Here is a 132,345-nt window from a genome sequence, read left to right as displayed (position 1 = left end):
TGGTGGCATCACAATTCCAGACTTCAAGCTCTATTACAAATCTGTCATCATTGAGACAATATGGTACTGGCACAAAAACAAACACATAGATCAATGGAACAGAATAGAGAGCCCAGAAATAGACCCTTAACTCTATGGTCAACTAATCTTCTACAAAGGAGGAAAGAATGTCCAATGTAAAAGAGACAGTCTTTTCAACAAATGGTGTTGAGAAAATTGGACAGCCACATGCAAAAAAATGAAACTGGGCCATTTCCTTACACCACACATGAAAATAGACTCAAAATGGTTGAAGGACCTCAATGTGAAAAAGGAATCCTTAAAAATCCTTGAAGAGAATATATACAGGAACTTCTTCTACTTCAGCTGCAGCAACTTCTTCCTAGGAACATCACCATAGGCAAGGGAAGCAAGGGCAAAAATGAACTATTGGGACTTCATCAAGATCAAAAGCTTCTGCACAGTAAAGGAAACAGTTATCAAAACCAAAAGACAACTGACAGAATGAGAGAAGATATTTGCAAACAAAGTATCAGATAAAGGGCTAGTATCCAAAACCTATAAAGAACTTATCAAACTCAACACCCAAAGAACAAATAATCCAATCAAGAAATGGGCAGACATGAATAGACATTTGTGCAAAGAAGACATCCAGATGACCAACAGACACATGAGAAAGTGCTCCACATCACTCGGCATCAAGGAAATACAAATCAAAACTGCAATGAGATATCCCCTCACACCAGTCAGAATGGCTAAAATTAACAAGTCAGGAAATGACAGATGCTGGCAAGGATGCGGAGAAAGGGGAACCCTCCTTCACTGTTAGTGGGAATCCTAGCTGGTGCAACCACTCTGAAAAATAGCATGGAGGTTCCTCAAAAATTTGAAAATAGAGCTACCCTATGACCCAGCAATTGCACCACTGGGTATTTACCCTAAAGATACAAAAGTAGTGATCCGAAGGGGCACATGCACCCAAATGTTTATAACAGCAAGGTCTACAATAGCCAAACTATGGAAAGAACCTAGATGTCCATCAGCAGATGAATGGATAAAGAAGAGGTGGTATATATATACAATGGAATACTATGCAGCCATCAAAAGAAATGAAATCTTGCCATTTGAGACGACGCGGAAGGAACTAGAGGGTATTATGCTTAGCAAAATAAGTCAATCAGAGAAAGACAATTATCGTATGATCTCCCTAATATGAGGAAGTTGAGAGGCAATATTGAGGTTTGGCGGATAGGAAAAGAATAAATGAAACAAGATGGGATCGGGAGGGAGACAAACCATAAGAGACTCTTAATCTCACAAAACAAACTGAGACTTATGGGGGGAGGGGGTCAGGAAAGGGTGGTGGGGATATGGACATTGGAGAAATAATGTGCTACGAAGTGTGTAAACCTAGCGATTCACAGACCTGTACCCCTAGGGCTAATAATACATTATATGTTAACAAAAAATTTGAAAATTAAAAAAAAAAGATACATGCACAGGTTTTTCATCCTACCAAAAATATTCCAAAGGCTAAGTTAAAAATAGTAGTCCTCTGAAGCCCTACTTAATATCCTGGCATTTCCCCCATAAGTCATGTGTAATCGTCTGACACCATTTTTGAAGTTGGACTGATGACAGCTTTTAAGCTCCATCTCCCCATTAACCTTCTGTGACATATCTTGGCAAACAGAGAAGAAAGCCTCAACATGCTATCTCATAAGTGAGAAGGAATTTCAAGCCAAGCAAGCCAGACCCAAGTAGGGGACTCCTCACCACCACCCTACTCAGAAGCTTCCATAATTGGCATTTGGGGACAAAAGTATGGGAGTAGCCTTTCAGTGGCCCTGGCCACGTGTCTCAATAAACTTGTTTTCCATGTCAGCTTGGATTATGCTTCTGAGTCCCAGCATGAGCTGTGATTGACACTAGGCTAGGTAGAATCCTGTGACCCATGGTTGTGTGTCTCAAGTACTGTCCTCATTATAAACAGTGCTCTGGGTAAGACTGATTCCAGTTTACAAGCCCACAGAATGCTGGTAGAAGAGTAGTCACTATGTCATATGATGAAATTCACATGTGTAAAAGTAGAAGGTGCATTAGAACCCCAGAAAATGCCTTTGCTATTGCTGCTGATTATAACTCTGTAGCTAAAAGAAAACCTTGGTTAACACAATAATGGGGAAAAGCATTGATGACACCCCCATGGAGTTAATTCAAAGAGTTCATTCAAACTCAATCTCAGGTCTCCCAAAATCAGCACTAAGGAGGCCCCTAACCTTGATGATACTAATTGGGATATTCTAAGGAAGAAACATGTAAATATGAGCAGGTTAGAAGGACACCCTCCCCCAAAGTGTAAGTAATGACAACCAAGAATAGCAAAAAAAAAAAAAAAAGAAAGAAAGAAAGAAAAGAAAAGAAAAGAAAAGAAAAGAAAAAAGAGAGAGAGAGAGATTTTAAGGTGGGGGAGTCAGGAAAGATATTAAAACAGAGTTCTCAGTTTTGATGCATGTGAAATCTAATGTTACCTTCAAAAGAAATTATTTCAGAGAAATGACACAGATTGACTTTTGTGACTTTACATCAGAGGTTCTAAATTACTTTGAACATTGGATAAGATGCACCAAAGACAAACCTTAATCATCTTGGTTAATACTTGGGGAAAATAACAGATATGAGAGCTCACCAAATTTATTGAAGTATATCTGTTCTCTTGGAAGTTACAAAATATTAGAAGACAATTGTTCATGCCCTGTTTTAACTACTGGGATTAAATATCTCATAGTCATAAGACCCATTGGTTAAGTTATTCATAGCAGCTATTGTTGCTCTTATGTAACAAATCATAAAATAAAATTAAGGTTTTAGCACTAACAGCATGACAAAAAAAATAACTCATTGGATCTGCCAAATATATTAAAACTATTAATACTATCAAATATATCTTAATAGAGTGTCTTCAAGGATTAAATCCCATTAAAAAGTGTTTATTAACAAAGAAAAGGTTTCCCCATGGGTTCTCCATTCAATAGCCTAATTTAGACTATTCTTAAACCTGAATGAATAGTGCCTCTCAGTGGACTGCTATAACTTGACTGCCAATGTCATCATATTAGGGCTTCCATTTCCAAGACTACTGAAATTGCTGATTTATCTAAATACTAATAGATACTTTACATGCATAGATTTGGCAGTATCTTCTGTTCAATTCCTATTCAGCAAGCTCTCAGCTGCAGTGTCTCCTCACCTCATCTTGGCCGGATACAAATAATCTGTAACTAGCCTGTCATGGACTACCTCAACAGAACTGCTCACAAGCTTAGCTGGCAAGATCTTAACCACATTCAACTTTCTCCAGAAACACATGTATAACATTGCATTGAGAACAACCTCCTTTTGAGATATTCATTGACCACAGTCATTCAGGACACAAATATTCACACAGGAGCTCACAAGAGGGATGTGCTGCTGCCCTACACAAAGCACAAGCCATAAGCACACCTCAGTTTAATTCCTGCGAAGAATTATTTGTCAGTTCAAGGTGTTTCCATGAAGAAATAGGTATTATTTCTTCTTTGAATGTTTGATAGAATTCTCCATGGAATCTGTCGGGTCCTGGGCTCTTGTTTTTTGGGAGGTTTTTGATCACTGCTTCAATCTCATTACTATATATTGGTCTATTCAGGTTGTCAATTTCTTCCTGATTCAGTTTTGGAAGTTTATAGGTTTCCAGGAATGCATCCATTTCATCTAGGTTGCTCAACTTATTGGCATATAACTTTTAATAATAATTTCTGATGATTGTTTCTATGTCCTTGGTGTTAGTCCTCTCCCTTTTTTTCATTCATAATTTTATTAATTTGGGTCCTCTCTCTTTTCTTTTGGATTAGATTGGCCAAATGTTTATTTTTCTTATTTTAAAAATAGAAAAAGAAAAAAAAAGAGCATGTCCACTCACACCCAGGAAAAGGCTCAGAAAAGACCTAAGAATACCAGTTTACACCTCACATTGATCCTTACCACAAAGGCAGCCTAGAACAATTTTTTTAAATGAACAAAATTAATTACAAAAATCCGCAAACCCTAAAGAAAGAAGGAGAGTCTCACCTCCAGATATAGCACATTGTCAGATTCACATAGTCAGTTTTTCAACAAAATTTAAAGACATACCAAGAAACAAAAAACTAAGGCTTATTCAGAGGAAAAAAATAAATCAACAAAAACTGTCCCTGAGAAAGACTCAATGGCAGATATACTAAATGATGACTTTAAATAAGTGCCTTAATACTTCTCAGAGAACTAAAGGAAGATGTGGAGAAGGTAAAGGAAAAAGTAAACACCAAGTAGAAATGTCAATAAAAGCATAGAAAATCTGAAAAGAAACCAGAAACAAAATCTAGAACTGAAAATTGCAATAAATGAAACGAAAATTTCACAAGAGGGAGTAATGGCAGATTTGAGCAAGTGGAAGAAATAATCCATGAACCTGAAGATAAGACAATGGAAATGATCAAGTGTGAAGAACAGGAAGTTAAAAGATTGAAAAAAAGAATATGGCCTAAGTGACCAACATAAGCATTTTGGATGCTCACAAGGAAAAGAGAGAAAGAAAGGGATAGAGAGAATATTTTAAGTAATAATGGCTAAAGACCACCCAAATGGATGAAAGATAGGAGTATAAGAATTCAGGAAACTCAACAAACTCCAAGGAAAATGAACTCAGATGCTCACATCAGGATGCATCATAATCAAAATTTAGAATGATAAATAGAAAATATTAAAAGCAGCAAGAAAAAAGTGACTTATCACATACAACAGCTTGTCAATGAGATTATCAATAGATTTCTTTTTTTTTTTTAATATAATTTTTTATTTTTTATAAACATATATTTTTATCCCCAGGGGTACAGGTCTGTGAATCACCAGGTTTACACACTTCACAGCACTATGTCTATCAATAGATTTCTAATCAGAAATTTTGGAGGCCAAAAAAAAAAAAAAAATGGAATCCAGAAGGCAGTGGCCCAATATATTCAAAATGCTAAAAGAAGGGGCGCCCAGGTGGCTCAGTGGGTTAATTGTCCAATTCTTAGCTTCAGCTAAGGTCATGATTTCAGGGCTGTGAAAGTGAGAACTGTGTCAGGCTCCATGCACAGTGAGGAGTCTGTTTGAGAGTCTCTACCACTTCCTCTTTCTCTGCCCCTCCCCTCACCCAGTCTCCCTCTCCCTCTCTCAAATAAAACAATATCATTTTTTAAAAATGCTAAAGGAAAAGAAAATCAACAACAAAATCTTATATTCAGCAAAACTGCCCATCAAAAAGTCAGGGAGAATTAGACAGTCCAAGTTAAACAAACTAAGGGAATTGGTTTCTACTAGACCCATCCTGGGAGAAATACTCAATGAAGTTCTCCAGGGAGAAATGAAAGGACACAAGATAGTAACCAAAGGTGTATGAAGAAATAAAGGCTTTAAAAAGGTAAATGAGGGGCGCCTGGGTGGCTCAGTGGGTTAAAGCCTCTGCCTTCGGCTCAGGTCATGATCCCAGCGTCTTGGGATCGAGCCCTGCATCGGGGTGTCTGCTCAGCAGGAAGCCTGCTTCCTCCTCTCTCTCTGCCTGCCTCTCTGCCTACTTGTGATCTCTGTCTGTCAAATGAATAAATAAAATATTTTTTAAAAAAAAGGTAAATGAATGGGCAATTATAAAAGTTTCTGTTATTGTAACAATGGCTTGTAACTACCTTTTTATTTTCTACATGTTTTGAGATTAGTGCATTTTTAAAAAATAGTTTAAAAATTACTACCATTATTTGGACTTTGTTTGTAACTTAATTGATGATATCTTACTAGGTGCATATATATTTATAATTGTTATATCTTATTGCTGTATTGAACCTTTTATTAATATATACTGTTTTTCCTTGTCTCTTGTAATCGGCAAAGAGAGAGGGGGAAGCAGGCTCCCCGCTGAGCAGACATCCCGATGTGGGGCTCGATCCCAGGACCCTGGGATCATGACCTGAGCCGAAGGCAGAGGCTTAACCCACTGAGCCACCCAGGCACCTCCAAATACAATAGATTTTAAATCAAAAAAGATTATAAGAGACAATAAAAAAACAGTATATTAACCATCCATCTTTTTCAAAGAAATGGAGCAAATAATTCTAAAATTTATATGGAACCAGAAAAGACTTCGAATAGCCAAAGGGATATTGAAAAAGAAAGCCAAAGTTGGTGGCATCACAATTCCGGACTTCAAGCTCTATTACAAAGCTGTCATCATCAAGACAGCATGGTACTGGCACAAAAACAGACACATAGCTCAATGGAACAGAATAGAGAGCCCAGAAATAGACCCTCAACTCTATGGTCAACTCACCTTCGACAAAGCAGGAAAGAATGTCCAATGGAAAAAAGACATCCTCTTCAATAAATGGTGTTGGGAAAATTGGACAGCCACAGGCAGAAAAATGAAATTGGACCATTCCCTTACACCACACACGAAAATAGACTCAAAATGGATGAAGAACCTCAATGTGAGAAAGGAATCCATCAAAATCCTTGAGGAGAACACAGGCAGCAACCTCTTCGACCTCAGCCGCAGCAACATCTTCCTAGGAACATCGCCAAAGGCAAAGGAAGCAAGGGCAAAAATGAACTATTGGGATTTGATCAAGATCAAAAGCTTTTGCACAGCAAAGGAAACAGTTAACAAAATCAAAAGACAACTGACAGAATAGGAGAAGATATTTGCAAACAACATATCAGATAAAGGACTAGTGTCCAGAATCTATAAAGAACTTAGCAAACTCAACACCCAAAGAACAAATAATCCAATCAAGAAATGGGCAGAGGACATGAACAGACATTTCTGCAAAGAAGACATCCAGATGGCCAACAGGCACATGAAAAAGTGCTCCATATCACTCGGCATCAGGGAAATACAAATCAAAACCACAATGAGATATCACCTCACACCAGTCAGAATGGCTAAAATCAACAAGTCAGGAAATGACAGATGCTGGCGAGGATGCGGAGAAAGGGGAACCCTCCTACACTGTTGGTGGGAATGCAGGCTGGTGCAACCACTCTGGAAAACAGCATGGAGGTTCCTCAAAATGTTGAAAATAGAATTGCCCTATGACCCAGCAATTGCACTACTGGGTATTTACCCTAAAGATACAAACGTAGTGATCCAAAGGGGCACGTGCACCCAAATGTTTATAGCAGCAATGTCCACAATAGCCAAACTATGGAAAGAACCTAGATGTCCATCAACAGATGAATGGATCAAGAAGATGTGGTATATATACACAATGGAATACTATGCAGCCATCAAAAGAAATGAAATCTTGCCATTTGCGACAACATGGATGGAACTAGAGCATATCATGCTTAGCGAAATAAGTCAAGCAGAGAAAGACAACTATCATATGATCTCCCTGATATGAGGAAGTGGTGATGCAACATGGGGGCTTAAGTGGGTAGGAGAAGAATCAATGAAACAAGATGGGATTGGGAGGGAGACAAACCATAAGTGACTCTTAATCTCACAAAACAAACTGAGGGTTGCTGGGGGGGGGGGGGATGGGAGAAGGGGGGTGGGGTTATGGACATTGGGCAGGGTATGTGCTTTGGTGAGTGCTGTGAAGTGTGTAAACCTGGCGATTCACAGACCTGTACCCCTGGGGATAAAAATATATGTTTATAAAAAATAAAAAAAATTTTTTAAAATATAATAATAATAATAATAATTTTTTTAAAAACAGTATATTAATAAAAGGTTCAATACAGCAAGATGATATAACAATTATAAACATATATGTACCTAGTAAGATATCATCAAAATGTCTAGATCAAAAACTGACAGAACTGAAGAAGCAATAATTCTATAAAAATTATTGGAGATTTCATACTCCACTCTAAATAATGGATAAAATAACAAGAAAGAAGATCAAAAAGTAAATAGAAGACTTAGGCAGATTGATCCACTAGCTGTATCAGACATTCAGAATACTTTACCCAATAAGAATGGCAAACACATTCTTTTCAAGGGCACATCGGACATTTTCCAGCAGAGACCATATGTTAAGCCACCAGTATATCTCAATAGATTTTAAAAGATAGATATCATACAACATACTTTTTGTGATTGCAACAGGTTGAAGTTAGAAATCAACAGAAGGAAAACCAGAAAATTCATAAATTATGGAAATTAAACACCTTTTATTTAAGCAATGTATCAAAAAGAAATCACAAGGAAATCATAAAATACTTAGAGACAAATGAAACTGAAAATACAACACACCAAAACTTAGGGAATACACCAAAAGCAGTACTTGGAAATTTAAAGCTGTAAATGCCTATATTATAATAGAAAGTTCTCAAAAAAAATTCTCAAATCAATAACCTATTCTGCCACCTTAAGACACTGGGGAAAGTGTACTAAACCTAAAATAAACAGATGTTAGAATTAATTAAGATAAGAAGAAAAATAATTATTAATTTAATTAATAATTTATTGATTTTAATTTTACTTAATTGATTATAATTAATTTATTAATGAAATTAATAATATTTTAAATATATTCATTATATTTAAATTACATTTAAGTGTATGATTATAAAAATTATAAAATTATGTATTATATGTTATATATGATTAATACATTATAAAATTATTAAAACATAGAATTGTAATTGTTTAATTATATTTAAATATTTAAATATAAAATAATTAAATAATAATAGTCAATAAAATTTAAAAATATGAAAGCAATGAAACCAAAGCGAGTACTTTGAAAAGATCAAGAAAATTCACAAATAAGACAGAAAGAAGCAAATTATTAGAATGAAAAATGAAAGAAGGAGCACTACTAGTGACCACACAGAAATATAAAGGACTATAAAAGAATTCTATGAATTTTAGATGTAATAAATTAGAAAACAGATGCTATAGACAAACTCTTAGAAAGACAAAAACTACCAAAGTTAATTTAAGAAGAAATAGACATTCTGAGTAGACTTATAAAGAGTAAATGCTGCCCCATTTAGGTAAATTTCAGAGTTTATTGATCAATAATAATGTATGGCGGTTTCCTTAAAATGAAATGACACTCAATTACAGAGATGAAATATGCAGATATGGCATTGTGGAGGCAAGGTCTACACAGCCTAATAAGGTTTCCAGTGCTTAACATAAAACACATACACACATTTTTTTCCATCTTTTCAATATGACTAGATGAAAAAAGATTTTGTGCTAAGCAGTGCTATACAAAAGACATTGTCTATCTTTTCCTGGGATAAAGAAGTATAATAATCAAAAAAAAACCAAACTTGGGATTAAATAACCTCCTCCATAAAGAAGCATGATGACATTATGGCCATGATCTTGAAGAATCTGAGATACCTGATCCACCAGTACATAATGGCTTCCACCTAGAAGCAATACAAAATTTCATTTTTGTAAAGGTGAGAACAGAGAGTCTGAAATTGATATTGGGGATTGGGAAACCCAGGGTAAGGCAGTAGAAGAAAATGAGTTTCTTTTGGATAAGCCTCCAACCAGATACCCACATTCCTTCTGACAAAATCTTGACATGTAGCAATCTTAACGTGAAAGATTCCCTTTTGCAATTCAAGGTGTCTATGTCAGTGTGATGAGCTTCTCTATGTTTAGGCCTGAAGGAGTTCCTGAGCCTCTGTATATCCTGCAATTTAGGCAGGCTTTATGAAGGTATTGGGTCCTAAAGAAGTAACTATTTGGTCGAAATTTTGGCACAGTGCTATGTGTCTGAGAATAAAGGGTTTCTAAGGGAATAACAATCAGAGCTATTTCTGGAATCCTTCTCTCTGGAATTTATGTTAACATGGAAGCCAGAAACATGGGAACATGAGTATCAGTCCAAGAGCCACAGAAGCAGAAGGGGATTACAGACATTTCTCAGAGCCAAAATCCTTCAGATTCAAATATATTTGACAGGAGGTTCTTCAGTTGGGGCCTGCATCTTGCTAAACATCAAATTAAAGCATTCAGGATAACTGTGGGTCCTTGGAGTGGACCTTCAGGATCCTCTGTGCAAGAAAGATGGGGACATCACCCAACCAAAGAAAATCCTGGGATCCTAAGGAAACAGAAACGTGATCACCTGCGGAGGTACAGGTTCTATCACACCAATGTCTAAAACCATGTGATTTCACAGAACATTTTTCTTGAATTTATGGGTTAAGGAGTAGAATTTGCCCACACTGGGAAGTGGGTGTTATTTGGAAGATGAAGATCTCATGATGATGGGGTCACCTGAAAGAGATGTAGGACTATCGTAATGGTATGTATCTGTGGAAACTATTCTAATTTTTTATATCTATACTTGTCTTGCCTGAGGTAACAAGGATTATAGAAAACAAAAACCCCCGCAAACAGCCTTCTCTGCCTCACCTTTAACCCTTGGAAGAAAAGGATATAGGGGAGATGCCATCCTACAGAGGCAGCCATTCCTGAGGGTCTTGGTGTGCCCAGTGCATTCTGGGCCAGAGGCGGGGCTTCCAGCACCTGGTCACAACATCTGCTCCCTTTCAGAGTCTGGAGGACATGTACTTTCAAGAGGTGAGAAAGTTCTTTTTTTTTTTTTCTATTGCTTTAACTATCATAAGAAATAGATTTTAAAAAGAAATCAAGGTTTTTTAAAATACTAAGTTTTTAGGAATCCCCACTGTAAAAGTAAAGTTTCGGAAAGAGGACAAGTTCAAGGTAAGAAACAGTATGTAAAGTTCAAGTGTGTCCTTCCGGGAGGTCTGATGTGCTCTTGCAAAAGGCCCCTCATTCCCCTGACCCTCAAGATGCCTGTCAGGAAACAAAAAAGTGATGCCCAATTAGATGAACTCAATGGTTTCTTAAAGTTCTAGGATCCCCAGATTCACAGGGATCTAAAAGTGATCCTGGAAGACCCCTGTCCTTTCACAATGGATCCAAAAACTTCTTGGGGAAACTCCATCCTATGATACCTCCTTATCCTGATAAATGTTCCTATTTACTTTCTGTTCCTTTGGGGGGGGGGCAAAAAATAAAGGAAATAAACCTGAATTCACACAGAACTACTTCTCTGTCTTTCAAAACCTTCCACCACCAAGGGTGAAAAGAGAGAGGGGCTCCCAAGATCATGATTGTCCTAGGGCCCCTTCCTTTGCTCTGTCAGTTCTCCAGGTGTCCTATTAATAACATATTGCCAGTTTCGGGGCGCCTGGGTGGCTCAGTGGATTAAGCCGCTGCCTTCAGCTCAGGTCATGATCTCAGGGTCCTGGGATCGAGTCCCGCATCGGGCTCTCTGCTCAGCAGGGGGCCTGCTTCCCTCTCTCTCTCTTTCTGCTTGCCTCTCTCTCCATACTTGTGATCTCTCTCTGTCAAATAAATAAATAAAATCTTAAAAAAAAAAAAAAAAAAAAAAGCTTTTAATAACATATTGCCAGTTTATACAGCTGCCCCCAGAAGCTCCCATCCTTGGACTCCAAGAGCCTGAAACTGACCTCACCTTCCACTTTCTACTGGCTTCTACTGCACACCCCCAGACTTTGAGGGTGTGCACCTGAAAGTCCTGGCTGGTGACCTGGAATAGGTGGCTCCGGCTCAAGGTCTCCAGGTCAACACTGGAACTAAATTCTGGCCCCAGCTATGCACAGTACAAAATGGGAATCACCTCCAGAGCAGACAGAAAGAGAGGAAAGGAAACTTGCTGTTTTCTCCAGAACTGACTTCCCCAGCACAGCAGTGGGACCCCTCTTCTCCCTCCTCTAGCCTGAGACACAGTCCTTTCTGAAAAACCACATAGTGTTTTGTGCTTGAGCCTTGGCCCAGGTGCCTGGGATGCAGCTGTCTCTGGTTCTCCTGCCAAGCATTCACCCAATTTGGGTACAGTCAGAATTTTCACAGCCTCTGAGAGCAGGAGTCCAGGTAGAACAAAGTCAGCTAGCCGTAGCGTCCTCTACCTGGCCATGTTCACTCCTGTATCAGCTGTGGAGCCAAGCCCTATGCCCAGAGCCCTGCTGCCTGAGCCTGGCACAGCGACCAGTGCACCCATGGGACAGGTGTGCTGCTGGCAGCCAAGGAAACGCACAAGCCAGCAGATTGCGAAGAGGTGAGGGGTGGATCCCACCTGTCTGTCCTTCACTGGCTACTGCCCTTTGCTCCTCCTCCCAGGGTGCTTGCTCTACTGGCTACTCTGTCCTCACCCTCCCTAACCTGGGGCAGTGGAAAGGAGGGGTAAGTGAGCTCTCTTTAACCGCTCTCTGTCCTTGATCACCACACTCTCCACAGAGAAGATTCTCTGAACCAGGAATGTAGGGACCTTGGGAAGTTGCTTCCAAGGTCGTTCCGCCTCCAGATGACTCAGACCCATCTCTATTTTAGGGATCATTTTCCAAATTTCCCACTCCTCATGGACTGTACACTGCCATCCCCATGCCCCATTTCCCAGGCAACTGCTTACAATCTCTTATATTCTAATCTCAAGATCCCAGAAGCTGATTCCCATTGGAAAATGCCTACTCTTACTGCTCAGAGTTTCTTTGGAAAGTAACTTACTGGTGTCTTAGTAAGTAAGTACTTAGTAAGTAAATACTTAGAAAGTAACTTAGTGTCCCCTAAGTGTTAAGCTCCACGGGAAGGCCAGAACTTGACTGAAGCACTGAACCTCTAAAGGTCAGTCTATAATTCTGAATGGGCATGACAATATAAGAGAGGGCAGTGGGCCCCCAAAAGTTCTCTTCAAATTATTCATTAGAAAGATTTTTAAACTCTCTCAATATTATTCCATTATTTCCCTTCAAGTTCTTTCCATGTTTTTGCTATGGAGTCTTTGAGAACATGTGGTCCCATGCCTACACATTCACAGTTATGGGTTCAGGTATTCTATCTTCCCAGGGGGGAAAAAAAATAATCTGCATTAGGAAGGCACCACTTAATATGAATCTAATCATATTACTTTATCTGTAAATCTTATTCTAATCCCTCCAATTGTCCGATTAATATCCTCTGTTGTGCTATGAATTTGCTGGTGCAGGAGCCACTCCAGGATCACACATTGCATTGAGCTATCACACCAATTTGTCTCCTTAAGTGAGATTGGTTCTCTTTGTCTTTCATGTCATTGATATGACTCTTTATTTTGTATGATGGATCCCAAATTGCATTTGCCTTCTCATTATACTTCAGGTTACTAGGGAGTTCGGTGGGAATACTATACATGTGGTGTTGATTCCACCTCATCTGATATCAGATGGTCCTGTTATTAGAAATGATAACTCTATCCCTTGTTTAAGGTGGTGTTTATTTAATCTTGGTGTTCACCCAGATTCTCCACTGTAAAGTTCCTTTTTTTTAAAAACCCTATAATTAGGAAATAAGATGTGAGAAGACATTTTGAAATTGAAATTCCATTCCTCATCAAATTTCCCTCCTTTTATTATCTTTTATATTTCTTATCTGATTCAAGTATTACTGTCATAGTGGCAAATCAGTGATTTTTTTTAAATCAGCAGAATCCTGGGAACTGCAGTAGTACTGAACCTGAGGCCCCAAGACCTCACACAGAGGTCCAGGTTCTGCACTTGAGGTCTCCATGACTACATTTTTCAGAGTGTTAATCTTGAGAAGGGAAATGTGGGAAGTGAAAACCACAGCATGAACTATGGCCTAAAGGCAGCCTCCAAATCTGACCAGCAAAGCAGGGGCTTTTCACAGGAGAGACACGGGACAGAGACCAGGATTCCTGAGCTTGGAGGTGAGGTGAAAAGGAGATGCAAGAGAAAAGGCCAAAATGGAAAAACTGGCCGATATCTTATATCATATCATGAAAAGTGAAAAAGGTAGAAAGAAGGAGAGAGACTGAAAAGTTTCTGAGACAGAAAGTATATGAACCAGACTAAGGCCATCTTGAGAAATTCCACCACAATAACTGCTCTGTGGCCTAAAACCTTCTTGAGTACAGCCCCTTCCTCCATTCTTTTCTTTTGTTTAACACACCCTTAAGTACACCCTCCAGGCAAAGCTTCCTTGATCTGCTCAGGATATGACTCCTCCTGGTAGCTCCCAGCAAGTACTGCCCAGTCTTCAGAGCCATAAAAGCAGGCCTAACTGGAGATGGTGTTGTGGAGACCTACTCATCCTGTGGCAGCCCAAGACAGGCTTCTGTTCATATAATAATTGTTCCTAATAAACCATTTCTTATCAAGCTGGACCTGTTTGCCTTTTACTTCAGTGCCATGGCTTCTTTGGCCTTTGAAGTTAGTTTTGCATATATCTCCTTTTCAGGGAACAAGAGGATGACTAGGCAGGGCATTGTGTCTAGGAGCAGGGAGTAAAGACGAAGCTGGGGACTGTCTGCCAACAGTTTGAGTCTCAGTGAGGAGTCCACTGATGAGGAGTAAATTAAGAAGCCTGAGACTCAGACACAGAAGGTAGAACAGGGATTTGTAAAGGTCAGGGTGGGGGCATAGGGTAGTATTGGGAGTTATTATTTAATCAGTGCAATTTCAGTTTGGGAAGATGAAAAGTTCAGAGATGGATAGTAGTACTGTTTAAACCACAATATGAATGTACTTAATGCCACTAAACTCTATACCAAATGGCTAAAATGGTCAATTTCATGTGATGCATATTTTACCACAATTTTTTTGAAAGACCCTCAAGAGTGCTTCACAAGAATTTCTAAAAAGAGGCAGAAAATAGTGTGCCACCTTAAAGTGCCAGTATGGAGAAGACACCAGGGGTGCCCTGTGCTGGGGAAAGCCTCCTATAACCAGTGGCTCTCCAAACACCCATCAAGGCAGCACCTCCATCAAGCCTTCTTCAGCTTCCTGGCCCCACACAACCACCTAACCACCATGCCCAACAGCTTCCCACAGAGCCACAGGGTGCCCAGGGTGACCACCAGCAGGAACAAGAAGACGTCCAGCAAGTACTGCTCATGCCACGGCTGCTGCAGGCCATGGGCCTTGAGGTGCGCGGCACCCCCTGTCTGGAGGATGTGGTCTATCCACCCCACCAGCCTCTGGGCGGGGGTCAGGGGGTGGGAGCGCCTGATGATGCTGGCGGCCACAGCTGCTGACTTGTACCTGTTGGCAGAGACAGAGGTTGGGCGTTACTCATGTGGTCTCAAAACTCTTAGAGACCTTCTCTCTCTCTCTCTCTCTCTCTCTCTCTCTCTCTCTTTCACACACACACACACACACACACACACACACACACACACACACACACATTTTCATCCATATGCACAAAAGACTCAGTTTCAAGGAAAGGTTGTTGGCCTGGTCTTGCCACAGTCTAGCTGGGTCCCATGGAAAAGTTCAGATTGAACCCTCCATACGAAGGTCCATGCTTTGTGCTAAAAGTGCTAAACTATAAAAATTGACTTAGTCTATAAGGGCTAGTTCTACCCAAGAAGGCTTATCACATACTATAGAAAATTATATGTATAAGCAGCTATGTTATGCTGGTATCTGGGCTAGATGTCAAACAGGACTGTGGGGACTGGGGCCCAGGACGAGTCTATACTTTCCTACCTCTTCAGAGGTAGGAAATATTGGCCAGATATGGCTCCATGGACTACCTTCTACACTTTTGCTCAGCACCCCACACTTAGGTCCTATGCTTGCTTTAATTCTCTGCTGCCATTGTCTTAAACTTTATAACGATTGGCCCTACATTTCCATTTTACTTTGAGCCCCACAAATTATATACCCAGCCCTGATGCATAATATGTAGGGACCATCCCAGCCTAAATGATTCCATCATAGGGCCAGCAAATGATGGGCATTTCGGGTCTAGGTCTTTGAATAGCCAATGAAATTCACAAGCTCATTCTTCAGAAAGCAAACATTTGCTATTCATGAGATACCAAACATAATGAAATGTCTGAAGTTATCAGACCCCAGAGTTTACAGTTTTTCTAGGATTAAGAATCATATGCTGGGGTGCCTGGGTGGCTCAGTGGTTTGGGCCGCTGCCTTCGGCTCGGGTCATGATCTCAGGGTCCTGGGATCGAGCCCCGCATCGGGCTTCCTGTTCCGCAGGAAGCCTGCTTCCCTCTCTCTCTCTCTCTCTCTCTGCCTGCCTCTCTGCCTACTTGTGATCTATGTCTTTCAAATAAATAAATAAAATCTTTAAAAAATAAAAAAAGAATCATATGCTATGTGGTGACTTTTAGTCATCTAACAAGAACACCTTTGGGTCTCCTTTGTGCAAGGTAAAATAAGTCTTGAGGTCTGCAACAGTTTATGCCCTTGAAACTTTAAGTTTTTCAGTTCTTCTTATCTTTGAGGTAGAAAGAATAAATTTTTCTCTTTATATGAGATCTTTGTATTAGGTGGAAATTTACCCAAGAGAACGTAGGCACTTTTATTGACTAACTTAATGGAAATTCATCCAAACTTACTTCAGCAGGCCCTGTGCTAGGCCCTGGAAACACGAGGGAAAACAAAGCTTCCTTTGCTATCCAGGGGAACTAACTCTCTACTTTCTAGTGTGAGGAACACACAATAAATTAAAGCAGAAAGAACTGGGTTAGTTACTGATCCTAAGAAGTGTTAAGAAGGAAAAATGAGTTTTGATTGAAAGGGGTGGGAGAGAGGAACACATTTAGGCATGTCAGACAAAGACCACCTGCCTCTCTGAGGAGAGGATATTGGAGGTAAGTCTGACTGTCATAAAGGAGCCAGCACTGTAAAGAGAAGGGAAGGGTGTTCTAGCAAACAGCACTGATAAAGGGCCTGAGGCAGGAAACACTGTGACATATTGGGGGACAGAAAGGCAACCTCTGACTCATTTGGAATTCCACTATAAGCACCCCCAATACATAAGACCTCTCAGAAACCCTGTGTATGTAGGTCACAGAGTCTTCACAACACTTGTTCTCAACATCTAAATTGCTGAGTCTTGTTCTCAGAGGAAACACATCATTTGTAAACATCAGCACATATTTTTCTGTGTCTTGGATGTTTTATCTTTTATTGCAAAAAGTGTCAAACATTGCCCTTTGTGTTTGATATCTTCATTCAGTCTAAGTGACCATAAGCTTCAAGAGCTCCATACCTCTTGTCTTCTATGACTTGCTTCATCTTCAGAGCCAATGTCTCTGCCTTGATCTGCTTCAGCTGGATAGAGACACCAAACTTTTTGGCTTCGACATGGTTCAGGTTTTCAGGCTGGTCTCCAAAAAGAGGAATCCCCACCACAGGCACACCATGTTGGATGGCCTCCATTATGCTATTCATCCCACCATGGGTGACAAAGAGACGGATGCGTGGATGAGCTGTTCCAATTAAGAAGTAGAGCAGAATATTTCAGATCGAAAATTTTCGGAGTGAAAAGTTTCAGAAAACCGTGGAAAGCAGAAAAGGCAGAAGAAAATACAAAGGGAATTTCAAAGTCTGTCGGAGTCATTATAAAGATATTTTGCTTGGACACATCCAAGGTGCATGTTATTAACATACAGGATTCCAAACCTTGCCTTTTTATGGAAATTCCTTGACCCAGCCAGAACCCAGCTAAGACTCAAACCCAGAGGACTCTCCAGACAATACTCCTAAGCAAGGTGTATATGCCTCTCCATCCACCCATCCATCTTTCTCTCTATCATCCTAGTCATTCCCTTTGTTTCACTCATCTGTATTTTCTCATTGTGTCTCTCTGTCTCAGTGTCTCTCTCTTTCTCTTTGTCTTGAGCACTCTTCTCACCCGCCAACTTATTTCCCTCTTCTCTGAATTCCTGACCATTCATTAGCATCACAACTCGTGTGTCAATCATAAAAATTATACTATATGCATTTTCTCCTCAAACACATGATTAGCCTCTTGCAAGCAGAGACTAGACCCTACGCTTGAGTATTTCCATTTACAGCATTTCCACCCCACCCTATTTAAAGCTAACTAAGATTATTGTTGAAAATGAAGAGTTTGTCTCAGCCTGTGTCACTCAACTGGGATGTGTGTCAGAATCTCCTTATCTCTTTCTTGAAAGAAGCACCATATGCCCACTCCAGACTTAAAGAATTAAATTTGCAGAAGTAGAGTCAGGAATCTGTTCCTTAATTCCCCAGGTTATTCTGAGTCATTGTCTTAATCATGAGCCTTTGATTCAGTCAGTGGCTATGACAGTAAGGAGTCGGTAAAAAGCAGCACTGAGCACGAAGAAAACCTGTTGGTGGGGGTGAGGGCAAGGAGAGAACTCTCTGGTACCAGAGATGAAATGGACCAGATAACTGACTATGAGCTTGTTCATCTTGGCACTCAGGTATTTTGGCACATCCTAAAGACACTATTGACATCAAATGCTGTAAAGGTATGAATTGCTCCCTCCTTAATAGCTAAAAAAGGTGTGTTTGTGGGAGAAGTGAGTGTATATATACATGTAAGTGCACGTGGATGAACAGGCACTCTTAAAGCCACTAAATACAGTGGCGACATCCTTCCAGTATGTTTTCTTTAGAATCCATAGGTTGTTTTGGATTGTGTTTGGGTGACCAAGGTGATTTGATGTGGGCTGACATTTGGCCTCGAATAGAAAACAATGAAAGGGTGATGGCTGTTTGGGCACTGATCTCATTAGAAGTAGGGTCTGATGCCCCAAGAACTCCAGCTGGCTGCTCTGTTCCTTTCTTCTGCAGACTTAACTTTAGCTATTAGCAGCTCCTTCTGGTGCAAATGGGATTGCCCTACTAGAGTTCAGAGCCTGGTGAGTTCTAAAAATATGTAAATGAGAAGGGTCAGAGCCTGATGAGTTCTAAAAATACATAAATGAAAGGGTGAAGCAGACCTGAGCAGCCCTTACCCAGGAGATCATTCTGAGGAAGCCAGTTCACAATTTTCACATTTGATGACAATCTGATGTCTTTGGGCCAATGAGATGGCTTATATTTCCATATAACTCCTTGAGAGAGACGAGCAAAGGCACTGTTCATCTCCCTGAGAAGATCCACTTGAAAGTTGCTCACCATGGAGCCCAGGGCCACAAGGATAAAACCAGAATCTCCAAACTTGTTGATGAAATTCTCAAATTCCTGGAGAAAGGTAAGAAAGGAAAAGGAGTTGAACAAAGTTGTTCATGAAAGCCTAGACAGCCATGAAATGAAAGACAGATATTACCAAACTTTACCCTCTTGTCCTTCTCTGAGTTCATAGCCCCTGGGAGAGTGCCCTGTGCATGGTGCTTATGCCCATGGTGTTGGGGGGAATATCTTTCTTCTTTAAAATCTAGATGTTAGTGTCAGGGTCATCCTAGATCCTCTGTTCATCGTAGGTCAATGGAGAGACATGGTTACTTGGGAATTTTCCAAGGCCACCAGAAAATGGCAGGATAGGAAAAATACTGGTGGGGTGCTAGGGTCCAGCAGAGGGAGGTGCTACACTGGAGAAGTAAGGAGAAAGCCTCTAGTGTAAGAAGTGGAAGAAATGGAGAAAGACTCCTGACTACTCACACTCAATGTACCACGTGGAGTGCTTTGCTCTGATACATTGTGATATTCTTATTAACTGATCTTTGTAATTCATCTTCTACCTTAGTGGCTCACCCACATGACTGCAAATTATATCCACATAAGAAGACAAAAAATGGTAGTGCCCAGTACTAACTCTAGACTCATTTTTTTAAATAAGTAAAAATGGTAGTGCCCAGTCCTAACTCCAGCTTATTTTTTAAAATCCTCAGGCAATAGTTAAGAAAGGTTGAGATTTAATGTTGCAGTCTTGGCTTTAACCCCGTTTTAGTGAATCTTGCTTCAAGTATTTCTTCAGACCCTGACTCTGGACTGCTGGAGCCCTCCTCCCCCAGCTTCTAGACTCTCATCCCTAGATTTATTCTGTGCAGCCTAACACTGCCTGATTTACCACCTCAAAGGACCACTTTGACAAAAGCTTTGTTGTTGTTTTTTTTTTTTTAATTTAAAAAGCTACACAACACACTATATAAAAACTAGAAAATAAAGAGAAAAAAATTTTTTTAAAGTCTCTATTATCTCACAGCCATTACAACCCTTACTCCCATTATGTTCCTGCTTGACAATCCCCTCCCCCTACCCTCTAACCAAGGCGTACCCCAACTTCCTATCAAGTAAAATCTCCTGCAATCTGGTCTGGCTACATTTATGTAATTGAATCTTCTAGTCTAATCTAGCTAGAGTCACCAAAGGAGTCATGCCTGTCTTACTTTGACTTTGACACATTCAGCTATTTGTTCTTTCTAACTGAAATTCCTTTCCTCCCTAGCTCCATCCGTAAAAAATCCTGCCATCAACCTAAAGCCCATCTAGCCCATGGATCAATCTCCCTGCTTACTCATTTCAAGGTCAGTAGATAAAGGATAGACACTAGGGTGCCTGGAAGACCCAGCCAAATCAAGTCTTCCTAAGTCTGAAATAAATGGCAGTGGTAAAGTCACTTGCTCCACCTGAAACTCTGTCTCCTCCTGTATAAAAATGGAGATCATCATACTTCCTTCCAGGTGGTAAGATATTAAATAAGATAAATTCCTTAAAATGTCAACCAGTGCTGATAGGCAACAGGAAGCCAACTCAGCTGAGCTCCTCTCCATTTAAAAACTTCTATTTCAGTAGTTCTGACTTTAAGCCTTCGAACCAACCCAGCAGCTTTCACAATTCACAGTCCTCAAGACTGACCCCAGATCAATCAAATCAGAAGGCCTCGGTGGAATTAAGAACTAAGGCTCTGCAGGCTGGGGATGCTGGTGATGATGCCCACAAGTTCTTACTGTCAGTCCCACCACTCCCACCTCGGTTTCATACTGTTGTGTGTTTCATTGTGAGTAACTTGTCTTTTCAACAATTCTCGCATATAATGGATGCTTGCCACACAGTTACTACACATATGTTCATGTTCACGGGACATAAAAATATTAACTTACTAAAATGCTTATCCCAGGGCACCTGGCTGGCTCAGTGGAAAGAACTCTCAACCTTGGGTCTTGAGTTTGAACCCCATGCTGGGTTTAGAGTTTATTAGAAAGAAAACATTTTTTTTTTTTTAATTTAAATCTATCCCACCAGCACCAGAACTGGAGAGGACCCTGGGTATACTATGTAAGGAAGTCCTCAATCTCAGGGTTATACAAGTCCTAACAATCCAATTGCATGACTCTGAAAGTGATTCATCCTAAAAAGGTATGTCTTAGGTGCAGTTGCCTCACCCTACTCTGTCCCAGTTCCCACTGACAGGGGAGCCACCAATTCTGCAGTGCAGAGCTCTGCATGAAGTCCATACTGAGACCTCAGGTTTTACTTACCTGTGGTACTGCTTTAACAGGTCTCGCCATTAAACCACCAACATACACAGTGTTGGGAAGCAGGGGCCGAGCAAATTCAAGGGCAAAATCAGAGTTAACAAACCATAGCTCTGCTTTCTTTAGAAGATGACATAAAACTGGCCTAGAGCCTTCTGGGAAATGTTCCTTGATGGTGTTGTCATATGTAGACTGGATTTGCCATTGTCTTATGGAAAAATCAAAGAACATCAGAAAATTCTTCACTCGACCCCAGAAGTCCATGTGGTCACTTAGGAAGGAATGGAATACTGGAACATAAGACAGGGGGTTTGGTAGCCCAATATCTATAGCACCAAACGAGGAAGAAAGAATGGACACAAATGGTTTTCCAAGCTTCTCAGCAACCAGGAAAGGACAGTAGTCAAAATTTTCAACTATCACTAGGTCAAAGTTCTCATTCTTTAAGGTGTCCATGATATCCTTTCTCCTTAGAAAATGACTGCACTGAAGCCCCAGTAGTTCCATAAAGCTTAAAAAATTTCCAAATGTGAATCTGTAAGAAAGAAGATAAATGATAAATATTCACTGGAGGTGTTAACTTCACAATACATAAAGGAGTCTTGGGCTAGAAAGAAAATACCCGGTGAGAAAGACCACATCAAGCAGTAGCGTACCTGTCCTACCACTGTCCATAAATACCCTCACAGTCACTCTGAGCACACATTCTGCTCTGGAAAGTGTTCCCTTTCTCCCCTCCTCTTCCCTCTCTCATCCAAATCCCAATGCCACATTATTCAAAAAACTATAACTTTGAGTTATATGCCACATTATTCAAAAAACTATAACTTTGAGTTCTTAATTCTTGAAATCCATGGACACAACTGAACTATGTTAACTGAAAACAAATTGTCACTGTTGGACCTTCTGCTCTGGGAACCTTCTCTGACCATAGCAAATCTCACAGAACTCTTTCTACTTGATAAATTCTGTAATGTTCTCATTACTTTTCTTTTACATACTGACTTTTTATGAGTGATTTTCTTGTTTACTCAACCAAACTGTGGAAGTCCCTAGATGACACAGTTCCATAAATATTGGTCATATAGGCTATTTTTAAAAATCACTGTGTATTCTAGGACACATGATATTATGAGCACTGAGTGTTATATGCAACTGATAAGTTACAGAATACTACAAAAAAAATCTACTGAAAAAAATCTACTGAAAAAAAAATCACTGTGAATTCTGAATGTGATAGATAACGTCACTCAAGGGATTATTTTATCACATTAGAACTCAAATCTCAGCTAAAATGGGAATTCCACATTTCAATGCCCACGAGTTAAGCAATTAAAGAAAAGAAAATAGAGAAGAAAGGAAAGCAAAGCAAGGCCTGGTTAATAATAAACATATTACTAGCTTTTCTTTTTTATATATTTTATTTATTTATTTGACAGAAAGAGAGGGAGAGACACAAGTAGGCAGAGTAGCAGAGGGAGAGGGAGAAGCAGGCTCCCTACTGAGCAGGGAACCCGATGTGGGGCTCAATCCCAGGACCCTGGGATCATGACCTGAGCTGAAAGCTGTTGCTTAACCAACTGAGCCATCCAGGCACCCCTAGCTTTTCTACTACAGTAGATTGACATGTCCAGAGAAGATAATAGAAGATAAAGATAATAGAAGATAAAGAATACTAACATGTAATTAAGACTTGGTGCATGGGACTATTCCAGGGACCTATCTCCTTACAATACTTTCCCATCACTGCCTGTATAGAATGTGACTCTGTTCCCTTCCTGTTTGTACACCTATGGGGAAATAGATAAGAATGTCCACCTGCACTTTAAGGTATCAAAGGTAACAAGTGCAAGAACTCAATACATCATTGGCCTGCCGGCTACATGGAGGACCAAGAGAATCAATACCCTGGCACCCTGTAATTGTTCACTACTGTACCATTGCACCCCAGATAAAGAAGGACCAGAAATGAAGAACTTATTAACAATATACAGATCTCTGCCTGGTATTTAGGAACAACTTCAAGTCATACAATGGATGTGATTGGCAGAAGTCACCCTTGGCTGTGTATTTTTGAAGATTTCATATAACAAAAGAGTGTGATTGTCAGATATTTTAGATAATTTCAGGAGTGCTATAAAAATTCCTAGAATATACCTCATTAATCATATTTAAAATTGAGCTAACAAATAAAAAAATTGTTTAAGAATACATGGTTACCTATGCCTATCTCCAAAACTATTACATTAAGGGAAAAGAGACAAAGTATGTATTTAAAATATGTAACTAACCATGCAAGATAATACAGACTAAGTATCAAATGAATAGGTTACATCAGACTTGACAGGGGGGACTGTGGTTTCCCAATTTGAGTAAGGAAAAAGACTTTCTGAAAACAGGCAAATGTAAGCAAACCTTGACTAGTAAGTAAAAGTTTGAAGGTAAAAAGAAGGCGGGTGCCTGCATAGCACAATTGGTAAAGCATCTGACTCTTGATTTCAATTCAAGTCATGATATCAGGGTTATGAGATCCAGCCCTTCATCAGGCTCAGCAGGGAGTCTGCTTGAGATTCCCTCCCTCTCTCTCTCTCTCTCTGCCTCTCATTCCACCCCTTCCTTCACTCTTGCTCTCTCTCTCTCTCTGGGTTGCCCCAGCACATAAATCTTTTTTTTTTTTTTTTGCTTAAGTATTTTTTTTATTTTTTATTTTATTTTTTTTTTAAAGATTTTATTTATTTGACAGACAGAGATCACAAGTAGGCAGAGAGGCAGGCAGATAGAGAGTGAGAGAAGGAAGCAGGCTCCCTGCTGAGCAGAGAGCCCGATGTGGGACTCGATCCCAGGACCCTGAGATCATGACCTGAGCCGAAGGCAGTGGCTTAACCCACTGAGCCACCCAGGCGCCCTTAAGTATTTTTTTTTAAGATTTTATTTATCTATTTAACAGACAGAGATCACAGGTAGGCAGAGAGGCAGGCAGAGAGAGAGACAGGAGGAAGCAGGCTCTCCATGGAGCAGAGAGCCCGATGCAGGACTCAATCTCAGGACCCTGGGATCATGACCTGAGCCAAAGGCAGAGGCTTTAACCCACTGAGCCATCCAGGCGCCCCATTGTTTAAGTATTTTAAATGACCAAAAATTTAAAAAATAAAATAAAAGAGCTTTACATGGCCAGATGTTCAATTACTACAAAATCAATGTTCATAAGTCTTCCCCCCATTAATAGAATATATGTGAAGAAAAGAAGGAAAATAAATGGAAGAAGGTCACTTTCATTTCCCTATCAACAGTGAGAGATTGAAGTACCTATACTTCTGTGTTGGGGAGGTTATAAATAAAGATGTAAGAGAAGTGTTGAAAGGATGTCCCAGAAGGAACAACCTCTACTTTCTACAAAAATCCATTCATGGAAGAGGGACGGTACAGAACAAAGAAGACTCTCCAGTGACTGAACTGGACGATTTGGTGTGAGTGCTTGTTTCCCCAACCATTCACTCATCATGAATTCCGTCATTTATCCACCCATCCACCCATCCCTTCCTTATGTCTTCAGTCCAAACATCCATCCATTCATCCATTCATTTGTATCACTAAAATAGTGACTCTTTGGTTCAAATAAAAAAATAAGACTTACCTGTCACCCAAAGCTTCTTCCATAAAAAAATCAAAATTTTCCTTTAATCCTTTGTTATAATCTTCGGGTGGAAACCAAGAAATAACTTGGTATGATTTTTCCTTCTCTTTAAAATCTAAAAAACACCCATGGGTTAAAAATGTTAAATATGTCACAAAACATGGATTAATATTAGCGTGAAAAGATCAATATTTGTTTGCTCAAATAATTTTTATTTATTTGAATGTTTGCCTTTTGAACTATTTTTAGGTGCTTTGGTTGCGTTCTCATTCATTCCGTCTTTTAAAAATGATAACATGTATTGAGAACCTTATACTAATTAAGGAGTGCTTCTCAATTTAAAGTTACGGAAGTTTCCTTTTTTTTTTTTTAAGATGTTTTTTTTTTTTTTTTTTTTTTAGATAGAGCACATCGAGAAAGGGAAAGAGCAGAGAGGGAGAGAGAGAGAGGGAGACAATCTCAAGCAGACTCTTCTGAGCATGGAGACCAATGAGGGGCTCCATCTCAGGACCCCGATATCATGACCTGAGCCTAAAACAAGAGGTCATATGCCTAAGTGACTGAGCCACCTAGGCATACTGGAAGCCTCCATTTCAAGTTTCCATAATGGGGCACTTGGGTGGCTCAGTTGGTTAAGCATCCGCCTTTGGCTCAGGTCATGAACTCAGGGTCCTGGAATGGAGTCCCACAACAGGATCTCTGCTCGGCAGGAAGACTGCTTTGCATTCTCCCTCCACTCCTCCCCTCTGCTTGTGCTTTCTCTCTCTTTCTCATTCATACTCTGTCTCAAATAAATAAATAAAATCTTTTTAAAAAGTTAAAAAAATAAAGCTTTCTTAAGATATAGCTATTTGTCTCATTTTATGGGTGAGAAAACAAAGGCAATTGAAGATACAAAGGTAATTATCTTCAGCAAATTAAGATAATTTGTCAAAATTGCACACATAGGAAGTGATAGAGTCTGGTTGATTCCAGAGCCTCTGCCCTTTCTGTTTTAGAAAAGCTCATTTTCATTATTTAGAGTGATAAATCCAAATAGTTTTTTGATTCAGTAGAAAGTAGGAAAAAGTACTGAGAAGCTTATATAAAATAATAGACCTCTGTACCTCTACTTACCAGCATGGCTTCTCCCACATATCCATGTGTAATGAAAAGTCTGAGTCCATTTCTGATGTATGACTGCTGACAGTTTTCAAACCCTATCTCCCACTCCCTCTTAGTGCTTCACCTGGGCAAACTATTAAGAAAGTCAGCATGCTCCTACCTTTGGCCCTAGTGGGAATTTCAAACCATGCAAGTGAAGGCCAGTGACAGGGAACCCTGAACACATCCCAACTCTCCACCCACAATAATAACTCATCCCTCCCTCCTCTGGAAAGCCATTTTTCAGATTTGCTTAGGAAAGCCTGTCCAACTCATCTTATATTAAAAAAAAAAAGCTTTATTATTTGAATAACAAAAATTCCACGCTCTCTTATACATGTATGCTTTCTTCAGTCATAACCTCCAATCAAATTGTGTGTAAACTGAAGATAGATTAATGCACAGCCTTACATATTAAAACTACCGAGCCCAATCTTAGTGAAATTACTGCTATCCAAGTACGTACTGGCAAATACTTTGCAATCATAGATTTGGCAACTATGTTCTTCTGTACCATGTCAACAGGCTCTCAATGTTAGTTCCTTCACTTTGGAAAGGACACAGTGCACATTTAACTAATTGTCCATGGGGTATTTCAACAGTCCTACCATTGGCCACGATTTTTTTTTAAGATTTTATTTATTTATTTTTGAAAGAGAGAGAGAGAGGGGAGAGGTCAGAGGGAGAAGCAGACTACCCGCTGAGCAGGGAGCCCGATGTGGGACTCGATCCCAGGACTCCAGGATCATGACCTGAGCCAAAGGCAGTGGCTTAACCAACTGAGCCACCCAGGTGCCCCATTGGCCATGATCTTTACTGGCAAGACCTTAACAACATCCGACTTTCACCAGGAGCCCAGGTAGGACGTTGTATTGAAAATAGCCTGCTCTAAGAAGATTCATTTGACATATTCATTCAGGACAGAGAAATATTCCCAAAAGAGCTCACACAAAGGAATGTGCCATTGACCAACACAAAGCTCAAGTGATAAGACCTGGTTTAAATTCCTGGGAATTATTTAATCAGTTAAGGCCTCTCTATCCATGACACTATCAAGAAACAACTATTGGGTCACCTGGGTGGCTCAGTCGGGTTAAGCATCTGACTTCAGCTCAGGTTGAGATCTCAGGACCCTGGGAATCCAGCTTCAAGTTGGGCTCCCCTTTGAGGAAGGAGTCTACTTCTTCATCTCCCTCTCCCTCTACCCCTCCCACTGCTTGTGTGTTATCTCTCTCTCTCTCTCAAATAAATGAAAAACAAAATCTTTATTTTAAAAAAAAGAAACACCTATTGACTCACAACATCATAATATCTCAACAAGTCCAACAACTTTTTGCAGTGTATTGGAGGCAATGTATTTCTGATTTATACATTTTCCTTTAACCCATTTATACTTATTTTTTAAATCATCCCACCTTGAATAAGGCCAAATAACAAAAAGTTCTAGAATCTATCCAAATTGCAATATAATAGGCACTGTCATTAGTGCCTCCCACATTTGCATTCATTATGAAGGCTTCAACAACCTCTTCCCGTACTTTCTGGAGTTCTCTAAACCACCTCTGATAGCAGTATTAAGTCTCCAATTGCTGCTGTAGTAAATTACTATAAACTTAGTTGCTTAAAACAGAACAAATCTATTATCTTACATTTCTGGAGATCATAAGTCTGAAATGGGTCTCACTAGGACAAAAACAAGTTGTGGGCAGGCCAGCATTCCTTTTGGAGGCTCTGAAAGATATTTCTTGCCTTTTCCTTCTTTTAGTGATTACCATCATCCCTTGGCTCATGGTCTTCTTTTAACTGGCATTGACATCATCTAGCATCTACTTTCCTTCCATTATCACATTTCCTTCTCTTATTCTCCTGCCAACTCTTTTTGTTAATCAGTTAATTAACATATAGTGTATTATTAGTTTAAGACACAGAGTTTAGTGATTCATCAGTTGCATATCACACCCAGTGCTCATGACATCAAGTGCCCTCCTTAATGCCCATCACCCAGTTACCTTACCCCCTCCACCTACCTCCTCAATCTCCTTTTTTGTATAAGGACTCTTGTAATTATATAGAGCTTAAATTAATAATCCAGGACAACCTTCCCATCTCAAAATCCTTATTTAATCACATCTACAAAGTCCTTTTGCCATGTTAGGTAGAATATTTATTGGTTCTAGAAATTACAGCATATCTTTGAATGGGGCCATTATCCTCTACCCATGTTCTGCTCCCCAGACCTCAAATACTCATGTTCATATCACATACAAAATACAATCCCTCCATCCCAACACTCCCACAAGTCTCAAACTATCACATCATCAACTCATAGTTCAAAATTTCATCTAAATATCATTGGCTCAAATGTTCCAAATTATATTATCCAAATAATTCAATCAAGTATGGGTGGGAGAGTCCAGATATGATCCATCTGTGGACCTATGAAAATTAGGAAACAAATTTATCTGGTTCCAGGAAACATTAAAATACCAGTTATAGATATTATCATTCAAAGTGGAAAAAAAAATGGAAGCAAGTTATGAATTTCTGGTCCTAAGAAATGTTGACATTCATCTGGGCAGACAATGTTAGGTTTCAAAAACTGGAAATAACCTGCCATGACTTGACGCTCAGCCCTGTAAGCTTGAAGTTCTACCCTTTATGTGCACTGCTTCACACTCAGACTTTTCATTTGTTCTTCATGAAAGGTCGCATGAGTTTACAACTAACTAGTTTATGAGCATGTTTCTTACTTTGGCAGAGTCCAATAGCCTTCTTTTATGTCACTCTTTCTCTGTCCTTTTAGTCCAGAGTGGAAGTATTTATCCTGTATAAGATTCTCAAGTACCTTATAGATCTTCTGGGTATGTCATGGGGATTCAGTGTGCTAGACAAGACTGCTACACAGATGTTTAAAAATGATTTCATCTCTACTTTTGGCTTCAGCCAACAAGGCTGAAGGGACTCATGATTCACATACCCAATATTTAAAGAGTTCTGTGAGACTGAATATTCTGAGCTATTCAGAGACAACAGCAAGAGGTAAACCAGCCACACCACTAGTTTTATCTTTCCTGGCAGCAAATACCCTAGTTTTAGAATCTTTTGCAATATGGATAGGCTGAGAATTTCCCAAATCATGAAGTCTTCATTTCTTCATGCTTAATGGTTCTTCCTTCAATTTATCTCTTTCCTCTCACATTTTACTATAAGAAGCAAGAAGTCCTTACTACCTATATTTTTACCAGAAGTGTGTTTATGATGATTTACATATTGTCTCAGACAATAAAGATTTTTCTCTACCATGTTCCTTACTTCCTTCTTAGTCCTCATTAGCAGAGTTCTTATATTTTTTATTAAGACACAAATGACATGTAACATTATATTAGCTTCAAGTGTAAAACACAAAGATTTGATGTTTTTATAAATTGCAACAGAGTTCTTAAGAACCACATTTCTAGCAATAGTCCCTTCAAGACAATCTAGACTTATTCCATCATGCTCCTTAATATTTTTCCAGCCCCTATCAATAACCCAATTATAAAGCTAGATATTGTTTGGAGCAATAGTTTATGTGAATATTAAAAATCTTTGCTTCTTCAATCTGATACCATTTCTTTATTAAAGTAGTAAGTAAATGAACAAGATGGGAAAGTGTATCCAAACAAGGAGTTAATAAATGTTACAATATACAGAAATGGGCATCAGGTCAGAAATAATAACTACATCATGTGTTTTCCCCATTTGCAGACATCTAGTCAGGCTCTATTTCTAAGGTAATGAATTAAAATGCTGTTTCAGGGCGCCTGGGTGGCTCAGTGGGTTAAGCCGCTGCCTTCGGCTCAGGTCATGATCTCAGAGTCCTGGGATCGAGTCCCGCATCCGGCTCTCTGCTGAGCAGAGAGCCTGCTTCCCTCTCTCTCTCCCTCTCTGCCTGCCTCTCCATCTACTTGTGATTTCTCTCTGTCAAATAAATAAATAAAATCTTTAAAAAAAAAAAAAATGCTGTTTCAAAGCCTCGGAAATCCCTGTGATTGGGGAGTATTGGAAGAAACTCTAGACTTTTGAGCCTGGAAACAAAGGATAAAACCGAAAAGATCCAAAAGAAGACACTCAAATAGCCAACAGACACATGAAAAAGTATTGAACATTACTCAATATCAGGGAAATACAAAGAGAATACAAAGAAAAACCACAATGATATACCACCTCACACCAGTTAGAATGGCTAAAATTAACAAGTCAGGAAACAACAGATGTTGGCAAGGATACAGAAGAAGGAGAACCCTCCTACACTGTTGGTGGGAATGCAAACTGGTGCAGCCACTCTGGAAAACAGTATGGAGGTTCCTCAAAAAGTTAAATTAGAGTTACCTATGACCCAGCAATTGCACTACTAGGTATTTATCCGAAGAATACAAACATAGTGATTCATAGGGGCACATGTACCCCAATGTTTATAGCAGCAATGTCCATAATAGCCAAAATATGGAAAGAGCCCATATGTCCATCAATAGATGAATGTATAAAGAAAACGTGGTATACACACACACACACACACACACACACACACACACATATATATACACAATGGAATATTACACAGCCATCAAAAATTTGAGATCTTGCCATCTACAAAGACGTGGGTGGAACTAGAGGGTATTATGCTAAGTGAAAAAGTCAGTTAGAGGAAGACAAATACTATATGAATTTACTCATATGAGGAATTTAAGAGACAAAACAGATGAACACAGGGGAAAGGAAGGAAAAATAAAATAAAATGAAAATAGAGAGGGAGGCAAACCATAAGAGATACTGAATTCCAGGAAACAAAATGAGGATTGCTGGAGGAAAAGTGGGAGGGGGAAGGAATAATTGGGGGTTGAGCATTAAGGAGGGCACTTGAAGTAATGAGCACTGGGTGTTATATGCAACTTATGAATCACTAAATTCTATCCCTGAAACTAATTATAAAAAAAAAAAAAAACAACTGATGGGAACCATGAACTACCCAAATTGTTTATAGATTTTTATGTATATATATTAAAGGGGTAGAAGATCTGTGGCTTTTATTATTTTCTCAAAATCCATGGAAACTACCAAAATTATTTTCAATCAATCTAAAATTTTAATACAACTTAATTTTATTAAGAATTTTAATTAAATTTAATTGCAATTTCAAAATTAATAATAACTACTTGAAAATTAATGCACTGCAGCTATTTAATCATGTCTGTGGTCAACACAGATTCAAAACGATATGTGTATAAATAATATTCAATGAAAAATGGGGAACCTAATCTGGAAGGTGATTAAAATGATTTTAAGCAGAGATTCAAATAAATATTTGTACACCAGTTTTCATAGCAGCATTATTCACAATATCCAAAAGGTGAAAACAACCTAAATGTCCATGGACAGATGACTGAGTTAACAAATGTGGTATATACTTACGATGAAACATCATTCAGTCTTTAAAAAGGAAAGAAATTGTAATCTACACTACAGTGTGGATAAGCCTTGAAGACATTATGCAATGTGAAATAAACTAGACACAAAAAGGCAAATATTGTATGTTTCTACTTAATGAGGTATCTCCAAATTATAAGAGAAATAAAGTAGAATAATGGTTACCAAGGGCTGTAGGCAAGGGAAAATTGGCAGTCACCATATAACCAGTACAGAGTTCCCATTTGTGATGATCAAGAGCCATGATGGTTACATAACAGCATGAATGTACTTAAAGTCACTAAACTGACAAAACAAATGTGTAAGAGATCAATTTTATGCTGTGTATATTTTACCACAATAAAAATCGTAAAAGAAATTTTCACAGAAAAAATTATTTTAATAAAATCTGAACAATAACAAAGCCTGATTACCTTCAAAGTTTTATAGTTTTTCAGAATTTTATTCCTCAAAAATGCTGCTTAAAATTGCATCTTTTTTAATACCAAAGGCTAAGATAACTTCAGATTGAGCAATCCAGAGCTTAAAGTCCTAAATCCTCCCAAAACTATTATTAACCTGCCACATCATCTTGTGCAAACCATTTCAGTACTCTGAGCTGTTTTCTTGTCTGTCAACAGAAAAGAGCTGATAAGGTTTATTTGCTCGTGTCAGCTGAAATTCACTGGATTTGATGATTCAGTTAAGAATGTCCAACATCATTATACACAAACTGTTGGTCAGGCATTGATTTTTCTAGAGAATAAACTCATCTCAGGGACGCCTGGGTGGCTCAGTTGGTTAAGCCGCTGCCTTTGGCTCAGGTCATGATCCCAGAGTCCTAGGATTTTGTCCCACATCAGGCTCCTTGCTCTGTAGGGAGCCTGTTTCTCTCTCCACCTCTGCCTGCCACTCTGCCTGCTTGTGCATGTGCTCTCTCTCGCTCTCGCTCTCTCTGACAAATAAATAAATAAAATGTTTTAAAATCATCTCAGTGATAGATTCTGATCTTAGCTAGATAAATAATAGACTTCCTAAGAAAGATTTCTTTCTTAGATTTCAGATATCAAAAAAGGAGAAAGTAACCTATGATATATAAAAAAAAGTAATCTGTGATATAAGAAAAGAAAATGGTATATTTGGCTGAACACTTCTGTTCACATGTTTTCAAGCTGCTATGAAGTACTGATGAAGTCCCAGAACCTAAGTCAGGTTCTTCTTTGTTGTAATCTGAAGGACATTTGCAAACCAAGGAAGACTCCTGCCTTGCAGGATTGTGATCTCAGCAAGTTAACTATTTATCATTTTATGGCAGTCAAGGGTGCCTGAGGAATGCTACACCTATGGAGGGGAGCGGATGAAGGGGGGGGTGCAAGGCGTCAGCTCTTGCTTTGTCCTCAGCCAGCCTCCTGCTCCCTCATCAGTACCATGTACCAAAATAATCTGTAATATATGGAGGGTTGCTGGGGATGAAGTGGAAGGCAAGGTAAGGGAGGAAAATATGGGACTACAGAGTGTGGAGTGGCACACTTGGCAGACAGAGCCAAGAAATGTTCCAACACCTTACATTAACACACACACACACACACACACACACACACACACACACTTTTCATTCTTTCACTCCAATTAGATTTTGAAATCAGTTTTCTAAGCAAAAGACATTGTTGCTTCACTTTACCCTTTGCATAGGTAGAAGAAATAAAGAATTAGTGAGAAAAGATACCTGATATAAATGAATTTCCTCTCTGGTGAAGCATGGTGACATTATGACCATGATCTTGAAGAATCTGAGACACCCGGTCCAGCAGCAGATGATGGCTTCCACCTAGGAACAATGTACAACTTCACTTCTGTAATGATGATAATAGAGCCCCTGAAGCTGATACGCGGAGAGATCCAGGAGATGAGAATTAGCAAGCAGAAAGCTGACGGTGAGGAGAGGAAGATGAGCTTCATCAATCGGTCTGTCCATCTCCATTTGGATAAGCCCCAGCCACTCACTCAGAGCCCATGGCCCCAAATCTTGACTTTGGCAAACCTCCATCACGTCCTCTTTGTGACTCTGATCACAAAAGTGACCAAACATCAGTGTGATGGGCTTCTCTGCTTATGCCTTAAGGAATTCCTGATCTTAAAGATGTGCTAAGTTTAGCCAGACCTCGTGGAGACAGTGTAACCTAAAGAAATAACTGTAACTGGAAGAGATTATGCTGAGTGAAATAAGTGAAGCAGAGAGAGTCAATTATCATATGGCTTCACTTATTTGTGGAGCATAACAAATAGCATGGAGGACATGGGGAGTTAGAGAGGAGAAGGTAGTTGGGGGAAATTGGAAGGGGAGGTGAACCATGAGAGACTATGGACTCTGAAAAACAATCTGAGGGTTTTGAAGGGGCAGAGGGTGGGAGGTTGGGGGAACCAGGTGGTGGGTATTAGAGAGGGCACGGATTGCATGGAGCACTGGGTGTGGTGCAAAAATAATGAATACTGTTATGCTGAAAATAAATAAAAAATAAATTTAAAAAAAAAGAACTGTACTGGTGGGAAGAGTGGCACAGTGCTCTCTATGAGCGTGAAGGGTTCCCGATGGATGATCAATCAGAGTTCGTTCTGGAGTCCTACTCTTGGAAATTTAAGCTAGTGTAGGAGCCAGAAATATGGAAACTTGAATATCAGTCCAAGAAAGAGCCACTGGAGCAGAAGGAAGCTGAGCCACGACTTAGAACCAAGAAATTCAAATATACATATACTTGGCAGGGTATTTCTCAGTTAGGGTCTGCATCTTGCTGAACATCAAATTAAGGCATTCAGAACAATGCCTTAATTTGTGCACCCTTGGGGTGGAACTACAGGATCCTGTATGCATGAGAAGACATCACCCATCCTAGGAAAATCCTGGGATCCTAAGGAAACAGAAGCATGATCATCTGGGGAGGTACAGGTTCTATTTCACTAAATCTTATCCAAAACCATATGCTCAGGAAATCCCTTGGGGGGTGGGGGTTGGGGAGAGGGCTAAATGAGATTACTTATGGTACCTTCCAGCTCACGATTCCCAGTGTGATCTACACACAGTAAGTGACCTCAAAGAGCCCACTGTGGGTGGAAATACAATCTTGGGAAAGCTGCATCTTATGATGATCCTTTCATTCTGATCCTTTTCCCTTTATCCCTTTTCCTTTTCATTTTCTATTCCCTTCGGTGGAAAAGTAAAGGAAATAAAACTGAGGCCACGAAATGCAGAATTAACAGTTCCCCGAATCCTTCAAATATTTCCAGTCGCACGGGTGACAGGAGCCGGCGTAGGCAAGACCGGAATTTCCCGGACCCAGTCTCCAGCCCTGGCCAGTGCTCCGGGTTTCCTCTGGATAAGAGCACTCCATCCTCACCCCCAGGTGTCACTGAAATACTTTCCCTGCTCTACCTTGGCTCCCATGCAGTGTCAGAAAACTAGTGCTTCGGCCCCCCACCCCCCACACACATAAGCTCTTTTCCCTGGTCTCCAAGAGCTTGCAAACGCTCCCACAGCCTCTACTGGAAATTGCTGCGCACCACCCAGAAGTTTAGGGTGAGCCTCTGAATTTGCAGCTCACTCCCCGGAGGGAGGAGGCAGCCCGGGGTCTCCAGCACTGGGAAGGATCCCAAACCTTGTGGACCCATTCCGCGCCTAGGAGAGCAAATCTGAGCAGGCAGAGGGAGGAAAAGGTATTCTATTTTCTCAAGAGGTTTCTTCACCTCTCATTCCCCCACACCCCCATCCTGCCTCTCCCCACCCCCTAGCCTGGGACCCAAGCCCAGGAGTGCTCCCCTGACCCAGAGCTGTCTGACAGCCTTCCCGCGGATGTTGGAACTGTGCCTATCTGGTTCTTCCGCAAGCACTCACCCACCAAAGACAGAGTTAGAATTTTGGCGGCCTCTGAGAGCAGGAACCCAGGCAGAAGGAAGCCAGCTAGCAGAAGCGCCCGCTGCCCCGCCATGCTTGCTTGGGTTTGAGCTGGGAAGCCCAGCCCAGCGCGCAGAACCCTGCGTCCCGCGCCCGGCAGAGCGCAGCGACCTGTGCGCCCTGGGGACGCCCTCCGCTTGCAGCCAAGAGTGGACCCCGCCTGTGTTGTCTTTTGTTTGCGGTTTCTTGCCCTTCTGCTACACCTCCCAAGGTAACCTGCTCCACTGGCTAATTTGTCCTCACCCTCCCTAACCCCGAACTTCGGGAAGGAGGGGGTTACTGAACTCTCCTTAACCCCTCTCTGTCCCTGTCCTGACCGCACTCTCCGCAGAGAAGGTGCTCTGAGCCAGGAAGGCAGGGAGCTTAGGAAGTTGCTTCCAAGATAGTTCCACCTGCAGGTGACCCACGCCCATTCCCGTTTTAGGGACCCCTCCATGAATTTCCCCACCTCCTGTTGATCTCATACCGTCATCCGCATGCTCCATTTCCCTAGGTATTTGCTTAAAATCTCTGAGACACTACTGCGGGGAAGGAATGTCTACACCCTGGGAGTAGCTTGTTTCTAGAGCTAGGTATTTGCTTAAAATCTCTGAGACACTACTCCGGGGAAGGAATGTCTACACCCTGGGAGTAGCTTGTGTCTATTCTCTAGAAGCAAACCCGCAAGAGAAGTAGACCCACCCTTCCTGGATTGTGTTCCGAAGACCTCTGAGGGAGGTCATTTATTCATGAAGAGATGCTGGAGTCCTAACTCCAGAAGTCCAAGTGTTTGCGGAGGTTTGAACTTCTAAAGCCGAGACCAGAATTCTGAATGAGAATCATAAACTAGGACTGGGAATCTTTCCACTGTCTCCTCAGGCACAAACGGAGGACATCTTGTAATTCTGCCTCTTTGTCATGTCGGCCCTGACGGAGGCATCTTTGCACGCTCTATCCTCCAAGCAAGACTGCTACTGTAAACGTTTTCAGTTCAGCTTTCCTTACAGCCTGTTACAGGTAAGAGAATTCTGGGGCAATGAGGACAGAGTCACTTTTCCAGGAGGAGGGGGAGGATAATTCTGTGAAAACTTTTACTTTCCTGATCAAGAGCTATATTTCTTTGAATGCTTATATAGCTTTCAGAGCTTTGACAAGAGTTTACAGGAAAGGCAAATAGAAAACAAAGGGTTATGTAAAGTAACCATTTTAGGGGTGATTCCAAGTGGTAGAAGCAGGAGTGAGGGAAACAGGCTGAGAAGATACTGGACATGGAGGTTGGAATGGTTCAGGTCCATTGCCTCAAAGAGGGGCGTGACAAGGAAAGCGTCCTCAAGGCTTAAAATATGAAGGTCATTGGTCCAAATTACCCTGGGACAGAATCACAGAACAGCCCATGCTGACTGGCAAATGAAGAAGTCCATAAGGGCTGAATAAAGAATTCCAATTTTAGGAAGAAGCCAATGAGCAGGAACTTGCAACAAAATTAGCAAGTAGATATGATGTGGGGAATAGGAATTGCCAGAATTCCTATTCAGTGGGAATTTCTTAAGAAATGGTAACACCGCACCCCTCCCCCCATTCTCTGTTTCCTAAGATACACTTGGCATCAGGCCTTCTTCAGCTTCCTGGCCCACACAGCCAGCTGACCACCACACTCAATTGTTTCACATATTGCCAGACATGGTCCAGGGTGACCACCAGCAGGAACAAGATGTTGAGAAGGTACTCTTCATGCCACAGCTGCTGGGAGGTGCAGGGGCTTGAGGTGTGCTGTGCCCCATCTAGAGGATGTGGTAGATCCAGCCCACCAACCCCTGAGTGGGCCAGGGGGTGTCAGGGGTAGAAGTGTCTATCTGATGATGCTGGTGGCCACTGCTACTGATCTATACCTAATAGCAGAGACAGGAGATGACAACATTGGATGACAGGTTCTCAGCAGCTTACACAGGACAGAGAAGACTGGTTTTCTAGTAATTAAAATCTGGTCCTGAAATTTACCAGCTGGATGCCTATAAACAGTTTAATTTTATAAAGATTCTTGTATGCACAGAATCCAAATTAATGCCAAAAGGTGAAGTTGTGCCTAAGTCAGTCCCTGGACTCATAGAGCTCATGATCTACTAGACCGAAAGATACCTGTGTATCTTTTGGCTAGGTGTGCTTTGGTGGCTAGGTGTGCTCATTGCTAACAAAGCACCACTGTTTATAGTCCTTTCAGTGGACAGAGCTAGGAAGTATTTGGTTATAGACATAGATATCGAGATCCCATACTTATTTCCCTAATTATAGATGCTGTAGCTGTCTATTACCTAGTGACAAAAAATCAATTTATAATTTATACTGGTATCTCAATTCAATAATCACAGGGGTTGTTCCAATTGTCCCCACTTCCACATTTGTAATTTTCTTTTCCAAAAGTAAGAAACAACATCAATACATTTACTCATTTGCTTGGTCCTATCATGCATAGAAAGTGAAGTCAAATATACTAACCCAAAAAACTGTGAAGAACCTACTCAATAAATAAGCTTTGTTTGCAGTTCTTTTTATCTTTATATTGGATATACATAGCTGATCCTTGAACAAATGGGTTTGAATTGTACAGGTACACTTATATGTGGATTTTTTTTTCAATAAATATGGTACAGTACTGTAAATATATTTTCACTTATTTTCTTAATAACATTTTCTTTTCTCTAGTTTATTTATGGTATATAATACATATAAAATATACATGTAGTATATGTAATACATGTAATAGTAATACATATATATCTAGTATATAATACATATAACATACAAAGTATATGTTAATCAACTCTTTATGTTATTAGTAAGGCTTTTGGTCAACAGTAGGATATTAGTAGTTAAATTGTGGGAGAGTCAAAATATATGCAGATTTTTTACTATGTGAGGGATTAGCACTCCAAATCCCATGCTATTAAAAGGTCAACAGTACTAGCAAAACAAATTCAGCAGCATATAAAGTTGATTACACACCAATACCAAGAAGGATTTATCCTGAAATGCAAAGAGGGTTCAACATATGGAAACTGATCAATGTAATACACCACATTAACAGAATGAAAGAAAAAAACTACATGATCACCTTAATTGATTCAGAAAAAGCATTTGACAAAATTCAACACCCTTCCATGATAAAAAATATTCAACATAATAAAAGCCATTAACTAAAAACCTACAGCAAACATCATACTCGATGATAAAAGACAAAGCTTTCTCTAAGATCAGGAACAAAGCAAAGATGGTTGTTTTTATCACTTCTCTTTCACATAGCACTAGAAGTTCTAGCCTGAGCAATTAAGCAAGAAAAAGAAATAAAAGGCACCCAAGTTAGAAAGGAAGAAGTACAATTATCTCTATTCACATGTGACATGATCTTACATGTAGAAAATTCTAAAGATTACACACACACACACACACACACACACACACCTGTTAGAATTAATAAACGAATTCAGCAATATAGCAAGAGTACAAAATAAGCCAAAAAAATCAGTCGCATTTCTATCCTGACAGTAAACAATCTGAAAAGAAATCTACATAACAATTCCATTTACAATAGCATTAAAAAAGAATAAAATACTTGGGAATTAACTTGGCCAAGGAGGTGAAAGACTTGTACAATGAAAACTGCAAAACATTGCTGAGAGAAATTAAAGAAGTTACAAATGGAAACATATCACATACTGGTGTGGATCCATAGCACTGATCCTGCAGCTCCTTCCCTCTTCTCTGAGCCCTGGGACAGTGCACATGCAGCTCTGTGATAAAAAAAGCCAACTTCTCTTATAGGTCTCCTGGGGCATTGAGACTGGAGGTATGAGAGACATACATGGGTTTTAGTCCTCTCACAAGTCCTAGTCATCCTTGCCGGCTCTAGTTTATTTCTGCTTTCATTCTCCTCTACTTTATTTTTCCTCACAGCCAGTCTAGCTGACTTAAATTTCAAGAGTAGAACCTTACATGGGCTGTTGCACCAGCTGCCACAAATATATTAAGGTCTAGACCCAATGATAATTCTTTTTTTCTACATAATTCATAGTGTTCCTTCTTCTCTGATCAAAGCCTGACCCAGTATTCCTTCTCCTATTCTGCTTTACTAACCAAACCTCAATTTTATTTGTAATAAAACTTACAAACAAAAGGAAAGCCTCTACATTTTCCAACCTCTATTGTAGATAGGAGTCATCATGTGACATAGTTCTGATTAATGAAAGTTAAATGGGAGCCACTGAATAGTTACGCTTTCAAGGGGGACATGCTCTATTAGGTTTCTATTTTCTGTTGTAAATAATTACCATAAACTTGGTGGCTTAAAGCAACATGACTTTATTATCTCACACTTTCATAAGTTAGAAATCTGTTGTTGGTTTTTTGGGCTAAAATCAAGGTGTTGGCCTGGCTGTTCCTTTTGAGGACCCTAAGGATGGATTCATTTCCTTGCCTCTTCAGTTTCTAGAGGTCCACCTTCCTTGGTTCAGAGTTCCTCTTCTGTCTTCAAGGCCAGCTACATAGCATCTCTCTCGCCATTCTTCCATGGCCACATCTCTCTCTCTGCCTCTCCTCTCCTTCAAGTACAAAGAGCCTTTGTGACTGTATCAGGCTCACCTGATAACCCATGATAATTTCCCTATTTTAAGGTTAGCTGATTAGCAACCTGAATTCTATCTGCAATCTTAATCACTTTTGCCATGTAATGTAACGTATTTACCTGTTCCAGGTATTAAGACATGGACATTTGTGGGGAGCCATTATTCTGCCTGTATCACATAGAATTCTTTTTTCCTCCTTCTTCCTTGCCTAGAGCACATATATCCTGGCTCCAGCTACAGCAAGCATATAGCACCCATGAAGAAATCTTGTGATGGAAGCAACTGGCAAGAGTGACTAGCCAGAGAGGAAAGAGGGGACTGGAGAACTGTTGACATTAGAGAAGTGCCATTCTAATCCCACATTTCCACTCTAGCCATCTTTCATGTGAGAAGGAAATAGACCTATTATATGTTTAAGGCATTATTTTTTGAACTTCTATGACTGATCGTCAATTTAATTTCCAGTGATACATAACATATAGGAAGGTCCATTGCAATGAGATGAAAAGGGGATGGAATTCTTTTCCTGAATCAAAGTAGTCTTAGAAATCACCACATATCCATTGGGGATGGTATGTGCTATGGTGAGTGCTGTGAAGTGTGTAAATTCACAGATCTGTACCCCCAGGGCTAAAAGTACATTATATGTTTATTAAAAAATTAAATAAATAAAATAAAAAATAGAATTAAAAAAAAAAAGAAATCGCCACATATCTTGCTGCCTGACTCACAAAAACATATTAAGGCTAAACACAACTTTCATGGTCCTGTTTGACTTTCTCATAACCCCATGTTAGAAAGCAGGTGTCATGGAAAGATTTCATGAAAGAAAAAACTGTAGAACAACCTGTGGGCCCTATGTGTAGTCAGCAGAGATGGTGCTCCCTGCAGGAGGGGATATTGCAGCTGCAGTGGAGTTCTGGGAGGGAAGATTATGGGAGGGAGGGTCTGCACATATTTAGGGGGTTGCTTTCTGGAACCAGAACTTTGAAGGGAGTTCAGAAAAAGAGGCAATTTGGGTTTGTCTTACTCAGTTCTGGCTACTATATCAAAATACCATAAATCTAGTGGCCTATAGACAAGAAATTTGGAATACCTGGGTGGCTCAGTCATTTATGCATCTCCCTTTGGCCCAGGTTATGATCGCAGGATCCTGGGACCAAGTCTCACATCGGGCTCCCTGCTCAAGGGGAGTCTGCTTCTCCCTCTCCCTCTATCCCCATCTCATGGTCTATCTCTCTCTCACACACATTCCCATTCTCTCAAATAAAGTCTTCAAATTTAAAAAATTTTTTAAAAAACGAAATTTATTTCTTACAGTTCCAGAGGCTGGGTAGTCTGAGATCAGTGTGCCAACATGGTTGGCTTTGGGTGCGGACTCTTCCTGGCTTGTAAACAGCTGACTTCTCATTGTATCCTCACATGGTAGAGTGGACTAAAGAACTAGCTAGTTCTCTGGCCTCTTCCTATAAGGGCATTAATATTCATGGGAACTCTATGCTCATTACTTAATTGCCTCTCACAGGCCTCACCCCCAAATACTATCACACTGGAGTATGGTTTTCAACGTATGAATTTAGGGGAATCATTCTACTGCAGTCCCAGTCTACTGCAGTCCCAGAAGCAGACCCTGAGATAAAGACTTGAGTACAAATAGTTCATTTGGAAAATGCTTAGGAACACTGGTGTGAAAATGGGAAACTGATACAGAGAAGGGAAGTAAGCCAAAAAAGTGTGACTCAATAAGCCAGTTACCATAGTTTAATTCCATAGGAAAACTGAAAAACAGTGCAAAAGACATGACTTAGAATTATCCCACAAGAGAAAAAAGGGAATGGGGCTATTTACATGCTAAATCTCAAGACCATTGGTTGAGGGTTGTTCCCAAGGGTGTTAATTAACAGGAACTTCCATACTGTTTTATGCGTGGGCAGCACAGCCTCCCACAATTCTGGGGAGAAGATCACACATGCTTAGAGTTGCAGGTATGGACCTCTGGCACTTGTAAGAGCACACTGGAAAGTCCACAGCATGAAGCAGGATTTGATAGCATCTCCTACTGGGATGGAGGCAAGAGTGGGAGAAAGAGACTGAGAAAGTGGCTGAATCAGAAGACTGGAATCATCAGAGCAAAGTGCCTAGGAGAGAAGAGTGATAAGCTAGGGACAAGGTTTTAAATCTGAGAAGTCGGTCGAATCACACACAGGCAGAAACACAACATAGCCCCAGCTATTCAATAAGCCAAAAAGCCAAAGAGCTCTGGCAAGACAATGTTAATAGAGAAGGGAGCACCCATGGGTGATATATGCAGCTAATGAATCATTGAATACTACATCAAAAATATTGATGTACTAATGATCACTATAGTGGCTAAATGAACCAAATTTAAAAAAAAAGAAGAAGAAGAAGAAGAAGCAGGTTGTGCTAATATAAACAAGAGGAGTTGAGATAAAGGGAGCCAAGGTAGTGGGAGACCAGTATGGTCTATGCAAGTGTGAGGCATACCAAGAAGCAGTGACTTCCCAATACACCCAGACCTAGGATGCATCTGTATCACATCTGCTTCAGCTCCCTGGCCCTACAAAGGCTCCTGACCATGTCTAGCAGCTTCTCATACAGCCAAATAGTACCCAAGGTGACCACCAGCAGGAACAAGAAGACGTTCAGCAGGTACTGCTCATGCCACAGCTGCTGCAGGCCATGGGGTTTGAGGTGGGCCACACCCCTTGTCATGCGGAACACCATACAGTAATTACTCCAGGCATGGAATGACTCCTCCAAGCAGCAGTTCGTGGCCCTGCTGCGTTTTAGATCCCATTAACAGTCTGAGAAACATCATAAAAATACATTCTAAGAAATGTAGATATGCAAACACATACCCTTCACAATTTTACATTTCTAGGGGTTCATGAGGCCCAGGAGCATCACTGTGTTGCTGAGCCAAGAACCCCTGATGTAGAGGACTAGTATTTAGTTATTCTTTACTTGTTCAACAATTACTTATGGAGTGCCTACTGTGTGCAAAGCAGTGAGAGAAGCCAGGATAAATAAGAAAGATATGAACATACTGTCATGAAGCTTACATTCTAGTTGGAGGAAATAGTCAATAAACTATAAACTAATGAACAGAGTAATTACAAAGTATGACACGTGTTGTGAAGGAAATTATGTGGAATGGCTGGCAATGATCAGAGAAGGCCTCTCTGAAGTGATGACATTGGAGCTAAATGGAAAGAATGTTCCAGAACAGCCAAAGGCAAAGACCTCTAGAGGAAAGAGTGACATGTTTGAAGAAATAAAAGGACAGGACGCCTGGGTGGCTCAGTTGGTTAAGCAGCTGCCTTCAGCTCAGGTCATGATCCCAGCATCCTGGGATCGAGTCCCACATCGGGCTACTTGCTCCACCGGGAGCCTGCTTCTCCCTCTGACTCTGCCTGCTACTCTGTGCCTGTGCTCGCTCTCGCTCGCTCTCTCTCTGACAAATAAATAAATAAAATCTTTAAAAAAAAAAAAAAAAAAGAAGAAGCAAAAGGACATCCCTGTACCTGTCCAGAACCTTTTTAAACCTCTCAAGAGAAATAAAAACTCTAAAAAGAGAAACTTGTATAAGTTTCTTCTAAAGACACAAAGTTCTTCCTATCATCTGCCTTGAATTTGTCTTACTGAAATATAAGACTCATTCTTTAACTTGATATTCAGTAAAAATAGGTCAGCTGATATCTTAGTTTAGCTGAGTTTTAGCTTATATGGGGGTGGAGGGGAGAGACCTTCCACCCAGTTCCCCTAGTGCTACTCCGAGGCCTACATACATATCTTTTGTCTCCCATGACTTGCTTCATCTTTGGAGCTAGGGCTCCTTTGGAGCTGCCCTATCAGAATGGAGATACCCAGGTCTTTGGCTTCTACTTGGAGTAGGTTTCCAGGCTGGTCTGTGAGGAAAGGAATCCCCACCACAGGTGCACCATGATGAATAGATTCCATCATGCTATTCTGCCCTCCGTGAGAGACAAATAGGTGAATACTGGGGTGAGCTTGGACAAAGGAGAAAGAAAGAGAGAGAGAGAGAGAGAGAAGGAAGGAGAAAGAGAAAGAAAGGAAAGAAAAAGAAAGAAAGAAAGAAAGAAAGAAAGAAAGAAAGAAAGAAAGAAAGAAAGAAAGAAAGAAAGGAAGGAAGGGAGAGAGAAGGGAAGGAAGGAAAGAAGGAAGGGGATGCTCGAGAAAGGATTTGGTGAATCTGGAAAAACAGCAATGTCAGGAAGACATGCAGGGGATTCTAGAGGTGTTTAGGAACAATTTAAAGAGTCAGTTACTTGGAAGACACTCTGTGAGCACTCTCAGAAACATGGATCTAACACCTGAACCAAAGAACAGCTAAAGCTAAGAATGCAGAGAGAGCACTAAGTTCAGCATATACCACCATTCATCCATTGATTCCTTCATTGTGTCTCTATGTCGTTTTAAAGCAGGGCTTATGCCTTATACTTTAACACTGCCAGATCCTGTCATACTGTCTCTCCCTTATTTGTAGCAAAATAAAATGTTGATGAGGAGGAGCTTATCCAGCCCAAGGACCTAGAAACCCTTAAAGTATTTTTGGTAAATGCAATTTGCTGGCTCTACCTCTGGCTACTGAAATACATTTGCAGGGACAGAATCAAAAACGTGTATCTCCAATTCACTGAGTGGTTCTGATCCAGTCTGCAGCTACGCACAAGAAGCATCCCCAGAATGCAGCAGGGGCCAGAGAGAGAAACCCTCTTGGAGATGTGGTGGACAGCTCAGACAGAAAAATGAGGAATTTTAATCACATTAGGAAGACACCATGGCCCCTAGGTCTCTCGCACTCCTGGTGAGAAGGAACTGGGCCAGTGCCTGTAGGGGTCTGTGTGTAACCAGCAGGTGGCTTCAGGCCACTGCACAGCAGCGACATCCTTTCTGCTCTGCATACTTATGTCTCAGAACATTTATAGGCATTTCTTGGAAGGTGTCTGATCCTGATCACCTACCAATTGCAAGAGGCCACAGTAACCCCTCTTGACTATCACTTGTGGCTACAGATAACGGGTCTGGGTTACAAATGAATGAAATGACCCCACAGTGACGATCTCTTCTGGTGCTTTGACTTCTGCTCACAGATGCTTTCCTTTTCAAGAGTGGTGTAGTGCCCAGGTAGGGGTGACCGCTGCAATCAACGCTAAAGAAAAAGTAACTGGAGAGAGAGGGGGGCAGAACGGCTGCTGCCTATAGAAGCAGGAAGTCCTTACCCACGAGGTCACTCTGAGGAAGTCAGTCTACAGTTTTCACACTGGCTGCCAATTTGACACTTCCAAATCACCCTTGGGGAAGGTGGGCAAAGATAGTATTCATCTTCTCTAGGACTTTCTTCACCTTTTGGTGTGTACCATGGAGCTCAGTGTCACAAGAACAAAACCTACATCTGCAACTTGGCAGTGAAGCTCTCAAATTCTTGAGAGAACAGAAAAAAAGAGTCATACCATTCATGCAGCACATCTCTGAACTCTCTGGGCTTCCCTTGTTTAGCATAAATTAAAACCTTTCTTTTCCCTAGGATAACATGTGCTGGATGGCCTGGAAGAAAGTGATTTTTCTGAGCCTTGATTTATCCTTTTTCTCCAGGATCACAGCATTGGTGTTTCCTTTCCCTGCAGGCTTTACAGCTGGATGAACTGTATTTCAATTTCCTCTCTTGTGGGTCAGGAGGGAAGACAGGGACAGTTTTTGATAGTATCCTCCAGAGGACTCAGTGAACACCTTCCCGCATCCGGTACTATGGGCTTTCCCCAGAGAAGAATGGGAGGCAGGCAGGATTCCCAAATACTCAGGAGCTGGATCTCCTCCACCCTTGCGAGGGAGGCAGCTAGAAGATGGTCAGAGAGATACATGTCTTCAAGTGATAAAGCCTGATACGGGGCTTGATCCCAGGACCCTGGGATCATGACCTGAGCTGAATGCAGAGGCTTTAACCCACTGAGCCACCCAGGTGCCCCAATCCTATCCATCTTTTGATGCTCTTCCTTCCCTGGAAGATGTTACCAGCTATAGCTGGTGCATATGATCTCTCTCCACTGGCTGAATGCTGGAGCTCATCCGTGATGCTCTGTATGACCTGCAATTATATGTGAACTTTGCTCTCAAATGTACATGTGTGTAGGATTTATTTTCTTAGGGCTGTAAGCATCTTGATGTCAGTGTGCCATGAACATAAGTGGAAAACAGCACTTTCCATTGGAGAAACCACTGTAGAAGCTGTGTGCCTGTGATGGCTGCTGGCTTGCTTTCAACTACTGGGCCAATGGATGTCTTCACACTCCACTGGCAACAAATCATTCAAAAAGTTCACTGTTGCTTGGGCTTTCCACGTAAGGGTCAGTGAATAAGGACTTTGAACTTTTATCTGCCTCTAAGGGCCTCTTCTTTGATACAAATTCTGAAATCTTGCTGAATATCAATGTTCCGTGTTAGTTGTTTTTTTTTGTTTTTTTTTTTTTTTAGATTTTATTTACTTATTTGTCAGAGAGAGAGAGTGAGAGCGAGCACAGGCAGAGTCAGCGGGAGAAGCAAGCCTCCCACGGAGCAAGGAGCCCAATGTGGGACTCAATCCCAGGACGCTGGGACCATGACCTGAGCCAAAGGCAGCCGCTTAACCAACTGAGCCACCCAGGCGTCCCTCCATGTTAGCTTTTACTTGAGCATTTACTGTATTTTATTGAAGATTCATTTACTTTTCTTCTAATAATATTTGAACATTTGCTAAGGTGATTCTGTACTGGTGATTCAGGATCCACAAAGTGAGCTAAAAAATGAGATTCCAACGAGGATACAGGCAGTTGACTTATAAATTGAAGATCAGTCATCAGCTGCTTGATTTCCTTTTGTTAAAGTGAAGACCAAATACTTAAGGAGAACCCATAACCCTGCCCTATGCCCTCTGGTAAGCGGTGAAGGGAGAGAGAAACATGGCTCCACAGGGAAGGTCTCTACCCTGATTGTGTACTATAATTCCTGGGGAGTTTACATAATTTATATATAATTTACACAAGACTTTCTGAAAGTGGGACCCAAACATAAGTATTTGTTCAAAGTTCCTCAGGTGATTCTAATCACCTAATCTTTTCAGCCAGGGTTGAAAAGTGCCAACCTGAGAGAGAGAGAGAAAGCAAATACGCATTTATCATAACATAAGGACACAGGGTATACCACTATTCATGTATATTTAAATGGTTCAATTATTTTTTTAAAAATATTTAATTAATTTATTTATTTGAGAAAGAGAGAGTGGTGGGAGGGGCAGAGGGGTTGGGAGGGGGTGAGAGAGAGAATTTCAACTGATCTCTGTGCTAAGCACTGAGCCTGACTTGGGGCTCAGTTTCACGACTCTGAGATCATGACCCGAGCTGAAACCAAGAGTTAGAGCCCCTTTTTTTAATTTAATTTTACTTTATTTTGTGTGTGTGTGTTCCAAAATTCATTGTTTACGCACCTCACCCAGTTCTTCATGCAATATGTGCCCTCCTTAATACCCACCACCGGGCTCACCCAACCCCCCACCACATTCCCTCCAAAACCCTCAGTTTGTTTCTCAGAGTCCAGTCTCTCATGATTTGTCTCCCCCTCTGATTTCCCCCAAGTGAGTCAAGAGTCAGAACCTTAATGAACTTAACCATCCAGGTGACCCTGGTTCAACTATTTTTAAAAATCTGTTCAGGACAAAGAAGAAGATGTAAAGAACTAATGTTGGGACTAATGTTGTTAAAAGTTCACTTCCAATAGAGAAAATTCTTTCCCTGAGGATAATTTCTAACAATTACTGGGGACAAGAGAGAGGAAGTTGTTTTGTCATTTCAGCAATGCAATGGGCAGGGCAGGCTTCTTCCAAAAGGACAAGATTATGAGGAAAAAATCAATGGGATCAAATGGGCAGTCGGTTTAGTAAGTTTGACAGGGTGTTCTGATTAAATCGGAGAGCAGGCAGACAACTACTTTAAGCCAGAGAGGAAGCCAAGGAGGCTTCTTGAATTCAATGATCAGGATAATCTTCCTAATTACATCTGAGGCAATAGCAAAAGTTTCAGTAACTATAAAAAACTAGTCAAGTAAGATGTAACTTATTATTTGACCTAGTCTTTTCATAAATCTTGACGTTTCAGTAATAAATTTTTACCTTCTGTCTTCTATGTGCTATATACTCTAATAGATTCAGTGGATCCAGTAGTGTGCAAGGAAAACATGACCTTTGCCCTGATGGAGCCTACGGTTTGCCAGGAGAAGCAGATATTGAGCAAATCATTACAAGTAAAAAATTATCAGTGTGTTAAGTGTTTCAAAAGAAAGAGCTAGGCATTTGAAAGTATACAAACTATGTACTTAACTTAGCAATTAGTACCATGATTCTCTCTGTGTGCTACAACCAATTACCCACATACATCAGAGGGGATATATTTTAAAAATTAAGAATTTTTTTAAAAATGTTTAAAGGAGCACTGGCTGACTCAGTTGGTAGAGCATGTGACTCTTGATCTCAGTGCCATGAGTTCAAGCCCCACATTGGGCGTGGAGCTTAGTTAAAAAAAAAAAAAAAAAAATTAAGGTAATACATGGAATAGCTTTGAAAAATTCAATTCATCTGGTATAAACTTTTGAAAATTAGCAAATGAAAATATAAACATCAACTTAATATGAGAGAGAAAAGACTTGCAGAAACACACTGCTAGGACTTGGAGGTCACACTCTGAAAGTGTATGTTCCCATCTAGTTGGAAGACGAGAGAACAGAGGGAAGACTTGAAGATTTTTTGTTTGTTTTTCCAATAGCTTTCATTCTCTGCCCTGTCTCTAACCCCTACATTGCCTGGCACATATTAAGTCCTCAGTAGATCTTTTTAATGAAAAAGAGAAAGCACAAAAGTAAGTGTTAAGTCAGCTGTATAGATAAGCTTAAAGGAAGAAATGAGGTAGATAAAATAGATTTTATGGAGGAGGCAGTATTTAAGAAATGCCTTGACTAGTGAGTCACATCTTTTCTCAGAAATAAGGGAGGAGCAAGGGCATGCTACTTAACACAGAGCATGATTTTCCTCTCTGTGATTTCATACTTAAGATAAGTACTTTCTTGTCATTTTGAGTTTCAGAGGAGTGGAATTTCCAAGAGTCAGTCTCATGACTTACAGTCTGCAAGGCTGAAAATGAGTCTTAAATAGCCAGATTCCAGTTCCACTGTGAATGAATCTTAATGGCCATCTTGAAGTTCTGCAAAAAGAAATCTTTGTAAGTGACCCCCATCAACAGAAAATTTATGAAAAGAGAAAGGAAGAGAAAGAAGTGAAACTGAGTGACTAACTTTATCCAACAATGAAATGGTGAGCTGTCCATCACTGTCCCTAAGCTGGAGACAATAAAGGCAATCAATTGAGGGGAGTTTCGTAAGGTGAGATTCATCCCAATTTCTAAGAGTAATATCTGCTCATCCAGGTTTGGAAGCTGAACAAGCTAGGAATGTTTGCAAGCATACCATCTCCACAGGACTGTCTGGTGTGATCAGTTCAGAGATGAATGAAATTGTTTGATTCATTCATTCATTCATTCATTCACTTACTCACTCATATTTCTCAAAAAATGATGCTTTATTTTTGTTTTAAAAAAAAACCTACTACATCCCAAGCAAGGCTTCCTTTAAAAGGTAATCAGAATTAATCTTGAATTCCTATTTATGGTCTTCTGGAGGAGACCAACTGAAAATTTGGTATTTTTTTTCTCTTTCTTTTTAAAATCAAAGAGACAGAAGAGAAAAACTAATCAAATATATCACAAACCTAGATTAAAAGAAATGTTAAGGGACCCAATTTTACTTCTTTCCCTTATTTATAACTCAGAATTTTTTTTCTTTTCTCTCTTTAATAACATCTCTATTGAGTGATAATTCACATATCCTAAATTTATTCTTTAAAAGTATACAGTTTAGTGGGTTTTAGGATATCTGCAGAGTTGCACAGCCAACATTTCCTCACCCCCAAAAGAAACTTCATATCTATTAATAGTCACTCTCATTGTTCTCTTACTATCACTTAGTTCTTTAGACACAACTGCCTTTAATTCTTTGAATACATTTCTAATCACAGACTTAAAGTAGCTGGATATAAAAATCAATGCCCAGAAGTCAGTTGCATTTCTATATACCAACAATAAGACAGAAGAAAGAGAAATTAAGGAGTTGATCCTATTTACAATTGTACCCCAAACCATAAGATATCTAGGAATAAATCTAACCGAAGAAGCAAAGGATCTGTACTCAGAAAACTATAGAATACTCATGAAAGAAAGAGGAAGACATGAAGAAATGGAAAAATGTTCATGCTCATAGATTAGAAGAATAAATATTGTGAAAATGTCTATGCTGTGTGGAGCAATCTGCATAGTCAATGCAATCCTTATCAAAATACCATCAACTTTTTCCACAGAACTTGAATAATCCTAAAATTAAATGGAACCAGAAAAGACTCCAAATAGTCAAAGGAATGTTGAAAAAGAAAAGCAAAGCTAGTGGCATCACAATGCCGGACTTCAAGCTCTATTACAAAGCTGTCATCATCAAGACAGTATGGTACTGGCATAAAAACAGACATATAGATCAATGCCAGAATAGAGAACCCAAAAATGGACCTTCAACTCTATGGTCAACTAATCTTTGACATAACAGGAAAGAATATCCAGTGGAAAAAAGGCAGTCTCTTCAACAAATGGTGTTGAAAAAATTGGACAGCCACATGCAGAAGAAAGAAACTGGACATATCTTTACACCACATACAAAAATAGACCCAAAATGGATGAAAGACCTTATTGTGAGACAGGAATCCATCAAAATCCTTGAGATGAACACAGGCAGCAACCTCTTCAACCTCAGCTGCAGCAGCTTCTTGCTAGACACGTTTCCAAAGGCAAGGGAAACAAAGGCAAAAATGAACAACTGGGACTTCATCAAGATCAAAAGCTTTTGCACAGCAAAGGAAACAGTTAACAAAACCAAAAGACAACTGACAGAATGTGAGAAGATATTTGCAAATGACAAATAAAGGGCTAGTATCCAAAATCTATAAAGAACTTCTCAAACTCAACACCCAAAGAACAAATAATCCAATCAAGAAATGGGAGAAGACATGAACAGACATTTCTCCAAAGAAGACATACAAACAGCCAACAGATACATGAAAAAGTGCTCAAAATCACTCAGCATCAGGGAAACACAAATCAAAACTGCAATGAGTTACCACCTCATACCAGTCAGAATGGCTAAAATTAACAAGTCAGGAAATGACAGATGTTGGCGAGGATGCAGAGAAATGGGAACCCTCCTACACTGTTGGCAGGAATGCAAACTGGTGCAGCCACTTTGGAAAACAGTATAGAGGTTCCTCAAAACTTGAAAATAGAGCTACCCTAAGACCCAGAAATTGCACTGCTGGGTATTTACCCCAAAGATACCAATGTAGTGATTTGAAAGGTCACGTGCACCCCAATGTTTATAGCAGCAATGTCCATAGTAGCCAAACTATGGAAAGAGCCCAGATGTCCATAGATGAATTGATAAAGATGTGTTACACACACACACACATACATACATATATATACATAAAGAAGATTCACAACACACACACACACAGAGGATGGCTTGTTACACAGCCATCAAAAAACAAACAAAAAAGAAATCTTGCCACTTGCAACAATGTGAATAGAACTAGAGGGTAATATGCTAAGCGAAATATATCAATCAGAGAAAGACAATTATCATATGACCTGATATATGGAATTTAAGACACATACAGAGGATCATAGGGAAAGAAAGGGAAAAAATAAAATAAGACAAAACCAGAGAGGGAGACAAACCATAAGAGACTCTTAATCTCAGGAAACAAACAGGGTTGCTGGAGGGGAAGAGGGTGGGAGGATGGGTAGACTGGGTGATGGACATTGGTGAGGGTATTTGTTGTGGTGAGAGTGTGTTCAGACTGGTGGAATCACAGACCTGTACCCCTGAAACAAGTAATACCTGATATGTTAATAATAATTTAAAAAAATAACAACAACAAAGTCTTTGTCTAGTAGAGCCACTATCTGGGCTTCCTCAAAGATCATCTTTGTTGCATAGCTGCAATTAACTCATTTTCATTTAGTTTTTCATGTATATATCCATCATGTTGGATAAATAAATCTATTGTTTATTGAATTGTTTATGGTTGAGGCTATTATGAATAATGTGGCTATGAGCATTCTTATATGTATTCTTGTCCACATAAACACATTCTTGTGATATATTCATTGCTAAGCCCAAAGTCTATTTTTCTACATTATCTTCTAGAAGTTTTATAGTTTGGTGCTATAGTTTAAGGCTTATGATTCATTTGGAGTTAACTTTTGTGAAAGGTGCAGTGAGCAGTGTCTAGATTTTTTTTTTCTTTTGGCATGTGGCTGTTCAGTTGTTCAGTTCATTTGTTGAAAAAACTATCCTTTCTCCATTGAGTTGCCTTTGTTCCTTTGTCAAAGATCAATTGACTATATGTGGGTCTATTTCTGGACTTTCTGTTCTGTTTCACTGCTCTGTCTACTCTTTTGTCAATCTCACAATGTTTTGATTACTGTAATTGTATAGTGAGTTTTGAAGTATAAATTCTCTTTGTTCTTCTCCCTCAATATTGGGTTAACTCTTCCAGGTCTTTGGCTTTGCCATATAAACTTTGGAATATTTGTCAATATCCACAAAATAACTTATTGGAATATTGATTGGGATTGCATTGACTCTATAGATCAAGTTGCAAACAACTGACATCTTGACAGTGTCAGGACCTTCTTGAACATGGAATCTCTAGATTTATTTAGTTCTCTAATTTCTTCCATCAGTTTTGTGCTTCTCATACACATTTTATACATATATATGTATATATAGATATATTTATTTTATACATATTGTTACATTTATACCTAAGTATTTCACTGTTGGAGCTACTAATGTAAATGGCATTGTGTTTTTAATTTCAAATTTCACTTGTCCATTTGTTATACATGAAAGTGATAGACATTTGTATCTTAATCTTGTACCCTGCAACCTTAGTATACTTGCATACTCCTTGAGTTTTTTTAGTCAGTTCTTTCAGATTTTCTACATAGACCATCGTGTCATCTGCTAACAAAGAGTTTTAATTCATCCTTCTAAATCTGCATCTCTTTTCTTTTTCTTGTCTTAAATTGCATTAGCTAGGACTAATATAAATGGTACTGTGTTTGTGTGTGTGTGTGTGTGTGTGTGTGTGTGTGTGTGTGTGTTTAATTTCAAACTTCCATGGTTGCTTTTGGTATAAGGAAAGCAACTCTATCTTCTTAGCCTGGCTAGGATTTAACCAATTTTATTGATATTTTCAAGCACCCAGCTTTTGGTTTTGCTGACTTTTATTGTTGTCCTGCTTTAAATGTCATTGATCTCTAATTTTTGCAACAGTTACTTGTTTTAATTATAAACACTGGATAAAGTAATATAGAACCTAAAGTACACACATTTAATTATTTATCTTAAAACATTTTGTTTGGGGTGCCTGGGTGGCTCAGTGGCTTAAAGCCTCTGCCTTCAACTCAGGTGATGATCCCAGGGTCCTGGGTTCAAGCCCCATATTGAGCTCTCTGTTCAGTGGGGAGCCTGCTTTCCCCCCTATGTGCCTGCCTCTCTGCCTACTTGTGATCTCTGTCCATCAAATAAATAAATAAAATCTTTAAAAAAAATTTTTGCTTGTAATGTCCACTATTTGTAAGGAACAAAGAAAGCCTCAGGGTCCTTAGGAGTTTAATCTCAAAGATGGTATGAAATGAAACACATAATCAGCAAAATTCTTAGGAACTTGTAGAAATGTACTTTATTTCATGCAAAGCCACATAATTTCCTATATTTTAATAGCTAATCAAATAAACATTTCAAAAAATCCATTACATCACAATAAGTTAAAATACTACAAAGCAACTGCAATTCCACAAGTTTATCAAAACCAAACCGAGAGAACATTATGCACAGATAAGGCCAAAGATGCTAACTTACTTATAGGTAGCACTTTGCAGCTTTTTCCAAATACATATTTGAAAATGTAGTGAGAATCTTCAGAAAACAATAGTTAAATCTAAAACCCATTGGTCAGATACGAAAACATTTGTCATTACGTATCAGGTAAATTTGGCATCATGCACCAAAGATGAATATAATGAACATGTAGAAAAATTATGATCAGATGCACTTTTGAAGACTATCTTCTATTTCATCTAATCCACTGAATTAGATAAATAACAAGTACTTTATTAATGCAACACAGAAATTGAGCTTTTGGTATACTTCTCTTGGGTACTGACATATATAAAAAGACAATGAAGGGGTGAAGGAATATTTCAAATTCACACTGCACTATTCAATTTTAGAGTATTGCCCTAAGGAAATACAATGTGGGCAGAACTTATATGAGAATGATTTTTAAACTATTATAAGCACTACAATTAGTTACTACAAAAACATTTTATAGAAATTAAATACCAGAAAGCAACATCAATATTAGAGTTCTTTTTTCAATACTATAATTTATAAATATATATTAGATTACAGTAATTTAAAAGACATGTCCACATGTTCTCTACTTTCTAAAATGAGAAAAATCCTTTTAGGCTGTTTTTAAAGTATGGACAAAAACAAATCCATTGGATTGCTTTTAATAAAATAAATACAAGTCTCTCCCCTACAACTTGGTGTACTAAGTAGGGAAGATGCTAGCCAGCATTCTTTTGAGAAATTCAGCTCTAAATGACTAGGTTGATACAATTTATATCAATAATATTGACTCAAAATGGTGTTGTACAGTCAGAGTAATAAATTATGATTTTATATATGTCTGCCGTAGTAAACCACTTTTTCTATTCTTTTGCACTAAGTACAGAAAAAAAAACTTTTATAAAATGATTTGAGATCAAGATACTTACTCACCAAAGAAAAGATTTTTGGAGAAAAAAGTTAATTCTCCCCAGGGAGTGTGTTAAAAACAAATGTCTTTTAGGTTATCAGTAAGAAGAGGAACATGTCAATATTCTTGCTTTATTAACAAATTTAAAAATTAGAGCAAGGCTTCAATTAACATCAACAGACAAATCTTTTGACAATGATAATAAAATTTTAGGAAGACCAGGCTGAGTGTGAGAGGAATAAGAGGTGAGGTCATGTTCCCATTGATGGGGCTGAGGATGGGGCAGGGCTAGTGCCTGCTTTGCTGGGGAAAATGATCACAGGGCCTGGTCTCCAGCAGTTGGGATAGGGGAAGACACAGCTTTGTCTTTAAGCTCTGAGCACGAAAAAGTCCACTAGGAAAAAGAATCCTACATGGATGGAGGGAATTCGTATTTTAGAAGGCCTCCTGTAACCCTCTTGTATTGTTCTAACCTCTCCTAATGAAAACTTTGACAATCATGTAGGTTATTTACAAATTCCTTCTCATAAAACGGTATCTCAAGGTTCTTAATCTTTCTGGTTTTGTTTTGTTTTGTTTTTAACAATCACTGTTTTTGGAAATCCATTTTTATGCCAAAACCTTACACTGAGAGTAATACATTTTAATGAAGTGCCCTCTTAAGTAACCTAAAGCCAAGACACTGAGCCAGCATACGTCACATTTACATTCAGATATTGCTTCCTTGTCTAGAAAAATCTGTTTCACTACTTTAGGTGCACTATTGTTATTCAAGCAGTGGAATATGAAATCAGAACTAGTTCCTTTTGAGTGTACTGATCAGCAGAAACAACTGTGTACACACAACAGGAAAAATCTGTCAGCACATTAAAAGTCGTACTGTGAAGAGAGGCTTCAGAAAGGAAGGAAGGTGTAAAAGGAATGAGGAAGGAAGAAAAGAAAGGACAGATAAAACTCTAAATCTATTTATTCCTTAACATTTAGAATTTAATGTAATGTGATCCATTACATTTTGGAGATTCAAGTATGTTAAGATTTTTCAGGGACATGTTTTGCCTCTTTAGTGCAAATATCCTTGTGATTTTCACGCACAGTCCACTAAAATCACAAGTATAAAACTCCTACTGAACAGTGTGAACTATAATTATGGAGAGTTTACTTTCCTTTAAGATGGTAATCAACACACCATTAAGAACATTCCCTGACTCTATTACAAGATAAAAAATGAGGTTTGTTATTGTACATAAATGAAATTTTTTCATCCATACACTGCAGTATACTTAAAAAACACACACACAAATTAACGTCCTATCCACACTTAATTTCATTTGGGTACACGACCAGTGTAAATTTAAGAACTGATACTCTAATAAACAGTAGAGCCCCAAATAAATCAATTTGTAGTATTTACTTTTGATGGCATGGATTGTCCAATTTTCTGATCTATTTTTTATAAATGGAAAACCCTTGATTTTCTGATTTAGCTCTTACCACTCTTGTGAAATGAGGACCTCTTGTGTGTTGAAAGTACTCGAAAGCCCTGTATTCAAATGGTAAGAGAGCAAATTCTAATAATTAGGCTTATACCTTATTTCTTATTTTAATAATGATGTTTATAAAAAAGCTCCACTGATAAGAACAAGTTATTGATGTAGCAACAAAAGTTAATTAGCAACGTACAGGTGATTATTAAAATTAACAGATTATTAATAATTACTTTCTGCAATGGTTATTTTTTAATTATTGGCTTACTGAATATCCTTACCTAACAATTATTTAGAAAAATAATTTAGAAAATTTAATCAGAGACCTATTATTACATAAGAAAAACATCAAAAGCAAATTACCAGAAGTAATTCTTTAGGAAATTACTTTGCATTTAAAATATATGAATTTAGTAGTAATGTTTTACAGTAGATGTCATTATATTTTAATAAGCTTCCCCAAACAGAAAACTTCTGTTCTTACTCCACCGTTTTTTTATACAAGGTGGCTTAAAAATTTTTAATTTCATTCCCCCCACCAATAAACTCTTTTTTTTCATAGGTTAAGCCATTACCTTATGAGCTCAAATTTGCCCAGCCAGGTAACTTTACCTTCCTATATGATCATCTATAAATCCTGTAAGATAAATTCTGCTTAAAAAGTTGCACTCTAGACTTAAACAACTAAAAATTATTTTGGAAATAACTCAGAAGTCACAAAAGGAGCTATGTTATTTGTACTACCTATACTTCAATTATTATAACCATAAAAATTTCAATAATAAAGTCAAGTAGTACATTCCCTTACATTGTCCTATCAGTTTATTTTAGGGCATTATAAGTTATAAAAGTGACTAGATAATCTCTTTTTCTGCTTCTATTTCTTCTACAGCATCTGGGTTTCATGACAAAACCTGATAAGAAACAACATTATACTTAAGGAAAATATTCCAAGTTAAACCCCAAGACCAAATACACAACAATATACTCTTTTCAAAGGATTTTTGATTAATCAGTCCAAAAACAGTTTTTGCTTTGGGGACTTAAAGGCTTCTCTGTAATTATAAGAGACTGAACCCCTCTCTGGGCTGATCATTTCTCCATCCACCACAGTAGCACAGGTGACTGTTTTTTGTTGTTTGTTTGCTTGTTTTTTAAACTCTGGCCTATCAACATCAACTCAATGCCCTCACAATAGTTTTGTGAGGTAGATCAGTAGGTAAATAGCAAGTATCATCTTCATTTCACGAATGAAGAAACTGAGGCACTGAGAGGTTACATAATTTGCCGGAGATATTCAATGGTCAATCATAAAATTACAAAGAGTACCAAATGATTTCTGCTTCTGGCCTACAGTTCTCTAACCACACGTTAGAGTGAAAGGCTGTGTGTATGTGCTCAAATGGGCAGCCTGTATAACCTTTGACAGACAATAAAGTCTATCCATTTATTATTATTTTAAAGGGGATCTAACCTCAAAGATCATAAAACTGAACAAAATCAGCTATTTAGGATGATGCACCATTCCTTTCGGTATCTGCATAGAACTGTCTCTTAAAAATGTGCGTGATAATACTAAGTAAAAAGCAAAATAAAAAATTTGAAATTATGATTCAAGGGAAGATTGACTTCAAGAAACATACAATCATATTGTTAGGGTAACCAGATAATTCATTTTCAAACTGGGACACTTCAGAGTGGAAGCCAGCACTAGTAAAAGTTACACAGAAGAGCAGGTTAAGCTAATCTGAGACTGTTGGGACAAACTCACCGAGAGTCACCACGGGATGAATCCACAGCGGGGATTCTCTGAGCTGCAAACATTTTGGGTACATAAAAAACTCTCTGCAATCATGCTGTGCTCAACTGTGCAGTATTCACTGTGCAATAAAACACTGATGATTTAACATATATCCAACTTTGGTTTCAACACAAAAGTTTAAAAAACCCATTTTAAAATCATAAGCATGTTTAAACAAAATTATTACACATAAACCACAATTTGAGTGTTAACAGTAACAGTAAGTGGATTCACATTTTACCTTTAAATAACCAAATGTTATTTGCCACAAAGCATCAACAGTCACCTTTAAAAATCAGAGAATTTCATGGGGACTCTTTGGCTGCTTAAAAAAAAAAAAAAAAAGGCATTATTTACCATTAATGCTTTGGATTCTCTTTGAGTGGAATGATCAATACTTAAATCAATATACTGAATGATAAAGGTGAACATTTCTCCCTGAAATGAAAATTTTTACAAAGCAATACCAAAAGCGTAAAGCAATTTCCAGCTACTAGCCAAGACTGAAAGAATAACACATCACCTGATTATAGTACACATGCCAAAGATACTAACGTTATCACTTGAAGTATAATCTTAATTATACATGCAAAAACCACACTAATTTGCATACAGAGTTGAAAAAGAGCTTTCTACATTCAGTTATGTCTGGTAAGTAAGCCTTGTTTTAAGACATGGGTTCTGTAAATACCATCGTTATTTGAGGTCTCCATCTCTTGGCGAAATACAGAATTAACATATTGTTTAGAAAGAGCAAAAATGTAAATCACAAAAATAAAACTGTATGATGTTATTTTGGCTTTCTTGGATCTGTAAAACAACTTTCCTGAAAAAAAATTAACCTCAAACAAACCAAACTACATGTTCTCAATCTATACTGATCTTTCTCATGAACTGAATCCTTCCACTACACTCTGACTTCTAAGGCAGACGCTTCAGGAATCGTGTATAATAAAAATGATGACACTCTATTCGATGGCCAATAAACTATTATTACTAAGATGTGAGTAACTTCCAGTGCCTTTTTTGTCCTGACACTTTTTACTAAGAGTACATATAAATTCTAGGGCATACATATGTTCGTAAAGACTGGATTGATGTGTTGATCTTGGTCAGTTGTTCCAAAAATTCTCTCCGACTTTACACATCATCAAATATTCCGGTTCGAGACATGGAAAGGTATCGTCCCCCAGGCTGATACCTGAAAGGTGGATAAAGAAATGATCTGAGGTGTCAAAAATAACAAAGGAGGAGAGAAAAACAAGGACACATTAAAAGGAAGTGGCTACATAATTTGTAAGCATAATTTGTAACATCTATTCAGTAGCTGGAAGTGGAAACTTACAAAGATATTATCCCAAGGGGACTTACTTAACTATAAATTAATCAATAGCTTTTTTAGAGCCTAGAAAACACATGACAGGGAGAGAGATAAAAAGAAAGGGACAGGGAGATGCAAACACATCATGGAACTGAAGATTTCATAATCACTCTTAATTGTTCAACAGAAATAGAATGTTCTAGGGTTTTTGCTGTTTACAGAAAATACTGCAGAGATTTCATCACGCATTTGATATTTCGTTTTTGCTTAATTATTTTCACAGAGCACAGTGGCTAAAAGCACAGACTCTACTGCCAGAGTCCTGGGGTTTGAATGCCTGACTTTACCATTTGCAAGCTGTGTTACTCTGGGTAAGTTATTAAGCCTCTCTGGATTCAAATATGATTGGATTTACAACCATAAAATATAGTATTGTTAGTGATGTGCTTAGAATAGTGTCTGACACCCAGTCACGGCTATGCAGCTATTGCTAAATATGATAAATTTCATAAATGGGTTCATTAGAAACAGGCATATAAACATTGTTAAGATCCTTACTATCAATTTCAATTTTTCTTATTTAGAATACCACTAGTAGTTTATGGAGATAGCAATTTCAATTATCACCATAGGATGATATAATTTTTGAAATATAAAAGCATCAGCAGATATAAAAAGTTACCAAAGTTGATTAATATGGTTAATATTAGCAATAAAAATGAATATTTTCCTTATGTTTATCTCATCAAGTTGTATGCTAGTAAAATTTCAGAATGCTGGAGCCAAAATGCCCCAGCCAGAGCTTACCTTTCTGCTTTAGATTCAAGAGGATCATCAGTAAATGTTTCTGCATTAAAATCCAAAGGTTCTACATCTTGGAGGAGTTCTATTCGGTCTCTTTCAGTCCTATTATTGGCCCTGGTATATTTGGATGTTGCTGTGAACAGAGGAGAAAATGTATATCTACTTTTCTATTATCTTTATGGGTCAGTCTATGGACTCATGAAAAAAAGTCAAGATTATAAACAATCTGAATTTTGATTGTGAAGACAACAATAAGAAAAGATAACTACTTGATTCCTTTAAAATCAGATTAAAATGAAAAATAGTATGATAGGAAATAACACAGAAAAGTTTCTCCCTTGTAGCTAGTCTAAGCTCAGAAGCAGGTACAACGTAAAGATTCAATTATTATGAATCAGAATCAACATTTAACATATAAATTATTTCATTCTCAAGTTTCAATTGGTTTCATGGTGAATCCAGGGGTCCTGTATCTCAGCTCTCGGCTAGAATTTCTTTAACATGTACTCAACTCAAGCTCTTCAAGAAAGGCCTGAGTCTTCTTCCCAGGAAACAAGAGTTTAGGCAAGCTAAGTCCAACAGAAATAAAATGCAAACACAATATTTACTTATAAATTTTCTAGTAGCTACATGAAAAAAATAAAAGGGAACAGGTGAAATTAATTTTAACAGACTTAATTTAGTTCAATATATCCAATACATTATCATTTCAACATGGGGCACCAGCCTCATTGTAATTGCTCAACGGCCACCTGTGGGTAATACCGATCATCCTTGTCAGTACAGATCTACTGAATTCTCCATTCTCTCTATGTGGATGGGCTGGGTTTTCTTCATAAACAAACCAAATTTTCAGGAAGTTCTTCTGAGCAGTCCAATAGCTTCAAAAGAACTTTGTGATATAGCTCTTTTTGAAAACTTGAGACAAGTCAATTCAATTCTTACACTTTCGTCATGTTGGACTCTGACCTTCATCTCTTCTCTCATTCATTCAGCAAATATTGGTTGCCTCCCACATTCCAGGTTCTCTTCAAGTCAGCATCCTAAGGCATTGTGTTTCCTTTTCTCTTGAAGATTCTCCCACACTCCCACATCTTCCTACCATGTTAACCTCTACTTAAACTTCCAAATCTTTGTAGAGTCCCCTTTTTTCCTAGTTTTTTTTTTTTTCCCAAAGATCTTATTCATTTATTTGACAGAGATCACAAGTAGGCGGAGAGGCAGGCAGAGAGAGCGGGGGAAGCAGTTTCTCTGCTGAGCAGAGAGCCCGATGCGGGCCCTGATCCCAGTACCCTAGGATCAATGATCCAAGCCAAAGGCAGAGGCCTTAATACATTGAGCCACCCAGGTGCCCCCCCTCCTTTTTAAGATGTTATCTGAAAGAGAGAGAAAGAGAGGGAGAAGCAGGCTCCCCACCGAGCAGGGAGCCCGACACAGGGCTCGATCCCAAGGCCCCGGGATCATGACCTAAGTGGAAGGCAGACACTTAACTGGCTGAGCCATAAGGCGCCCCTCTTCCCTCGTTTTAACTAAACCTTTAGCTCTCTACCATGTCTTCTACCCTAAATCTCATTCAAACACATCCTTTCCTCCTCATCTCCAGGATCGCTGGTTATCTTGGGCCCTCGTTTCCTTTTTTTTTTTTTTTTTTAAGATTTTATTTATTTATTTTACAGAAAGATAGAGAAAGCACAAGTAAGCAGAGTGGCAGGCAGAGAGAGAGAGAGAAGCAGGCTCTCAGCTGAGCAGGGAGCCCAATGCAGGGCTTGATCCCAGGACACTGGAATCCTGACCTGAGTCGAAGGCAGCCAACTGGGCCATCCAGGCGCCCCAGGCCTTACTTATAGATCGCATTACCAAAACAGACATTAAATTGATTCCTTTGTCTCACTTCCCTGGAAATCATGCTTGATGTTCAAATTCACCTTCTGAAACCAAAGATCTGAGCATGCTCCTTTCCCGAATGAAATCTTAACTTGATTTGAAAGTCTTCACTTCTGAGCATGGTAATAGCTACTGCCCAGCTGTCCCTGCAGCTTCCCCTCTCATCAGGCCCCACATACTAAATTTAGGATCTTGTGACAGAAACAAACCTGCATTCTCCCCAAGGTTCTCTTAAGTCACTCATTCATCTTTCTGCCTAAAACCCCTTCACCCGGCAAAGTACCATTCACTCCCAAATGCTGAGTTAGTATTACTCTATCACAAAAATCCTTTCCCTATAAAGAACTCTTTTTCGGGGCGCCTGGGTGGCTCAGTTGGTTGGACGACTGCCTTCGGCTGAGGTCATGATCCTGGAGTCCCAGGATCGAGTCCCTCATTGGGCTCCCAGCTCCATGGGGAGTCTGCTTCTCCCTCTGACCTTCTCCTCGCTCATGCTCTCTCTCACTGTCTTTCTCTCAAATAAATAAATAAAATCTTAAAAAAAAATAAAAATAAAAATAAAGAACTCTTTTTCTATTCCCTCAGTTGAGTTCCCTCAGCATTGGGAGTGTACCCTTCTACTCTCTCAGCATTCCTGCATCTCCCCCAAAGTCAAACCTCCTTTGCCATCTACTCTGGGCAGAGTCATGGGCAAAAACAGGTTTCTTACCACCCTCCCAGGGGCAGATGGCAGGGTCAAGGGATATGGGGGGGTATCTTAACCCACTGGCAAATGTCTTCTACTTGGTTATCAGTCCCTCACACAATTAATTGGCATCCCAAGGACAGGAAATTTATCTTCGCTATATCCCTTATACCTGGGAAAGTATCTGACATAAGGGTCAGTCAGAAAATGCTTAAAAAATGACTGAATCGCCTACATCTACTACCAGAAAAGTAAAGAACAACAACTAGATAAATCGTAGAAATCAACACCTGCCTACAACATGCCTGGGATAAGTACTGGTATTATTTAGGGTCGTAAGATCACAACTATTCATGCACTGTCCCAATTCTCCATATCTTATCAGAAACACATACTTGAGTTTCCCTTTCCTTCTATACACTGAGGGATGAAAAAGGAAAGACAATGCAGAACCACCTCTACAGCTCTGCATGGATGCCTTCTCAGTCTCTATGCAAGCAAGTATTAGGAAAACAACTTCTAAGGGAACTAGAAAAGAAATGACTTACATCGGGTGGTACTAAGATCTGAGAGGCTTGACTCTTTCGGGTCAACATGAACATTTCTGTTTCTGGTAGAATCTTCTCTACTGTGTCCATAACGTTCTTTCCACTCCTAAGACAGAAATGCAAATAAATATGTAACAGAGGAACTCACAGGCAGAAAGTAATTCATCAGTGTCAACAGACCATAGAGTTAGAGAATTTAGTTACTTTTATCAGAAATTCACCAGATAATCAATATGATTAGCATAGTACTGTGAAAATTTTCAAAAATAATTTTTGTCTCCAAACTTTTTTCCAAATGAAAATTTATAGACATGTTTGCTAGCTATAATTCACCTCTTTAGTTCTTCTGTTTAAAATGTCAAAACAACATGACAGCTACAACTGGCTTACCTTGACCACATAAAAGTTATGCGAATTAATAATTTATGAGATAACAAAATTCTCTCCAATATAAATAAACTACAAATATCAGAGACTTGAAAAATCACTTTCAAAAGCAAAAATTAAAGTTGTGTAAAAACATGGTTAGATAGGTATAATCAAACCATATGAAGTGGGATGCTACTCAGTCAATTCTTAGAACTGAAAGGAATCTTAGAGGGCACCTTGTTCAACCTCTCCTGCCATGTAGGGTTTCATTCTAAAATAGCCATGCCATTGGCTCTCTTATTAGATGACATGTAAGTTTCTATTGCAAGCAGCCCATCACAGTTCTGATAAACTGAGGAAGATAGAAATTTTCACCGAGAGGTGAAATCTATCTCCAGTAAGTTCCACTCTCTGGTTCTAATTATGTCTTCTGAAATAAAGAACAAAGCTCCTTTTACACTAACATATATGAACACAACTATCATGTCTCCTTCTCTGAGTCTTCATTTCTCCAGTATAGATATACCCCAGTGTTGAAAATTTGTAGTAACTGTTGACTAAATTTTTCTAATTTTCTGCCTTTTCACTCTCTAGGAGGAAAGGACTGAAGAAAAATTGAAGAGGAATACAATTAATGTCATATGACCAAAAAAGTGTAACAATTTCAAAGCAATCAAAATGACTTTAATAGCAAGATTGCATGAATTTATTAATTCTCTTATTAAGTATTCACACAGCACTGACCTTAGGCAAGAAACTGCTAGATGATGGACACAAAGTAATTTAATACTAATGACTTTTTAGAACAGGTCAACACTGTTCCCACTGTTCTTTGGTCTTTAGCCAATTCTAAATGAGTAAAATTCTTATAATTACTTCACATTAGTCTTTAGGTTACAGCAAATTAACAAGTACTATACTTACTCTTCTTCGATTTTCACCTTCTTCTTGCCTTTGCCTTTTTCTCTTCTCTAGAGAGAGAAAAGTGATCTCAAATTTAGTATAACATGGTTTAATTAATTATGGAGTAACTGCAGTAAAGATATAGGCTATGACCAATTTCCTTTAAATTACTACAAAGTCAAAAGTAATAGGTTATTGTTGGAAAGGACCTTAGAGGTGAACTAATCCACAGAGAATACCTCCCATATTTTTGTTGGAGATGACCTTTAGGCCTTGTCTAACAATTTTAGTGAGGAAAAAGTTATTCCTCATGGTGATCTCAAATTCTGGATAACTTATTTTTCTTCGCCTTACCTTCAAAATGAAGTTGAGACTTCTTTCTGCATAAAAGTCCTTTCCCTTATTCTCTTCAGGCTACAAACTCAGTTTTGTTTTGGGGGGGTTTGTTTGTTTTTGTTTTTATTTTTGCATAAGATACATTCTACGACTGCATAGTTCTGGCTGTCCTTCTCTAAATACCTTCTTACTTATAAGTTCTACTCTTGAAATCTTACCCAGGACTGAATATGATACTTCAGATCAGATCTAATTAATGTTAAAGGCAGTAGAACCATTATATCAACTAGACCACACCTTTCTAGGAGAGAATTTGAAGGATACAACAGCTTCTATTGAAGCTACAACATATTTTGGCTTACATTTAACTAATGATCACACAAAAGCTCCAGACCTACGTAGGGGAATGTCTAGGAACCAATGTCCCCACACTTGAGTTTTGTTTTCTTTTTTCCCTGCCATCACTCAAACACCAGGAATTTTGATACATTCAGGGATTTTGATACAATCAGGATTAGATTCTAGTGGAGGGCCATGTATTCTAACAGGATGTTAATGTTCATCACATTCTCAAACCCAGCCTTGGCCGGAATGATTTCCTGTGCAGTATCAAACCGATAATTCTTTCAACTCATGAATTTTATAGTTGTACTGAGCCTGGCAAAGCTCTTTCCACAAAAACACCAAAATGACTCCAATGCCATCCAAGAGCATTATTTAGTTAAGGATAGACTAAATTTCTGCTGCAGTATTTCTTAAAGAAGGCTGAAACCCCCATTTGTTTTCAAATTATTTTTGCTATGAAGATTGTACATAGATTTTTAGCTAAAAAACATTAATTTCTCTTTCTTTTAATATTTTTCTTTATTTGACAGAGAGAGAGCATGCACCCAAGCAGGGGGAACAACTGAGGGAGAGAGAGAAGCAGGCTTTCCATTGAACAGGGAGCCTGATATGGGGCTCGATCCCAGAACCCTGGGATCATGACCTGAGCCAAAGGCAGATGCTTAACCAACTGAGCCGCCCAAATGCCCCCCAAAACATTAATTTCTTAAGAGAGATTAAAAATTACAAATTATACAAACACTAATGTTGTATTTTGAGTCTTAGTGCTTTCCTTTCATTAATTTTAAAAGACAAATCTTACCTCGTCTGATTAATTCTTTTCCTTCATCAACCAAGTCTGATGTCATATCATTATCTCCCATGAACTGCTGGAAACCAAGTAGATTCAAACAACGGGTTCCCAAACTAATAAAAGTAGATGTTTTAAAAGACATGCATTATTTCTCATTGTAAATGTTTAGATAAAACATTCTTTAGTACTGTCACCCCAAAGAAGCCTATATTTTATTATTAGTTATCATAGCAAGTTACATAGTTATTCTTGTCTTTCTTCAAGAAGGACTTACTTCTCTTTCTAACTTTATATAGCAGGTACTTCCCTGACATGGTGTGCACCATACCCAGATTTCTTCCAAAAATAAACTGATTTGGGCCATTAGTATACCTTCAGAAAATTATTACACAATACAAAACAATGGCTATAATACAAATGCAACGGATTCTTCTCTTATATTCGAACAATTTTAATGCTGAAAATACACAGACAACCAGTATTCCCAAGTGTAAAATAATCTGGTTTAGAAAATATCAATTATGCAAGTTGATTTTCATGTTCAATTTTTTTTAATAACCTGAGAGCTAGTCAATTCCATTTAAATAACTTTAATTACACATTCAGAATTTATCACTATATCTTATCTTATTATTTTATAATCACTATATCTTATCTTATTATTTTATATTATTTGGTATTTACTTTAAACCTCACTGTTGTATAGGACAAGAATACTCTGAAAATATGACGTGCAAGGAAAGAAGCAATGGCTGGATGGACAGTATTCGTATTTGTTAAGGTCCTACTATATACATCAGCCAATTTACAGATACTCTCTTATTTTATTCTTACTGTAATCCTAAGAAATAATCACTTTACAGATAAGGAAACAAATGCTCAAGGGGTTAATTACTTGCTAATGATCATTTAGTAAGTTTTAAAGCTGGGATTTAAATCCAAGACAAAACAAAGACCAAGCTCTTTTTATTGCCTTAGTTTTCAGATGTTTTCACTGATGGACTCCTAATGGTATAAGCCTGAACATATACGTGGAGCAAGAGGGGGAGAGAGGAAGAAAGAGAAAGCAGGGAACGAATGTGTGTGGTTGTTGGGGGGGTGGAGCTTGGGGTGGGCGCACGCTGGGAGGAAAGAAAACAATACAGCAGCTACAAGAAAGTGAAGGTCTTCCATTTTACATGACCAATATGTAAAAAATCTGACTGTGTAAATCTGAAGATGTGGAAAAAAATCATAATGTATCTCCATGCTTTAATATACCATTTACCACTGAGCAACACTGGGGTTTGGGTAGATGGTCATGCCAATTCAGTGACTTTAAAAATTCCCTTACTATTTTCATCCTTGTGGGAATATGATACCCCAGGGTGAGAAACCCCAAACTGGATCCTTGACTGTGCGATGGTCATAACTTTTTCTAAAGTGTCAGAAAACAGCCTTATACTCTCCAGGCAGTTAAATCTGGATATTAACTCTGGGAATGGCTGCGTTGTTAGTAACATGGAATTAGTAGGGTGCCTGGGTGGCTCAGTTGGTTAAGAATCCAACTGACTCTTGATTTCAGCTCAGGTCACAACCATAGGGTGGTGGGATGGAGCCCCTCGCTGGGCTCTGTGCTCAGCGGGGGTCTGCTCATGATTCTCTTCCTCCTCTCTCTCAGCCCCTCCCCCACCGTGAGTGTGTGCAAGCGCTCCCACTTTCTCTCTCTCTCAAAAAATGAATAAATAAATCTTAAAAACAAAACAAAACACGGGAATTGTCTAATTATGGTGGCATTTCAAAAGAAAATGAAACCTATGAAGAAAAGAAACCTATGAAGCAAGTTACCATTAAAGTGCCACTAAGGCAATTGCTTCATATGTCTCTATTAGATAGAGTATCTATTTTGGGACATAATTTGAAAATTAAAGAATCTGGCCTTTCTTTTCCTGAAAGACAAACTGGCCCTCAAAGTTTATCCCATTTAACTCTAAAACAAAACCTTTAATGGATTAATAATTTTCCTTTTAGACGTAATAAATCTTTATATTTAAGATTTTATAGTTGATAAAGCACAATCCCACCCATCTATTCCTTGATCCATATAATAATCTACTAATGTAAGCAGAGATGCTAATCTGCAAACATAACTACTAACATGTGAAGTCCTAAATCACACATCACAAGCACCTAATGTTTCATTACTAGTTTTGTAAACTTTAAAAATAAACTAAGTTTTGGACATGTGAAATACGGTCTCTTCCTTTACTACATCATTTTCACAATGATGACACATTTTCACAAACCTGTTGTCTTTTCTATCTTCAGAAAAAAACTTGAAAGTTAGATGTACTATCATCAGTTCATATTAACAGTTTTATTTTTAAATGTAATCTTTTATTTTACTCACAAGAAGGTAAAATGTTTTAAAACATTCAATAAAGAATTTATTTCAAATAATACTTGTCTGTTTATTCAATAGCTTCTTACTGAGTATACATATATTATCTGTAATAACTATTACAGTATTAGAAGATATAAATGAAAAGTGATGAAAATCACTTTGATGAAACATTTTCATCAGAAAAACATACTAACATCAACAAATTAATTTTTAGGGGCACCTGGGTGGCTCAGCTGGTGAAATGTCTGACTCTTGGTTTCATTCAGTTCAGGCTGTGATCTCATGGGTCATGGGATCCAGCCCTGCCTCAGGCTCCACATTCAATGTAGAGTCTGCTTGGGATTCTCTCTCTCCTCTCCCTCTGCCCCTCCCCTACTCGCAGATGCTTGCACACACTCTCTCTCTCTCCAATACATAAATAAATAAATGTTTTTTTGTGTGGTCTTTCTGGCGTGTCACAGAGCACTGAAGCAGTCAGTGAAGAGGGCACACCCAGCACAGGATAAGGGCCCCTGACATGTGCAAGGAAGGAAGACAGGGTGTTAGAAACTAAGCACATCTGTCTTTACCTGCTTTTGAGTCAGACCCTAGCCAACAGTCAATCACTTTTTTCTAATCCTATAAAAAATAGTAGCCTGTGTCCTTTTCAGCCTTGTATGTACGGCCTAATTACAATTGCTCCCCATCTGATGTTTGGTGCTGGCAAAGGTCTGAGGCCCCTAGAAACCCGGCAATGACTACGGGGAAAGCCCCAAGGCTCATTTATATTACTGGATAAAAGATGGGCATGGGGGTATTTTATAAGCTACACTGCCTGTCAGTGTTGAAGGCCAGGACTTAGAGTTAACATTCTGTAATCAATCCTACCACTTTGTAGCCTAAATACTTGTAAAAGAATGACTATACTTCTCTTAAAAATACCTTCAGAAGGAGAGCCTGACTTCATCACTTAAACAAATCCTTTAAACTACATCTAGTACCCCCAAAGCCACAATAAAACAAACAACAGCCAAAACCTAACCAGTAAATATTTCTAAAAGTTTTAAGGAGAAAGGATATCCAGATTGGACAAGAGTAAGAGAAAAAAAAAAAAAGTGATATTAAGCTTCTTACCTAAAGTAAGTAGCAATGCAGAGAATTACCACCAACATGGGATAATATATGTAGAATCCATCTGCAATAAAGGATAAAACTTTCATGGAACCCATAATCTAAAAAGAAAAAAAAAAAGAAGAAGAAGAAGAAGAAGTTAAAGTCATATAGTTCTTTATTTTTCATTCCTTTCCACCATTAGAAAATTCACTCATAGGCAACCATATTAACAAATTTGGACTTCTCACAAAGTAGAAATAAAGCACTAACTGGACTGATTTTTAAGCTCTCATCACAAGAAAAAAGAACTTGGAAGTATATGAGGTAATGGATGTCAACTAAAGATACCGTGGCAATCATTTCAAGATAGATACGTATATCAAATCATTCTGCTGCACACCTTAAACTAATACAATGTTATACGTCAATTACATCTGAATTTGCTTATGTATTAAGGTTTTTACTTAATTAATATTTTGTGAATATTACTGAAAATTATCGGGTACTGAAGATGATAAATATGAAAGCTAATAATGAGGTCTACTGATACTGCTCGGCTGTACAACCTATGTGAACCAAAAAACTATTTTTTATAATAAAAGAGAGCAAAGTAATTTTTATCGTGTCATTAGTATTACATATACAACTTTTAAAAGAAAGTGTGATATTTAAAAAAAAAAAAAAAGGATCCTAATAACACTACAGAACTTCTCTGTTGGGATTTAAAAAAAATTCCACAATAATACATCTCATAGAGACAGCGACTCTAAAAAAAACTGTGTTCTGACTGTACTTACAGATGTATAAGCAGTTGGCTGTGTATTCTGGTGAGAGATGGATGAGTCCATATGAGTCAAACCCAAGAAATTAAGACACAAAGGAGGAGTCAGGCGGCAAAATAACCTGTAGTAAGCGTTGATAAACAGTATATTAAAAATATGGTAGCAAAATTCATCTTATTATATTGAAATATAACTATTGTTTTCATCCTTCTGTATTGTATTTATCTTGAATTCTTAACGTGAACTGTCCTTACTTGAGAGATATTCTGAAAATCCTATTAATTGCATCTCCCTAAAACATCAACACCTACATGGCAAAGTTCCGGCTTGAGACTGCCTCCTTCGGTGGTGTTTACCACTGCTTTAGCCTCGGAATTTCTGGATGCACTTCTTCCAAGTCTTTCATCTGTGTAATCTGTCTCAGTATGACAAGGACAGCAATATCCTCAAGGGGAACTATACTCACTAAACAAAAGACCTGAAGTTGTATCAAAGTACACCACTCTGACAAGTTCAGGTACAAAGAACTGCTAGAGCTCAGTTTTGTCCAGCCTCTCAGTACTAGACTTGGAGAGTGGGGGGGAGAGGAAAATGGAGGATGTGAATACAAAGAGGCAGTATGAGGAGTTATTTTGTGTGATTGAACAATTCTGTATCTAGATTGTGGTGGTGGGTACATGAATCTACACAAGCACACACACACACACAGATGAAGGATAAAAATGGTGAGAACTGGGTGTCTGGGTGGCTCAGTGGGTTAAGCCTCTGCTTTTGGCTCAGGTCATGACCTCAGGGTCCTGGGATTGAGTCCCACACCGGGCTCTCTGCTTGGCGGGAGCCTGCTTCCTCCTCTATCTCTCTGCCTGCCTCTCTGCCTACTTGTGATCTCTCTCTGTCAAATAAATAAATAAAATATTTTTTTAAATGGTGAGAACTAAATAAGGTGTATAATCTAATTAACAGTAACCTCTCGGTGTAAAATCCCTGCTTTTGATATTGTACAATGGTTATATAAAATGACTCCATTTGGGGAAGCTGGGTGAAGGTTAATAAGACTCTTTGTACTATACTTGCAACTTCCTATGACTCTATAATTATTTGGAGGAAAATGTAAAAGAAAAAAACCTTCAAGATGCTTCAGACATGGATTCCTCTGTGAACTTCTCAAGGTCCACCCTTTATAAATACCGTTATGACTGATTAAACAATAGGGACAAACAATAGCCCAAGCTAGAGCTGTCACTCTACTCTCTTGCTAAATCTCTTAGCAAAGACTATTCTTGTTTATTTTCGTAAGCCCTTCATGATGCAGTTTGTTGCCATGGGATCTCAGAACTCTCTAGGTCTCACTTCACCTCTAAACTCTCAGATGGTCCTAGTATTTACTAATCTATTTATTGAATCTCTCATCTGCAAATCCAGGCTGTCTTTCCTTTCCTCCCTAACCTAGTAAGCCTGGATTTAGCTAGTAACCAGACATCTAACTAATGCTTAAACCTAATCAATGAGCTCACATAAACACAGGTGTCAGTGGAACACCCGTAAAGGACAAGAAATAAATGAGAGATCCAAAGAATGCGTGCAATGGAGTCAGTCCCGTGTATCCAAATACCATCCCACTTACATGCCACTGAAAAGAAGGCTGTAAGCATCAGTCTGGTGATGTGAAGCCAAGTAATAATAGTTAAATACACGAATCCTGAACACAGTAGAATAAACACAGATGCTGAGAAAGAAGATGGAAAGGAAGCAAGCAATCTGAAAAACAAGCAAAACCAGTTTAAGACGAATGGACTCCCCAGCACTTTTGTATGTCCCCAAGTATTATCCTTTATTTCCAGTTAACATTTATTGACAGTCTAAAATTTAAACACAGTAACAGTTTTTCTTAACCACATAAGAAAATGAATTTATGAAAAAAAAAATCTGCATCTCAACCCATTCAACATCCTGTTCATGAGTTTCAAATCTACCTCCTGAAGTGCGCCCGTTCTCCCACTCCCTCGGCCATTCTCCCCATGAAGACTCTAAGTTATGTAGCTTCACTGGCATAAACAGGATCAAAGTATTCTTAGAAAAGAATTTTGCACTATTTTGTACCCTATCATCTCTCCTCAAACACAGTTGTAAGTTTTCATAGTCTGGGTAAATGGATGAAGCTTATTTTTGAAAGTCTGAATAGTAACACTGCAGGGAACTTCGCTGCTTTTCTCATTACTATAATATATAAAGAAAAAGACAATAGTTAAAAACTATAATATGAACTGACACACATTTATGACAGACATAAAATCAACTGACCTCGATATAAATATAGTTGTAAGTTTTTTCCGCCAGCTGTATGAAGACTGCAAAGAGGGATAAGACAGGTGTCGTGCTAAAGAATGTGCATTCTGACCACACAACAATCACAGAGAAGACAGACAAAACCACGGCAAGTATCCTATAAAACCATGGTCGCAAGAGACATTCCCAGTACCATTCTAGAAGAGAAAAGAAAAAGATGATTAGGAAAACTATAAAGAGGAACACAGTATTCATCCTGTTTCAAAATATTCCATACAAGATACATAACTGCAAAGAGGAAAATACTAAGTTCATAGGGTAGGAACCAGGCAGATCTCCTCGTCACCCAATAATCACCAGGAATGCGACAAACTGACATCACGTGCCTCCGGTCATGGAACACTGAGAAGAACGCCATATAACTGCAGCAGTATTCCCACCAAAAAGGCAAAACTTGCATCCAACCGGAGGAAGTATCACACTCACATTCCGGGATACCCCATAAAACACAGGCCTAGAGTCTCCAAAAATACCAATGTCATAAAACAGAAAGAGGCACTGAGACTTTGGTCCAGATGAAAGGAAATTAAGGGGACATGACACCTGAATTCAATGCATGATCTGGGATTTTCAACAAAGAATATTTTGGGACCACTTGCAAAATCTGATTAAGGTCTATAGATAACAGTTGTTATCAAAGTTTTTTTCCTGATTTGGTCATTGTATTTGGTTATAGAGGGAAATGTCTCTTATTTTAGAACATAGATGCTGAAACATTTAGGAGCAAAAAGTCATCATATTTGGATTCAACTCTGAAAAGATTAAGGAAAAATATATACACAGAGAGAAAGATAAAGCAAATGAATATGGTAAACCATTAACATATGGAGAATGTGGGTGAAGGATGTACAAGAATTCTTTTTACTATTCTGGCAACTTTCAGTTCAGTCTGACTTTAGGTAAAAAATAAGACAAGAAAAAAAGTTCCCCAAATTGAAAAGCTGTATTTTCAGTTCATTAACGGAGGTGTGGAGCTCTTGGCTCACACTCTAATAAATCTTTCAACCCTACTCTCCGCACAGTTCCTGGTGAGTTCAAGGTCCACACTGGTGATCCTTTTTTTCAGTACCCTGGGGTCTTCTTTCACATCCTTGCCCTCCTGTCCTCCTGTGATCTCATCCTCCACTGTATCTTCACAGTTCATTCCCACGGCCATCCCTAAACCTCTTACCGCCAATAACTCCTGCCCTTTTAATCTCATTACAGTGGCCCTGTTTCCAGGCAATATCTTCACCTAATATTCCAATTCCACTGACTGACCTTACCTGAACTAATACTCTATTCCTTCTCCACCTTTTGTATTGCCGCCTTAACACCTGGTATCCTATTGCTTTCTTTACCAGCTCCGATTCCACAATCTTTGAGGATAATTACTCTCCAACATTCCAATTTCTTTGCCCTCTCTTCTTCTCTGCCCTTGCTAGGTGAAACCACACCCTGGTTAGATCCAACCTCTGGCTGCTCTGGGAGCTGCATCCTGCAGAAGACACATACCTTTGTGGACTGTTTTCACTCTAAATGTTTAATCCCCAGCTTCAGGTGGACCCCGAGCACTGGCCGACTAGCTTACTACAATTCACCAATCCTCTCCCACACCTTCTCTCCTTAGCAACTATTTTGGACCTTTTCTTCTTTCTTCAAATCTCCAAAATTTCTTCCCCTACACTCATTCTCAGCATTTCACTGAGAAGCTGGCAGAAGGGAGCTCCCCAAGTCCCCACCACTACCTCTTTTTACCTGCTCAGGTACATTTGTGCCTTACTTCCTAATCGAAGGGCATTCTCTGCGCTGTTCACTATTTTCCATTTCATCTCTCCTCCTCATGGACATCATCCCAGCCATTCTCTTCTCTCATTACATTTCCTCTAAGGTATCATTCCCAAATCATACGCTATAATTGATCTTGACCCTGCCATCCTCCTTCAGCTACCACCTCTTTTCTCTACTCCCATTTGTAAACAAAACATTTTGAGAGTTTTCTATTCTCCCAGCTTCTAATGGCTCTTTAAACTCCAATTGGGCTTTCTTATTCCCTCCGCCTCCACATCACTTCTCTGAAATCTAGCAGTCAAGGCTTCATGGGCATGACAGTAGACCCATCCACATCTGGAAAGGTACTTTACATACCCCTTGCCGCAAGACACCCCACCATCCCGCTTTTCCTCCTACTTCACTGGCCACTTCCCATTTAGCCTTTTCCTGGTTCCTCTTCATGAAGCTGGAGTCTACCTTATGTTGTGCCTCAGCTTGGTCTTCAGAGTTTGTCTTCTCTCTCCCAATCACTTTGTTGATTTTATTCTGACCCAAGGCTCACCGATACACTGATGACACCCTGATTTATACTTGTAGACCAGACTTCTCCCCTGAACTCCCATTTCTACAGCCAACTACCTACTCAGCACCTTCTTCACACCTTTATGATTACATTACCTGTTTTTCTCACTCCATAAAGAGGAAGTTGTCTTTACATTTATTGACATATACCAAGTGCCCAACAACAGATAGCATATATGTTCTCAAATATTTGTTAAATGAATGAAAACAAGTATTTCTTTTATCCAATTAGAAAAGATCCTTGCTGAAGTTTTCCAAGATATGTTATGACCATTATGTCTTTGTACTCAAAACCAAACATGAGAAAGAGAATCAGGTGAACATAATTGTTATTTAGATAAATAAGGTAAATGGAAGTTCTAATACTATGACACTTTGGTATGTTTTCATTAAATTCTTCATATTAAATCTGATAATGTTTGAAGAGTGTCATAAATAATCATTAAAGAAAATGAAATAATTATGTCTACTTAGTGCAGGTCATGTAAATAGACCAACAGATACAAATAAAGAGGACTTCTTAGGGGAATAGTTTAGTAGTATATAAAGACTGAAGAAGGGACCCAAGCTTGTGATGTAAAATTGCTTAAAATTCTATTTTAAGTATATATTATGAATACATAATATTCCTGATGTATGCATATATTTTTGCATAGAATTCTGACTAACTTTGAAGTAAGAGTGCAAACAGATTATCTGTTAATATAACCAATAATTTTAGAGGGGGATGTTTATCAGATATATAATATTACCATATGATATATGTCAAATAATACAAATACAATTTAACTCTGCACTGGTGAAAATATATACTTTTTTCCTTTAGAAAAAATTACCATTAAATTTTGAAATTTATGTCAAATTACATACCAACTGTAGGATTATAAAAATACTGGATAAATTTATTTTCTGGCTCTGGTGACTGGAAGGTGTGAACAAACTGATGAGTAGCACTAGTTTCATTTTTTGCTACATCTTCTAGATAAAACGCTTGCTCTAAAAGAATCCGCCACTGTACTTGAGTTCGACGGTGCCTCTGAACTGAATAAATCACCTATAAAAGAGAACGGAGGCGGGGGGAAGGGGGCAGGATAAATCGGTCAGTGTTCTGATCCAACAGTGTTTCAGGAAGATGCTGGTTATCGCAACAATGGCAACATGTTAGTGGCATTTGCTGGGTTGGGCCAAGGATGTTAATATTCTAGGATATATGTAACAATTCTGCCCAGTGAATAATTCTCCCTCCCCAAATACCAAGAGTACCCCTGTTGAGAAATACACAGTTAAAACACAGGATCAAAGCACAGAATCAAAGAAAGTTTCAAATATACATTTATTCCAAATTCCCTTTTTGTGGGCAGTAATCACAAAACTAAGATCTTAGCAAGCAAAAAAGCTATTAATAATAAAGTTACCTGCTTATGTAGTTTTACCAGACTCTTTTCACTTGGGTAGGTATTATGCTTTTCATCAAAATCTTCATAATCATCCATGTTTCTACCCATTTTTTCCTGATACTCTGTAGGGCACTAAAAGGGACAAGCAGATTTTTAAATTTCATTTGCAAAAAACTTAAAATTTTATTTTTACTATAAAATCTTCCAGTCCTGGGCATAGCTAATTTACTCAAAAATATATTCCTCCCTTACTGGCATCTCTAAACAGCCGGATTTTTAGTTGCTGACATTTCCTTCAAAATATTTCCGATGTATTGAGTATCTTCTTACCCCTATTAATATTAACCTTTATGATCAGATATACTTGCTATGGTAGGGTAAGGGAGCTAACCTACATGAAGCAACTAGTATTTGAAAGGATTAGGCTATGTAGGCATCTGATTAATTATTTTCCTACCTAAAATGAAGACAAATCACAACAAATCCAAGATGCTGAATGTTTAAAGGTGTGGTACAGAAAAACAAACATATATATGATTTGGAGTCATCTGCCCTATCAGTCATTCATTACTTACCTGAACTTGGGCAAGTTACTTAATCTCCCTGAATTGATCTCAAAAGATAGCAATGTAAGAGAAATGATGAGAGAACTTATTCTCATGACCATTATCTTAGCTGAAGGGAACACTAGCTAGTAATAGTATAATAGATTTAATGAGCAGCCCATTTTGGAATAATCATTTTGGAAATATATAAATAGCCCTAATTCAACCCCAATGCAGCAGAACCTTAATTGCAATGCTTCCTGTTAAATATCTGGGTTAAATATCTCATAGGGTCATTCAGTTTACAAAGTACCTCATATATCATAAAATGGCACAAAGGAAGTGAGTGAAAGAGAACATTGAGGCCCTAGTTTATTAAGGAGATATGCCTATAGTGACCACATTCAATGACACTTAGAAACTGTAAAGGTCCATCTCCATTGCTGAGTCATAGCAATTACTACACATCATTTACCATAACCTCTACATCTACATTTCAATGAAAAATATTGCCAATAATTAAATGTCAAACTTGTAATAACAACTGGAACAAATTCTAAGTGCAAATTACTACCGGTTTATGAGGATATGCTTAATTACCTTTTTAAGTATTGTATCCACACATTTTCTCAATGGGTGATTATACTTGATGCTTTCATTCACTTTGCGAACCTCCTATAAAAACAGTAAGAGGAGTAAAAATATTTCCATTTCTATACATCATACATTTCAAATGAGACTATTCTAGGTACTATATATGTTCTCACAAGTTTAATTCTAACCCAGACTACTCAGCATATACATGAAGCTCCATTCACTGAATAAAAGTTCTTAAGAACATAAGTAAAAATACATAGTTCTAGAATAGCAATACCTATACCCTGAGGTTTTTACTACTTTCTAAGATTTATTCCCTTATCAAAAAAAAAAAAAAAGATTTATTCCCTTATCATTTGCTTACTTGGCACACAAAGATGAGTAAACGTTATAAAAAAGTCATGAAGGACCAGAAAAACTGTGATGCTGTGCCCCTCCACCTTGCTTAGGAAGTTCAAATATCTCATTATCTAAAACACACTGAAGAAACCAGAGGAAGCAACAGGCAACAAATGTCACAAAACACCTCCTCCTTTCCAATGACTTATTTGTTCCACACTTGTTTATTAAGAACACGCTAGATGCCAGCAGTCACCACAATCCATGCGGGAGGGTGCGGTAGGAAGACATGATGTTACAGGTCTTTAAAGACTGTCTGCTGGTGGTGTGGTAATAAGCAATTTAGTGAGTATGAAAGCTATAAAGGTATAAAGGGGGGGTCGGGAGGGGAATCTTTAGAACCAGTAGTTCCCAAAGAAGAACAATATTCTATAATAGTAATGAATTTTTTTACAAAAAGTGAGCACCACTGTTTTAGACAAAAGAAATGGCATGTTCAAGGGCTGGGAGGCAAGAGAACTGACCAGGGTATTAAAAAGAACATTCTGATTGTAGAGGAGAGAATGGCCCTATGGGATACAAAACTGGAGGTAGGGAACCCATCTGGCATATAAACAAAATTATGAAAAAAAAAATACACAGATAACAAAAAAAAAATCACCTCCCTTAATATATGGAAAGTGCTTACAAATCAAGCGAAAATTAGGAAGACACATAAGAAATACTATTGGTCAATAAATGTCTGGAAAGCTAGTCAAGCTCACTAAAAACAACCACAAATTTTAAAAATAAGAACAGTTTTCTGGCAAAATTATATAGCCTCTTTGAGTGGTAAATTAGCAATACCCACCAAAATTTAAAATACGTAGACCTTATGAATAATCTGTACCAGTAGACATTGCTCCTGTTGGGAGCTTAGCTTAATGAGGAAAACAGACATTATTCATAAAGAAACGGTATGGAAAGCGCTGTGTAATCTAGCAGCGGAGGCCTTCTGATAAACTGATGACTTAAGCTGAGATACAAAGCAGGAGGAGTAAGGTCAGCCAACCAAAAGAGGGAGCAAGAATAATCCAAACGGCCTGTCTAAGGCTCCAAGCAGAAGTGCACAGGGAGTTTCAAGGAACCGAAACAAGTACAGTGTGACCGGGGGAAAGGAGGGTGAGCGCCTGAGCAGCACCCGATCAAGCCGAAGAAAAGCAAAGTGCTCCAGATGGCCTTAGTAACAGTTTACCGGAGGTCAGTGAGCGAGGCCTAAATGTGGGAATGACAGGAGAAGACCTGGGTTTTTAAAAGACGCTTGAATCATCACTGCATTACAGTTTTCTAGTATGAAATTGCCTTGAAGTTTTGTTGACTTGTTAGCACAACTCTGAATAGGAACCACATAGTCTGGTTATACATTGTACACAAAAATACTGTATTTTTCCTTAAAATTCTTAAGCTATATTATATAAAATTAAGTACTAAAATAGTTAACTATTGATATTTACTATACCTGTTATAAATTTAAGGTTCCTTTAAAAGTTCCTAACTTCTATGAAGTGTACAAAGTATTTGAAATATTGCTTATTTTCTTCATGTACCTTTAAGAGTAAAAGAGGGGAGCTAGTCAAAGTTCCCTAGATGACAATCATAATGTTGCACTGTTGAACAGATTCGCACCGAATCTTTGGTGGTTGGAAGATGGAGGGGACATCTCATGACGCTGAACAGCCAACAGGAAGTCGTGCTAATCGTCTGGAAATTCTGATGGACCACACATGACCACAGGATAAAGCCCACCAATGTGCTAACAGCAGCAGCAACCAACCATGACTGGCCGTAAGGTTTAAACTTGCATACCTCCATGACATCTTCTAAATTCTCTTCTGCATCTGCTTTCTCTGTCATCAGTTTGGCAGCCTTAAAATACGTTTTCATAAGTAGATAACCTCTTTTTGCTCCATTCCAGTAAGACCGAGGAATTTCTACCAAACCATACCCTAGCAACAACACGAGAAGGAACAGGCCCCACGTATTTGCAGCAGCTATCCCAATTGTCTGAAGCTGGTTCCTAAGAGAAAACATATGCAGATAGTGTGACAGATAAATTTTTCCAACAAACTGTAATATAAGACTAACCAGCATTAAATGATTTTTTGAGAAAACGGCCCTAAAGGATGGCTAGGATTTGATATGAAAAAAATTGTATCTTCCAAGCCTCAGCTACTCTTTTAGCAACAGCCAAAAGATAATCTGTGTGTTTTAAGGGGAAGTAAGAGCGTGACTGCAGAAATAGATTTTAACACAGGAAACTCTGCTTCCATTATAGTTAAAATTAGAATGTAGGATAATTCCTGGCAAAAAATATATGTATTTTGTTCAAAGAAAAGATACTTTTTTTCATTAGGGGCTACCTTATTCACCATTAAACAATAGAAGGCTGAAAAAATTTTAAAGCCTAAAAATTTTTTAACTTACTTTGAGGCACACCTACACAAACCTCAGGAATGCAATAGTGAGAATTATCACTTCTGCTCTATTCCTAATTTCTGAGATCTCTTCATATGTATTATATAGATCACAAGCATAATATAGATTTCAATTTTATTATTATGTCTGAATCTAAGGTCAGAGAGAAATATGCCCTCAAACTATAGTCAGAACAAAAGAAAAAAATATTCTCAAGTTCTGAGGCACTTAGGTGGCTTAGGCAGTTAGCGTCTGACTCTTGGTTTCTGCTCAGGTCATGATCTCAGGGTTGTAAGATCGGGCTCCACATGGGGCTCTGGCTCAGCATGGAGTCAGCTTGAGATTCTGTCTGAAGTCAGTTTGAGATTCTGTCTTTCCCTCTCCCTCTGCCCACCTCCCTCTCAAGTTTCTGTGCACACTTGCTCACTCGCTCTCTAAAATAAATCAATAAATCTTAAAAAAGAAATACTCATAAGTTCCAATGAAAAAGAAAACTAGTTATTTTGTCATATACAAAATCATACACCTGAACCTATATATTACATACACCATACACCTGAACACTGTATGTTAACTAACTGGAATTTAAATAAAAACTTTAAAAAATTCATAAGGGTTAACACAGAGCTATTAGATAAAGCATTAGTTCTTCATCCAATAGCTATATTTAAATATATTATTCCATTTTTTCTTCTTAGTAATAGAGATTACTTAGATTTTCTTTTTGGGGAATCTATAAAACACATGACTTAATATGTTTATCAATGAAATGTCTGTTTATCAGCATATGTGAGATAAAAATAAATTATAAAAAATGCAAATACACACAGAAACAATGTTAAGAAGACAACTTTTCTTACCATTCTAAGTGTAAATGTGGGTTTACAGCTACATAAATTAAAAATGCTCCAAAAATCAGCAAATAGGTGCCATAATAGATTGCATTCTCGATCAGTGCAGTTTTGATCTTTCCAGTGATGGAAAACCCTCCTGATCTTGCATATGACTGCATGAAAGGCAACAGAATCCTAGATAGTTGGAAAAAATATGATTAAAGAAACAGCTGATATGTCTGTTTAACCTCAAAATAGCAGGATTATGTGAACCTCAATTTCAATGTGCAGTTTTCATAAATAGGTATGATTTTTAATAATTATTAATAACATGAACTCTAATAGATGACTGAATATTTTTGTAATATTAAATTTTGGAGAAAGCAAAGCACATTTCTGGGGAGCAAAACAGGTCATAATGACCAGCAGACAGTACAACAGTATAAGGGACTTACAATGAATCTTTAAAAAAAAGGCTTTGAAGTCTTGACTTTGGACTATTCAGACAATGAGGAATCTTTTTCTTTATAGGGGACATGATCAAATTGAAGTCTTCTATAAACTGATAAGGCTTCAGCAGGAAGAATGAATTGAAAGGGAACAAAACGAGGACTATGTGAGAGAGGGTAAGGGGTGGAGATGTGATAAGAACCGGAAGGGGCGAAGACTGGCTGTGAATACACGGATTTGAAGTACTTAGGACACATCTCAAAGGAGCTGAAAAACAATCTGAGGGTTTTGAAGGGGCAGGGGGTGGGAAGTTGGGCCAGGCTGGTGGTGGGTATTGCGGAGGACATGTATTGCAAGGAGCACTGGGTGTGGTGCATAAACAATGAATTCTAGTACACTGAAAAGTAATTTAAAAAATTAAAAACATTTTTTAAAAAGGAGCTACACAGGAAGTAGTTGGCTATCCAGCTTCAGAATTCAGGAGAGAAGAGTGGAAACACAGATAAATTCAGGAGTCCTCACCACATCAGTGGTACTGACGTGACACTTGTAGATGACATTTAGAAGGGTGAATATGTAGAAGGAGAAGGAAAGAGCTGAGGCTGAGCCCGGAGAAAAATTATCTTTTAAAGGACAGGGAGAGAGGGGCGCCTGGGTGGCTCAGTGGGTTAAGCCACTGCCTTCGGCTCAGGTCATGATCTCAGGGTCCTGGGATCGAGTCCCGCATCGGGCTCTCTGCTCAGCGGGGAGCCTGCTTCCCTCTCTCTCTCTCTGCCTGCCTCTCTGTCTACTGTGATCTCTCTCTGTCAAATAAATAAATAAAATCTTTAAAAAAAATAAAAATAAAAAAAAATAAAGGACAGGGAGAGAAACAGGAGGAGAAGAAGCCAGCAAGGGAGACAGAAAGAACAGCAGAGAAGGATGGAGAAAACAAAGCATATGGAGGAGAAAACAGGAGAAGGAAGTATTTCGAAGTAGAGAGAGAAAACAATAATTAAATGCTGCCAAGAGGTCAAGTCAATGAAGACTTGTGTGTAAGAGGGAAGTGGGGCTAGAAAACAGGCTTCAATGGGTTGAGGAAAGAGTGAACAATGGGTAAACGAAGACAGTACATGTAGACAATTCATTTGAGAAGTTTGGCTAGATAGGATAAACTGTGGCACGGTCATATCAAAGAAGATTTTTCAGAAATGAAAAAGAATACTGATACACACAATACAACACAGAGGAAACTTCCAAATTTGTGAGCCCCAAAAGAGATGCAGAAAAACACATACCATACACCTCTGCATTTACAAAGCCCCAATTGGCAAAGCTAACCTATAGGGATGGATGTCAGAATCATGGCTACACATGGGAGGATATGCCTGGGAGAGGCTATGAGGGAAGCTTCTAGATGTAGCATAAACATTGTTAATGTTCTATAATATCATCTGAGTGCTGGCTATCCAGGTGTATTCACTTTGAAAAAAGTGAAACTAAACACAACCTGTCACCTTTCTGTACCAATGTTTACTTCAATAAAGTCTCCCTCCAAAAATTAAGCTGTGATGAGTAGATCGATGAGGTTAGAAGCCAGGAAGTTGGAAAGGGTTGCATTTGAGAGATATTTTTGGCTTTTTCTTTCTTTTTCTAAAAGGATGAGAGAACTCTGTATTCTTTTTGAAATGGGACGCTGCGAGTATAGGTAACAAGAGCTGAAGGAGATGGGTCCATTTCAGGAAGACGGATTTCACTCTGAAGTCACTTTGAGAGTGACTTATTCTTTGAGAGGAAGGGAAGAGGTTGGGTTGGTAGGTGTGCTGGTGAGAGGCTGAAAGAGCTGGCATCCGATGACTTCTAATTTCACTGTGAAGTAGAAAGCAAAGTTCTCTGCAAAGGGAAAAGGTGATTGATTCTAGGACATAAAGCAGAGAGAAAGAGCCACAAAGAGAATAGCAGAGGTCTAAAGTCTTACTATAGAGAAGGAAGAGCAAGAGGACTAGAGACACAAAGGAGGAAAGTCTGGCAATGCTGAGGGCCCAGATGAGTTCAATGAACATGAATTTACAGGGACACTACTCTACTCTACTGTGTGATTTTTCTCTTGCGATGTTCAGTAGCTTCAGTTTTAGAGCTTAGTTGCCTGCAGACTATCTGAAATGCTCAGTACATAGTGAATAATGTGCTTGGAGCACAGCAGAAAGACAAAGTTTCGGTGCACCTGGGTGGCTCAGTTGGTTAAGCCTCTAACTCTTGATTTTGGCTCAAGTCATGATCTTGGGGTCATGAGATGAGGCCCCACCATAGGCTCCATGCTGGGAATCTTAGGATTCTCTCTCTCCCTGTCCCTCTGCTTCACCCACCACCCCCTCTCTTAAACAAGCAAACAAAAAGACAAAGCTATAATGGGTGGAAACACTGGGAATACATCGGTGGCTACAGCTAAAATAAGAGCTATACAGGAAGGGTCAGGTAACAAGATGACCAAAGATGAGATCCTAGGGAACACAAACATTTAGGAAATGGGCCACAAAAATAGAACCCGTGAAGAGAATTCAGCAGGTTGGGCTAAGCAGAAAAACAGAAAACCGGGAGACAATGATGACCTTAGCAAGAGCAGATTCATATAAAACTGGGAAGAAGACTGAATTGAAGAAGGTCAAGAGAGAAGGCAATAACTAGAGGGGAATGGTGGAAGCAAAAATTTTTTCTTTCTGTTCTCTAGTTCTTGTTTCTCTGTTTTTTTTTTCCTTTTCTTTCAAGATGGGAAAGAACCAAATGAGCAGAAAATAGATATACAAATTTAAGCGGCCCCTGGGTGGCTCAGTGGATTAAAGCCTCTGCCTCTAGCTCAGGTCATCAGGCTCTCTGCTCAGCAGGGAGTCTGCTCCCCCCCCCCCCATCACTGCTAGCCTCTCTGCCTACTTGGGATCTCTGTCAAATAAATAAATAAAATCTTAAAAAAAAAAAAAAAAGAATACACAGATTTAAGAAAAAAATAAGTAACATTTGAATAAATTCTAAAATATGAGGATTCATGAAGAAAACATAATCTTTTTTTTTAACTTTAGCCAAAATTTTAAACATTTTTTTAATCCTTCACTGCCACTTACCATGTCAAAAATTGTGATGTCCAATACACTACCCTCCAGAAAATTGGCATGATTCCATCAGGAATGTAACTCCATGGCTTGAAACATGGATGTTGGCTGTTTAATAACAATTTAAAGCCAATTAATAAATGATGACTACTTAAATTACACAATTAATTTGTGCATGGCAAAGTTCATTTACATTAGATGTTAAATTACTGATTCTAACTTTTAAAATTTCATAGAAAACTTGTAATTCAAAGCTGACTATCAAACTAAAAAAACACACAGAAAGGAAACAAAACAGTTTGTTCTAGAAGAGGAATGCCATTTATATTTTCAACTTTCAGTATATTTTTAATTCTTGAGCAATAAGAAGACATAATGTTCACCTAATAGAAAATGTGACAGTCTTTAAGTGACAGTCTTTAAAAGTGAATGCATCATGAAACTAAATCTCTGATTTGATTGCCTTTAAAATACATACCCCCTAAAAAAAAGAAAAACAAAATAAAATAAAGAAAAAATAAATAAATAAAATACACACCCCATTTGTGGGTTGGTTATTTCTTAGGGAGGAGGGAAAAGGAAAAGGGAGGCCAAAGACATTAGGTGATTAACTTCTGAAACTGGAGCCCTAAAAATCAGTCACTGTAGCATAGCTCCTATGGAGAGAGATACCAGCATTTGTGTAATTCTGTTTGAATTTTCTGAAGATATGTGTATCTGACCATAGATTCTTTCATTAATATCATAAGGATATCATTTAGTCCAGGAACTTCCAGCAATTCACAATTGTTACTGATCTATATCCGATTTTTAATGTGCTTTAAAGGATAGTAACATCTACATTTCAAATTTACCCTTATTCAGGTTCAAAAAAAATAATAATAAAAGATGCATCAAGAAAAATGCACATATCACTTAAAGCACTGGTAAAATGATAAAATAGTCAACATTTCTCAAACTTTTTTACTTGGAAGTTTGATATGAATTTAACATAACCTTTCATAATTTAGCTTTGTTTATTCTCAGTTTAAAACTATAAATGATTTTGGGGTGCCTGGCTGGGTCAGCTGGTAGTGCCACTCTTGATCTTCAGGCTGTGAGTTCGAGTCCTATGTTGGGTATAGAGATTATTTAAAAATAAAATCTTTAAGAAAGTAAAAATTAAAAAAAAGCTATAATGATTTCAAAGGATGCACAATATGAAAGGAACATCCTACATACAGAATAATCTCCCTACCCTTTATTCAACCTTGTAAATAAGGCAAAGAGAAAATGAATGTCCCGTTTTTTCAGACCAGAGAGTGGCTGACAAGAAAAATAGCCACTGGAAGTCGCATTCTTAGTAAGAGCTAGAACAAGGGCTATCTCTTAGTAAGAGATAGAACGAACAAAAATCAGGTCTTCTAGAACTTTCTCCTTAACATCTACTAAAAGGCCTTGTGTACCAACAAATACTCAAAATGTATTTAAGATTTAAATTTAGATAGAACACAATGTAATTAAAAGTCTATTAGCACAGGACAGAACTGGAGTAGAGGGGATGAGCAGAGAATGAGGATCAACTTTTATAAAATCCAAATGGTAAGAACTGACAATGTTAAAGCAATGTTCTCATCTACCCTAGTTTTAAAAACAAACAAACAAACAAACAAACAGGAAGCAAATACCTGGGACCTGGGGTAGCAGTTGCGTATAAGCCCGTGATGTTGCTATTCTCAGGAGGGCTGGAGTTTGCAGCAGCATGCTTGCACCGGTTGTATATGGTCTAAATCAATGAACACATGGTTTAAAAATGAAAACCAGAAGGTTGTCAAGTACTTAAGGGATATGGGAAGGTATCAACCCACCCACCAATTACCTTCCTGGCTGTAATTTTTAATGATCAAATTCCTATAGTAAGATTGAAATACAAAATATTCAGTATAACCTTATATACTTTAGCTATCTTAAGAACTAACATATCTCAAATATGCTGTATGATTACAGTTGCCTCTGGATTGCAAAACTCAGTTTCACCTCTTACCGTACTAACATCCAGAGGCAGTATGAAGACGATAAGAAAGCAGAGATACCAAGCTAACAGTGTTCCGACAATTACAAGTCTGTGCTGTTTCTTGAAATCTCCATATCGATGAAGTAGGAATAATGCCAGAAAAAAGACAAAAACAATCTCGAGTCCCAGAGCTGCACCACTCATTATTGAATGTTCACTCTGACTAATCGAAGTCACTCATGTACAGATCTGGGTCATATCTGTAAACTGGAAAAGAAAAAAAAAAAAAAAAGCAGCATTAACAAAGGAAATAACCACTTGGAAGTGTCCTAAAAATTTGCTTATTAAAGTACTAATAAGACACACTCCTCAGTGCGCCCTCGGAGAACAGCGCCCAGTCACTCCCGTCTGCCTGACCTCCGGCCGCGCTCCGAGCTCACCGAACCTGCGACCGGTTCAAGAGCTCTCAGATGTCAGATGTGACCAGCAGAGAGCTCCATTCCCAAGCTCAAGAACAACTGCAACACTACCTTATGGGCAGGGCCCTAGAAGAGAGAGCCCAGCAGCACAGGGAGGCTCTGATGGCTCAGATCAGCACCAACATTGAACAGTTAATGAAGGCACCAAGTCTGAAGGAAGCAGAAGGGAAAGAACCTGAGCTCTTCCTCAGTAGATCCAGGCCTGTGGCAGCCAAGGCCAAGCAGGCCCATCTCACCACTCTGAAGCATATACAAGCACCTTGGTGGAAGCAGCTTGGAGAAGAAGCAGGAGATGCGATTGATGTCCCAAAGGATGAGTTTAGTATAGAATTAGGAACTTTATTCATTGGTGGAACCAAACCCCCTTAGGGAGCTACCCAGAGAAATGACACAAATCCTTTATCACAGGAGATTATATTGGTTCTGCCTCTGGCATACTAATAGACTAGAACTATCCTAACTCGTGGTTTTCCAGAGAATCCTCTCCAAATAAGATTTGCAGGCAGTAAGCAAAGAGTTGTCTTCTACCACTATTTCAGTTCTCTTTTCCTTTTTCTACATGACCATTCCTGGCCACACATACACATTAGTGTGGCTTTTATTGTGGAACTAACCTCAGCATGGCATTCTATTGCTTATATGAAATGGGGTATTTGTTTTGTTTTTGCTGTTTTCCTACTAAAGTTGTTTTCTAAATAAATATTTTCAAACAATTATTTTCAAAAAAAAAAAAAAAGTACTAATAAGTTCTTTGGAAAATTGTTAGGCTTTTACATTGAACTACAAATAAAAGGAAAAGGATAATTCCTATTCTCAAATACACATCTTATTTTTTTAAAGCCGATCTTAAAACTTTCACGTAAACTATATCTTCAGGAAAAAAGTTAACTTAATGAAAATTACACTACTTCTAAAAATATTATAATATAAGTATACTATATGAGAACAGTTTTAATGGTGTCATTTGGAGTTTGTTCCTTAGGTTATAAGTCCCAACAGAGATTTTATATAAATACACTACTGACTAGATCCTAGAAAATTAGATATTTTTAAAATAAAGTTTTCTAAGTCATCCATAACCCATTACTTAAAATATTCCAAAGGAGGGAGAGAGAGCATGAAAAAGAGCATTTGAAAGTAACATTTCCTTTGTTTGAAACAGTTTTATTTTTTGGTGATAATCTTGTCTAACAAATGTAACAACTTGAAATTCTGATTTATTTACTGCTTCACAAAATACAGTTGACCCTTGAACAACATAGGTTTGAACTATGTGGGTCTGCTTCTATGTGGATTTTTTTGATAAATAGAGTACTATAAATGTATTTTCTCTCCCTTATGATTTTCTTAGTAACATTTTCTTTTCTGTAGCTTACTTTATTGTGAGTATACAATATATATACAATGTATATTGAATCATTATGTTGTATACCTGAAATATAGCACTGAATATTATTATATTTCAAAAATACTCATATTACAAAATAAATATCAAGTTCATCCAGTAAAACACACACACACACACACACACACACACACACACACACACACACACATATACACACAGAGTTAATCAGCTGTTCTTGTTATGGCAAGGCTTCTGGTCCACTGTAGGCTATTAATAGTTCAGTTTCCAGGGAGTCAAAAGTTATACACAGATTTTCACCTGGACAGAGGATTGTCACCTCTAACTCCTGCATTGTCAAGGGTCAATTGCATACTTTCCACTTTCCATTTATCTATCTAAATCTTATTTTCTTTAAAGAAAGTTACCATTAAATGCAGAAGAATTTATCAATGATTATTGAATAAAGTCATACATGAGAATATTTTTAATTATAAATGCCAATAATACATCAGCAATGGTTTATCTCTCTACTCCTATAAAGTAATTTACATTTTTTTTAAGATTTTATTTGTTTGTCAGAGAGAGAGAGAGGGCACAAGCAGAGGGAGCAGCACAAGCACAAGCAGCAGGCAGAGGGAGAAGCAGGCTCCCCGCTGAGCAGGGAGCCCCATGCAGAACTTGATCCCACGACCCTGGGATCATAACCCAAGCCAAAGGCAGACACTTAACCGACTGAGCCACCCAGGCAACCCTAAAATAATTTACCTTTACTAACTGAATGCAATATGTTCTTTTCACCTTTGTAAAATCAAACTTAGGCATTTTTGTTTGTCTATGGACTAACTACAATATTCCAAGGAATTAATATCTCAACAGAGAAACAAGGCTGTGATGCAGAGTAAAAGGTGTAATCAATAAAATACTTCAAATCCACATCTCCAACCAAAACCAGTTATAAAACAAAGAAAGTTTGGGGTTTTAACTGGCTAAATTTAAATTCATGTAAGAAATATCCTTACATGGAATATCACAAACAAAAAACATACATAATAAACTATTTTCTTATTTCTTTATATTGTTGAAGTACTTTCTATTCCTCTGTGCATTTCAACCAATATTTTCATATTTCTTAAATATCTAAAATTGACCTCCTCTCATCACTAATCACCACATCCTGCCATTTTTCTTCAAAGCACTTATCCACCTAATATAATGTATGTTTACATTTTTGTCTCCCTGAAACCCCTTCCTCCCCACCTCCACCCACCTCACGAAAGCAGACTTACTCTTCAGTACTATATCCCCAGTCTCTAATATAGTGTCTAGCATAGAGTAGATATTTAAAAAATATTTGTTGAATGAATAAATGAATAAAAAACTTACTCTATACTTTGGTACATACACTATTTTTATTAATGCTGACTACAAAGGCAACATAAAATTCCTGCTATGATCTCCAAAATTGATAACACAAATACTTATTACAACTCAAAGACTTATTAAAACTGTCACTATTACTACTCAAAATTTTGAATTTCATATTCTATGAAAAATATCTATACTATCACAATAAGAGTAAGTCAAATCTTCTTTGTAAGCCAAGAAAAGATTAAGTGGATAGCTCAATGTAGAATGTGCTGATGACAACCATTACCTCTTTCAAGATCCAGCTTTTGAAAAAACATAATTCAATGTGAATTTAAATGTAAGGCAGTTATTGTTTGAAAATCCCTTCATGGTTTGACCTAGATATTTATTTTCCTGAAATCGTCCAGTCCAAGGAATATGATAATCATTAAAAAAAAGAAGGAGTATCAGAAATTACCAAGGAAATGCTAAAATATGGCGGAAGCAGATGATGGAATATTATTGAAGTGTAAGAAATGATATTTGTTAAGATTATTTCATAATGTTAGAAAATTACTATAATATTAACTGAAAAAACCTTCAATCCATATATTTTACATTTATTATAATACACATGAAGAAAACTAAGATAAAAGTGAAATATATGAAGACATTAAAAACAGATGGCAAGTCGTGGGCATAAGAAAACAACAAAATCAGTTATGAACTTGCTACTAGCTACTAATATTCTTTTACAATGGCCGTCAATTTTTTGGTCTGATTCATAGTGCTTTAAAATCTTGTAGATGAATAAACAGAATTATGGATCCTTTATTCTAGTAATAAAGAAATGATTTGGTTACATCTCTTCCCATTCTCAGTGTAACAGTCTCCTATTCCTGCTATAAACAATTCCTATAAACTTAGAGGCTTATAACAACACCCTTATATCATAGTTTCTGTGGGTCAGGTATCCAGGTACAACTTGGTTCAACTAAATTCCTCAAGATAGAAATCAAGGTGTCAGCAAGTTTGTGTTCATGTCTGGAGACTTTGGGGGAAAATGTACTTCTAAGTTCATTCAGGCTGTTGGCAAAATTCAGTTTGTTGTGTTTATGGGACCAGGACTCCGATTTCCTTACAGACTGTAGGCTGGCTATTACCCTTAGCTCCCGAGGCCTCTTTCCAGTCTTTGCATGTGGCCCAGAGTATCTCAGAGTTAGCAATGGGTTGTCGAATCCTTCTCAGCCTTGGAATCTCAGATTTTCTTTTCTACCCTTAGCTGGGAGAAAATGCTTTAAAGAGCTCATCTGACCTCACCAGGAAAATCGGAATAATCTAGTTATATCAGTAACCAAAGCTGTAGAAAAATAATCCCTCACTTGATTAAGGCATAGATATCCATGAGGGTCTATTATTCTGTTTATCAAACCATCTATTTCTGTTCAAGCTGAAATCAAGTTATCTTGCTATGACACAAGGTTAAGCCTGGGGTCCCATTAAATTGGAGATGAAAATTGGGGTTTCCCTAATCTGAGATGAGAAAATAATGGTTTTAAAGTCTGTATCTTTGACCTTGTACCTAAATACAAGTGAGGAATTATTTTTTTACAGTCCAAAATGATAGCACTTTCCTAGGTTCTTTGTGAATCTTATATCCTATAGCTTGTTTTGATTATTTCAACTGAAAAATTTTGTGTCCAAAGCTAAGTGCATCTTATCCTCCACCTGATCTAATTACTTCGATCTTAAATTCATAAAAGTCACTGTTAATTAAAATCTAATAAAAATAAAGATTAGACAACTCAGGTTTGGTTTATTGAAAAAATTCACCACAGGGAATACAGCAATTTGGCAATATATATCAAAGACCTTAAAACAGGTACATATCTTTTGTCCTAGGAATTCCTCTTCAAAGAACTTAAAGAAAACCCAAAATGTGAACAAAGATTTATCTATAATGTTACTTTTCATGGCAGCATTACTTAAACATGAAAACATAGAAACAACATTGTTTGTACTGAATAGTCCAGGAAGTCTTAAAAATGTCCTCCAGTCATATTGTTGTCCATTCCCTTTTTGCAAAAAGCAGCCAAGGGCTTCATAAATCACTAATCCTGTTAACCTGTCCATGACTCATGGGAGCAGGGATCTGCACTGAGTCTCCTGCACGTTGAGTCAAGGGCTACGTAACAGCAAAACTCAATTGCAGGCAGTGATTCAAGGAGGCTACCAGATTCCCCCAGCCTAGAGGAAAGGTGAGATCCACAGGGACTTTAGAGATGTCAAAAGGGACATGGTTGGGGTCTAAGGGAGTACACATATGAAACACATGCAACAAATATACTCCAAAATGCTAACAGTGGTTGTCATAAAATCGTAAAGAGATTATTTCTATTTTCTTTTTGTGCTTTTGTGTTTGTGTGGGCTTTTAATTTTAAATAATGAACATTTACTATTTTGTAATTTTAAAATTACTTAAAAATCAATGTAGTAATATGAAAGTGAAATGAGGAAATGAGAAATTCTGCTGCTGGTGTTAAACGCCTAAACTTACAACTATTTTAAAATACAAATGTTTTGTTATAATGTGGTAAACCCGCGATCCAAATCCCAATGTATAATTTTATGCAACTTAAGCAGTTAAGTGAGGATAAGTAATCATCTCACACAGGTTGCTATGAAGATCAAATGAGACACAAAAGTAAAACACCAAATAGGAGTTCAAGAAACAGAGCAGGTCCTCAAAAATGCTAGCTGCTCATCTCTACCTCCTTCATATCATGTGCTTCTAGAAGATAACTAGTTGCTTCAATAGTCTCAAAGCAAAGCTTTACACTAAACAGTTTCCTCTCCCACCATCCTCCCAAAATATGAATGGATACCAAATGCTTTTTGCTTCTCATTCTCTGTGGTTACCACAGCTTGGGCCCACCCTGATTCTTATAAAACAAAAAATGATCTTTGCTCCAAGAAACCGCTCCCCTAGCTTCTCTTGACAAATTGGGGTTACCTCTTTAGGTCTACAAGGTAGCCCAAACACCCCTTCAACTCTTTTGTAAAGGGACAGAACATATTTAAGAGCCATGTCAAGAAGGTGTGTTAGATACACCAATGTCATGTAGAAAGACAATGCCATTCTTCTAGTCACGTGACAAAATGGCGGTGGATTAAAATGGATCATTTGCTGACCTGCAACCATGCACAGCTGTGTAAAAATATTCTCAAGGGCAAAAGAGGAAATATGCCTCTGACCACAAAAGTGGTCCTTCTAGGAATTTTCCTCAAATATTAAAATAACGTGTTTAGGCTAACTGGCAAAAATCAAAGAAGAATATGCAAAAATTTGGAGGCAAATCAAAATTTGGTTCCATGTGATTAGAAATTGAAAGAGAAATTCAAAGCTATCATAGGTTGACCTTAACACCACAGCAGCAAAAGTGGATTTTACTCAAAATCAAAATGCCAGTTCATTCATTCTAATTTTAGTGTCTGATGTCCAGACCTAGTCTACCTTTCAGAATACTAGTTCTGAAAGTTTTTAAACACCGTAAAATCCAATTTAGCACCAATTATTACCAATTATTAAGTTACCATACAATGCCTTTCAAATGCTTTTCATAATTAGCTCATTAATATCACTGCCTTGGGGTACTGTTTACCAAGTACTTTACAGCTGGTAGTGGTTTTTTTAGGCTAAACACACTTTAACTTAACACTTTAACACTTTAACAGGTTAAGATAATTTTGGAACTTGAAGCATCCCCCACATATCTTCAAAAAGAAAGAAGGAAAAGACAAGGAAGGATGAAAGGAAAGACTTGTGGTAGCAACTGAACAAAAGAACACAGACAAAACTTTTGTCCAAAACTAAGGTTCTGAAGGTGAATGAAAAATTTCTAGCCAGAACCTCATGACATATGAGAGTCAGACTATGCTAACTTGAGTAGGTATCTTTATTCAGATATGTGAAATAATAAAAACTAGCAGACAACTCAAAATCTTAATAATGAAAAACCAAAAGTATCAGAACTACATTTGAGTGCTGTGAAAGTCAACAATTGTCTACTACTACCAAAAGAAAGTGAAGTCTTATGAATATAACCACCATCAGTCTCTGTTTAAGGATTCCAAGTAAAAGGAGGATTCAGCTTGGGATATACACAGAATACCACGAGAGAATGTGGTGCCCAGTCTAAAAATACAAAATAGTTGTATTTTGAAGCCACGCTCCAAAAATGAGCTGAGTTGCTAAACCAACCAGGTAAACTGAATTCCAAAGTGTGACAAGCCCTTCTGAAGAAAGACATGCACAAAGTGCTTAACCTTTGGTAAGACACGAGAGAGAGAGAAAGGGAGCAATCACGTAAGCAAGTAAGCAGAAAACAATTGGAATTGTAATGGTTTCTTAAAGATTTCAGATAAAGAGATTACAAACTTATTTTGATAATTAAAGGATAATCCTTAGAACCCTTCTTAATAAAACAATTTTTTAAAAAAGAACAGCTACCATTTAGTATGAGTTTACTAGATGCCAAGCATTACCCGAGCTCTTAACATACTTTATCAGATTAGACCGCACAAATCAGTAAGAAAGGACTATCGGTATCCTTGTTTAATAGAGGGGAAAAGGGTACAGAGGGAGCCAGTAGTTTGTCCACATTCCCTCATGGCCGATGAGTAGCAAAGTTGGGATTCAAACCTATTCATCCTAACTACTACTGGGATACTACAGTGTTGTTGTTGTTTTTTTTAAGATTTATTTATTTATTTGACAGAGAGAGATTACAAGTAGGCAGAGAGGCAGGCAGAGAGAGAGGAGGAAGCAGGCTCCCTGCTGAGCAGAGGGGACTCGATCCCAGGACCTTGAGATCATGACCTGAGCCAAAGGCAGCGGCTTAACCCACTGAGCCACCCAGGCGCCCAGGATACTACAGTCTTTTTTCAAATCCAGACATACCTTCTTAATGCAATTTAAATTGTTTAAATAATTTCTTCTGCTTGGCTTTCACAGTGAACAAATTAGAAACATTCTATTAGTTCTTCCTTTAGACATATCAAGATAGAATGATAGAAAAGTCATGTTTAATACAGAATTTAGTGAATTCTTTTCATCTCCCAGGTAAGAATGCTATATTACTTACAGGTAATATATGACTCTAATTTACATGGGGAAGATAGAAAAGAAAACACAGAGCAAATTAGAATAGGGAAAGTACCCTTCTGTTCTTCCTCCAATCTGTCCATCACAGACAGCAATAAACTAGAGAGATATAAAGATATACCTTAAAAATAATGGAGGAAAGATACTTTTGAAATTTAACTGGCAGGTAGAAACTTCTTGCTTTGTAATCGTTGTTGGTCTTTTGTTCCCCCAAGCTAACTAACATTTAAAAAAAAAAAAAAAAAAAACTAAAGAAATCTTTAAGATTTATTTCATGCTTTGATGGAACTAAAGAGAAAAGCACATCACTCTTCTATTTAAATAAAATCTCTTTTGTTGTATTTGATCTTCAAAAAGAACACTAATATACTACAAAATATACACATAGCTTACAGTGAAATGTAGTTTCCAGTCCTTTTTGGCCCCTCCTGTGCCCTTGTAATATTGACCATTTTGTCTCTTTTACAACAAACACTTTCCCAATTTACAAAGTTGCTCTGTATTCTACCTCAAGCCTCCAAAGAGTACTAAAAATTTCTCTAATGTCATTTGCAGAGATTTAAAAAAAATCGTAATTCATTTGTCCTAGATACTGATCTAGTAATTCTAGTTTCAGAAATTTAAGTTACACCTCTCATTAAATGGGAGGTGGGTATGCTTAATCTTGCTTCTTGAGAGCAAGATTGAATAAATGAAATTAACCAGGGGAAAAAAAATCCGTATCAGTAGGAAACACAATTTAATTCTTGAAGAGACCAGACTGCAATATCTATGTAGCTGGTAATCTCATCTCTTCAACAGACACGATTCCTTATATCAGACTCCCATGTACCAATTTAAACTTTTATTTACTATATAAAGAGAACAGCCATGATTAGAATAATGCAGGGAAAAAAAATATTCCTATTTCAGCAAGCTAAAGTATTTTTGTTACTAGGGCAAACTGTTAGTAAAATATCTATTCTAGAATTTGAAGACTGATTTTCAAAGTTGACAGGCTTTCTCTGAAGTCCTATAGAGGGCTTCCTGTCCATCAATTCAGCTATTTCAAGTATTCTGAGAACTAGAAATGTTACCTGGTTCCTAGGAAACTACTTGCTGAAACCTACTACCAGGATATTTCTCATCTTTAAGTTTAAAACCATCCCATTAGATTTTCCTATCTATAAGATCTACTTTATATATCAAAACTTTGTTTATTGTCATCATGGCATTTAAAATACTTTTTTCCTTGTTTCTTTCTCCTCCATTAGTGTATACATTCTGTCTTACTTTAAGACTATAACTTTTTAAAATATACAATGACGATCTCCGATCAGTTGCAATTTTAAGGAAAAGGATGCAGATTTCAAAGGAAGGCAACTGCTTTCTCCTTAGCCAAAGTAACATAAAGGTAACTTTATATAAAAAGTCAGAATACTGCACTTAACAGCATTTCCCTTAACATCAGTTGAATGAATTGTGAACACTGAGCCTAGTATTTTTACCTAGTTTAAATCAACTTGTGAGCATATCCCTTCCTTACACCAATTTCACTTATTTTCAAGAAAAAACCCCTAAAGATTCGTGAATACCTTAATCAAGAAGTGGTCCCTTCTCAAGCTAAGCACCGAGCCTGAAACCAACACATACCCCGGCAAGAGAGGTTTAATTCCAGCACACAGCGAAATCATTTCTTAATGGAATGTCATACTGTTTGTTTGTTTTTTTTTTAAGGCATGTCGTACTGCCTACTGAAGTAATAACTCTTAATATTTTTGTGATGACGTGGGTCTGCTTACTTCTGAACTTAATAAATCCTCTCCGTTTTTATGAGGGTTGGAATTTATTCCCCTCCTCTCTTCCACTGTTTCCCAGGGGTCACGGTTATGGTACAGGGTGCACAATGGATTTCGCATGGTCATCCTACCTCAGAACATGGCACACTCCCTCCTCTAACCGCCTCCAAACTCTTCCTGGAGGAGACAGGCTAAAAAGCAGCTCGCTCTTAGACGGCGACGCCACCAGACGTAGCCGGTTGAACGCAGGTGACCGAATGGCCTCGCCGGTGGCCCGCAGCGCTGCGCTTTTGCAAACACACGGTCACCTTATTTGTTCCCGTGCTGGCATTTGTGAAGCTCGTCACGGCTGCGAGGAGATGCGCCGCTTTCCCTCCGCGCACAGGAACCCCTGTGTTCTCCCGCTCGCCTAAAATCAAACCCCCGCCTCTCGCTCGAACTGCGCTCCACTTTACACTACGCTTCCACAAGCGTTATCTGGCTTGACCCTCACGCCATGCGTGTTCTCAAGATAAGCCTCGAAGCCGCGGTGCCTATTTTACTGTTGAGGAAGGAATCCTGTGCACGGACCCAGTGCTAAGGGTCACTCTCTCCCCGATGGAGGAAGCAGCTTCCCGGCGGAGGGGACAGCGAGTGTGACGCCCGCGGCCCGCATCCTCTCACCTGGCCGGCGGACCCGGCTACCGCCTCCTACCAGTGGCCGGGAACGTAGGCCCGCGGTAGCGACTGCTCGGGGTCTCCGAGGTCTTCTCGATCTCCGCCTGCGCTCGGCCTCAGACCCCAGACCCCAAAGTGCCTCACGCTCTCGCCATCAGGCTGACCGTCCGATCTTGCCAGACAGCGTCTGGAAGGACCGGGAAACTCCGCGCTCGCCACAACCGTCCAGGATCTGGGACCTACAGTCCGAGGCCACGGCGGTGACGATCGCTAAAAGGCCTGCAGGCTCCGGGGGGGATGAGGAAAACCCGTCCCCAGTCAAGCGGCTGACATTTCCCAGCCAGCCGGAGCACCGCCCACTTCCGCTTCCCCGCCTACCCCTGTGGGTAGCCCAGCCTCGCAGCCGCGGGGGGTTGTGGGTATCTCGAAGGCGGGTAAAGTAGCGAGGAAGGAAGTAGAGGAGAGCCTGCCGGCCTAGGCAGAGCCGAAACTACAGTTCCCAGCAGGCAGCGAGGCCGCAGACGGCTGCGGCGGAGCAGAGCGAGTAGAAGAGCCCTGCGCGCGCGGCGAAGATGGAACGTTGCTAGAGTTCGCGGGTCTTGCTGCTGGGGGTCGGAGCTGCACGCCGTGAGCCGCCGCGCGCCAAAGCGGGAATCCCGGAGGCTAGCAGTTCTGCAGTTAATGCACGCATTTAAAACTCCAGAACCTGTGGACGCCATGCACAGGTAACCCGATTGCAAAAGGGGGCGGCGAGTGAGTGAACCATCTCAATTCTTTTAGGCCGCGAACATTGCTGCTTGCTGATATTGTTACAAATGCTGTAACGTGAATAGTTGCTTAGCTCCTTCTTTGGGAAGGCGTGGATGGCTGGGTGCTTTAGTGCGGTGATCAGCGTGCGGTTTTATTTGCCTTCCTTGTTGAGCTTTCCTGCTGCCGTTTTCATCGTTGTGCCCTCCCGCTCGTGTGTTCCCTCCACTTTAAGACATTCTTGAGGCCTTCCCCGTGATCGTAAATCCAAAAGCCTTCTTGATTTTCGGTTATTTTCTCTTTCCTTCTTAGAAACTCGCCGCCGGCACTTAAAAGCGATTCCATGAGACGCTGTGAAAGTTCCGTGCATTCATTGCATAATTTGCAGTTTCATTTAGGCCTTTCAATTACTTATGGGTGTGCTTTTGAAAGAAACCGGGGCTGTTGTGCATTTTTCCAGGAAACACCTCCAGGAGATTCCCGACCAGAGTAGCAACGTTACCACCAGCTTCACGTGGGGATGGGATTCTAGCAAGACTTCTGAACTGCTCTCAGGCATGGGGGTCTCGGCCCTGGAGAAGGAGGAGGTGGACAGTGAGAATATCCCCCAGGAACTGCTTTCCAACCTGGCCCACCCTCAGAGCCCTCCCCGAAAACGGCTGAAAAGCAAGGGGAATGAAAAGGACTTCGTGATAGTCCGCAGACCTAAGCTAAATCGAGACAGCTTTCCAGGTGAGGTATGAGGGTAAAACTGTCGGTCACATAAGAGGTGGATTGAAGTATTTTATTGGTAATCTTTGTTCAGCGATCTTTAGGAAGGCACGCTTTTAAAATTGCCTACTTCTGAAGTCGTTTTTCAAAGAAATGGGACAACTGGTCACTGAAATCTGAAGGAATCTTGGTAGGTTATATTTTCAGGTGCACAGTTGACTTTTAACCCATGTGAAATTTTAACCCAGAAGACATTCCTGCCTCTTTCCTTTGAAGGGAATCTGCGTGTTCAAAGACCAGCTCGGTGCCACTGATAAATGGGGACATAAGCAGTAATCTTGCAGGACTTTGTTGTTGTTGTTGTTTATATTCTGCTGCTGTATAGCCTTGACTGAGTTTGTTGCCATAATTGCTTTAGTTATTTCTCAAAGGACTGCTAAAGCGAGTGTTAAACTTAGTGTAGGGACTTATATCTCCAGGAGCCTCCCAAGTGGATTTTTCTGGTATGCTCTGTCTACATTACTGCCAGCATTATCTGTTTAGTCACCCAACCAGAAACCTAAGGATCAATCCCTTCCAGCATCCAACCAGTCATCAAATCTTTCCGTCTCGTCTCCTAGATGTTTTTCAAACTCTCATTATCTCTTGCCTGAATACTGGAATGGACTCATAATTCCAGTCTTATCCTCCCCAGACCCACTCCCAGAGTAGAGTGGACTGAATGACATGTAGAACTCACCATATCATTTCCCTCTTTGATAGCTCCCCATCCCCAGCCTTCTCCAGCAGGTCAATGAGTGCCTCTCAGAGTGGAACAGAGCCCCAAAACTACAAAAAGCCATAGAGCGATAGGGTAAACACAGTGCAATGACTTGGGGTTATCAGCTTTTCTTGCCAGTAAATCATCTTAAACAGTCCTGCAAATATTTGCTGAGCACATGCTATGTGGGGGCATTGTTTTTGATCTTGGGGATAAGGCAGCAAACAAAATCTAAACATTCCTGCCCTCGTGAAATTTCTGTTCAAGGGAGAGGATGCAAGGAACATAATAAAGGTGGTTTGTAGTATGTTAGAATGTGATAAATGCTGTGGCCAAAATCAAGTACAGAATAAGCCAAGAGGGATTGGAAGTTCTGGGGGTGGGAAGATGGATTGCAACCTTAAGTAGGGTATGGAGGGAAGGCCTCACTTAGACACAAGCTTTTTAATCAAAAGCATAAAGGAAGTGTGAGGAATGTGCCATGCAGATATCTAGGAGAAGAGGGCTCCAAGCAGAGGACAAAGTCAGTGCAAAAACCCTGGGGCAGAAGCATGTCATGTCTGATTAATTAAGAAGGAAGCCATATATGGAATGAGCAAAGGGGAGAGTAGTGGGAGATAGGGCTGGAGGTGGTGGTGAACAGAGTTGTGATAGGACGTTTTAAAAGGACACACTGATGTGTTGGGATTAAACTGTAGGCGGGGTCAAGCGTAGAAGCTTAGAGATTTGTTAAGAGGTGTGGAAGTGGTGATAACTGTGCTCAGATTCTGGATGAATTCTGACATTAGAGTTGACAAAATTAGGAGGCTATTAAAGTAGTCTGTAGAGGAGGTGATTAAAGCCTAGACAGGAATTGAGTGAGTGATAGGGGAGAAGAGACAGTAAAGAAATGAAGTCGTGCAGAGCCACGGTAAATAAGTATATTCCTCAGTTCTCCCATCTGACCTTTGAAGAAGGGTTGGTTGGTTGCTTTGCTTTAAAAAAACAGAAACAAAAAGCTGTTGTTTGGGGGTTTTGACTTTCATTGGGAAAGAGAACCTACAGATTAAGGTCTGGAAATCTACATCGGGAAGGGGTGAATTAATTAGAAAGGCAATAAGGAATTGTGAAGTCAGACAGATCTGACTTGACATTCTAATTCTGCTGTTTACCAACCTTGGGAAGTTATTTAAGCTCCCTGTACCTTTGTTTCTTTGTAAAATGGAATAATAATACCCACGTCATATGTTGGTGTGAAGATTAAGTGAGAGAGTGCACATAGAGCTCTTAGCATGCTGTGTGCATGTAACACACGGTAAGTGACCCCAGTTAATCTGGTCAAAATTTCTGACACTCATTTTGAAGCCACTTCACTTTTTCTTTTGTCCTTAATCCTGTTAACCTGACCTTGTTAGTGTAAGAATTTTTTTTTCCTCAAAGTCTAATGCTCATGTTATTTTTAGTGCCTCGAGTGCAGCACTAGCAGTTTGGTTCTTGACCAACTAAATGTGGTGAAAGACACTTTCTGCTTAGATGAGCAGGTTTTGATTCATTTGCCCAGTGCCCGTGGCTTTTAGACATTGAGCGTGATTACTGTGTGTCCTTCCACAGTCATACCCGGATAAAGACGTATAAATAAAAGTCATTTTTTCATCCAGGCACAACAGAAGATGAAGGGATGGTTGCTGGTTTGTAGAAAATTCCTAGTAAAGCTGAGGAGACAAGACAATACGTACTAAGAGAAGCTCACAGCAAAAGATGGCGGCTAAAACAGTGGCATTCAATGAGGCTTTCAGATAGTCAGTGCTCTAGGAGGCCAGAGGAAAGAAATCCCTTTGGCCAAATTGAGCCAGGTGCGGCTTCCCAGATGCAGAAGGGCTTCCAAGGTGATTCTCAGTAGATGTGAACCATCTTTCTCCTCCTCCTCCTTAGCACATGTGGAGGCTCTGGGGAAAGAAAGATCTGGAAATGGTCCAATCAGTAAGTCTAGATTGTTAAAATTGACCTCAAATATACATGTCTGAAGTGAGAGGAGGAAAGAGAAATAAAGTTTTTGTGTTTGTTACTACCTAAGAGAGAGGCAGAGAGGGAAACTAATTGCATACGTCATATGTGCATGGTATTACCCAAAATATGGCTTGGTTAATTGGTGTGGGGAGGTAGATTCACTGATGCAGGAGGGACAGCTGGGCTAAAGGACTCCCAGTGGGCCTCCAGTGTATCTGGATCATGATCGGCTTGGGGCTTGTGGGGTGGGGGGGAGGGTGTCTGCAGTTGTCAAGACAGGTGGCTAAGAGCTCTGCCAGGATTAGGGTAGAAGAGGCCACACCTGCTTTATGCAGTGATCTGATGACAGGGGCCCTGGGCTATGAGTTTTTCCTGGTTCTTCACTCTTCAGTCTCCCTGCAGGCCCCATGCGAGACTCATACACATTTGGCGACTAAATCCTCATCATCATTTTATTTGGGAAGATAAAAAACTGTGTGGCAAAACCATACAAGGACAGGTCTGTGTGACCCTCTGGGTGAGTGGATGGAAGGAATTGGCAGTAGGTGACTCAGTCATGAGGTTAGTAAGAGGCACAGGGAGGACATTAAATGCTGTCTTGGTCCCTTTTCTCCCTATCCCCTCCCCCGCCAACCAACAAGAGGGCCATGAAAACACTGGTGAACTAATTTGTTGATTAGCTTTTTCATGGCTGTTAACCCGCTTGACATTCTAGACTCTGAAATGGTTCTCAGTGGAGACTCTGAAGTTTAGTGTCTGCTGATATCCCCGAAGAAACTTGCTCAAAGTGCAAAATTCCTGAGATTCTGATCCAAGAAGTCATCATGCCTGGTTCCTGAGAATCTGCTTTTTAATGTCCCCAGGCAAACATTTTTCCTCCAGTTTTTTTTCTTCCAACCAGTAATAAATGTATTTTACGTTGTAATCCTGGGCATGTGCCAGAAACAGAAATTTCACAAAACTATATTTCCCCTTACTGAGATAATATCCTGTTCCATTCCATTCTTTCCAAACAGTGCTGTTCAAACTAAATTGATTTCATGAGTCACCAGTGAATCTTAGCCCGCAGCTCCCAAAGCTCAGCCCTGTGAGAGGCCCCATATTTATGGGGCCCTGGGAGGCATCTTTTCTTTGCCCTGTAGCTTCCTTCCATTTGTTCGTTCAACAAGTATTTATTGAGCATTCCTAGAGATTAGGAATACAGCAGTGACCTTAACAGACCAAACACCTGGCTCTCAGATCCCATATAGAGCATTTATATTATACCTTGTTCTCTAAAGTCACAATTTCCATAGTTTCTCCGTCGCTGTTCGCACAGCACATTTCAGGGTTGAGCTAGTCTCTTATGGATATAGAGGACTGGACGGAAGGGTCATCGAGGACCCTGTTTTTGTTTTGCTTTTTGAAGTTCTGCCCACTTAGACAAAACAAAAACCAAAAATATCAATTTTTTATGGTCTGGTGTTTTTATGATTTGTGGGCAGAAGAAGGAAGACTCATCCCAGCATGACAGAACATTTGTGTTTTCCCAAAAAGGAAGCCTAGGTTAATACTTCAAACAAGCTAGCACAAGCAAACATTAAGTGTTTAAGTGTTTAAACATAAAAAAAAAAATAAAAAAAAAAAAAAGGTAAGTGTGAACACAAGTGCCTGCTTTTTCTTCAAGTATAGTTTGTTTATCCATGTTTAAGGAGAGGAGCAGTTTTCAAGAGTCAACGTTTTGTTTATGATTAAGATTTGGAATTTTAACTTGAATCTGAGTGTAGGTGATATTCCAAGAAATAAATAAGCCAAGTAAGATGAGTAACCTAGACTGCGAAGATCTCATGCATAGAAAATTCTTCCCTAAGCCGCTCTCCCCAGAGGATTTGAGGCATGGGCAGCAGTAAGGTTACAGACGTGGACAGCTGGTTTGCACGTGAGGGAGAAGTGGAAATGATGGTGGCTAAGGATATGACCAGCAGTTTGCTTAATCCGGCCAGTTTTCGCCCTGTTCGTGGCTCTGAAGTAGGTTTAACTGCCTTCACGTAGTTGAATACTTGAGCTTGAATAATTTTTTCCTTTACTGCATGGGGCTGGTGTGCAGCCCTGGGGGGTTTAAAAGAGGCGAGCGGAAGTAAGCCCTGCTCTGGACTTTTCCATCCGTGCGGGCAAACAGACCAGACAGCAGAGTAGTCAGGCATCCAGGAAGCAGATGGTTGATGTTTTGAGAATTCAATATGGCGAGTAAAATTAGATTAAGCATATCACAAGCCTGGATCCCAGCCACTGGGGGTGGAGAACAGACTTTTGCTCCATCTGCTTGGACAGCAGCCATTCTCAGACTTCAGCCCTCCAGCCAGGAGCCCTGCAGTCAGTGGCCTGTGGTCAAACTGAGGGAGCCCTGGGCACTTGGCTGCCCTCTGAGGCCGTGCATTTTCTCAGCCATTGTTCCTCCCCTTGGGAAGCCCACTTGATAGCTCTTGATCTTTGTTTGATGCCCTCTTCCAGCCAGCCCTCCCTCCCTCACCCTGATTGAGTTCGTTTTCCATAGCAAGTCAGGTGTGATTCCTAACCTTCCCTAACATTGTAGAAAACATGAAGAACTCAGGATAGGGGGGGTCGTAGAATATTTGAGCCTCCTGTGGTTGAAAGGGCATCATTTAGAGTCAGACGTGGGGTTGAATCCCCAGCCTGACACTTACTGGTTGTGTGACCTTGTCCTCTTGTCACAGTGGCATCTTCTTTTGAAGCCCCTCCCCCCATCTCAAAGACAACTCCTGTACTGATATGGGGACTTTACGTTTGTGTGCTGGGTTTTGGTCTCCAGCCTCCATCCCTGGACACCAACAGTGCTTTGTTGTTCCTTTGCAGATACAGTCCCCGTCCTGTTCCCCACCCTCCCCCCACACCCATGGCCAACCTCCTGACATCCACCTCCTCTGTCTGCACCTGCACCTCGGGGCGTGGCCTTTTGACCTGCTCAAAAGGCCTCCTGGCTCTTTGCCTCCTGGCTCTGCCACCTGGTCGTTGAGGTCACCTGGGTGAGGTGATTCCACTCTGCTGAGACCAGTTTCCTCCTGGGTAAAAAGGCCCTACCGAGTGCCCAGGGTTGCTGTGTTTAAGTCCGTGTGCTGGAATAGATGCTTGAGACATTTTTAGGGTTTTCAAGTAAATGGCAGTTTTGAAGTGTTAGGTTTTGTGTTTGTTGAGTAGTTTGTCTCCAGGCAGGGCTGTTGGGCAAGATCCGTGGCTCACACCCAGCTCCAAGCTCTGGTGCATTGATTAGGCACCCAGGAATGCTAGTAGAGTGGAGCCGTAGGCCGGCCTTATCATTTCACAGAGGAGGAAACTAACTGGTCTTAATAGGCAGCAGTGGTCTCGCCCGTCTCTAAAATAAAGCTGGCATCCTTCTTTTGGGGGTCAGTCATTCCTTTGTGAAGTGTCACCTGAGTACTTTCTGACATTTATTGCCAGGCCCTCCCCTAGACACCAGGTGTGTGGTCATGATTTGGTTAGCAAAGATTGACCAGTCGCACAAATACAAAATCAGCGCATTCACAGCCATATTTATGGGGCAAAGATTTACTGGATGCCTGTGGGCTGGGTATAGCGCTGTGTGCTGGGAATGCCGGTCTGGATTTGGTGGGGGGTGGTTGGGAGGGCTGCAATGGAGCCCTGGGAGTGCTCCTCTGAGGGGGTGACATTTAAGCTGAGATCCAGAGGATGAATGAGTAGGAGTTCTAGTGTTATTACTGGTGTGGCTTCGGTGACTGGCTTTGGTGTCCTCTGCAAACCTCTGCCTTCGTTGCTGGGGCTAGTTTTCCTTCTAGCATTTTCATTACTTAGCTCCTATTGTTCCAGCTGTTTGGATTTCTTATGTGTTCCCAATAAAATAAGCACTAAGTTCATTAATTTATTTCTCCCGCCCTCCCCTTCACCACAAGCCTCCCTAATTTCCTTTCCCACCGTCTTTAGTGGACGCGTGCACCCCATTTGAAGCTCCACACCTTTATATGCCTTTATATGCCAAGGGCTGTCTTCTGCATGCAGATGTGCCTGCTTGACGCCTCCCTCCCTTGGCAGACCTCTGGGAGGTTAATTTGCCTTCCTGGTCCCTGAACCACCCCCAATCCAGTGACTGACTGCCGTTGGTGGATTAATACTGCAGCACCCATGCCCTCAGCTGGGACAGCTCTGGGGCAGGAGCTGGAGGGTCTCTTGGAGTCCCCAGCGGACTTGAACTCCACTTGGCCATGGTGATAACCTGCTTTTTAACATACCCTACATTGGCTTCCTTCCCTCCCATATCTCTTCACTTCCCAGTGCTTCCTGGAATTACTTGCCAAATAAACTACTTGAATTCAGGTCCCCCAGATCTGCTTCTGGGGATCCCAAACTTCGGTAGAGCACTGTTTGGGGCTCTTGGTAAATCGTACCATGTAGCTCTTGTCCAAGTAAAACCTCGTGTGTTTCCAAGCACCTGAAAATTCTAAGCAGCATTGAAAAGAAAAGGTCCTCATGGAAGGCAAGTGCACAGATTTAACGGTGAGAGGAGAGAGAGTCAAGACGGAGAAAAGAAGTGTGACTCCGCTGCTTGATCTCTTCCCTTACATTATTTAATCCTCATAGGGAACTGCTTTGCAAAATAAATCCCTTTATTCCCATTCCTACAGATGAGGAAACTAAGCCTGAGAGATTGGTTAATTTGCCCAAGCTTCATAGACTTGGGCACCAGAGGTGCATTCCCATGGTTCTCAAAAATGGGGATGCCGAGCACCTGGTGCCCCGAAGGGCTGAGGGGTCATTGTGAGTCTAACATACTAGATTCGAAATATCTAAGTGTGTCATCTCTTGCCAAATCACCTGTTAGAATCTGATCTACAGGGGCAAGAGGCAGCAGAGGTCAGGGAGTTAAGAGTTAATGGGAGGAAAACTTAAAATGCTGTGTGTCAACTTTTTCCCAATTTGGGAGGCAGAGCACGAGCCCTGTTTGAGACCCTCTGTCCTCTGTCCATGCTGAGCTTGGAAGAGCCTTGTGGTGATGATGGAGGATTGCTGCCACACTGAGGAGATTCCGGGTCCTCTCCAGCTACTTCCCCAGGTTGTGATCCAGGGTCAGTAGGGATAGGCTGCCTTCTTCTATTTACCCCTGGTTGCAGGGCTATAGTGATTCATTTTGTCCTCCAGAGAGGGATGGTAGGCATTTATGAGCAACTGCATATCTCCTCATTTTTCAGTAGAGGCCACTTCCTCCAGGACGGCTTCCCTCATCACTGCTCTACCACCACACACTGCACAGCACTGCACCATGAACCCCACTGAGCCCATTGTGATACTTCACTGAAATTTCCTGTTTGTGTCTCGAACCCTGAGCTGGCCATCCCTTATGCCTCTTTGTAAGCATACAAAGAGGCATACATAGTATGTGCAGACACCTGCACATACTATCTGTTCAGTAAATTTGTGCATGGACAGATGTATCAGACATTGCTCTAGTTCCTGGAAATAAAAAAGATTTTTTTTTTTAAGTCATTTTTTTGCTCTCCAGAACTCACAGCCCAGCAGGGGCAGAAGCTAAACAGATGAGTAAGTACATAATAAAATTGTGGTTAAGAAACAAAGTGACTTGTTCTTGGTGATGTCACAGGAAGCCTTCCATAGGCATTGGGGTTTTAATAGCAACTTGATTTTAAATCAGTAGCCATCGGGGGCAGGCACAGTGTACACAGGGCTATGGAGCTGTGGCATGGAATGACTCATTCTAAGAATTACAAATAGGTCCAAATGCCTGGAGCACATATCTACATAATGAACCGAGACAAATGAGTGGGGACTTGACGTAAGGCTTTGAATTTCACACCCAGTAGTTTGGACTTCAGGCTACATACATGGGGGCACCACTGAAAGGTTCTAATGGAGGGAAGGTCCTGGTAGTTTTAGAAAGATTAACCAAGGGTCCCACCCGGAGGCAGCAGGTGCATCCTCCTCCTCAAGGCTTTTCTCCATCAAGTCCTCCGCAGAGTGGCCCACGGTGCTGGTGCAGTAAATACTGAACCTTTTAGATGGGGAGGGCCAGTGTGTTAGTCATCAGGGTTCTGCAGCAATGCTGAATGAGTAGGAGACAGGGAGATTTACTATAAGGGATTGGTCATGCAGTGATGGAAGCTGGAAAGCCCCAAGGTCTGTGGTCCAAAGGCCTGGGAACCAGGAGAGGAGATGGTTAAATTCCAGTCCAGCTCTGAGGGCAGGAGAGCCATGTCCTGGCTCAAAGGCCAAGACGAAACCTGCTCTCCCTTCGTCAGTTGTTCTTAACAGCCTTGGACTGGATGAGCCCTGTGCGCATTGGGGAAGGGAATCTGCATTTCTTAGTGGATGGACTCAGATGTTCATCTCATGCAGGAACACCTCACAGAAACACCCAGAATAGTGTGGAACTAAACCGCTGGATACCTCTTGACCCAGTCAAGTTGACACACGGAGTGAACCATCACACAGGGAAGAGGATAGGCTCAGTGTACAAGAGCCATTGGGGGAAGAGGGAGATGGGGGAGGCCAGTTACTGAACTAACCTCAGCACTCAGCTGCTTCAGTGCCTACTCATTCTCTTCTTGACCATTGTCCTGTTGTCCTGATCTTGTTATTCTGTATGTTCACATGTAAGAGTTCTGTTTAAAAATTGTTTTTATAAGACAAAACTTAAAGTATCTAACTTTTTTCCTTCCGGTTTGTTTGTTTGTTTGAACGAACACAGAACCCGAGCAATCCTTTTAGAACATTCTATGCTCAGAACCCTCTAGTTGTTCCTCCTGACGTTCAGAGTCACAGCCAGAGCCCTCATCATGGTGTAGAAAGTTCTGGATGACCTGGCCCCTCTCACTTCCCTACCTTATCCTCTATCACTGCCCCCTCCCTGCTTTTCCTGCTGTTCCTCAAAGCAGACATGCTGTTCCCTGTATCTAGAACATACCCTGGGTACTCACAGGGCTAACTCCCTCACTTTGTTCAATCCTTTGCTCAGTGATCCTTGTCTCCATCAGGCCTTCCTTGGCTGAAATTTGTTGAGATTTTTGAACACTGGTCCTGTACCTTCTGTGCTGTCCTTTACCCTGCTTAATTTTTCTGCATAGCACAAATCCAGTCTTTACATATGATTTAATTTACTTATTTTTTTTTTATTTGTGATTATTTCTTCCCACTAGAATGTAAGTGCCATGAAGCTAAAAGTGGTTTGTCTATCTGATTTCCTCCCCTCTCCCCAGCACCTGAAGTGCTTTCTGGCCCCATAGGAAGCAGAGAGGTACTTGAGACCACCATTTGGATATTGCACTTGTAGGCAAATTGACTTCTAAATGCTTTCTGTAAATCTGAGAGAAGGAGGAGACTTCATTTGCCTTTAAGATAAGATCACTACTCAGTAAATCCACCACAAATCCATTTCTAAGAGAAACAAGGCATTTCTTAGCGACCAGAGGCATCATGTCTTAGACATCGCTGTGCACTCTCTGAGGGGGCGGGGCCTGTCCTGTCTGAGGGGGCAGTCCTGGCCTAAAGTTGGCCAACAGGTGCTGAAGGCAAAAACCGTATGAAAAGTATTCTTGGTTTTGTCTTTTCTCCTTTATGGAGAAAGTGTGGCGCTTACCGCTGGGTACAGAGACCACAAGTGACAAGAAAATCCATTGTGGAATGAGTAATTCGATTTGTGTTAAATTCCCCTTTTAAGTTCAGTATTTGTGTGTATCCTGGTGTGTAAGGATATTCTTGTGTTTAAGTTCAGTATTGTGTGTATCCTTGATGAGCATGGACTCAGTAAACTTGATTGGGTAAAAGAATGGTGATGAGAAAACACCTCTTTTTTTCTCCCTTAAAGGTGTTTCATGGGACTCACTTCCTGATGAGCTGCTCTTAGGAATCTTCTCCTGTTTGTGCCTCCCTGAACTCCTAAAGGTCTCCAGTGTTTGTAAGAGGTGGTATCACCTAGCGTAAGTATTTTTCAGCCCTCCCAGTATATGTGTGGGGAAAGGGGAGGGTTATTTATTTATTCATTGGGGCCTGGTGAAACTAAAAACCAAGAAAAATGTAGTAGCAGAAAGAATACTAGGTATCTTTGTATTTTTATTAATGATTAGTGTCTTTGTTTCACAGTGAAAGGGAGGGGAGGAGTCTCCTGGAGGTATAAACTTACCCACCTCAGAAAACTTTTTTGGGTATTCATGTGTTATTGGATCCTGACTGTGGACCAGGTGATGCACTAGGAGTGGGGGGGCTGCAGGAAGGCCTGGCCACTCCCCACACAGGGGGCTGGGCAGTGAGAGCAGTGGGGAGAGCAGTATTAGGACTCCGTGTGAACCCCCCATTTCTGACACTCAACACTCTGTGGGGGGGACGTACTTGACACTTCTGAGCCTTAGTCCCCCCCCCCCCCCACCTGTATATACAATGAGGTCATAGTACCTTCCAGACAGGGCAGTGATGAGGGTAAAATCCCAATATGCCGGCGCAGTGCCTGGCTCGTGGAAGCGTGGGGCATGTGGTCGCTGAAAGTCATGGATGTCTTTGTTGGTTTGGGGGCACACCTTCAGGTTTGCACAGTGAGCTGCACCTGGAAAGTCTCAGTGTGCTAGAAGCAGTAACAGGCTAGAAGGGTCGGAGTGGTGGGAGGCTTTGCTTTTCAGTTGGAACTTCTCCCACTTATTCCACTTGTCCTCTCCAGCCAACCAACCACTAGCCATCCTGGGCACTTGAAGGCCGTCTGTGTTTCATCTCCCTCCATGTATCTGTGGCTCTCACTGTGAGATGGCAAGAGCCCCTTACCCTCCATTCAGGGCTCTGCAGGCAATAAGACATTACAGGCATTTCCAGCGGTGGGCTCCTTGCTTAGAAGACCCTGGGGGGTGGAAGGGTGTGCGTACCGGAATGCTGGAGCGCGTGGTGGTGGAGTTGCACTGACGCGCTGACCCCTCCCCAGGTGACCCCATAGTGATTTTCTTGTTCTTCCAGGTGTGCTCTTCAGGCAAAGTCTATAAATCCTCACCTCAGTTGTCATATGAGTAACAGGTGGCATCTAGGAAGCACTGCCTTCTTAATCATAGAGGTCACATGATGCCTTGACAATTTCATCACGCAGAACTATTTCAGTTCCAGCCAGTGGTCTGCCTATTTCAAGCAGTATTAAAAAATACAATTCTAGTAGGCATTAAAATGTTCCCTCCTGTGCTTGAGCTCGTGTTTTCTTTTTTTTTTTCTTGCTAAATTGAATTAATCTGTGGCTGTTAAAGCTCCCTTATTGTACTGTTCTGTACATTTTATTACTTCATTTTTGCTTTAGAAAAACTGTCCAAACTCTAAGTAATGTTTTTCCTCTCACATTAGTTCATACATATACATATATTTCTGTGCACACATACGCTTTTTTTTTTTTTAAGCTTAAAGGGTATTGTAAAACACCCAAGTGCCTTTGTAGGGTTCCTTATTCCTCGTAGATATTTGATATCTCTTAATCAAGTGTAGTTGACCCTTAAGCAACATGGAGGTTAGGGGCACTGACCCTCCTGCCCACTCAAAAAATCCCCGTGACTTTTAACTCCCCAAACACTTACTACTAATAGACTGGTGTTCACCAGAAGCCTTACCCATGGCATGAACAGTCCATCAACACCTATCTTGTAAGTTACATGTATTATATATTCTTATTCTAACAATAAAGGATGCTAGAGAAAAGAATATGTTATTAAGAAAATCATAAGGAAGAAAAAACACATTTACAGTACTGAAAAAAATCTGCATATAAGTGAACCTGCTCAGTTCAAGACCATCTGCAAAAATCAGCTGTGGGGCTAACTTTCTTCTTTTAGTTCTATTTCCGTGTTACTTAGGGTAATTGTGGTAACTCATGTATGCTTTACAAAAACACCAAGTGGGATCGTTGAGGCCATTTTGAACCTACCTACCTATTCAGTAATCAATTAAGTGATTGGAGCAATCATTTTTTAAGTTACTAAATTGTATCGAACATTAACATTTTATTCTGTGGTTCCAGATCATTCATTACATGGCTATAATAGCATTGAACCATCTGAAGGAAAAACATACGGAGATATATGTATGTATGTGTGTCTCTGTCTCAGTATGTGTGTGTGTTTGTGTATGTGTGTGCAAATGAAGACAGAAGCTTATCCATGATACAAGCAAGAAATACTCATTTGTGTCTGAAAAAATACCATAGCTAGTTAATATAGTCAGCCCCAAACCGAAGCTTCCTTCAGAATCTGCTCCAGGGTGATTCAGTGGCCAGAGCCTCCTTGTTGCAGAGTGGGGGGGGCCCTCCGGTATCCAGTGCCCTCAGCTTATTAAGGCCCCCCCTCTTTTCCAGGTTTGACGAGTCTCTGTGGCAGACTTTAGACCTCACAGGCAGAAACCTACACCCGGATGTGATCGGTCGGTTGCTGTCTCGAGGAGTGGTTGCCTTCCGCTGCCCACGATCATTTATGGATCAACCATTGGCGGAACATTTCAGGTAAAAAAAGGAAAGCCCCCAGAAAAGGCTGTTTGTAAATCTTAAAGTGGAAACGGACCAAAACTTTGTTTCTTTCCTGTAACTTACGACCTGTGACAAGCCTATGCAGTGGAAGGCTAATAGAATTTTGCTGTGCGTCTTTGTGTTGAAACACGGCACAGCTTTCAGTGATGCCGTTTCTGCTCTTGGGCTCTTGCAGGGGGTCCAGGAGGCACATTTTGCTTCCCTCAGTTGGGGTTCTTGGAGGATGGGCCCACGGCCCCGTGAGGCAGGAGCCGTGCAGCGCACTCACTTGCACATGCAAGGCAGCCTCACTCTTCCCACACTGCCCATTTCTGACAGAGTACGAGGAGTCTTCTCAGATTATGAAGCTCTGGGCATCTGATCTTACGGTGGACAAATGTGCAACCTGAGCAAGAATGCCCTCTTTTTGTTCATTTCGTGGAGGATTTTGAAGAACGACTTCTCTTACTGATAGTTCAGCGGTATGATGATTTAGAGCCATGGAGTGGAATAACTAGATACTGAACAGAAAAATAAGCTAAGAACAGCAGACTTAAGGACAAAACCTACATCCCAACTCTGGTACTTTCCTCTTCCCTCCAGGGTTATATGGCAGCACCCTTTTCTGCTGCTGGTTACCCTTGTCCCGTGGCTCTTCCTTCTGGGTCTCCTTCACGTGAGCACTTTCCTTGGCCACTCTGGGCTCTGTCCCTGGTCCCTGGCTGCCTTCTCTTGATCCACACACTGGCCTCGGACACTCTGTCTTATAGACCCACCGTAGTGCTGGAACTTCCAGGTCCTCTTCCCCAGTTCAGCCCCCTCTTTCAAACGCACGCCTAGGCCCAATTACCTAGAAACCTCCATCCCTGCATTTCCTGCAGGTACCTCAGTGTTAGCCCCTTATAGCCGGCTCTTCCATTGTCTTTTTTGTTTTAGTCATTTACTCACTCATCTTTGCCTACAGGATTCATAGGCATAACTTTGTCACCTGCATTCAGCTCCTTCTCATGATGCCCACGAATTAACTTCCTAAGTGGGACTGTATAAGCAGCACCATCTTGACCTGGCAGAAATCCTCCTGAATTTAATTAATTTTTTTTTTAAGATTTTATTTATTTATTTGACAGGCAGAGATCACAAGTAGGCAGAGAGGTAGACAGAGCGGGGGGGGGGGGGGGGGGGACAGGCTCCCTGCTCAGCGGGGAACCCGATGCGGGGCTCTATCCCAGGACCCTGAGACCACGACCTGAGCTGAAGGCAGAGGCCTTAACCCACTGAGCCACCCAGGCGCCCCGAATTTAATTAATTTTTTTAAAGACTTTATTTGAGTGCGCGCACATGTGATAAAGCAGGGGGAAAGTGGAGGGAGAGGGAGAAGCAGACTCCCCGCTGAGGAGAGAGCCCAATGTGGGGCTTGATTCCAGGACTCTGGGAACATGAGCTGAGCTGAAAGCAAATTCTTAATTAACTGAGCCACCCTGGCGCCCCCTGAAATCCTCCTGAATTTTAAAATGAATGAGGGGAGGGAGTTATCTAGTAGCAGTTTATTTTAAGACTAAAACTGTGGGGCACCTGGGTGGCTCGGTGGGTCATGATCTCAGGGTCATGATCTCAGGGTCCTGGATCGAGCCCCACATTGGGCTCTGTGCTCAGTGGGGAGCCTGCTCCCCCCCGCCCATCCCGCCTGCCTCTCTGCCTACTTATGTTCTCTGTCAAATAAATAAATAAAATCTTTAAAAAAAAAAAAAAAGACTGAAACTGTACTACTTAAATGTGTATTTGGGGGTCGTGTGTGTGATTGGCCGCTCATCTGGGGAGGAGATGGGCTTGGATTTGATTTGGAGGTATGTGTGTAAGCCCCTTTAACAGAGCCTCTCTTTTCCTTCCTCTGTGCCCAGCCCTTTCCGTGTGCAGCACATGGATCTGTCCAACTCTGTAATTGACGTGTCTACCCTCCATGGCATTCTGTCCCAGTGCTCCAAGTTGCAGAACCTAAGCCTGGAAGGCCTGCAGCTGTCAGATCCCATCGTCAAGTGAGTGGCCATCAGGAACACGTGACAAAGGCAGTTGTTTTGATGTGTGTTCACTTCGTTTTCTGAATGTGATCTGGGTGCCCTTCTGCCCATGTCCAGATGGACTCAGAAAAGAGCCATGGGGTGCCCCGGCTTCTGCAGGACTCATCCAGGCCACCCAAGTTCACATGCTAACTATATGCCGGGCCTTATGCCAGGTTCCAGACATACAGGGCCGATGAGTGAAGGCAAGGTCCCTGCCTCATTCGTGGGAGAGACGGATAATTACAGTGCAGTGTGTTTGTTACATGCGTTGGTGAACACGAGGCATCACCCCCGAGAGACCTAGTTAAAATGAGGGAGGGCAGCCGCCTTAGAGGGAGTGACTCCTCAGCTGAGGATGGAAGGCATTCAGGGTGGAGATCACCGGGTGATGAGGTGAAGGAGCCCACGAGGTAAAGCTGCCTGTGTGGTTCTAACCGGGATGGCAGGCGGGAACTTGTGGAGCACGGGGTGCAGTGAGGAGACCCAGGGAGAGGGGAAGCAGCTCGGAACGGGCCCCTGTCATGCTGTAGGAAGTCTGGGCTCCGGGGCAAAGGGCAGCGTGCCAAGGAGAGTGGTCCTGAGAATGGAGGGAACGTGCGGAGTGGAAGTTTAGATAAAGAATCTGCTGGGCACCTGGGCGGGCTAACCATCTGTGGAAAAAACTAGACTATCGAGATGCTGTTGTGTTCATTCAGATGAGAAATGATGAAACCTGATGTAAAAAAAATAGCAGTGGTAGCGTTAGAATAAGTTTCTTGAACACAAAGTGCCAGATACTCGGTTCTTCAAAGGTCACCCCTAACGTAAGTTCTGATTGTTGTCCCCCTTTTTACAAATACAGAAACTGAGGCACGGAGAGGCCGAGTAACTTGTCTGAGCTCACATAGTTTGTAGGTGGCAGAACCAAGATTTGAATTTGGCTGTAGACTATGATTCCAGAACCCTCGCTCTTAATCATGGAGTTCCACTAACACAGGATTTTGGGAGTGTAGAGAAGGCAAATCTGAGAGATGTTTACTTGGAAGAACCTGGAGACTCAACACGTAGTAGTGTGGCTATAAGCTAATGCTAATTATGGGTAAAAGAGAGATGATATTTATTCAAGCACTCTTTTTTCTATTTAAAACCTACATTGCTTGGTGTTTGGGGTTTTTTTGGGTTAGACTTTGTTTATTTGACAGATAGAGATCACAAGTAGGCAGAGAGGCAGGCAGAGAGAGAGAGAGAGGAGGAAGCAGGCTCCCTGCTGAGCCGAGAGCCTCATGTGGGGCTCGATCCTAGGACCCTGGGATCATGACCTGAGCCGGAGGCAGAGGCTTAACCCAATGAGCCACTGAGGCGCCCCTGTTTGGTGTTTCTTGTGTGGTTCCTTTGTGCCAGGCATTGTGCTGAGTCCCTTATCACATTCTATAACTTAATCTTGACACTACTAAGAAGGTACTGATTCTGCCATTCCACAGATGAGTAAACTGAGGCAAAGCATCCTGCTTGCTTTCCTACAGAGTGAGACGTGAACTGAAACTCACTTCTGGCTGTAAGGCCTATGTGCTTAGCTGCTGACTCCTCTAACCTGCTTTCCTCAGAATGCTTATTAATTGAGTAGCAGTGTCTTACTGGTATTCCTCTGACATTTGCCTTTTTTTCCCAGTAATCTTGCGCAAAACTCGAATTTAGTGCGACTGAATCTTTCTGGGTGTTCTGGATTCTCCGAATCTGCCCTGAAGACCTTGCTGAGCAGCTGTTCCAGGTAGAAAAGATTGGAGACTTGGTTATACAACTGTTTTTGCAAATATACGATTATCCTTCCCATGAGCAAGGCATTGGATCTATTCCTTGAGCTATTCCGAACTCCGAACTCTTGGTGATACGTAATATCCTTTACCCTCTAAACTTCCTTTTCAACCTGAGGAGCCAAATCAGTCAGGCTGGCAGAGGCTACTTGTGTAGTAATCCCCGCCTATTTCTTCACTTGAAAGTAAGAAAAATTTGGTAATGTGTTTATCGAAATTAATCTCTTTATACCTGACTGTACAGTCAGGCTTTTTCCCTATAATATCTGTAGACCTAACTTAGCGGATATCATAGGTTTGGGTGACTCCATTAAAAACATCTTTATATCGTGTAATAATGTCAGTATATAAAGAAAGGTACAGTGACAGCCATTTCTAAGTGAGAGGGAGGACGTGGCTCACAGAATACTTAGTGTGTGTGCTTTTTAGTAGCCCTTGATCTTTCCTCTCTGGCATTGTATGTGTGTCTCTGTAATGGACTGCTGAAAGTAGATTGCCTTAGGATAAGAGTGTTACCATGAGAGAGAAATGTATAACCCTCCATTCGTTCTGTAGTGTCAGGAACGGGGTGTCTGGCTTAATTGGTGGATATTGTCTTTGAATTCATTGGCTCAGTCAGCACAAGCCAGATAAGATGAAGTGGGCTTTTGCAATGTCTGTCTCTTTATTGGGAATCCCCGGTAAAACCCATCAACTTTTTAAAGCCTCTGGAGTGGTTGATTCAGCCTGGCTGTTTGCTGAGAAAGAAAACGAGGCTGGAGCTGCTCCACTTGGTCCTGTAACCTGTGGGAGCCCTCAGGAGGAGCAGAGAGTGTTCCCTCCATTTCCAGAAGGGGGCAGCACTCACTAAGGTTTGGGCTCTGTTCCGCTAGGGCACACCAGGGCAGGGGAGCGTTGCAGGAGGGGAGAAGGCAGTCTCAGGTGAGCAGAGGCAGCTGTCTAGAGAGAAGCAGAGGTTCTCTGCGTGAAATGGTTAAGAATCTGTGGCTTCGTGTTTTCTCTGCAGCTCTGAGTCAAGGGCTTTCCTAGAGCTCATTCCTGGGTCCCAGTTTCATGCTTTCCGTATTTCTCTTCTGTGCAGATTGGATGAGCTGAACCTGTCCTGGTGTTACGACTTCACCGAAAAGCACGTGCAGGTGGCTGTCGCGCATGTGTCTGAGACCATCACCCAGCTCAATCTCAGCGGCTATCGGAAGAATCTGCAGAGATCAGGTAAGCCCCTCCGGGCCCTGGACCCTGCCTGGCAACGAGGGCCGCAGCAGGTTGGATTTCTTGGAGAGCGCCTCTAAGTGCTGCCCTGCATCGTTTGGCTCCTTGGATCCAGCGCTCCTGTTCTTAGTCGCGTTTTTCAGGTGTGGTGGCGGCTGATCTGAAAGCGTGGGTAAAGGCAAACAGCTGGTGGGGCGGCATCGAGATCGGAATCCAGAGTCTCCAAACCTTCCTACTTGAAACCAATTTATTTCTAAGCAGCACTTCTTTTAATCTGCTAGATGAGTGGGTAAAACCTGCAGCAGGAAATAGATGAATGTCGTGTTTGATCAGTATTCGGTGGTTCTCAGCCAGTGCCATTTTGCCTGCAAGGGGACATTGCGGGAGGTCTGGAGACGGTTCTTAGGGCCACAGCCGCGGGGGTGTTCCTGGAAGCTGGTGGGCAGAAGCCAGGAATGCTGGTAAGCAGAGTGCCCAGGACAGCAGAATAACACAAAAGATAATCTGATCCAAAATGTCAGTAGTGCCAAGGTTGAAGCCCTATTATAAACTCTGTGAGTTCATGTTTAAAACTCTTTTTAATTCAATCTAAGACGATGATGAGGTGGTTTAGTTGAACACGGACATTTGAAGTGAGGGGTAATGTGTGATCATTAGCCGTCTGTATAAGCCTCCATGTTCAGTTATGCTTTAATTGTCTAATATTGACAGAATCCTGATCAACAGAGATACATGTTTGCAAATGGGATAGATTATTTTTTTTCATTAACATATAATGTGTCATTTGCTTCAGGGGTACAGGTCTGTGATGCATCAGTCTTACACACTTCACAGCACGCACCGTAGCACATACCCTCCCCAACATCCCTCACCCCGCCCCCCCCAGCCCTCCCACCCACCTCCCCTCCAGCAACCCTCAGTTTGTTTCCTGAGATTAAGAGTCTCTTATGATTTGACTCCCTCTCTGGTTTCACCATGTTTCTTTTTTTCTCCCCTCCCATATGATCCTCTGTCTTGTTTCTCAGGTTCCTCATATCAGGGAGATCATATGATAAATTGTCTTTCTCTGATTGACTTACTTCACTTAGCATAATGCCCTCTAGTTCCATGTATGTCATTGCAAATGGCTAGATTTCATTTCTTTTCATGGCTGCATAGTATTGCATTGTATATATACACCACATCTTCTCTATCCATTCATTTGTTGATCAATACATTTGTATCTTTGGGGTAAATGCCCAGTAGTGCAATTGCTGGGTCGTAGCATAGCTCTATTTTCAACTTTTTGAGGAACCTCCATGCTGTTTTCCAGAGTGGCTGCACCAGCTTGCATTCCCACCAACAGTGTAGGGGGTTCCCCTTTCTCTGCATCCTCGCCAGCATCTGTCATGTCCTGACTTGTTAATTTTAGCCATTCTGGCCAGTGTGTGGTATCTCACTGTGGTTTGGATCTGTATTTCCCTGATGGCCAGTTGCACAGCTTGTTTGAATGGCTTTCCCTCACGATCCCAGGCCATGGGCCATGCAGAGCCTCGCCGAGCTAGCAGCACACCTCAGCTGTGTCTTCAGGACTCGGTGTTGGCTCATGAAAGTGCTTTGTTTTTATGGTTTTTGTGATACTCTAAAAGATTTGAATCAAACAATTGCAGAGTGTGTCTTCCTAGAATGTAAGTAGTATTTGTAAACTGCTTCACTAGGACAAGATGCCCGTCTGCCAAGTTCAGTGTATCAGGGTATCGTGAAGAGGACCTGGGTTCTTGGGCATACTGGGGGCTTGAGGCCTTTGCTGGGCTCCAGTCCGGATGCCTGCAACTGCAGACAGGGGAACATTTTCTTCAGACAGCTGTGAGAGCAACAGTGTGTCTGTCTTCCCGCTCTCCCCTACACATAGCATTTGTGTTCTACATTTTTTCCCCCTTAAACACTATTTGGAATCTGATGTCAGTCCTATATAGTCATTCTCAAAAAGACATAAAATATGGGGAAAATCATCCATAATCTCAGTAACCTCTTGCTGGTCTTTTTCCTGCATATTTACCAAAGTGGGACATAGTGCATGAAACACTTTGCAGTATGCTTCCCCCCTCCAGATAATCCCATTTTAGTAGCTGCACCCCATCATTTTCGGTGGCTGTGTGGTAATCCGTCAAGTAGATATGGAATAATTTGTACCAATTGAATAGTAATTTCTTCACTTGATCTCCTTATAATGGACTTTTAGCGTCTTTCCAGTTATTTCCTTTTTTAACAACCTTGTCACGGACAGAGATAAATCTGGAGTGCCTTTCTAAGGGTGGATTCTTCTAAATGAGTTAAGGATTAGGATCTGTTCTTAAGCTTGGGTCGTTCTTGCCAAATGACCTTCCAAGGAAGTTAAGCTCCCACCAGCGAGCAGCCTCTTCACATTGAATCCCACCACCAGGTCTTTCCTGTTCATCCCCGCACCAAGAAAAGGCAGTGCCTCATTGGCATTTCCTTCCCGTATCTGAATTTCCTGTTTCTTTAATTGAATGAAAGAAGGGTCTTGGTGCAGGGTTGAGAAACTCTGCCGTAGGCAAGCTGCTGTTAATCTAGCCACGTTGGGCCTAAAACTCTTCTCTTTGTTCCTCCAGAAAAGGAGAGCGAGCCTATTTACCAAGCTCTGGCCAGAATAATAGGTAATAAAATCCTGCTTGCTGGACACATTCAGGGCAAGGACAAAGATCTGGAGTTGAAGTTGAAGTGTGTGTGTTCTTAGTTACACAGTGGGAATCGGAGATTTTTTTTAACAGTGGCACCCAGTACTTCACCATTTAGAAGATGGTATGAATGTCCTTTTAGCTCCTACACTGGCGCCAGTCCACCCAGGTTCCAGTTCCTGCTCTGCTGTTTACTGGGTAGTCTGAAGCAAGTTGCTGAACTTCCCTGTTCCTCAGTTTCCTCATCCATAAAACGGAGGTAGTAGTGGAAGCCATCTCTTAGGATCATAGTAAGGAGTAAATGGGTGAATCCCACAGAGGCGTTAACCCTAGTGAGTGTGCAGTGATCGTTGCTGTTATTTTTGCCACCCCCCGTGGGGCAGTAGGGAAGCACTGCCTGGGGTCCTGGAGGACCAGCTCTTGGTCTTGGATTTGACCTTGACTTCTCTACATGAAATCATCTCCCTCCTTGAATTGACAGGTCAGATTTGGGGGTTAGTAAGATGCCTTCTCGCGCAAGTGGATCTCCAGCTCGTGGGGAAATGAAGGGGACAGCGTGTAGAGGGATCTCAGCAGTGACTACTGTTTATGATCCCTTTCCACTGAGGGGCGCCAAGGCTTAAGGGAGGGCTGGAGAGTACCAGTTCTACCCATCCACCCCCCCCCCCCCCCAGCCAAGGTTTTGTTCTTTCCTAGGTGGCATCAAATGAGATTGGATCTAATTGGGGATTTGGGGGATGCCTAGTGGGCTGGCTGGGTGATGGGTCTCTCAAAATTGTACTGTGCCCTTCTTCATCTTTTTAGTCACTCATTAGACAAATGTTTATTGAGCACTGCTGATGCACTGTTCCTGACTTGGGAGCTGTGACCTTGAACAGAACTGAGGAAGTCACCCCTGTGCAGCATACATACTGGCAGGGGAGCCAGGCAACCCACAGACAACGAAATGTGGTGAAAAGTGGGGAGCAGAGTGTCGGCCAGAGGGGGCTGTTTTCAGATGGAATGGCCAAAGAGAGGGCCTCTGCGCAGAAGTGACACCTAAGCAGAGGCCTGATCGGGTAAAGGCAGGACCTGTATAGATAAGTGAGGAAAGAACATTCTGGAACAGCAAATGCAAAGCCTCAATATGGAAACCAGTGTTAGAGGGAGCAAGGAGCACAATGATAGGAGGTAAGATAGCCCAGGATTCTCTAAGCCAAGGCAGAAGCTTTGTTTGGATTTTCTCTGAGTGAGATGGGAAGCCCCCGTAGCATTTTGAGCAGGAAACGATAGGGTCTGACTCCCCTTCAAATGTCGTCTTCTAGTGCTGTGTGGAGAAAAGGCTGTAAGAGACGGGGTGGGGGGCGGTGACGTGGGACGTGGTAAGAAATGATCAGACATTAAAAAGCCGACAGACTGGATGTGGGATGCGAGAGAACAGGTGAGCATGCCTCCTGGGGTTTCGGCCCAAGCAGCCGGATTGGTGACGTTAGCACTTTCCCAGAGACAGGGAAGACTTTAGGGAAGGACCAGATTTAGAGGAGAAATAACTATTGGCTTTTAGGCCTGCATTTGAAATGCCTGTCCCACATCTCAGTGGATGTATCAAGACAGTTTAAAAGATTTTATTTATTTGTGAGACAGAGAGAGAGCATGAGAAGAGGGAGGGTCAGCAGGAGAAGCAGGCTCCCCACTGAGCAGGGATCCCGATGCCAGACTTGATCCAGACTGCAGGATCATGACCTGAGCAGAAGGCAGTCACTTAACCAACTGAGCCACCCAGGCGCCCTATCGAAACAGTTTAAAATGCAAGTCTAAGATTTAGGGGAGGGCATGGGGCTGAAGACAGAACTGTGGGAAGAAAAAGCCCCAACCGTGAATGGAGCTTACTTACTTTTAAAAATAAAAAACATATATTGATTGATTTTTTTTTCTTTTTTTAAGATAGAGTGAGGAGGGGGAGGGGGCAGAGGAGAAGCAGAGGGAGAATCCTGAGCAGAACCTGATGCTGGGGTGGGGAGGGGTGTGAGGCGTGGGTCTCGATCTCACGAGCCCGAGATCCTGACCTGAGCTGAAATCAAGAGTCAGACGCTCAACCAACTGAGCCCCCCAGGGACCCCTATTGATTCATTTTCTGAATACAAAATAACACATGTGACTCTCTTCCAAGTTTTGAAAAGTTTCCTGGAATCCCACCATCCTTGGGTGTATTTCCTTCCAGCCTTCCCCTCCTATCCCCAACCCCATGAACCATTTTCTGTCTGTGACTTTGTGTATAAATATGAGTTTGGGGGGAATCCTGGGTGGCTCGGTCAGTTAAGCGTCTGCCTTGGGGTCAGGTCCTTGGGATCAAGCCCTGCATCAGGCTCCCTGCCCAGAGGAGAGCACGCTTCTTCCTCTGTCTGCCACTGCCCCGGCTTGTGCTTTCTCTCTCTCTTTCTCTCTGATGAATAAATAAAATCTTTAAAAATAAATATGAGTTTTTGCATGTGTTATTACTAAATTGAGATTAGAATGCATTATACGTATTTTGTTTTCACTATACAATATATCTTGAGTATATTTTCATGTCATGAAGTGCTGTCTAAAAGCTTTTGAGTGACTGCCATTAGCATTGTGTTCCACAAAATGGATGGAGGTTAATGAATTAAAATAATTGGGGAAGGGACTATTAACAACTATTGCTGAAATGAACGTCTTCATGCATACCTCATTGTTTTTCTAAAAGTGGAATTACTGAGCCAAAGAGCCAAGTGTATAATGCTCAAAACACACCAAAAATTCAGTTTACTCTAAAGAAAGTGAGTTTGCTCCCCTGAAAGGCTGCATAAAATTAAATATCCACTTGTATATGTGAGACCTGCTTTATTATATGTCAGCAATTCTGGATATTATGATAGTATTTTTTTTTTTCATTTGATAGCTGAAAAGCAGTATTTTAGGAGCACCTGGGTGGCTCAGTGGGTTAAAGCCTCTGCCTTTGGCTCAGGTCATGATCTCCGGGTCCTGGGATTGAGCCCCACATCGGGCTCTCTGTTCAGCAAGGAGCCTGCTTCCTCCTCTCTCTCTGTCTGCCTCTCTGCCTACTTGTGATCTCTGTCTGTCAAATAAATAAATAAAAACTTAAAAAAAAAAAAAGGAATATTTTAATTTTATTTTTACTTTTTTGCACCATTTTTCTCTGTTTGGCCAAGTATCACTTCCATATTTTTTGCCCATTTCTATGTTTTATCTTTCTTTACTCTTTATATAAGACCATTAACATTCTGTTTAATGTTGGAAACATTCCCAGTTTTCTGATACTTTTTAAATTTTGTGTTTTGTTTTGCTTTAACATGGTAGACTTAAAACTTTTATGTCATAAATTACCGCTTTCCTTTGTTTTCCTTTGTGTTTAGAAAATCTAAGATCCAATGAATAATTACCCTATATTTTTGCATTTTAGTACCTTTTCATATATGTGGGATTTATTTGGATATATTATTTGAGTTGGAGAAATAAGTTTTTTTCTGCTTGTAGTAGCAGTGTCATTTTTTAAAATAATCCATGATGTCCCCCATTGATTTAAAGTGCTACTTTTTTTTTTTTTTTTTTTTTTTTTTTTAGATTTTATTAATTTATTTGACAGAGATCACAAGCAGGCAGAGAAGCAGGCAGAGGGGGAGAGAGAAGCAGGCTCTCTTCTGAGGAGGGAGCCTGATTCAGGGCTCGATCCCAGGACCCTAGGATCATGACCTGAGCCAAAGGCAGTCATTTAACCGACTGAGTCACCAGGCACCCCTTAAGTGCTACTTTTATTATACATTATTTGTTTATAGATGATGGTGTTTGGTTTTGCATTTTGCTAGTGTAAGTGGCATTTTTTTTTTTCTTTTTTCCCCACCTAGGTATTGCAGATACATAGCTAAGCTGTGGATTGTTACTAACTTACCATATTTCATAGTTCTCTTACTATTTCTAGTTGATTCTCTTGGATTTTCTGGATTCAAAATCTTACATACCAAGATGATGATTTGGTGTTTTGTTTCTCATAGTGTGACTCTAATTGCATTCATTGTTCCAAGCTTCTAGCACCAAGATAAATGATAGTGTTGATAACAAATATCCTTGTCTTGTTCCTCATTTAATAGTGACCATCATTTTTTGTTTTTTTTTCCCCTAGATGTCTCTACCTTAGTTGGAAGATGCCCCAATCTTGTCCACCTAGACTTAAGGTATTTTTGTTTTCATTGGTTTATTTTAAAACAAAAATTGAAAAATCATGACTGCTCATTGAAGGTGGAAAGGATCTTAACTTGTTGAATTGAATGAACCAAACAGTTGGTTATTTCCGTTTTCTCCATCTGAACTGATACGTAGTTCAGTTTGAATCAGTTTGAATCTTCTCTTCTGCTCTGTTCCAGCGATAGTGTCATGCTGAAGAATGACTGCTTTCCGGAATTTTATCAGCTCAGCTACCTCCAACATCTCTCACTCAGTCGGTGCTATGATATTGTACCTGAAACTTTACTGTAAGTATTTCATTTTCTAAAAGTAGGAGAAGACAGGGATCAAGAGATGCCACTTGGGGTAGTATTTGTTATTATTAATAGCAGGTGCTTCAAACTTGAACATCTGGAGGGGAGGCAGGTGGGAGGGATGGGGTAACTGCGTGACAGGCATTAAGGAGGGCACGTGATGTGATGAGGACTGGGTGTTGAACGACTGAACTCCACATCAGAAACCAATGATGTACTATGTGTTGACTAATGGAATTTAAATTAAAAAATAAATAAAACTTGAACATCGATATGGGTGTACCACAAATAGGTTAGGGAATTCCAGCAAAACAGAAAAACCAAGACAAAATTTTTTCCTTAAAAAATCTTGGAAAGTTGACTGGGATAGTTTACTGAACATTTATTATTTAGTTAGAAGCAGGTTTAAATATTAGAATACCATACTCTAGTATTTGGAAGACTTGAAAAAGGAAAAATCCTTTTCACCTCCAGGGAGCTCAGAGTATGGGGGCTTTCCCCCCCCAACATTTTTCAAATCAACTCCCATTGACTCTGACAGACTCCCTCTGGGCTAGAGGAAAGTTCTGTAATCTTCTAGTGATGTCTGTCCTGGCCGGTGGTCAAAGAATGGGAAGAATAGCATCACGTAAATGGTAAATGTCATGAGTCCAGTGCTATCTTGGAATGGGGGAGACTGAAGTCCAAAAGAGTGAAGTGACTTAACCTGAAGCTATAAAGCGAGTTAAAGGCTAAGTGAGATCTGCATGCTAGGTTTTCTGGATCGATGAAAATAGTCTAATAGTCTAATCCAGTGGCTCTTTTGAGAGTTAATTTTGTGTCTGCTCAGCAACTTACGCAAATCAAGGGAGAGCAAAAATTGCTGGTCTTTCTTTTAGAAGGTGCTATTCTCAAGTCATCTTAGGAATAACATTGTCTTTTTATTTTTTAAAAGTTAACTTTTTATCCCCAAAGGACTGGAAAATCCTTCCTCATGTAGGATGTAAATGTATAGCAGTTTTATTGAAAACCACAAGAAGTCAGTGCCATGAATTTGGTCAGGCGCCCTTCTTATTCCAGCCGGGAGACCTTGATTGAAGCCACTGCCCCACGTAGCTCACTGTCCCAGAGAAGGTCGTTTAGCTTCTGGTTCCTACCCAAGAAGCATGGGGACTTTGAACAAAGAATTTATGTAGTTCAAAAATGATTGGTTTGCATCTTCTAAGTTAAGTTGCAAGAATTAATAAATGATACTTCAGCTATATAGGGTTAACTAGTAGAATTAGAAAATCCAATAATTAGGGATGCCTGGGTGGCTCAGTTGGTTAAGTGGATGCTTTCAGCTCAGGTCATGATCCTAGCATCCTGGGATCGAGTCCCACAACGGGCTCCTTGCTCAGCAGGGAGCCTGCTTCTCTCTCTTTCTCTTCCTGCCACTCTGCATGTGCTCGCTTGCTCTCTCTCTCTGAGAAATAAATAAGTAAAATATTAAAAAAAAAAAAAAGAAAATCCAGTAATTGTATTTTTAATTAATCGCTTTAATTAATCTTGGGGCTCAGGGGCTCAGCCAGTATCTTGTTTGAAAAAGCACTGCCTAAAAGGGATGGCAATCTTTACTTCCATGTGTCTCAGACAGTAGGGTGTGAACTCGTGTACAAGGAAGCCTTGTTGAAATCTTGTGCCCCGTGGTAACCAGAACTCCTGGGAGCCTCTAGTTTCCACCCAGAAAAGCGTCCCTGTCACCCGTCTCTCCTGTCTTGCCCTCTGGGTGTCAGCATCTTTGCCCGTGCAGCCCCTGGGGACGACAGTGATCAGTCTTTTTTGGTTGCTTTTCTCAAGAGAATCTCTTCCCATGTCTCACTTCTGTACTTTTTCTCCAGAGAAAGAAGCTAAGCAGGTAATCCCCAGATGCTTTTTCTCAAGCAGAGGCTAAGGGAAGGCTGTGAGCTCTCACAGTTTAGTATTTTTATCCAGTAGGATAAGAACACCTGCAGAGGGGCGCCTGGGTGGCTCAGTGGGTTAAAAGCCTTCGGCTCGGGTCATGATCCCAGGGTCCTGGGATCGAGCCCCACATTGGGCTTTCTGCTCAGCGGGGAGCCTGCTTCCCGCTCTCTCTGTCTCTGCCTGCCTCTCTGCCTACTTGTGATCTCTGTCAAATTTAAAAAAAAAAAAAAGAGCACCTGCCTCGGAGTCCTGCTTGCAGGCAATGTGAGTTGCTGCTTAAGGGCACAGACCTCAAGTCACAGACCTACATTTGAACCCTCACTGCCTTGTGACTTGTCCTAACCTTATCTTGAAATAAGAGAAACGGGCGTTGGGAGTTCGGTTACAAATCAGATCACCAAAAAAAAAAAATGAGGACAGAGAGAAAAAAGATGCTCTCCTTGTACTTCAAGGTAAAAGAGTATGTTTCTTCAGGCATTATGTAAATAGTATGCTGGTTAACCTCATGAATCCATTAAATGAGTTTGCCTATAACCTATCCTTAGAAGTTTCTTAAGATAGACTGTTCTTTTCTCTAATTTCATTCTGGCAGCTGATGTACTCAAAATTCACAGTAAGAATTCCAGGATCCTCAATAGTAATTTTGAGAAAGCCATTTATGCTAAAGAATTTTTATTTCTTAGAAGTGGGAAAATAAAATTTGATTGATTTTCTTCTGTATTGCTAGTGCTTTAGACTACTTGGGAAACTAGGTTTTTCTTCTACAGGGTATGTCCGCATTGTGTATAGTCCTTTCCGCCTGAATTGATTTTATTCCAACTATGTCCAGACTTTCTTCTGATCATTCTGTATTTCTCACCCAAGTAAGAAAGTACACTGGAGCTAGTGAACTGATCTGAGATTGGGAGAGACTAAGTAGAAAGTCTGTGTAGGACAATTTGTAGTTAGGCATTGATTAATTGCATATGGTTACATACTAACTAATAGTTACAAATATAGTTACTAAATAATATTGTTACATACTTACTAATAGATTTTATAAGGAAAATAGGAATGTGTATTTGAGGTAAAGTGTAAACCTATGAAAGGGTCTGTAAGTATCTTTTGTTTACTCAGATGAAACAAAGATACACAAGACATTATCAAACAATGACACACAAAGGTACACGAGACACAGGGACGCCTGTGGCTCTGTTGGTTGGGTGTCTGCCTTCAGCTCAGGTCATGATCCCAGGGTCCTGGGACTGAGTCGATTCGGTTTCCTTGTTTGTTCAACAGGGATCCTGCTTCTCCCTCTGCCTGCCTCTCCCCCTGCTTGTTCTCTCTCTCTCTGACAAATAAATAAACAAAATCTTAAAAAAAAAAAAAAAAAGACATTATCAGTGTTCTTTTATACTTCTTAAAATTGGAAATAATGGCTCTTCATTGCTATTTACTGTCCTTCGGTTGCTTATAAATTTGTTCTGTTGTGTTGTAGATGACACGTGAATTAAGGGGCTTTTGATGCTTATTTTGTTTCAGCCCCTTAAAATTTTAAAAGACTTTCTGGCTTTTCGATTTGGATCATCCCCCGTCCCATGAGATGCAGTTCACTCCTTTCTCACTTAGGATACCTGCATGTCTCTGAGAGTCTGCTGTCATTTCCTTACGCTCACCAAGGCTCCTTCCCAGTGCTGTTGCGAGAACATTCTTCTCCTGCCATCTGCTGCGCACCCTTTGCTCACTCGCTCCTACAGTGTCTGCTTACGACTCTAATTCGGTCCACTGTGGAAGGGCTTACAGTTTGGCTAATTCGGATATCCCAGCACCCAGATTCTCATTACAAAGTTCTCAAATGCTTGGATTTCACATAAGAGGGATTTAAGATTTAAGGTTGGGGCAGAACTGCTGTCATCTTAAGGGATATTGTGTATAAACGTCTGTGTGCTGTGACCTTTCTTTGCACTCCTTCTGCTGTATTCCAGAGGTTAGTTTACTTTAAGAAGAATGGTACTTCACTATTCCTGATTTTCTTTTTTGGCTGTTGTAACCTCCAGATCGTATGGTCCTTTTATAAACACCAAGCATGTTTATTTTACTTAGATAGTACTTTCATTTTCTAAATTAGCCTTCATCTTTATTCAGCTAATGTGTATTAAACATCTGTGGTGTTTAATACACTTGTTGAGTGTAGAACAAATACATTTAGCGGGTAGTGGGATGACCGGGAGGGTGGGTTGAACGTGGAAAGTCCTAAGGCCAGCAGAACAGTTTGAGTTCCGTAAACAAGAGGGCAGCATCAAAGGCTTGGGGAAGGGGGGGGGGGGGGTGGAAGGGTGACATCATCTTAGCTGAGCTTTAGGAAGATGCCTTGGACATTGGCATGTAGAATAGACTGGAAGGAAGAAAGAGAGGAGGACAGGTGAAATTACTATGAAGAAAGTTTGTGATTTTTAGTAATTATCGTCAATATGAAGATAGAAAGGATGCTGCTGCCACTATGTGGCATTGATCAATGTGTTCATTGATCTGCAGTGGGATTTTGTTGATATTCCTAACTAAATATTCCCTTTCCTAAGACTTTGTACTCTGTGTCCCAACCTGGAGCAAATACAGATCAGAGAGATGAATTTCTAAGTACAGAGATCGGAGTTAAAGAAGAAAGAATCATTACCTAAAAGTATTTACTTTAGGGAAACAGGCTGCCTTTTTTGTGACCAGAATGTCACTGTTGACAGACTTGTATTTCACTTAATGGGAAAGCTGAGAAGAGGATTGGCATATATGCAGCCAAAAAAGAAGTAATATGTAGGGAAGTCAGATGGCTTTCTTTTCCCTCTCATAGAAAAGGTGTGACCAGTTACTCCTTTTCTCCATCTGCAGCCAACTACATAGCCTTGTTTCTAGTACTTTTGCAAAGTCGCTGTTAGGTTTTATCACGGGTAATGGACTTACTAAGAAGTTACCATAACTTCTGCTGCTCATCTTTTGAGAGGAGGAAACTAGTTCAAATAAAGGTCAAGTCCATGCTTGGAAATCACATATAACCTGAGGTGATTCAGTAAATCCTCTCAATTTAAATCAAGAATAGAGGGACGCCTGGGTGGCTCAGTTGGTTAAGCAGCTGCCTTCGGCTCAGGTCATGATCCCAGCGTCCTGGGATCGAGTCCCACATCGGGCTTCTTGCTCCGCAGGGAGCCTGCTTCTCCCTCTGACTCTGCCTTCCACTCTGCCTGTGCTCGCTCTCGCTCGCTCTCTCTCTGACAAATAAATAAATAAAATCTTTTTAAAAAATAATAAATAAATAAATCAAGAATAGAGAAGGGAAACAACTATGGTTGGATCTTCAATAAACCTCAGTGGTTAGGTTGTGAGAAAACATCTAATTAAATACACCGGCGTGGGCCCTAAGGCCATGTTGTCCAGGCTGTGATCCACGCTCTCTGGTTTCACTCACCTTTGCTGTGTTCTCGGATCATGGATGGCACGTGGGGTTTTCAGTGGGCGCTGTATAGACTGTGATACAAATGGTAAAAATTGGGTCATGTACCTCGAGTGGATCAGTCACCATAGATCCTGCTACTCTGAAAGGTCTCTCTTCCTTTCCAGTGAACTTGGAGAAATCCCCACACTGAAAACACTACAAGTGTTTGGAATCGTGCCAGACGGTACCCTTCAGCTGCTAAAAGAAGCCCTTCCTCATCTACAGATTAATAGTGCCCATTTCACCACCATCGCCAGGCCGACCACTGGCAACAAGAAGAACCAGGAGATCTGGGGCATCAGATGCCGGCTGACGCTGCAGAAGCCCAGTTGCCTGTGAAGTATCTATGGCAGGCAGGGTGGTGTCCCCTCTTTTCTTTGGAACAGGGAAAATGGGCAAGAAGCCCGCCTGCTGAAGCGCTCGGCTCTTTTTATTCTTGGTCTTCCCTTTGCCTGCCTTCTACAAGTGTATTAGACAACCGATTGAGAGTGAAAACGATGAAGCTTTGCTTTTTCTCAATAACCAGAAGAGCTTCGGTTACTGCTTCTGTGCACTTACGAGCCCAAGTTTAAGGCCCTTTTAGGAGAGCCTGTAATTTCAGGATAAGGTTAAGCAGCAAGATTTGAGCCACCTCTTTCAAGTGCCCTCTTGTTCCGTCTGTTTAGAATCAAGCGTAAGAATCACCACCAGCAAATCATTTTCACGATCTGTGTGGTAACTTTCTTCTATTTAATTTCTCAGTATTGCCTTATGCGACGTAGATTGGTAGAAGTGTTTGTATTGTGAACGGAACAAAAGGAGAATCGTAGGAGGGTCGCATTCGTGGCATTCTCTTCCGGAGATTGCAGAACAGACCTTTCAGCTTTGCCTTTAGATTTGAAATTAGGTTCATGGAAACAGAGCCCTGGGCAATTCATCTTGAAACCTCAACGAGAAACAGCTAGCCATCAGAGGCAAAGAGTTGGTCCAGCATCTGAAGGCTCAAGAGGCTGTTTTCCGTGCTGGGTTGATGTGGACTGTCCTCTAATGAATAGCCGTGAAGTTTCCTTCCTGTGTTGTGTTCCCAGAATGCCGAATCGTGGCCTTCTAACTTTATGATCAAATGATGTTAACGTGCGTTCTTTAGCTTTTAAGATGACTCGCTGTGTTTTAGAAAGGTGATAGTAGCCAGTCTTTATTCTTGAAACGTTGGCTGAAATGCCAAACTGAAACTGCCTGCCATTTTCCTTTATTGCCAAGGTTCTTCAGGTTATTTTTATATGACTCTAGAATCAAGTATTTTAAATTGCCTTTAAAAAAAAAAAATTATCTCCCACAATAATTGTTGGAAAGTCATTGTTGTCTAAAGTTCCTGGACCTTAGTTCCTTTAGTTCTGGGAGAACTACGTGTTTGTTCACCCAGAAATAGATGCTCGAAGTAGGTGTGGGCTTCATGCGGTTTCAAAGCAGTAAGACAACTTGAAACTACATTAAAGTTAAGATTTGGGTGTGGAATCTTTGGATGGCAACAGTGATTTTTTTTTAATGGTGTCTAGAAGAAAAAAGATTAAATTCTACCTAAAAAAACAACAACCAAAAAAAAAACACTACTTTCTTTGAATTGATGACCTTCCCATATTTTTGAAATGGAACAAAAGGAGCTAAAACCTGTTACTTGTAGTATCATTAATTGTTTTTAAATCAGACTTTTCAAATGTTGGAAACAACGATATGAAGTGCCCTTATCTGCTCAGACCTAAGGAAGAACATTTTAAAGTGGCCTTGTTCGGGAAATGATTATGTTTCAATTTTGTACTCGTTAAAAAGTGCTAAATATACTACATGAAATTATTGTTTACAGATTAGTGACAAGGGCAGATGATAGGATCCATTTGGACTGTGATTTCCAGATGCCCTCAAACATACAGTACTTCCAAACTCAAGTCCAGCCATAAGCTATTTTTGTATGTGATTTCTACTTTTATAGACCTGTTTTAAAATAAAACACATTTTTATAAAAATGAGTACTTTCACTAAGTTGCATTCCTTTGTTCTTTCTCTTTTTTTTTTTTTTTTTTTTTAAGTTCTCTAGTTAGAAAATCCTTGGTGTGGTGTGTCCTTGCTATAGTGTGCTCTGGGTCATAGCCTCTAGTTAAAGACCTACAAAACTAGCCTAAGTGGACCTCTTTGTTCCATTTGCTTCATATTTTTTTGTCAAATTAAAAGGATAGTGTATAATGCTTTCTGAGAAGGTTAAGTAAGGCTTATTCTTAACCTTTAAAGTGCTTCTAAAATAGTAATATTTATAAAACATTTGAAGTTC

At 40.1% G+C, this 132,345-nt stretch overlaps 3 protein-coding genes across 8 annotated transcripts; 1 reads left to right on the top strand and 2 right to left on the bottom strand.

Annotated features, from left to right (window-relative positions):
- Window positions 1-12,466: 12,466 nt before the first annotated feature.
- Window positions 12,467-35,988, bottom strand: UGT3A2 (UDP glycosyltransferase family 3 member A2). 3 transcript variants are annotated; one of them, XM_082724334.1, is made up of 7 exons: window positions 35,928-35,988; window positions 33,242-33,343; window positions 24,928-25,042; window positions 21,297-21,828; window positions 18,831-19,059; window positions 17,093-17,312; window positions 12,467-15,114 (listed from the first exon to the last, which is right to left on the bottom strand). In XM_082724334.1, the coding sequence occupies exons 1-7, from the start codon at window positions 35,944-35,946 to the stop codon at window positions 14,838-14,840; spliced, it is 1,494 nt and encodes a 497-aa protein (XP_082580460.1). In that variant the 5' UTR covers window positions 35,947-35,988; the 3' UTR covers window positions 12,467-14,837. The 3 variants fall into 3 exon arrangements, with proteins under 3 accessions (XP_082580460.1, XP_082580461.1, XP_082580462.1); XM_082724335.1 differs by lacking the exon at window positions 35,928-35,988 and adding an exon at window positions 35,375-35,652; XM_082724336.1 differs by lacking the exon at window positions 35,928-35,988 and adding an exon at window positions 35,402-35,652.
- A 17,954-nt stretch (window positions 35,989-53,942) lies between these two features.
- Window positions 53,943-98,113, bottom strand: LMBRD2 (LMBR1 domain containing 2). Of its 4 annotated transcripts, none has more exons than XM_082724200.1 (18): window positions 97,732-98,113; window positions 86,983-87,219; window positions 86,627-86,724; window positions 84,972-85,067; window positions 81,454-81,621; window positions 79,985-80,195; window positions 77,804-77,878; window positions 76,677-76,790; window positions 76,132-76,315; window positions 72,883-73,064; window positions 72,206-72,339; window positions 70,597-70,702; window positions 69,821-69,918; window positions 66,334-66,437; window positions 64,872-64,918; window positions 63,579-63,684; window positions 60,465-60,594; window positions 53,943-59,537 (listed from the first exon to the last, which is right to left on the bottom strand). In XM_082724200.1, exons 2-18 carry the CDS (start codon window positions 87,154-87,156, stop codon window positions 59,477-59,479), a joined length of 2,088 nt encoding a protein of 695 aa, XP_082580326.1. In that variant the 5' UTR covers window positions 87,157-87,219; window positions 97,732-98,113; the 3' UTR covers window positions 53,943-59,476. The 4 variants fall into 4 exon arrangements, with proteins under 4 accessions (XP_082580326.1, XP_082580324.1, XP_082580325.1 ...); XM_082724198.1 differs by having other exon boundaries at window positions 53,943-59,561; window positions 97,732-98,092; XM_082724199.1 differs by having other exon boundaries at window positions 53,943-59,561; window positions 97,200-98,079.
- Window positions 98,114-98,140: 27 nt separating this feature from the next.
- On the top strand, window positions 98,141-132,046 carry SKP2 (S-phase kinase associated protein 2). The gene is made up of 10 exons (XM_082724212.1): window positions 98,141-98,450; window positions 98,933-99,204; window positions 109,779-109,890; window positions 112,281-112,424; window positions 114,326-114,460; window positions 116,133-116,231; window positions 117,356-117,486; window positions 124,303-124,354; window positions 124,544-124,651; window positions 130,169-132,046. Exons 1-10 carry the CDS (start codon window positions 98,407-98,409, stop codon window positions 130,380-130,382), a joined length of 1,311 nt encoding a protein of 436 aa, XP_082580338.1. The 5' UTR covers window positions 98,141-98,406; the 3' UTR covers window positions 130,383-132,046.
- The last annotated feature ends 299 nt before the right edge of the window (window positions 132,047-132,345 follow it).

Source organism: Mustela nivalis (assembly GCF_964662115.1).
Source record: "Mustela nivalis genome assembly, chromosome: 3".
Lineage (NCBI taxonomy): Eukaryota > Metazoa > Chordata > Mammalia > Carnivora > Mustelidae > Mustela > Mustela nivalis.
The sequence above is the reverse complement of the archived record's forward strand: the minus strand, read 5'-3'. Positions and strand labels throughout refer to the sequence as shown.

Bases quoted from the DNA above. Each gene is read 5' to 3' on its own strand.
- UGT3A2 (XM_082724335.1), bottom strand. From the start codon at position 35,495: ATGGCGGGGCAGCGGGCGCTTCTGCTAGCTGGCTTCCTTCTGCCTGGG. The intron at 25,043-33,241 runs GTATCTTTTCTC...GGTGTTTTTTAG, and splicing joins AGGAAATTCATTTATATCAG to ATTTTAAAGAGAAGGAAAAA. The intron at 21,829-24,927 runs GTAAGTCTTATT...TCTTTCTTACAG, and splicing joins GAAGAAGCTTTGGGTGACAG to ATTCACATTTGGAAATTTTT.
- LMBRD2 (XM_082724198.1), bottom strand. From the start codon at position 87,156: ATGAGTGGTGCAGCTCTGGGACTCGAGATTGTTTTTGTCTTTTTTCTG. The intron at 72,340-72,882 runs GTCAGTTGATTT...CTTGTTTTTCAG, and splicing joins ACAACTATATTTATATCGAG to ATTGCTTGCTTCCTTTCCAT. The intron at 69,919-70,596 runs GTAAGTACAGTC...TTTTCTTTTTAG, and splicing joins AGCCAACTGCTTATACATCT to ATTATGGGTTCCATGAAAGT.
- SKP2 (XM_082724212.1), top strand. From the start codon at position 98,407: ATGCACGCATTTAAAACTCCAGAACCTGTGGACGCCATGCACAG. The intron at 114,461-116,132 runs GTGAGTGGCCAT...TTTTTTTCCCAG, and splicing joins CTGTCAGATCCCATCGTCAA to TAATCTTGCGCAAAACTCGA. The intron at 116,232-117,355 runs GTAGAAAAGATT...TCTTCTGTGCAG, and splicing joins TTGCTGAGCAGCTGTTCCAG to ATTGGATGAGCTGAACCTGT.